We start from the raw sequence: 143,038 nt of genomic DNA on the forward strand, positions 1-143,038 counted from the left end.
ACTGCGGCCAGAGCCGCGCGTTCTCTCCTGCCCCACCACATCAGCTCCGCACAGGGCCTGGCACAAAATAGTCACTATGAATAGGCAAAAGAAAGCCTCCTTGGTTTTTTTTTTTTTTTTTTTTTTTTGTGGCAAGCAGCGCTACCCTGCGCCTGGGTGCGAAGAAAGTGGGGGAGGGAAACCCCCGACTTTCCCCTCCACTGGTCATGGAGGACTCTACCCTGCTTTAGTTCTCAGTTCTCACCTCAGGTGATTTGTCTAGGACGTGGAAGGGAAACCTCAGAGAACACCGCCTGAGGACTCTTCCCTCAAGCAGTTTCTGTCGTAGGAACTGGCGCCAAAAAAAAAAAAAAAAAAAAAAAGGAAGCTAATTCAACAAAACCGTCTGTTGGGGAGGAGCAGCCAGTTGGTACCCCTGTAACGGAAACTGTTAGAACAACTTTGCACCCTCCGTAGAGGAAACAGATAATAAATCCTTCTCCGCTGGTGGACTTCTTGTTTCTCAGGATTCCAAAGCCGCCTGTGGTTTCGGTTATCTGTCTTCTCAACGTAGTAGCTTGGGTCTGGGTTAACCTCTGGCCACAGCCCTTAGCTGAGGGAGGGGTTTATCTTCTTCAACAGCCACAAATGTGGGTGGGAACAAAGAGATGGTCGCTATCTCTCCCAGCAAAGGGAGCTAGCCCACCTCAGCTCGGTGGGGGCCGGGCGCTGTAGCTATTATTTCAGGCCCTGGGACTTAAAACTGCGCCCTGGATATTTATGTGTAAGGTGGATAGAGTGTAAGGGACGTTTTAGTGGTTGGTAAAGAGAAAGGAGGGAGTTTACAAAGTCATTCTTCCAGGTTTTTCTGCGCGTAAACAGTGCTGTGAGAGAAATGGCAGTGCGTCTCTGGGCACACTTGTGACTAAGGCCCAAGGTTGTGCCTTGACTCTCTGGAGCCACCGCAGCACTCAGCCTTTAAAGACAAAACGGAGAAGTGAACTGTCCTTGCTCTGTGACTTCACAAGGGGGAAAATGGCATCAGATTCCCTCAAAATCTGCCTGTAAAAATGGCAGGGGTCCTCTTGCGAGGAGAAGAAGCGAGAGTGTTTGCTGAAACGCCCTTAAAAGGTAGAACTTTGTCTGGGTCTTCCGTGGCGCTTGGCTGCAATTTCTCCTTCCCGTCCCTTCCCAGCTGCCCAACCCCCTCCTCTTCTGCTGTTTCTGGCTTCGGCTCCTACAGGAAAACAAGGAAGCTGAATCTCCTGTGCTCTGGAAACCCTGACACTCACCGGCTCTTTGGACTGGAAGGTGGCAGGACGGGGTAGCAGGGGCTGGTAGAGCTCCAAGGCTTGTGAGCAGTGTGAGCGGTGAGAGAGGCAGCACCACGCAGTTTGCCTTCTGAGTCTGCAGTTAAAATGGAGCCTGCATCCACACAGCCTCTGAGCCACTAAAGTAGAGACAGCAAGGGAAACAGCCAGCCAACTCCCAGGACGCCAGAAAGAGCCCATCTCCGCGCCGTCGGTTAAGGAAGCCCCCCTCCCCCCCCCCCACACCGTCAGGGAACAGCCTCCCCACACAGGTTCCTAAGCAGGTCCATGCAAAGCAATGCACAACTACTTCTAGAACCCCAAGATTCAAGAGGATGGCATCGTTTTTGTTGTTTGAACTTGCGGGCCTCTGCGTCTTCTGATCTTGCTTGAAACGTTATCACACCAGACCACTCTTTGGCTTCAGGGACAAACTCCACATCCACCTAGTTCTGGTTTTTGTTTTTGTTTTTCGAGGCAGGGTTTCTCTGTGTAGCCCTGCTTGCCCTGGACTCACGGTGTAGACCAGGCTGACCTCGAACTCACAGGGATCCGCCTGCCTCTGCCTCGGGGAGGTGCTGGGATTAAAGGCGTGTCCTGCTATGCCTGGCCCTCCCTTTCCTGTTTTAACACCTTCTACTTTATCCTGTCCGTGTCATTTCAGTACCTATATTTTCCTCGTTTGGAATATTAGCTTCTGGATATAATGGAAGCAATCTTTTCACCCTTGAGAAGGCAGCTTAGGCAGGGGATGTAACTCAGTGACAGAGCACGTGTCCTGGGCTTAACCCCTAGCGCCACAGAAACAACACCAAAAAAGGTCCCTAAGGCAAGTGCCCAAGGGCACACGCGTCTCAAATTCATGTTTCAGCCTTCCAAGTCAGCTCTAGTAAATATTAGTGAGACCCAGTCTTGCTATGTAGCTTAGGGTGTTCTTGAACTCATGACCCTCTCTCCAGCACAGCTAGGACTGGGATTACATACCTGAGCCAGCTACTTTATGTTACTGAAATTGTTCCCAAGTTTATACATTAAAAAAAAAAATCTCTTCCTGGATAAGAGTCCTTAGGAACTGTATTTAGTATCCTATATACTGTACACCAAGTTTTAATACACTTTCTCTTTCTTCTAGTGGAAGCATGCCATGCCACAGGTGCTAAGGAAGACGTGCTCAGTCCTTGCCCTCACAGGATTTGTGGGTGATTAACATAAAGTACTCTTTAAAGACAAGCTATCCTAACCCCATGTCCAGAGAACAATTTCCCACTGAAGAGAAGTCAGGCTTACCTCCCTGAAACAATCTGATAACTTTATTCCTCCTTGCCTTGTTGCCTGCCTCCACACCTGAGATCAGCTGGGCCCCTTGCTTGGGCAGAAACAGCCCCCAGCGCATCTATCTGTTTCCTATCGTTGTGTTTCCAGGCAGTAAACTTTTTTTTGTTCTGTTTTGTTTTCAAGGCAGGGTTTCTCTGTGTATCCTTGACTGTCCTGGAATCGCTTTGTAGACCAGGCTGGCCTAGAACTCACAGCGATCCGCCTGCCTCTGCCTCCCACAGGTAGCAAACTTTCTAAAGCCATCTAACTATGGGATTGCACTAGTGGACCCTGATCTGGGATGGGACACTGAGATGAAAGTAACCATAGTTCCCTGGTCCCTTTTTTGTTGTTGTTCAAGAGAGTGCTTCTCTGTGTAGATCTGGCTGTCCTAGCATACTCTGTATGAGACCAGGTTAACAAAAAAAAAAAAAAAAAAAAAAAAAAAGGAGAGAGATCAGGTTGGCTTTGAACTCAGGGATCTGTCTGCCTCTCCCTCCCAGAATGCTGGGATTACAGGTTTGTGCCACCATCACCCAGCATAATGGTCAGTGGGCTAGGCTAATGCTTGTGATGAAGCTATTCCTTTCCAGAACTTGATCCTTCTTTTCACTGTACACAGTAAGAAAATATCGATAGTTTCCAAGGATGCTGGATGCTGGGTATATTTACAGCCATCTCAACATTGCAGATGGCACCCAAAGTATCCTGTTTGTTTGACTTCTGCCATGTCACTCAAAGATGCTCATCCACCCCAGGCTGCTAAGACTCTTCCCTGTCTTCGGTTGCCAATGGTGCTTCAAAAACTACGGACATGCTGCTAAAACACCAGCACCTTCAGCAGTTGCCTTTCAATAGTTGACTCCACCGAGAGAGGCCTGGTGGGAAGGCCTTAGCCCCTTTGTGGGTGGCAGTGGCTGCCAAGCAAAAGAACCAATGAGCTTCAGCGTATTGTTTTGGCTGGGCTTGGCTGCTGTCCAGCTATGAAAGAAGGTTAAGGTCATTTGGGGGTGGGGGTGGGGAGGAAGGAGGAGCCTGGGAAAAGAGCTACTGGCCACACCCGGGCGTTCTCTACTGGCCAGGTTCTATTTACTTCTCAAAAGCCAATTACTCACAGCTCAATGGTCAGTAGCTCTCTTTGCCCGTGGTAACTCCAGTCAGAAGCTAGAGACTGGGCTAGGCTGCCCCCAAATTGCAGGAGAGCAGCTGAAAGCAACCCAGGAGACAGAACTCCTAGGTAATGCTCTACACACAGCCCAGAAATGCACTTTCTAGATTGGAAGGGTGCAGGGGGTGGGGGGTGGGGGGATGGGGGAGCTCAAGAGACCCGTAGCAGAAATAGCTATTATCAGTATAACTCAGAAAAAAGAAAAGCACCTTCCCCCTTCTCCCCCGTTTAACAATCAGAATCCATCTTGGTTGACAAAGGTTTTTTTTTTTTTTCCCCCCACAGTACTAATCCGTTATCCTGGCCCCTGACTCAGATATTAACAGCCACACCAAGTTTGATGAGGAGACAGCTTGACTAAAATTCTTGAGATGCTTCTGCCTCTTGCCAAAGACAATCGAACCCAGCCTCCCTGCAGCAGGCTGTGGAGGGAGTGTGGTGTGAAGTTGGGAAGGACTCGGGCACACTTACCTGAGAGACACAGGGCTGTTGTAGGATTATTTGCAAAATATTTTGCTCAGCCTACAAGTGCACAACAAAGAAATGGCCTCGGGTTTCACTCCCCGTGTACGATCGTATTAGTATCTCTGATTTTTCTAGAAGAAAACCCTGAACTTTGATTTTCTCCACTTTCATAAGGGAAAGAATGACGAATAGAGAGAAATGAACAGAAAGGGGACAGTGTGAGACTGAACTAAAGCAATGGCATCTGCCACTATGATGCCACCTGGCTAGTTATTAAGTGGATGCGGTGTGCCAGAATGTATGCCAGGGAGGAATGGAGCCGAGCCCCTCACACACTGTTTATATTGTAGGGAAGGTGGCAGGTGAATGTAAGAGACACTGAGCAGATGTTAACAAGTGCTGAAAGGAAGAAAGCAAGACAGAAGGGACTTAAGTTAGTGAGCAGAGATTTTTTTTTTAAAGTGATATTTAAAGTTTCAAAATAATTATGGTGGCGCATGCCTTTAATCCCAGCACCCAGGGAGGCAGAGGCAGGTGGATTTCTGTGAGTTTGAGGCCAGTCTGGTCTACAAAGCATCCAGGACAGCCAAGGCTACGCAGAGAAACTGTCTTGGGTTGGGGGAGAAAAAGTATCACTGTTTTGCCTGCATTTGCACGCCTGGTGCCAGTAAAGGCCAGAAGAGGGCATAAAATCCCCTGGTAGTAGCTGGGTGTGATGGTGCACGCCTGTAATCCCAGCACTCGGGAGGCAGAGGCAGTGAGTTTGAGGCTAGCCTGGTCTACAAAGCGAGTCCAGGACAGCCAAGATAACACAGAGAAACCCTGTTTAGAAAAACTTTAAAAATAAAAAAAAAAAAGAAAAAGAAAAAAGATCCCCAGGGGACTGCAGTTACAAACAGTAGTGAGCTACTTTGTGGGTGCTAGGAATTGAACCCTATCTTCAGCCAGTGTTCCTAACTACTGGTTCCCAGTATCTATGCTGGACAGCTCACAACCCTAGCCTGTAACCCTAGGGAATCCAATAGTCACCTCTGGATTTTTAACCTTTGAACCACCTCACTGTAATCTTAAATAAGCTGGCTCATACCAGGGGGAGGTAGCAGGTTCGAAGCCTGACCTACATAAGACCTTGTCTCAAAGATAAACAATGTGCCCAGGAACATACTCATGTGCATGTGAGGTCAGAAGGAAGAAAGATCACAAGTAGGGGACAGGGCTCTCTCCTAGCATGTGGCTCTTGGGGAACTGGGGAGTGAACTCAAGTCATTAGACTTGGCAGCAAGTACCATTATCATTACAAAGTTGAACATCTCGCTAGGCCCCCCACTCTTTTGAGAGGCAGTGCCCTAACTCAACGCCTTGGGCACACTAGGCACGTGTTCTCCCATACTGAGCACTGCCAGAGCCCTGATATACTAACAAAGATCAGATGATACTGTGAGCTGTGCAGTTATCTGTTCAGAGAACTCTGGCTAGAGGAGACAAAAAAGTTCGACTCTTAAGTGGAACCTCCTTGGACAGTGGAACAGAGGAGAGCTGGGATCCAGACAGATAAATAACAAATCTGATGACATAAAAAGGCTTTGGGTTTTATTTATTTATTGATTTTTGAGCCAGTCTTACTATGTAGACCTAGTTGAGGCTGGCCTCAAACTCCTCTTCACCTGCTTCTGCCTGAGTTCTGGGACTTAAGGTATTGGTTGATTTTTAAAACATAATTTACTTTTATTGTATGTGCATTAGTGTTTTGCCTGCATGTACATCTGTGTTAGAGTATCAGATCTTGGAGTTACAGACAGTTGTGAGCTGTCATGTGGGGTGCTGGGAATTGAACCCAGGTCCTTTGGAAGAGCAGTCAGTGCTCTTAACTGCTGAGCCATCTCTCCAGCCCCTGTATTTGCTGATTTTAAAGGTGGGCCGGGCGTGGTGGCGCATGCCTTTAATCCCAGCACTCGGGAGGCAGAGGCAGGCGGATCGCTGTGAGTTCGAGGCCAGCCTGGTCTACAAAGTGAGTCCAGGATGGCCAAGGCTACACAGAGAAACCCTGTCTTGAAAAACCAAAAAAAAAAAAAAAAAAAAAAAAAAAAAAGGTGTGGCTGTGGTTGTTGTACTGTAGGTTTGTACCCAAGCAAAGCCTGAGAGGCTTATTTTAAGATTTTGAGAAAGATGCAACAGTGTCATGAGCATCTGGTGATGATGGCTGGCCTGAGGAAGATTTCCTTAAGAGTGGTAACTAGATACAGACAAGTCAAGGGTCGGATGTGCTAACACATGCCTTTAATCTCAGGAGGCAGAGGAAGGCAGATAGATCTCTTGTGAGGTCCACCAGGCCATCCTATTCTACAAAGTGAGTTTCAGGACCAACAGAACTACACAGGGAGACCTCGTCTCAATAATCACAAAGACAACAAACAAAAAAGAAATGAGTCAAGTAATTTTTCTGGCCCAACATGGAAGGTTGGCCTTGTCATTTACTGCAAAAACTGTGAGAAAAAATAGGCTTCCAGGGGAAGTCAGAGCACTTTCATATATATATATATATATATATATATATATATATATATATATATATATATATATATATGTAACTCAAGTTTTCAGCAGTGACGACGCTCAAGTCTGGAGCCAAGAGAAAGCCAGACTACAGATGCTCGTGATAGAGGCTGCAGGTCACCATTTAGGAGAGCACAAGAGAAGAGGAGGAACTCCTCTCACCCTGCAGGTCAAGGTTTTATGTATTAACCTCTGAGACAGAGTCTTACTATGTAGCTGTCCTGGAACTGAACAGGTAGGCCAGGCTGGCCTAGAATAGAGATCCATCCATCTCTGCTTTCCAAATGCTGGAATTAGAGTGTGCTACTATGCCCAGCTTTTTATTACTTTTAAAAGATCCTGGCTTAAGATTTTGTTGTTTTTGTGTTATACCTGCAGGTATGTATGTATGTATGTATGTATGTATGTATGTATGTATGTATGTATGTATGTATGTATGTGCACTGCCTTGTGTGCTTGGGGTCCATGGAGGTCAAAACAGGGTGTTGGATTGTCCTTGGAGCTGGAGTTACTGTCAGCCACAACACGGGTGCTAAAAACTTAACCTGGGTCCTATGTAAAGGTACTCATAGAGCCAACCTCCCAGCCCTAGTGTATAAGTCCATGTGACTATGAGTGTAGGTGCCCAAGTCAGAGGGTTCAGATCCCATGGAGTTGGGCTGGAGGTTATGAGCCACCAAACATGGGTTGTCCTAACTGCTGAGCTGTATTTCCAGCTACAGGTAAAGCTTTTAAATAATTTGAAAATAAAAAAAGCCTCACAAAGTCTTACCAAGATTTAATGTACATTTATTCTTAACACGTGGAACATATAGTATAAAGATTTCATACTGAATAAATGATATTCATTAAGCCAAAAAAGGAAAAAAAGGAGGAATTTACATCAAGTTTTTAGCTACATTGTTGAAATACAAATATGCGGATTTTATCACTGAAAAAATCTCAATTGTGTTTCTTCATCAGGAACTTCAACTGAACCTAGGACTTTTTCACACCTCGATTAGAAAGGAAACAAAACAAAACAAAAACCCAGAAAAAAAAAAACTATAAGTTGATTGGCTGCTGAGACAGCAAGGACTTTTTACAGAGACCTGTACAGCATCGCACCAGGAGGCCGATGTCTGGCAAGAGATTAAATAGCTGTGTCTCGCTTTGTGCAGGTCACCAACTTGTTAACTCGTCATACTATAAAGGGGCAGCTGGGAAGGGGACCAAACTGTGGCGATTCAAGGGTATGTGCAATGTACAACGTCATATATATACACACGTGGCAGCGCAGCCGCTGCAGCTAAAGGTTAAAACCAGTTCTAAGAGGTGATCTCAGGGTTATTCATACAATCAAGGAGGAGAGAAAGAGGTCAGGGTGTTGTAGGTTCACACATGATACTTTGGGGGAAAAGCCTTTTTTTTTTCTCCTCAACATTTAACTAAAAACATTTTTAAAAACTACAGCTTGCTGCTGACCCAGCGTCTTCTCTCGTTCCCATGTGAGACATTATTATTACAGTATGTTTACAGTATCAGGTGTACAGTACAGTACATGAAAGGGTCTACACTCTACTGCACAGGCCTCTCCAGTGAACAGGGTCTGCTCACAACTGCGAACTTCTCGGCTCCTGCGAGATTGTGAATGGACAGCAATAAACCACACAGTTCAGCAGTCATCTTTTGTCCTTCAGGGTTTTTTTGTATTTTTTTCCTTTTTTTTTTTTTAACCATTAAAAACAGTTATGAAATGTGGCATCCCGTTGATGCAAGGACCGGGAAAGCCATTTTTTTTTCCCCAAACTCACTGTAAACAACAGTAACTTTGGTTAAAATAAAAAAGTCTTCTATGTAGGCAGAGCTTTGTCTTTTCAAATAGGGTGGGTCCTGAGGGAAGCAGGTGAGGATGAGGAACAGAAAGGTGCGAGGGAGTGGGGGTGGGGAGGAAAGAGAAACAGGAGAGACTTTCCCAAGGGAGAAGCTGGACAGCACAGGGTAAACTGGATTCTGAGGTGGTTTTGCATAAATAAAGGGCAACAGTCAGTTTCTAAGTTCTCCACACACTCACACACACACGGGGAGGGGAGGTGTCCCACGGCTGTCATGACTGGCCAATCAAAAACAGTACATCACAAATGACTTGTGAAACCAATGAGTTCATCAACGGGGATACGGAGATGTCCAACAGCCGTGACTCATACAGAGTGAACTCTGAGTGGTTCTCGTCCACCTTGGCCAGGGCAAGCAGTGCTCGGGCAGCACGCCGCATCATGTCCACACTAGTTGGTTCAAAGGGTGGGTTCTGCATGTGGAGGAGGCTGGCCTGGCTCTGCTGGAACTGTGTGGCAGCGAGGCTGTCCTCAAGGAAGCCCAGGAGGTTGCCGATGCTGCCCTTCTGCACTGCAATGGCCCGGGCTGCCAGGCTGTCCCCCTGTGCCAGATTGGCCAGCAGTACCACGGCCATCTCCCGGCACACTGGGTTCTTTCGGTCACTGAGGAAGCGCACCATGGTACTATACAACTTCTCCAGGCGGCTAAAGGGGGGTGTGGCCAGGATCAGGTCTACATTGTTGTCCTGGATGCTGAGTTTGCTGAGGGTTTCCAAGACCAATCTCTGGGGAGAAAGGACGGCATTAGGGCCTAGGGTAGAGAAGGGGTCCTGGGCTTCAGCTGATGGGCAAACCGCCCAGTGTAGGAGTCCGTCCAGGACAGGCAGGCAGATGCTCTCAGGGTACGGGGATAGGTCCAACTGCCCCGAGATGTTGGCAAGAGTGACCAGCGTGTTTTCCCGGAGCATCTCCAAGCAGTCCCACCACCACTCCACTTTGTCACAGCTCACCCCTTGGTCCTGTTCCTCCTCCTTCTCATAAGTTAGTGGCGCCTGCTTCCGTTCTGGGTGCTTATGATGCAGCAGGATCAGTTTGCCTAGGATAAGCAGCAGCCCCGGGTGTTTGGACATCTCAAAGTCGTTGCCTGGCACAAACGACAGGCTCCGGATGGTATTGGAGACACAGACACAGCGCTTAGCGAGGGAATCCTGCCAGTCCAGAAGGGTACACAGTGGAGTCTCATCTTTACTGTGGGGTTCATCCTCTAAAATCTTGATGTTCCGGTGGCTCTGTGCTGGGCTAATGCCAAATGGAAACTTGCTGCTTTCCTTGGTGGCCTCTGCACTCTTTGTTCCCTCATCAGTCAATGTGCTAGACCGGGTAGACAACATGTCATCCATAGTGGCTGTGATCCTTTTTTCTGGAAGGCCATCAGGCGGGGGGCCCTCCTGCTCCGTTGTCCCTGGTGTACCCTCTATTGTTGTAAGGTGTTTCCGAGGAGGCGTTGGGCAGGGTACATAAGGCCGGGAAGGTAGCAGCTCTATCTTGCTCTCAAAGTGGGTCTGGATATGCTCAGTGGTGTCCCCACCGCCAACCCGCCAGTGCAGCAGGCCGCTGTCAAACTCCTGCACGCGCCCCAGCTTATCTGAGCAGTCCACCACAAAGGGGTCGCTCTTCTGCACAATCCTTACTGGGAGCTTGTCAAACTTACTGACTAGCTTCTCCTCACTGTGCTCCGAGGCTGGCTTGTCCTTGCCCAAGAAGGCCATCTCCTCATCATTTTCAACCACTTCCTCCTCTTCTGCCTCCAGTTTAGGGTCTAGGAGTTCTTCTTCCTCTTCCTCGTCTGTGGGGGCTGGACTAGACACCTTGCGGAATCTCCCAGGGTCTAGTAGTGTTCTTTGTCCTGGGTCCCCCACCTCATACTCCTTTAAAATGCCAAAGATCTCAATCAGGCATCGACGGAAGTATTCCACAAGGAGCTCTAGCAACCCTGGGAGCTGAAAGGCAGAGAAAAGGAAATGAATGAGAGAAAGAATTCTGGACGAGAGAGTGTTCAAGCTCATCCCCATTTCCTCCCTTCAAGTTAAGCCATCTCCGTCTCCCTCAGGAGGCAAAGCTGTTTCCTTTCTGAAGGCTTCCCCAGCAGACTGTTCTTCACTTCTCTCATACCATTTCCTTCCCAAAGAAAGAGCACAAAGCTTTCTTTTGCCCGACAATGGTCACATAAGCCTGCCCTCAGCAGGTTACAAATCTTGAGCCACAGGTCTTGCCCACCAGTACTACCCAACGCCTTTAAACCTCTTCTTTTTGAATACATGTTCTGTTTTTCACTAGGCATTTAGTCACTTACACTGTCCCTCCTCCATGGCCCGGGCCTGTCCCCACACAGCTAGAAAAGGCCGTGCACCGCTGCAGGCGTCACTACTCTCCTCTAGCTTCCAGTTAGACTGACTTTTTTCTGAATTCTGTCACTCAGTCCATCCTCTTGATTCTCCCCGCACTCCCCACCCCCACCCCCCATGACAGGGCTTCTCTCTGTGTAGCTTGGCTGTTCTGGACTTCCTTCTTTGTAGACTAGGCTGGCTTTGAACTCACATCGATCCACTTGCCTCTGCCTCTGGGTGCTCGGATTAAAGGTGTGTGCCACTATGCCCAGCCCATCCTCTTGGTTTTTTTTTTTTTTTAAACAATATACAAATATGTGTCTTAGCAGCAATGATAAGAGTTTTCCAACATACACTATGTGCTTATAGGTACATCCACCTGACTCTTAGAACTGGAACAACCTTGGTTTTAGTCATACTGCCTTTCCCAGAAATTAGCTGTAAGAAATGATGAAAAACCCTAAATTTTGAGCCTGAGACATGGTGGCGCACGCCTTTAATCCGAGCACGCAGAAGGCAGGGGCAGGTGGATTGTTGTGAGTTAGAGGCCAGCCTGGTCTACAAAGCGAGTCCAGGACAGCCAGGGCTACACAAAGAAACCCTGTCTCTAAAAACAAACCAAAACAAAAAACAAACAAAACCCAAAATCAAACCAAAACAAAAACGCCTACGTTTTATAAAGCTGTTCCTGGTATATATAAAATAAACAAAATTTATTCTTTTATTCTCTGTGGACAGCAAAGTTAGGCAATAAACAGTCATGCTTTGGCCATCTGTGGTGAATCACAAATGTAACCCCAGTGCTTGGGAGACTGAGGCACAGTCCTGCCTTGAGTTCAAGGCCAGCCTGGGATACACAGAGAGTTCCAGACTGAGCTACAAAGTGATATCCTTTAGCAAAAACCCACAAGAGCCTGGTGTGGTGGCACATGCCTTTAATCCCAGCACTCAGGAGGCAGAGGCAGGTGGATCTCTGTGAGTTCGAGGCCAGCCTGGTCTACAAAGTAAGTCCAAGACAGCCAAGGCTACACAGAGAAACCCTGTCTCGAAAAACAAAAAACAAAAAACAAACAAACAAAAAAAGAAATCACAGTAAGTATGAGCCCATTTGCTCAGCTCTGAATGGCCTCATGCCCTGTGGTAAGGTTGACATGCTGCAGCAGCAGCAACAACAACAACAACAACAACAACAACAACAACAACAACAACATAACTGAACAAAGCAAGACCTATTAATCCAACTATGCGCCCCCCAGTCACACCAAGTTGGCACATTCAAAGAAAGATTTAAAGATGTAAGTATGAACTTAGCAGGACGGTAAGAGCCTGCACTACCCAGGAGGCTGAGGAAGGAAGATTGCTAGGGGGTGGTCTGATGCATTTTAATGCTAATTACTGCTTGCTTTCTGGGGCGGGGGAGAGGGAGAGCTGAAGTGGAGAGAGGAAGGCTGCCATGGGTTAGCTGGAGGAGCACATGGCCAGTAGTGTGGATGGAGAATCCAGCCCAGATAAAAAATATTTAAAATTATAAATGGGAGGTAGCTTGATAGAAGTTATTGGAAGCAGATGGCATGGGATTGAGGCAGGGATCCCATGCATGCTACACTATGGGAGGTAGTTTGGAGGATTGATATCTGCCCTGCCCCAGGTTAACTAAGACTATTTTAAAATATAACAAGTGTCTGTGTCTTAATTGATTACTAGCCAGGCCTACAGATAATACATGTAATTTAAAAACAACAGAAGATCACAAGTTCAAGGCTACTCATGGCTTCTCTAGCTCCCTACCTAAATATTGGTAGGAGCTGGAGGGATGGCTCAGCAGTGAAGAGCACTGGCTGTTCTCCCAGAGAACCAGGGTTAGATTCCCAGCTAACAACCATCTGTAACTCTAGCTCTAGAGTTCAACACCCACTCTTGCCTCTGTAAGCATCAGGCATACATGAGGTACACAGATACGTCACATGTCACACACAGGTTGGTCCAAAACTACCTAGATAACCAAAGACGACTTTGAGCATAGGATCTTTCTTGAACCTCCCAAGTGCTGAGATTATGTGTGTGCCACTACAGCTGATTTATGTGGTACTGGAAATCCATCTCTGGGCCATGGCCATGCTAGGGAAGCACTTCAGCATCTAAATTACAATCCCAGTCTCTAGTACTGAACTTCTTTTTAATTAAAGGGGGAAGAGGAGAAGAAAGAAACAGCGAGGGTGGCGCACACCTTTAGTCCCAGCATTTGGGAGGCAGAGGCGGGAGGATCTCTGAGTTTGAGGCCAGCCTGGTCTACAGAGAGAATAGCCAGGGCTACACACAGAAACCTTGTCTCAAAATGAATGATTCATGAATGGGAGGGAGAGGAGAAAGGAGAGAGAGAGAAGGGGGAGGGGGAGGAAGAGGAAGAGAAGAAAAAGAAGAAGGAAGGAGGAGGAGTAGAAGTAGTTGTTGTTGTTGTAGTAGTAGCAGCAGCAGCAGTTTTATAGGTAACAGGAGGCGGCAGGGGAGGAAGATTTGTGGAGCTGGCTCCCTCTCCTTACACCTTTTCCATGGTTCTTGTGACAAGTACCTTTATACACCGAGCCATCATCTTAGCAATAACAAAAAGTTTCGCCCAGTTGGCTGTAGTACCTTTAATCCCAGAACTCGGGAGCCAGAAGCAAATGGATCTCTGAGTTAGAGGAAAACCTGATCTATACAGCAAGTTCCAGGATGGCCAGGGCTATACAAAGAAACCCTGTCTCAAAATTAAAAACAAAATGAAAACTCCCACCTGAGCATGGAAGCCAGGGAGGCTAGGACAGACAGGACTGTAAGTTTTAAGGCTATCCTGGACAGGTAACCTAGTAAGACCCTGTCTCAAAAACCAAACAAACTAGACAGGCGTGGTAGCACACCTTTAATCTCAGCACTTGGGAGGAAGAGGCAGGCAGATCTCTGTTAGTTCGAGGCCAGGCTGGTCTACAAAGTGAGTTCAGGACAACCAGAGATACACACAGAGAAACCTTATCTTGAAAACCCCCAAAACAAACAAACAAACCCACCCCCAAAACCAAATTCCTTTTGAGTTCAGTTCTACAACTCATGTGCATTGTCACTGCCCCTAACGCCCTGGACCTGTGCCCAGGGTCAAGTGTTGCACAGTGTAAGCACAGAAGCTTTCCAGCCAAGTGACAGGTGTGTTAGCTTGGGAGGAGGGCTTAGTGTTATCTACTATCAGGAATATCCCAGGCCTTCCCCAGTTGCCCAGAAACCTGTACTCACCTGACTGAGGCTGAAGGTCATAATGCTGTTGTCATCATATAGCAGGATGTTAATGGTGTCTAGCGCCCACGTGCTCTCTGCCAGGAGCCCAGACTTGAGGGACATCATTACCCGCCATGCCTCCGGGGTTCCTGAAATAGACCTCTGTGTTGTCCATCCACTAAACCCCAGCTGGCTGGAGGCACCCCAGGGCTGTCCCCTTAGTCAGGCTACTCTGCATTCAGTGCTTCTAAGCTGTCTAGGACACCAGTATATGGCAAAGCCTTAAAGAAAAACCTGACATCAGAATATGAAAATCCATATTCTTTGGCTTTATTTTAATAAACACCGTACCAGATTTAACAACATCCAAGACACTAGGTTGGAGAGAACTAGCTGAAGGATGGAAAGGGGCAGATAGAGCCAGCAAACCAGGGAGGCCTCCTTACCAATGTCTTTCATTGTGAGCCGCCTCCTCTGCTTCAACACAGGCTGTGTGGCTTCAACAGAGCCAGGTGGGAAGGTAATATCCCGCCGAATCATAGGGGGCTGCACAGGAGTAGGTGCTATGTGCGAAGCAGGTACCGGTGGTCCCGCCTTCTGCATTTTCATCCCAGAGTGCAGGAATGGAGATTTGCTAGGAGAAGTACGGTTCTCCATGGGCCGAGGGAGGGGAGCGGGGCTGGATACCTGAGGAATGTGATTCTGCATGCTTGGTGGGGGCTGATAGTTAGACGGAGGGGGTCTCGTCATGGGAGGAACAGGTGCTGAAGGGCCATAAGGAGGCTGGCGTGTGCCGTGGGAAGGCCATGGGCCTTCATGGTTGGCCCTCTGATCTGTGTGGAGCATCTCCTCTGTTCGGTTCACACCATGAAACGCAGGACCCTGGGGGGCAGAGCCTGAGCTCTGCCTGTTGGCATAATTGTAGGTCATGTCATTTCGCCCCTGCCACATGGTGCCTTGCTGAGCAACCTCAGCTGATGCCTGTATGGGGCCGCCCATCATTTGTGGTGGCATGTTCTGCTGGGCATTGGAACCAGGAGGTGCAGAGACTCGGTCTCGGCCAAACTGGAATGGAAATTGGTTCTGGGGGCCGCCTGCTGTTCGGCGCTCATTAGCAGCAGTGGCAGTAGCAGGATAGGCATTGCTGTACTGGTTGTACACATCTTGCTGAGGGGAAGGCTGAGCAGCTTGTTGCTGGCTGGCAGACTGGGACTGGGCTGCAGGCAACTGCTGCTGTTGAGGCTGCCCTTGCCCAGTGCTATATGGCACACTGTACATCTCCCCTTCATGCCGTTTGGCAGGAGGGCCATATGTGCCATCCATCGGCCTCTTATAATTCTAAGGCAGAGAAAGCAGAGGGTAAATTAATACTGTACACTGATTCACACAAAAGTCACTAGTGCCGCAGATGGCTCCCACTCACTAGACACTAGCTCCTTTTTCTTTTGCCTCTCTGAAAGATGGGACACAGATGCCAAGAAAACAAAGGAAACGCCTTTGCAAATTATCTTTTGAAGCTGTTTCTGAGAGTAACCTCTATTTCTTCTTCTTCAAGTAGACAAATATATAAAACACCAAAAGTCAAAATAAAATGTTCTAGCCCTTCTACAGAAAAGAGAGTCTGTACAAGGAAGACAGTGAGACCTGACTCTCTACAACTGCCTAGCTGGGTAAGCGGAATACTAACACAGTAGCCGAAGTGAATGACACAGATCTGGCTGCCTCCTGCTGTCACTGTGCTCCCAGGGGGTTACCTCCCTTACCTGCTGCTGCTGCTGCTGCTGCTGTTGCTGCTGCTGCTGATACACTGTGGCCTGCTGGCTGGGGAAGGGGCTGCTGGAAGAGGTGCCTTGGCTGGAGAACTGATTGCCATAGGAATCGTGTCTGCAAAAGACAAAGTGGGTCAGGGTGGAGAGTCAGAAAACCTGAGCAACAACGCAAAGAGACCAGGAATTACTTACCGTTGCTGCTGCTGTTGCTGCTGCTGCTGCTGTTGTTGCTGCTGCTGCTGCTGTGGGGGGTAGCGGCTAGGAGAATACATCCCCGAGTCTGGGGTGGAAGGCATGAGATTTGGCTGTGGGGCTCCAGTGCCCATATTTCCTTCAGGCCCAATTCCAGGCTCCGTCCTCACTCTGTCATAAGGACTTCCGTAGGCATAGTGCTGTCGTGGTCCCATAGCCACATTTCCCAGCCCAGGGCCAGCAGCACGGCTGTAAGGGTCACCCATCCCGCCGTTGGGGCCCTGCCCTGAGGACATGAAGGGATCACTTCCTGGAGCTGAGTGCAGAGAGGAAAGCAATGAGAAAACTGGCAGGCTGGCAGGCTAGGTAAGCTAAGTACTGCCTGCCCCATAGTTTCTGGCTCTTTCCAGAGCAGGGTTTGTTTCTGTTGCTTTCCTGACAGGCTTCACAGAGAAACACAAAGACCCAAGAGTGGCTAGGTGGCTAACGAGGTAGCTCTGTGGGATGACGCCTGCTCACATGTAAGATTCCCTAGTTTTAACCCCTAGCATCACACCAGGAAGGAAAGAGAGGCACAAAGAAGCATCCCAGTAACACTGCCTAGTCACTCACGGTCCTGTCTCCACAAGCACAAGCCAACACCACCCAGCACTTGCCTTTCCTCATGCTGCCGTAAGGATCCTTATTTGGCTCATAGGACATGCGCCCCATCATGTCAGAGGTATTCATACTGGGCTGGTACCCAGGGTTTGGAGTCATGGAATTCCGCTTCTGGAATGTGGGGTCACTTCCATCAGGAAAGGCATCCTGGATTCCGACTGAGTTGCTCCTGCTCCAAAGTGAGGAAAACTAATGAAACCTCCAATAGATCAATTTCTCACCTAAGCCTCGAGACACAGGAAGTTGTGAGTGGGTGAGTGGGTGAGTAGTGGCATGAACTGCCCCTGGGTGACACAAGTCTTACCCCTAGAGACCCTCAGAGTTCTGTTCCTGACCATGGCCTTACCTCATGCCTGCTAAGGGGGGAATCTGACTATGTGGTGTGGATGCTGGCGTTGGTGGCTTCAGGTCCCCTCCTTCTGCCATAGAGCTGCTGGTTGACTGCGGAGTCTGTGGCCCCTGCATAGATCCTGATCCCGCTGTGGACAGAGCAGAGTGAGCAGCTCACTTCACAGTCAAAATATTTGCTGCTCACAAAACCATGAATGTTCTAGAATCTGGGGGTACGAATGTGTACGAGTCTGTCTGTTTCTTTTCAGACAGGTCTCACATTGTGTAGCCCAGGCTGGCTGGAAAAGTGATCTTTATGCTCAGCCTCCAGAGTGCTGGGGTTAACACTGTGTCTGCCTTCCCAGGATATCTCTGTAAGGGATTTTCCCAAGGACACTGAGTGGACTTCAGCAGACTTCTCATAGTTGGTGATCTAAAATGCCATGCCATAAAGAGAGGAATGGGCTTTGTCATTAATGTAGGCATGTCTTGATATTAACAATGGCCATGAAAGGTGAGACAGGCACAAGTCTGTTACAATAAATAAACACACACACACACAGCCCCCGACTTTAATGCTTTACGGTGGCTGCATACATGCTTTTGAAGAGATGAGGTGGCCATTAATTTCACCATGCCAGGTCATTTAAGTCATGGGCAGCTTCCTGACTGCCTTGCTTTACTTCTACAAAGAACTTGTCATGTATATAACTTGTCATAATGGTGGTAGAGCAAAAACTCATAATTAGAGGCCCTAAAATACAGGGTACAAGAAGGGTTAGATGCAAGATGTTTCTATTAATCACCCAGCACATGTCATCCTAGGGTTCCAATGCTCCTCTGAAGAGAGGAGCACAGAACTCCCAGTAATCAATGTTTCCACTGGTTCCTAGCAGTGTATATCCTGCCACCGAGGCCTCCCCAGGTGATGTGGCACTCCTTACACCCTCAGAGGTCAGCAACAGGGCACAGCTGTTTATAGCTACCTCCTAGGGCCCTGGCCTCTCCCGACCCCGACCCCCAGCTCCTCTGAGAAAGACCTGTAAGCAGAGCTCCTGTCATCAAAAAGTTCCATTCACATTCCCTCCCTAACCTCTCTTCCCATTCATTAGCATCTTAGCTCTCTAGGGAATTTAAGGCTCTAGTCTGAGCTGCATTCTAAGGCGCTGACATCAGCAGGCCAAAGCTCCCAGATGGCCCAGCCTCGCTGCTATTTGTCAGTTTTCTCTCACTCCTCTGGTGTCCCTCCCACTCACTAGTTTACAAACATTTGGCAAGATGCCAGGTGTACAACAGGAAAATTAGAAAGTTAAAACTTAAGGCTGCTGCGCAGCACCTCCCAAGGGAGTCGCCACTGCTGCTCTTTAGTCTGCCAACCTGCCAAGCCACGTGGACAGGGAAAAACACACATCCCTGGCATCTGCTCTGCTCCCTGGAGGGAGGGAGGCACTGCTACCTAAAGAGCTGTGCATTAAGCCTCAGTGGGGTGCTCACCCATTCTTACCAGGAGAGGGAGGCTGGATCTTGGGCTGGGACTTCTTAGAATCAGCAGCTGCAAAGATGTCTGGGGGAGGGTCTTCTCCCCGCTCAATCTTGCACTCAAAGGCATAGAGACACTGGATGTACTGCTTTTTCAGGGAGCTGGCCGCGCTGCTTGATGTACCCACATTGAGGTTGGTTGCAAGTTCCCGCCATTTTTTGTTCTTGTTGACCTGTAAGACCACCAGAAGACGAGCTCACAAGTGCTGCAAGAAAGGCACAGTTCGAAGTAACTCCAAGTACCAGCGCCTAATCACAACAGGGCCACTGGCACAATACTGAAACAGAATTCAGCATCTGGTCTTTATGCTCCAGCCCTTACCCTCTGCCTGACTGTCTTGGTCAAGCCAAGCATTTTTATAGGACTCTCCTTTTTCTGTGTGAGGCTGACACAGTTCTGCCTCCTTTCTTTAGACCACTTCCCAAACGTTCCTTCTAATCAGCACTGTGCTGGCTGGCCAGGCTTCCACAGTACATTCTTAAACATGACGGCCAGCATCTCCCTCTAGTGCTGAGAACATTGGCACTCAAATCCTCATCCACAGGGAAGATCTCTGGGCTGACACCTGTGACCTGGAAGCTGCAAATCCATGGGCTTCAGGGAGCAGAGAAAGAACTGAAGGGAGGTGACCTGGTCCTTGGTGGCGATGGCCAGAGGAACACCCGTTGTCTTTAAAGTTAGGAGGGTCTTGTGTAACTCTGTACTTTCTCTCTCATGCCCACAGCATCTGGCCCAATCTACAGGGACGGCTTGTTCACTAAGCTGCCAGAGAAGCTCAGAGCTCACTCTTGCCTTTCTCAAAACCTTCACTTATAAATGAATTCTCATTGTCTTTAAAATACAATTACTTAACAGCAACTAAAAGATTTCCTTTTTGCTGAGTGGTGGTGGCACACGCCTTTAATCCCAGCCTCGGGTGGCAGAGGCGGGTGGATTTCTGTGAGTTCAAGGCCAGCCTGGTCTACAAATTGTGTCCCGGACAGCCAAGACTACACAGAGAAACCCTGTCTCAAAAAAAATAAAAAATAAAAAAATAAAAATAAAAATAAAAAATAACAAAAAGATTTCTTTTTCAAACTGGGAAACTAGGTTAGGCTTGGAGCTTCCTTTTATACCTCACCTTATGTTCAGTGAGTTCAGAGGTGGCAAAGTCACTAAGCAACCAACTGCCCTTTCTCACATGTAGTAAAAGACTCAATGAGAATGAGAAGTAGAAACGCGCCGGTCACCTCGGTGGCCGCACATGGCTTTGCTTCCCACGCCAGTTATGTGGCAGTTTGCACGTGCCCTGCTGTTTTGTTTCCCTTTGTGGGGGAGGGTAATGAACCTTGAGGAGAAGGAATTCATAACTGCCTGGCAGCTGGCTGCATTCCAACCACTTTCTTTTCTGCTGGTGACAGCTGTTTTCCTTTTCTGATTTAGGTTCGGAGTAAGTCTCACCCTGTCAGGCTCTCCTACCCCCACCCAAGAGTTTCTTTTCTTTTCCTTTGGTTTTTCAAGACAGGGTTTCTCTGTGTAGCTCTGGCTGTCCTAGACTACCTTTGTAGATCAGGCTGGCTTCGAACCTGCCTCTGCATCCCAGGATTAAAGATGCGTGAGACCATACCCAGCCACACCCAAAAGTTTCTGGACAGGACAATAAAGGAAACACCATAGAAGAAAGTCTATAAGGCAAAGTGAGCTATCACTAGTTAGCCTCTGGCTGAATGCAAACAAAACTGTAAAGTATATGACAAGGGCATTCCAGTAACAATTAGTCCATCCTCTCAAGTCCCAGTATAAAATAACTAGATTTTTACCATTCTACTTCCTCCATAGCTACTCTTTTGTTTTGGTTCTTTTTTTTTTGTTGTTTCTGGAGACAAGGTTTCTCTGTGTAGCCTTGGATTAAAGGTGTGCGCCACCACGCCTGGCTCCATAGCTACTCTTAATAAGAAGTTTCTGGGGCTGGAGAGATAGCTCAGTGGTTAAGAGTACTGACTGTTCTTCCAGAGGTCCTGAGTTCAAGTCCCAGCAACCACATGGTGGCTCACAACCATCTATAATGAGCTCTGATGCCCTCTTCTGGCCTGCAGGTATAAATGCAGATAGAGCACTGTATACATAAAAGAAATAAATACTGGTGGTGGCACACACCTTTAATCCCAGCACTTGGGAGGCAGAGGCAGGTGGGTCACTGTTAGTTCGAGACCAGCCTGGTCTACCATTATCTTCCCTGAAATGCTCCTTGAACTAAAAGAGTGGATGATCTGGCTGCAACACCATCTCAGAGATCAAGGGACTCAGTGGGACTGACTCTTGGTGAAGCTCTACATTCATGACTTCCAATATCTGACAGCACAGAAGGTTACACATGGTCCCTGTTTTGGCATCAAGAAAATAAAGCCCATATGCTTTACAGACCTTGGTTATGGCCGCATGTTTTAAGTGTCTCAGAGTCCAGCCCCTGTGAGATGCATGACAGCATGAGAAGCCAGTTGTCTGGCACTTACCTGAGTCAGTCCACCTATCTCCTTCACAGACACATAGAGGCGGTAGAGGTCCAGAGGCTTCCGACCCACGGCAGGCAGATTTGTCATGCCCATGGCCTTCTCCTCTGTGAAGGCCAGGTACCGGTCCACCCACATCTTCCTCTCGGGCTCCCCACCCAGCTCATACAGCTTGGTGATCTTCTCGTTGGTGGTAGTAGAAGAGCTGGATTTCTGGAGGGTGCATCAAAATCAGAGATCAGCGAAACCAAAACCTACGGCTACTGGGTGCCAAAGGTCCCTTACCTACAGCTACCGTTGTGCCAAAGCTCCCTTCCTCTCTGCCTACTCCCTCCATTTGCGAGAAGCAGCCTCCTAGAGCCTGCACTGCTCATAAAACTTTCCTGCTTTGGTCTCTCAGAGATACTATCTTACACTGATTTTTTAATGTGTATTTGACAGTAAAGGTGTAAAGCCCATTGGGAAGCTCCTTAGCTTCAGAACGGTTGCTCTAACTGGACGGAAGTTCACTGAGACATATAGGTTGGGGGTTTCTCTGTGTAGCCTTGGCTGTCCTTGGATTCACTTTGTAGATCAGGCTGGCCTTAAACTCACAGCAATCCACTTGCCTTTGCCTCCTGAATGCTGGGGTTAAAGGCGTACGCCACCACACCCAGCTCTAGTGATTGTTTTTATTTAAAAGTTTGTTGTTGCTTTCCGATCCACCATCTGCGGTGGAGCCTCTGCCAAGATGCAGATTTTTGTGAAGACCCTTACGGGGAAGACCATCACGCTCGAGGTTGAACCCTCAGATACTATAGAAAAACGTAAAGGCCAAGATCCAGGATAAGGAAGGAATTCCTCCTGATCAGCAGAGGTTGATCTTTGCTGGTAAGCAGCTGGAAGATGGCCACACTTTGTCAGACTACAACATTCAAAAGGAGTCCACCCTTCATCTTGTGTTGAGACTTCGTGGTGGTGCTAAGAAAAGGAAGAAGTCTTACACCACTCCCAAGAAAAATAAGCATAAGAGGAAGAAGGTGAAGTTGGCTGTGCTGAAATACTATAAGGTGGATGAAAATGGCAAAATTAGCCGACTTCGTCGAGAGTGTCCTTCTGATGAATGTGGTGTTGGAGTGTTCATGGCTAGCCACTTTGACAGACATTACTGTGGCAAGTGTTGTCTGACTTACTGCTTCAACAAACCAGAAGACAAGTAGTTGTGTATGAGTTAGTAAAAAGAAGGAACTGATTTAAAAAAAAAAAGTTTGTTGTTGTTTGTTTGCTTGTTTTTTCTACCTGAGATACAGTTTCTCTAACAGTCTTGGCTGCCTGGACTCACCTTGTAGAGCAGGCGGGCCTCAAACTCAGCGATCTGCCTGCCTTTGCCTCTCTAATACTGGGATTAAAGGCATACCCCACCAACACTGGGCACTGGTTTTTAATATTAAAATTTAAAAATTGTTTCATGGAAATAGCTGGTTTTTCTATGGGTATGCCTGTGCACTACAAGTGTCTGGTGCTTCTAAGACCTGAAGACAGTGGGTTGATCTCCTGGAGTTGGAGTTAACAGTTTGAGTCGCCTTGCGGGTGTTGGAATTGGACATAGGTTCTCTCGAACAGCAGCCAGTGCTCCTAATCACAGAGGCATTTTCCAACCCCTTAATTAAGTTTTTGCTTTTGTTCTTTTGAGCCTGGGTTTCTCTGGGGTAGCCCTGGCTGTGCTTAACTCAGAGATCTTCCTGTGCTGCCTTCTGAGTGATGGGACTAGGTATGCACCACCTCCCATGCTTACCCTAGCTCCTTTATTCCTTTTCTTAAATAATCAGTTTATTTTATTATCATTGTTATAATAAATGTACATTAAAAAACAAAACAAAACAATAACAAAACTGATTAGTCAGGTGTGGTGATGCACACCTATATTCTCAGCACTCAAAAGGTAGAGGCAAGTGGATCTCTGTGAACAGCCTGGTCTAAAAAGCAAGCCCAGGACAGCCAAAGGCCACATAGAGAAACCCTGCCTCAAACAAACAAACAAACAAACAAACAAATAATGCTTCCTCTTACTCTATGTAATCATGGCTGTCTTGAGCTCAGAGATGCACCTGCCTCTACTGGGATTAAAGACATGTACCTTCATGTTATGCTCAGAAAGACATTTTGCTTTGTTTTGTTGTTTTTCCAGACAGGGTTTCCCTGTGTAATAGCCTTGGCTGTCCTGGAACTCAGAGAGACCTGCCTGTCTCTGCCTCCCAAGTGCTAGGATTAAAGGCATGCGCCTAGCTCTCATTTTTCCTTCTTATCTTTCAGTGAAGACACAAAGTTGAAAGGATTCAAGACAGAAATCATCACCTTAGATTTTGACTCTGTCTTGGGCGTCCCGTCTGCCTTGTTGTTCATTTTTGTGGCTGGAGTTAACTTAACATCCCCTAGGCCCATCATCTCTGGGCTGGCTGCCATCCCTGTAAAAAGAAAAGAAGAACATATCAAATGATGGAAAAACTTTAAGATCCTTCCTCTCCACCCCCCACAGACAGGGATTCTCTGTGTAGCCTTGGCTGTCCTGGACTCACTTTGTAGCCCAGGCTGGCCTCAACTCACAGCGCTCCGCCTGCCCCTGCCTCCCGAGTGCTGGGATTACAGGCGTGCGCCACCACGCCTGCTTGAAGATCATTCTTCAATGGATTATAGTTACCTGCTGAATTGTTGGCCATGGCTCCACCCATCGGATACGGGGGTCCCTGAGGGTTGATCATGCCAGCCATACTGTTAATCCCCTGTCCATAGGGAGGTCCAGTTCCCATCATGCCCCCTTGATTCATATTAGGGTAGCCTGGTGGCCTAAGGAGGAAGATGGAAATTAAAGAGAAAAATTAGAGACACATTTAACTTTTACATGTAGGGATGAGTTAAATACAGTTGTTTGATTCTATAATTAAGAGTAGAAAAAGTCTAACTCTCTCAAAATTGACCCAGGCTACATCTAGTTATTCTTCCTTTTGTTTTTGTTTTTTTTTAAAGCCCCCAGAGACAGGGTTTCTCTGTGCAGCCCTGGCTGTCCTGGACTCACTTTGTAGACCAGGCTGGCCTTGAACTCACAGCGCTTCATCTGCCTCTGCCTCTGCCTCCCATGTGCTGGGATTAAAGGTGTGCGCCACCACCGCCTGGCTAGTTATTATTATTATTATTCACAAAAAGTTCAAGGAAGATCTGAGTTTTGTATAACAATCACAACACTAGCTTAGTTTGACAGGGTATTATGGTGTTATATAAATACCACTTTCCTGCAAACAACCTCTAAAGTTGCTATATTTCTATTTAAAAAGCCCCCTTTATGGCGTAAGGTCTATAAGACATGTTTAATTTTAACACTTATTTGTCATGCTAAACACTAAATAGCCCAACCAGACTTGCCTGCTCTCTCTGCTCCCATCCTTTCTTCCCCAGAATCCCAAGTAGCAAGACTATAAATAATAACGACCATGATACTCTGTCATACACATTTCTACTCAAACATCTTGGGAATTAGCACATTTGTATACGTGTATGTATAAATTATAAGAAAAACATAGTGCATTTGGGTGTGGTGGCGCACACCTGTGCTATCAGCACTAAGGGAAGCGGAAGCAGGTGACTCTGAATTCAAGGCCAGCCTGGTCTACAAAGTGAGTCCAGGACAGCCAGGGCTGCACAGAGAAACCCTGTCTTGAAAAACCACCCACCCCTAAAAAGAAAGCATAGAGCTCAGAAGAGCTCTCAAAAAACCAACCAACCAACCAACCTCATCTATGCATGCATGCACACGTCATTCCGCTTTAGGATGAGAACGGCACATGGCCGTCCTTCACTTCCCGGGCCTTACCTGTTTTGGATAGAGTTGGCAGGAACATGCATGGCAACAGCAGATTCTTGAGTTTTCCGGTTCATCCCCCCTGGTGGAGGACACATCCCTGACCCAACCTGAGGTGGCATATTGGCCATATTAGGGCCATAAGGCCTGCTGCCCATAGATGCATGAGCCATTCTCCCTGGAGGGAGTGTGCCGTAGGGCGGGATTCCAGGCTGCCCGTGCATCTGACCTCCAGCACCCATAGGAGTCATGCTTCCAGCCATGCCTGCACTGGGGTAGTTGGCGTTGGGCAAGGCATTGTAGTTAGGCTGCCTCGGGTAGCCTCCTGAGGGGAGGAAAGAGGACACAGTCTTGGTTAGCCAGCCCTAGTATTTCTCAACTTTAAAACTCCAAGCAATGAGAACCTATCAATATTGTGATCGGGAAATTCAACAACTCCATGGCTTTAAAAAAAAAAAAAAAAAAAGTAGCAGGGGAGGTTAGAAACCTGCGAAGGTGGGCCTCTGTGCCCGCACCCTCCGCCCTGCCCCGCCCCGCTTGGGGATTGAATCCAGGCTTTGTGCATGGTAGGTATGTGTTATATCACCGAGCCACAGTACAGCATAACTGCCCAGCACAGAAAGTGGCTGGCTCTGTTATTATTTATGGTGCAGTGTCTTTACCTGACAAGCTATTGTGTTGGTCCAAAGGCCTTTTCAAGGTGACCGAATTAAGACATTCTACTGCAGGGTCTAGGCTGGGTAAATGTGAGTTGACAACAGTCCTGCTCTTTTAACCCTGCTGTTAAACATATTAGTTATCTTCCCCTCTCATCTCTATCTACTGATACTGTAGCATCCTTACCTTGTGGGCCATACTGGCTCCCCTGGGGGCCGTAGCCTCCCATGGAGTTCTGCTGGTAGGAGCCCATGCTTGTGTGCATCTGTCCTCCAGAAGGCTGACGTGGAGATAAGGCCGAGCCGGGCTGAGGGGAAGTGTACTGGGGCATCTGGGGGTTCCTCTGCATATAACCTATTTGTGGAAAGTATCCATACACGCATCTGCTCAGTACAACGGTAAGGACTGGTTGTCCTGCTCTGCTGGGACCTTGTTGCATGGAATCTGCTCCCACTTGCCCCTTCAATTATCTTAAAAGTGATGTGCCATTTCCACAGGGCACATACATGTTAAACTGTTGTTACTTCGTTTTTTGGAGACAAGGTTTCTCTGTGTAGCTCTGACTGTCCTGGAACTCATCCAGTAGACCAGGCTGGCCTAGAACTCAAGAGAGATCTACCTGCGTCTGCCTCCCCAGTGCATGTGCCACCAATGCCCCAATTAACTTTAATACTAAATAGAAAACTGAAAAGATAAAAAGCAATGACAAAAAAAAACCAAAAATAAAACAAAACAAGGGCTGGAGAGATGGCTCATCAGTTACGAGCACTGACTGCTCCTCCAGAGGTCTTAAGTTCAATTCCCAGCATGCACATGGTGGCTCTCAACCATCTATAATGTGATCTAATACACACTGTATACATAATAAATAAATCTTTAAAAACAAAACAAAAAACCCACCACAATAAGAACCCCCCCCAAAAATAACAATAAAACAGTATAAATGATCTAATGAGTAAAGAAGCTAATACTTTGTCTTCATAAAATGCTTACTAAATTAGGCACAATGGAAGGTGCACGCTACCAAAACGCTGGTAGGCACTGAGCTATGGAGAACGACTGCTGGGGGAAGCAAACATTGCCATGCTCACTAGACTGTCACCGTCTGCTGCTGGTTTTATTCTAAGTGTTCTGCCACGCGGTTCTCCAAAAGTTATTGCACAGGGCACAAACACCAATGCTTTACTACCATGTACTGCAGCCCATGGGACAGCTATTAATTTGGCCTAGCTTTTTTGTAGTTGACAACATCATGTCACAATGTCAGTGGTGCTCTCACCTCGATCTTGGGCAATGCTTGATTGGTTCATGGAAGGATGCATGATGCTGTCTGACTGGCCACTGGGTGGCCGAGGTGGCATCTGGTTGCCTATTCCAGACAAAAAAAAGTAAGCAAACCTTGGCTCAGCCTGCACATTTAGCTAAGGGGTGAAATTGGAGCTGTAAATGGCCAACCGGTTCCCATGTCATATATAAAGAGGTATCCATGCCCAAGGGTCCCCCCCCCCTTCTTGAAGTGCGAAGGGAGAAGAACGCAGGCATGAATCAAAGCTGCCCTCTACCACCAAGACCAGCAGCACTCCCTCTTCCCAAAACCCAGTCCTCGAGGGTACCTGGCACTGCAGCAGGCGAGAGTGGTCCTGAGCGAGACTGAGCGACACTGGCAGGCGAGCCAACAGGGGATGGGGATGGGCCTCGGATGCCAGGCAGGTGAGGGGAGGTATGAGGAGAAAAAGGAGACTGAGCTGGATTACTCTGCTCTCCTTGGCTGCTGGAAATCCCTGATGTGCTCACGCCAGGACTCAGAGCTCCTTCTGTCCCCATGGGGAGATCATCTATTGAACCAGAGAGATCCTGAAACACACACAGACACACACAAGGGCATAAATTAGTAAAAGGAGGGCAAGTAAAGTATGTATGTTTGGTCATAAAACTAGTTTGCATATAGCAAACTTCATTAAGGATAAACTTGTGATTTGTTAGGCCTTTTAGACTTCATATAATTTTGGTGCCAGTCTCATCTATTTAGTGAGTTCTAAGACCCTATCTCAACAAAACAAAACACAATAAACCAGTCAGCTCTCTGCTACCTTGCCACCAACTGACTGAAGCCTGTCTCAAAAGCAGCAACAAATGTTAAAAATATGCACGTATCAATAAAAACAGGTAACTGGGCTAGCTACTAGTTTCTGGGTCTATCGTGTATTCTATCCCAATAAGATCTGGCACTTCTCTCTCTTCCACAACAAGGAGAAAATGCCTGTTTCAGTGACACTTAAGTCCTACTCCAATGGGAAAACTACAAAGTACTGCCAGGAAGCCCCCTCCCTCATATTATTGTGTACACACGTGTCTGTGTGCTTAATGTTTCCTTTTTCTTTGTCCGCATTTGTGGTTTGCCTGCATGTATGTCTGTGTGAGAGTGTCAGATCTCCTGAAAATGGAGTTACAGACAGTTGTGAACTGCTATAAGTGCTGGGATTGAACCAGGGTCCTCTGGAAGAGTAGCCAGTGTTCTTAACCGCTGAGCCATCTTTCCAGTCCCTTCCTTACATTATTGCAACCTCCATTTATTTGTTTATTTTATTTTTATTTTTATTTTTTTAGTTTTTTCAGACAGGGTTTCTCTGTGTAGCCTTGGCTGTCCTGACTCACTTTGTAGACCATGCTGGCCTCGAACTCATGAGCCACCTGCCTCTGCCTCCCGAGTGCTGGGATTAAAGGCGTGCGCCACTACCGTCCAGCTGCAACCTCCATTTATTAAGGACTCTTTCTATCCAAACCTTTTCATTATATTGGGGTGTGTGTCAGGTGGGGATGGTAAGAAAGGGACATGGGACATGGGAAAGAGATTCCAAGTCCTGAACAGGTATGGACAGAAATTTGACAACTGAACAAAGTCAATGTTTTGTTCTAGGCACCAGTATATTCCCTTATGCAGTATAGTTTTTTGTTTTTTGTTTTAATTCCTGAGACAGGGTTTCTCTGTGTAGCCTTGGCTGTCCTGGATTCTCTTTGTAGACTAGGCTGGCCTTGAACTCACAGTGATCCGTCTGCCTCTGCCTCCAGAGTGCTGGGATTAGAGGCGTGCCCCACCACACACAGCTGTCTTTGCTCCTATTAAAACTGCCATTGCCAAGCCAGGTGTGGTAGCACACGCTTTTATTCCCAGCACTGGGAGATAGAGGCAGGCAGATCTCTGTGAGTTTGAGGCCAACCTAGTCTACAAAGGGAGCCCAGGACAGGCAGGGATTGACACAGAGAAACTGTTGAAAAACCAAAAAAGAATGAGAAAGGCCAAAATTTTTATTTGCTCTTATTATCCAATATTAACAATAGCTACCGTTTGAGCCATCTGTTATGTGCGAGGTATTTTGTGTTTCATTCTGTCACTCTCCATCCAACAAGACCAGCACTACCTGTTTCTTCTTCCTCATTATTTGAGATGGTCTCTTATAGCCCAGGTTAGCCTCAAACTTCTTATGTATCAAAGGCAGACCCTGAACTTTTTGACCCTCCTGCCTCTTATTTCTCAAGTGCTAGGTGTGCAGAGGTATACCACCGCACCTGGGTCTCACTCTGGAGATAGTGTTCCATGCAGTTCAAGTGCTAGGTGTGCAGAGGTATACCACCGCGCCTGGGTCTCACTCTGGAGATAGTGTTCCATGCAGTTCAAGTGCTAGGTGTGCAGAGGTATACCACCGCACCTGGGTCTCACTCTGGAGATAGTGTTCCATGCAGTTCAAGTGCTAGGTGTGCAGAGGTATACCACCGTGCCTGGGTCTCACTCTGGAGATAGTGTTTCATGCAGTTCAGGTTAGACTTGGACTGACTTTGAATTTCTGATCCTCCTGCCTCTATCTTCCAAATGCTAGGGTACAGGCAAAAGCCACCACACCTGGCTCAGCCTGGGATTTTCTTTTCTTCCTTCTTTCTTTCTTTTTGAGAAAGGGTTCTTTATGTAGCCTTGGCTGCCCTAGAACTCACTCTGTAGACTAGGCTGGAACTTTCTATTTTGACTTTTTTGGAAGTCTTGGTTGTACACACTATTACGACTAAGTTACCCAGCCAAGTCACATGGCACTAAATGTGACCGAGGCAGAAAACCTCACACCAAGTCTCACTCACTTTTCATTATGCTCTAGCACTGTACGAACTAAGGAAAAACCATGACAGATTTTAAGTTAAGAAACTTGCCAGGAGGCAGTGGTGCACACCTGTGATCCCCATACTTGGGGAAACAGAGGCAAGTGAATTTCTGTGAGTTCAAGGCCAACCTGGCCTACAGACAAACAAACAGAAAGAAAAGAGAAAGAAAAAACAAAACCAAAAAACCCAAAGAAACATCAGCTTTAGGTGATTTTATTTGTGCTTTTGGGAAATCTGGCAAACAAGCTATGCTTCCATTTTCTTGCTTGTACAACAAGAGGACTGGACAAGAATCTGGTGGGGCATGATCACAAAATCCACTAGTACAATACCATTAAGGCCAAAAGACCAGCTACAATATATCCTAGAATAAAAAATATATGCTGGGTAGAGGTGGCATACACCTTAGTTTCAGCATTTGGGAGGCAGAGACAAGCGGATCTGTCAGTTTGAGGCCAGTCTGGTCTACAGAGTTCCAGGACAGCCAGGGCCACACAAGAAAACTCTGTCTTGAGAAAATAATAAATTAAAAAACAAACAAACAAATTAAAGTGACTGCTGGGGAGATGGTCCAATGGGTAAGATAAGACTTGAGCCTGGATCCCTAGCACCCATATCAAAGCTCGGAATGACCTGACCACAGGCACCTGTGTCCCCAGGGCTGGGGAACAAAGAGGATTGCTGGTGCTTGTTAGCTAGCCAGCCTAACTGAAACCAGTCACGCTCCAGGTTCAGCCAGAGACTCAGTACAGCAGGACATTCAATGTCCTCCTCTGGCTTCCGTGGCTCCATACGTGAACACATACACACCCCACTCACATGCACCCACCACATACACACAAATTAAACCCTTTTTCAGTGGAAAACAAACAAACATAACAAAGAGAAACATACAGCATCCAAGCAGCAGGAGATGCGAGACATATTTACCAGTCCCAGGGTTTAATCACATGGTTAAGTGTTTTTGTTTTTATTTGGATATAAAGGTTTAAGTCTCTAAAAGCTGCCTCCCAAGACATCCCTGTTGTCCAGGACAAGCTTGGCCCCGACCTTCATGACCCTTTATTGCTTGGGACACACCTCTGCTTTCTACTCCACAAAAATCCAGTTTTTCAGGTCTTCTGTTTCACACAAAGCTGACCTCTGGCTGTTGAGTCAGACCTTCAGTATAGCTAACAAGCCTGGTTCCTACAACACACTTAAAGTTTCATCAGTCTAAGTCTCTGTTTTCCCCAGCAGGAGTTGCCTTTAGCATTTTAGACCCCATGTTCTCAAAACTCTCCCAAAAGGACCCATCTAGTTGCCAGGGGAGCTGCAGCAAGGCCTTTTTAGTGGGAAGCTTCTCCCTGGGTCTGCTCTTTTCCAAGCATAATCCTGCTGAGAGATGGGAAGTGAGGATCAGCCCGCTCAGTGCCCTTGCCAGTTCCAAGGAAGCAGCAGGGCCAGAAGAATTTCCTCACGTGTTTCCAACGTGTTTCATGGATTTTATTGCTCATCTACCATGCAGATCAAAAGCGCTGGAGCGGGTCCAAATATTTCACACAGAATCTCACACTCCAGGCTGGCTACAGCCCCGAAAGCCTTCATTTCTTCACTTGAAATACTGCCCAATGTTATTTTGGGATGTGACCTGATAGAGGAAGCCCATCGGGACTCCATGACGATAGCTGTTCCAGCTGTGATTGGTTGCCCAGCCTAGAGTGTGCCAGCATGTGTTTGTCAGGCTCTGCTGACAAACAGAATTCAGCAGCTGACACCTTCTCTTCACACCGCAACAAAACCGTGCCTGAAATCACAGTCCATACCTCATGGTGGAGGGTGGGGGCTGTGCTCTCCAAGGGGAAAACAACAACAAAATCCCACAAGATACACCATGAGCCAGCTGCCTGGTGAAGCCGTTAGATACCAGAGTTCAGGGTTAAAGAGAGTAGGAAGATAGATGACAGACACACAGAACTATGCAAGAAAGATACGCCGGCAGGCATATATATTACTGGAGTTCTTGCCTCTATCTACTTAGCTGTGAAGAGTCTTTGCCTGGCTGTGTTGTTACTGGGAGGTAAAGAACATCCATTATAATCAGCTGAGGGCCAAGGACATTGTTCACTTGGAGGCTTTGGGTTTGAAAAAGATGGGAGAGGGAACCAGGTAAATCCTACATTGGGCCAGGGGGGGGGGGGGGGAGCCGGTACCAAGTTATATCTACAGCTGCACACTCTGAATGAGTCTTAGATTAGAAAACTCTAAACGCTTAACGTGGGGGGAAAAAAAATCAAACCTACACTGGCAAACTGTCAGTTCCCACACCCCAGCCTTGTCGCACAGATCCAGACACACAAGGGAGCTGTTCCCAGGCTGAAGAACGGGAAGGAATCCTTGAGTGTGGAGGGGAAACGTAGGAGACCCTTATAGGGCAGACTCAACAAACCCAGGAAAAAGGACAAGACAACTCATTACTTAAAACAAGTAAATCTGGGAGGCTTAGGAGCCGTGAAACATACCTATAATCCCATTATTGGGGAGATGTAGAGGAAGGAGGATTGAGAATTTAAGGCCAATCTAAGATAAAAAGGCCAATCTTTAAAAAAAAAAAAAAAAAGGCCGGGCATGGTGGCGCATGCCTTTAATCCCAGCACTCAGGAGGCAGAGGCAGGTGGATCGCTGTGAGTTCGAGGCCAGCCTGGTCTACAAAGCAAGTCCAGGACAGCCAAGGTTACACAGAAGAGACTCTGTTTCAAAAACAAACAAACAAAAAAGGTTTGTTTTGTTGGCACGATGTCTTTCGTGAGCACATACTTATTTATCAAGGGTGTCAGAGGGAAAAACTACTACCAAACACTTCTCGAAGAACAGGCAAAGCCAGGAATCAATCAAAACACAAAAGGGCACCTCTTAGTCTTGTCTCTGCTGGTGATTCACACCAACTTTGATCTAATACTATTATCAACTAGAAAGAAATGGCTTAGATAGGGGAACCAAGGTACTTCTGTCTTCTAGATGGGGGCTCCATCTCAGGTGACTTTACATGTTTCTCTGTTCTCAGCTCTCTAAAGACCTGTATTTAGAAACTCCACCCCTAGGGTACTGGAGAGATGGCTCAGAGGTTAAGAGCACTGACTGCTCTTCCAGAGGTCCTGAGTTCAATTCCCAGCAACCACATGGTGGCTCATAACCCTCTCTAATGTGATCTGATGCCCTCTTCTGGCCTGCAGATGTACATGCAGATAGAGCACTGTACATATAATAATAATAAATCTTAAAAAAAAAAAAAATAAAAATATATACATATATTTATTTACTTCATCTGTGAGTGCTCTATCTGCGTGTACACCTTCAAGCCATAAGAGGGCATCAGACTACAGTATAGATGGTTATGAGACACCATGTGGTTGCTGGGAATTGAACTCAGGACCTCTTGGAAGAGCAGAGGGTGCTCTTAACCCCTGAGCCATCTCTCCAGGCCCCATAAATAATAAATCTTTGGGGGGGGGGGAGGAAGAGAAGAGAGAAACTTCGCTGCTTACTGAAGGGAAGCCACCAAATAGGCTTCAACCCCCACTTGCCCAGCCAGGACACAGTGAGGCTCAGCAACAGGGGCACAGAGCACTCCTTTAAACACAAACAAAGTGCGGGAGGCAGAGGCAGGCAGATCGCTGTGAGTTCAAGGCTAGCCTGGCCTACAAAGCAAGTCCAGGACAGCCAAGGCTTTGTGTGGTTCTCTGTCACCAAACTATAGAACAAGGATGGAGACCAGTTGTTTTAAATGGGTTATAGATGAAACAATTCTAGTTTAGATTTTTACCTTGGAAACTTCAAAACTAGATGCAATAGTATGTACCTGCAGCCCCAGGTACTTGAAAGTCTAAAGGAGGAATGGATGTTCAAGGCCAAGGTTGTTCTTAGCGATATAAAGAAGCTTCTGTTTCAGAAATAAAAACAAAGCTCACTTCTATGCTCATAAGGTCTGCTGGCTGTTCCGTTAGAGCATCTATCTTACTGTTTTCTTCTCTTTACCCTGACACCCACCCACTGTGCAGGCTGGCCTGGAACTCTGTCTGATCTGGCTCAGGCTGGCCTCAAACCAGGAGTCCTCCTGCCTCAGGCTCACACGGTGGGCTTACAGGAGATGTCTACTGCCGGACTTGGCTTTACAACAGCATCTAATGTAAGTCAAGACCACAGACATCTTCCTGGTTCATTGTCTTCACTATATAGGGAAGCTCTTAATTCTTGATTGCACTGCATTGAATCTGTCTCTTTACTGCATGAGCCTGAGGGACTAAGCAAGATTAGACTAACAGTGGCCATAAAAATCCCCGTCACAGAAAAGACAAGATGACTGACAAATGCTGTCTGATGAATAGCCTCAAAAATATCCCCCGTGGACACAATCTCTAATGGTCACCTTCTCTCTATCCCTATTCTGCTTTCTATACTTGGAACTTCAGAAAGGTACTGCCCCCTAGAGCACTCACTCTCACATCTAGAAACAGTGTGAGGTACATGGCACTGACGACTGGAGAGCAGCAGAGCAAGGAAGGGATGGAGAGGAGGCTGTCGGAGGCAGGGACCACTGTAATCATAAAAAATAAAACAAAAATCTGCTGTTCTTAACTCACCTAAGCAAAATCTGGAGGTGGGTCTGACTCAGGGTGGAGGCTGAGGACACTGCTAAGGTGAAAAGGGAGGACAGGAAAGGCTGTTGGGCTGCTTACATTCCTGTGGTAGGAGCTCCTGCAAATAGCGGCTTGGCACTGCAGCAGCCATTGATTTCGCAGGGTCGATAAATTGCTTCCACACATCTTCTCAGTTGGAAGTTTAATCATATTGAATGTTTGTGCTCAACAATGTTCCCCCCCCCCCAATAAAGCATTAAACACAAAGGAGAGAGGAGAGCATGGCCTGCATAGGCGTCCGTATCCCAGAAAGAGTCTACACACCATCTAAAGGCTGCAAATATAAAAAGGAAGGAGCCAAAGTCATGGGGCGGTCCTCATAAAGTCAAGGAAAGACCCAGAGTCTAGAGCAGCTAGTGTCCATATTCCTCTATGGACCAGTGTAAAAGTCCAGAGATTTAAAAGGACTCCAACAGGGCAATAATCAGCTGAAATTTTATTCTCCAGTCTGTTGTGGTCCTGACGTTACTTGGCCACCTCGATCTCCCCTCACACATGGATCTTGTCTCCCTCAAAGGCTTCTCATGTGGACCAGAAAGAAATGTTCTATTCAGTAACTACCTCAGGCCAAAGAAATCTACAGTGTTTCTTGAATCATTAGTTAAATCTGACTCGGGGTGGGGCTGGAGTCTGCATCAGGCCTGGGCCTGCGTTGGAGCAGGCTGTGTTTGTGGACTAGGGCTGGTCTAATCCCATCAGGAAACAAGGAAAGCCAACCATACAAAGCCTGTCCCATCAAAAGCATCAGTTGTGAACCCAGAACCTAAGCAAGACAGCAAGAAAAAGCAGAGAAGCAAGGAAAGTTCTGGGTATAAGAAGTGCAGCAGGGAAGAGGACATGAGGATGCCGACTTGAGCTTCTAGATCCCGACTCCCCTCTCAGAAGCAGAGTAGCCAGAAAGCAGCTACGGTCAATGTGCTGCATGTGAGTTGGAGTCTGGGCCTATTAGCCAGAGAGCTTCACTACCACAGTCTCGACAAATGTCTAAATATCTGGGTAGAACAAGTAGATGTGGTCATGGGGAACAGACAAAATTCTGAAGGAAGGAAGGAAGGAAGGAAAGAAGGAAGGAAGGAAGGAAGGAAGGAAGAGGCAGGCACCAACCTCAGTGTCCTTTAAGTCAGAACAATGCAGGGAGCCTTTGTCAAGTTCTAGAAGACAGCATGGGCGAGGGGAAGTTTTCCAAACATTCTTATTACTTCCTCTCAATGAGGTTTCTTTTATTCGAGACCTAGTTCCTCTCCTGTCCCCAAAATATTGGCAAATTACCTTAACTCATCTCAATAGACAATACTCAGAATTCCTTCTACATCAAGGCTGACCTTAAGTGACAACACTGCTGATTCTCAAGCTCACGCTTTCAATCCCTAGGTTCCCACCTTTGAAAAGCCATGGCTTCCCAGCCTCCTTTCAAAAGAGTTAAACAGGGAGGGAGCCACCACCTTAGAGAATAATCATGGGAACCACAGACTATGTCACAATACTTGTCAATTCCGTGCTAGCACCACGTGGGGAAGATGGAACGGGCTTAGGCTACTGGAGTTGATGGATCAAGTACTGGGTCCCCCAAACAGCACCAGAACACACATTGGGGTTCAATACAACCTCCAGGTGGAATGTCAAGTGTCTCCAGGTATGGGAAGACAACTCCACCCAGAGGCCTTTCCCTCTGGACTGTTCCACAGAATCTCAACTTAGCTAAAGGGAGTACTAGTGGTTTCTCTACAAACAAAGTATTTCTAGGTAGACTTGGCTAATTTCCAGAGCCACAACCATCCCATCCTACTACCCCAGACAAACAAAAATAACTTGGCAACTATATATTTCAAGGTTGGTTTTCTGTGTTTGGTTGGTATTTTCTGAAAAATGTTATAAAAGCATCAAAGGAGAGGGAGAAAGGAGAAATGAGTGAAGGTAAGCCAAGACACGAAAGCAACCAATCGCCTGTAAGCTGACTGAGGACTTCACGACGTGCTGCTCACATCTTCCTAGGAAGCAGACCCAAATCTACAAACTACAGCAGCACTTCTTACTTTGCCTACAAACATCAACCTCAGTCTCTTCCATATCTTCTTCCCTTCCTCAAAGCAAAAACAAAACAAACCAGCTTACATGAAAGGCAAAGTAGTTTCTGAACACATAGTCTCCTCTCTTGCTCCCTTCCCATCTCTCAGGTCCATCTTTTAAAGGATCTTTTTGCTGTTTCTTTGCAGAAACTGGTCCCAAGAGTAAGAACAATGTATTGGCATTCGGAAGACCCTAAGTTCACATTTACTCCATGAGTTCTTATCTTCTAGTCCTTCATTCTTTCTGGATCACTCGTGTGTGTGTGTGTGTGTGTGTGTGTGTGTGTGTGTGTGTGTGTGTGTGTGTATGTATGTATGTGTGTATGCGCACGCGCGCGCGTTAGTGTGGTTAATACTCATTCTGTCTCCATTTATCCCCTTCCCCAAACCTGTATAATTTAAAAAGCTAAAAAACTACATCTTTAAGAAATCATTACAGATGGCCGGGCGTGGTGGCGCACACCTTTAATCCCAGCACTCGGGAGGCAGAGGCAGGTGGATCGCTGTGAGTTCAAGGCCAGCCTGGTCTACAAAGTGAGTCCAGGACAGCCAAGGCTACACAGAGAAACCCTGTCTCGAAAAAAAAATCATTACAGATAAGCTCTCTATACAGTTTAGGCTCTGTTAAATAAAAGCACACTCCTGAGATAAGCTCAAGCGTGTGCCTGAGATCATATTTCTGTCTCCTCCACTCATTTCTGCAGGAGCATTCTGGCTCCATCCTCTACTTAAACTAGGTCCTGGCTATGATGGTAGGCACTTGCTGATTTTTAAAAATATTGTTTTGGTTTGGTTTTCGAGACAGGGTTTCTCTGTGTCGCCTTGGCTGTCCTAAACTCACTCTGAAGACCAGGCTGGCCTCAATCTTGGAGATCTGCCTGCCTCTGCCTCCCAAGTGCTAGAATTAAACGTGTGCCACTATGCCCAGTTGCCTTATGACTCTACCCTAAGGATTCTGGGATCACAAATCTGGGGGAAGAGGAAACATCAGGGTAATCATTTTGATAGTGACTTTATATCAACTGGTCTGTTTCTAAAGTCTACATCTGGATCGTGTCCCTTGATCCTTCCCTTGTAAGTCCTCATTACCGACTGTGTCTCTATAGCCATACCTAGGCACTTGGTTCAGCTCAAGCTACTGTGCTTTGGTATAATCAGGTGACCCCACCAGAGTCGCTAAGCACGAAACAGAACAGAGTCAACCACAAAGCAGGCTCTGGTAAGCAAGTGCTTTTATTGGGGGAAGATAAATGTATCTGTGTAGGATGGTCACCTTCATTTCTTCCCTTTTTACAACTCTGCCGTTCTAAGGCAGAAAGTGTTTTTGTGTACGTGGGAAGTTGTGTGTATGTGTACAGATGGGGATGCATAAAACGTGAACTGGTGTGGACGGCCTTTAGTTCCAGCACTTTTAGTAGTACCAGGCACAGGCATCTATTTGAACTGGAGGCCAGCATGTCTATATAGGGAGTTCTAGGTCCGCCAAGGCTACACTGAGAGACCCTGTCTCCAAAAAACAAAACCCCAAACAAAAAAACATGACCTGCTCACATAAGCAGGAAAACTTCCTGTTCCTATGTTCTCAAGAATCAGTATCTACCTAGGCTTGCACTAGGAAGATTCCATTCCTCTCCCTCAGAGGTAGGAAATGTGTTTTTAAGCACTGACTGCAAAAGATCAAGAAAGAGTGGGCCTAACAGCCTAGTGTAGCTGATGGATGAGGGGAGGCGGCCCCATACACTTTCATACAAGTGTCTGGTCTAAAGCATCCTCTAGTAGAGGACGCCCTGAAAAACAAGTCAAAGTCAGTTGGTGAGGGGAAAGGGCTACATCCCATCGCTCCTCTTAGGTCTGAGCAACTGGGAGCCCTCACATTAAAGCTCAGCTGCTTCTCAGGCTGAGGTTATTCTAAAGAATACAAAAGGTTCCAGCAAGAAGAATCTGTGTGAGACACAGGCAGGAAGCATAGCTGAGCCACCAGAGACTAGAATAGAAACAGGAAATGGGCCCAGGGACAAGCATGCAGCAATGTGCAGCACAGGCTCCGGAAGGCACCAGGCAGTATCAAGGCTAGAACAGTGTGACTGAAACCAACAGGTAGAGTGGCTCTGCCAGCCAGCAGGCGCTCTAGACAAGGACGGCTTCGTATACATGGTCTACCCTGCTAGGAGCAGATCAGCAGCCACGGCAGAGTGAAGGTGAAGGTGGGATTCCTTTTCAAGGCTGTGGAGAGTACTCTGGCTCAGTTCTAGCTGTGGCTGCATGCAGAGGTAACAGATCATCCCTCTGCTTATCAAAACTGCTACCAGTATTTGTCTCCCCTAGAAAACAAACCAGCAAGTCCACAAGTGCTGTTGGCTCTCTTTTACTATGAAAACAACAAAAGGAAAACAAAAAAGTATCATTAGAATCCTTTAAATATCTCAAAGCTTTAAGCATTCACATCCTTTCCAAAAGATAGCAAAAGACTGGCCGCTGCACTCAGCTAGGTAGCAACACATGGCGCTCACTCCACCAAGGCTTACTGAGGACATGTCTAAACGCGGCAGACACAGTGTGTGCTCACACCAAAAATGAGGACCGAGTCCCACAGAAGACATTTTGGCTTGAACTTGAAGCCACAGTATAAACCTGTTTGGTTTTCTGTAACCTCACACCTTACCCAGGGTGCTGGGATGCTCTTCCCTATACAATCCAACCATTCTGGTTATCAGCTCCTTGTACCTTTAGCCTCTTGGCTGCTGCACCTGGTTCCCGTGTGCTCTCCTCTCCCCACAAGGCCCAGGTCATAAACTGGTCATGTTCATTACCAGATGCCCCTGCTCTGCTCATCTCTGTAATAAATCTTCTCCAATATACCTAGTACTAGTCATGTTTTTTCCTTTCCATTTTTTTCATTCAATATAGATACATATACATGTAACAACAAAGAAAAAGAAGCCATGCAATTGAAATAGATAAGGAGGGTGGCAAATGGGAAGGTGTGAAGGGAAGAAGGGAAAGGAGGAAATGATGTAATTATATTGTCTCAAAGAAGAAAGCACAAGAAGGCCCATTAGACCAGGGATGTGGCCTGAGGAGCTGCCTGCGTTTCCAGGCTCTTCCCATACCACAGTACAATACCTGAGTAGTAGGGCTCTGATTTAACTTAACCTTAACCAGAATGCTTTGTTCCAGACTAGCAGATATGTAATACACTTCAGCCTTGCTCCCGTCCAACATCAGGAGCCGAGGAACCAAACCCTGGCCTATTCTCTGCAGCTCTCTAGATGGCTCCTTAGCCAAGCAATTCCCACAGGTTACCCTGGGGGACAGCTCCTTCCAGTTCACCTTTTATATCTCATCATCTGTGACTTACAAGGTCTGGGAAAACAAAAAAATACAGAGCAGAAAGATAGCTTAGCAGGAGGAAGCCTGCGGGGCGTGAATTAGACCCTTGGGGCCCACTTAGTGGACGCTCCAGAAAGTTGTTCTGACCTCCAAGGAAGCGTGGTATTTGAGAATGTGCACAGGCACATACAGAATAAACAAACAAATGTAACGTTTTAAAGAGTGAAGCGGAAATCACTGCATTGTCCTTCCTTTAGCACAAGCCTAATAAATGTTTCGTGGCGTGTGGTGGCACGTGCCTGTAGTACCAACACTCTGAGGCAGAGGCAGGAGGGTCTGAGGTTTGAGATAAGACTAGGATGGTCGGTGGGGGGTGGGGGTGGGGGGTGCACGCCTTTAATCCCAGCAATCAGGAGGCAGAGGCAGGGGGATCGCTGTGAGTTCAAGGTCTGCCTGGTCTACAAAGCGGAGTCCAGGACAGCCAAGGCTACACAGAGAGAGTCCCTGTCTCGAAAAACAAAACAAAACCATTGGCTGTTCTTCTGGAGGACCTGGGTCTGACTTCCAGCCCCTACACGGTAGTTCACACCCATCCAAGCATACTCTTCTGCCTTCTACAGGTAGCCAGCATACATGTGGTACAAGATGTAAAATACCCACTCAAACAAAAGTACACAATTAAAAAACATGGGATTGGAGAGATGGCTTAGTGGTTAAGAACACTGGCTGTTCTTCCAGAGGACCTGGGTTCAATTCCTAGTACCCACATTGCAGCTCCCACCTGATATAACCCCAGTTCCAGGGGGTCCATGGCACCAGGTATACATGCGGTGCATGTGCATGCAGACAAAATACCCATGCAAAAAAACAAAAAAACAAAACAAAACAAACAAAAAAAACCACAAAACCTAAACAAACAAATTCCAAAAGGGCTAATAGTTACCACATTCTGCAGTAAAATCTTTGCTTTTATATTTAAATTTGACTTTAAGCCGGGCGTGGTGGCCCACGCCTTTAATCCCAGCACTCGGGAGGCAGAGGCAGGTGGATCACTGTGAGTTCGAGGCCAGCCTGGTCTACAAAGGGAGTCTAGGACAGCCAGGGCTACACAGAGAAACCTTGTCTCGAAAAACCAAAATAAATAAATAAATAAATAAATAAATAATAAAATTGACTTTATATATGTGAATATTTTACCTGAATGTATGTGCATCACACACGTGCCTTGTGTTCTCAGGAGGGTGTTGGATCCCCTAGCACAAGCGTTACACTGTGTGGGTCCTGGGAACTTAAGCTGAGTCCTCAGCAAGAGTACCAGCGTTCTTAATCACTGAGCCACCTCTCTAGCCCCATTAAGTGAAATCTAAAGACAGTTACAAATCCAAGAGATAAGTTGGGTGTCATGGTACATGCCTGTGATCCCAGCACTTAGAGAGGCAGAGGAAGGAGCATCGCTGTGAGTCCACAACAGCCAGGTCTACACAGACAAACCCGGTCTTAAAAAACCAAAAACCAAACAGACAAAAAGAAGATAAAACACCTATAGCTAACTTAATAAATAACAAACATCCTGCTCCTCTCTGCACCTCCTCCTGGCACTAGTAATCCCCATTGAAGGATTCAGATCTTCACCGGCAGCCTCTGAAATCAAATCAAGTTCCCAGGCAGGGCACAGTGGCCTCCACAACTAAGCCAGCTTTCTTTTTCTCTCCAATTCCAGCATCTTTCCTCTTTCCTCTTCTGTCTTCTATGTATAAAGCAGGGGAATTTGGGCTGAGGCAGGCGCCTCTCCTGGTCAGCGCCTACATGCAGAGGCACACACCTCTCAGGCCAGGGCCCAGGAGGCAGCAGCGGGATGATGAGGAAGGTTCAGGCTGGCCAGGGCTACCATATGAGACGGAAAACAGGGAGAGGAGACAGGAGTGTTCTTACCGTTCCTTTGTTCATTTCCTTTCCCTGTGTATAAAAGATCCCAATAAAAATGCTTCATGACAAATCCACCTGTCTGTTTTCCTTGATATAAGCTTGATACAGATTATTTTCCCTTCCCCTTTGGATCCAGAAATATACAATCCTGGTCCTGTGCCATCTCCCCACCCCCGTTGGCTGCCTCCACCTGTGACTGCAGGCATTGTTCAGGGCTCCATCTGGCTCCTTCCTCTATACTCTAATCATAGCCTCTGAGGTCTACTTCACTTCAGTCAGGGTTTAACTATTCACTACCATGCAAGACTACTCTCGGCACTACCCAGAATCACCCTTACCTGAGCTTTAGTCTTTGATCTCTGACTGGTAACCGGGCATGTTTCTGGATATCTTACTAAAGCTAATTATGACACAACATAAAAACGACACTTAACTTGGACTGGAAAATGAGTTTACTATTAAACTCTTCTGTTGATGAGATTGTTTTCCCTCCTTCCTTCTCCCCGAAAGATGTAACTAAGCACACCAATGTGTGCCACATACAGCACATTCATTTTCAAGCCTATAAACTTTCCTGCATGTGACTATGCAAATGATAGACCCTGACATCTCTCACCAGAACTAAGCTTAACAGTTTAATCTTACTCCCTTGTTCTCAGACATGAGTCTTTTCAAGCCACAGTGCACACTAATAGTGATATTTTTTTTTTTAAAGTCAAGCAACAGCAACAACTTAAAATGAACATCTTCCGCAGGCCTTAACATCGGACCCAAAGGGTTCAAGCCCTGCAGCCTATGTTCCTCCTCTCTATTACGTCTTGCTCTGGGTGTCCTGTCAAAGCCCTAAACATCTTCCGTGCCCCTGACCATATCCTTAGTAGCCTCTGGTCCAGCTACAGTTCCCCTTTCCAAACTCTCCAATATATATATATACTACATACGCAGCATCTGGAACTCACTATGGAGATCTCCTGCCTGAGCACTGGGATCAAAGATTTTTTTATTTATCTGTCATCTATCCATCCATCTTTCCTCTGTTTTTCAAGACAAGGTTTCTCTGTGTAACAGCCCTGAACTAACAGTTCAGAATCTGTCTACCTCTGACTCTCAGGTGCTAGGATTACAGCTGTGAGCTACACACCTAGCTAGCTTTTATTTTTTGAGATAGGACTTCATAAGTTATTTAGGCAGAAGCCAGGCATGGTGGCGCATGCCTCTAATCCTAGCACTCAGGTGGATCTTTGAGTTTGAGGCCAGCCTGGTCTACAAAGTCGAGGACAGTCAAGGCTACACAGAGAAACCCTGTCTCAACAACAACAACAAAAAACCAAAAACCAAACAAAAAGAAAAAAGAAAAAAAAAGTTGTTTAGACAGGCCTTGAACTTAAAACCCTTCCTCAGCCTCTCAGAAGCTGCGATGACTTTACACGCAGCCTGTCATGCCAGCCACCGACTTCCGCACTGACAGCCCTCACCCTAAGGCACTCCAGGCAACTCTTCTTCACAGAAAGCTTTCTTGAAGGGAACCAGATTGGACTAATAAGCCAAAGATTCCAAGACAAGTCACCCTCATCCAATCTTTCGTAACTATTTGTATTTTACCATAACTCTAGTAAAATATGTACCAGGTTTTAATCCAGAAACAGGAAACTTACCTACAAAAAAATATCAGAAAGTAGAGAGCTAGAGAGCTGGCCAGTAGAAGAGCACTTGCTGTCCTCGGAAGAGATCAGAGTCACTTGCCTGCGCCCACACGGCTCACCAAAAAGACCTCTAACTTGAGCTCCAGGGGACTCAACAACCTCCTTTGGTCGCTGCAGGTACCAGAGACATATGTGGTGCACATATATACACATATGTAGGCAAACACTCATACACGTTGTTGTTGTTGTTGTTGTTGTTGTTGTGTAAGCAAGCCCTTTTCAATCCTGGGCAGGGTTGCATAAGTCCGCAGTTCCAGCCTTGGACAGGCAGAAGCGATGATGACATCAAGAGCCACCTCTACTATGTAGTGAGTCTTCATTTCTAACACACTCCCCACATACATGTACACATGTCCATCCTTATCCTTCAGAACACAAAGTCGATGTTTTAACATTAAGCCTATAGACAACAGGTAGTCATGAGGTTTTAGAGAAGCAGGCGGTAATGTCTAGGTTTCCTCCCTGTCCCCTGGTAGACTACTAAGGACAAGCTTGGAAGGGGAAGGGGAAGAAAGGAAAACTAGGTAAGACAGTAAGTGAGAGGTAACAGGGACCTAGAAGAGGAAAACCACGGCAATGGGGAAAATATAACAGATTCAGAAGGCTTTTGTTTTCCTTTCTACAAATCTAAGTGTTTTCACTGTATGTACAACATGCAAGGGTGGGCATGCAAACAGCACTGCACAAGTGTGAAGAGAAGAGGTTTAATGCAGAACTGGTTCTCTCCTACTTTCCTCATGTTCTGGCATTGAGTTCAGGTCACACCTGTGCAGTCGTCTGCTGAGCCAACTCTCAGCCCTCAAAATCTTTTTCCTAGGTAGAGGAGAGTTTAGTGACCCATTCACTGTGGCCCTACAAAGAAAAGGACCAGCCGTAAGGCCCAGTGATGAGAGCCCCAGAGCAGAGCAGAGCTCTCCAGGGGGCTATGCAATGCAAGGCCTACCCTAGCCCAGGAAGAAGCCCCGGCTTCAGGACAGCCTGTCTCTTCTCTTCTCATCTGCGGCTGGGGCAAGGGTGGAATCAGGAAGGGGAAGAGGGAGGCAAGAGAGGCTAGAGAGCAGCTTGAGTGTTCCAGAAGGAGCCAGCCACCTTGCTGTTAAAGCTAAGGTCTGTTGTCAGGAGAGCTCACTGGCTCCTCCTGGCTCCATCTCCCCAGCACTGGCATCATGCTTGTAGGGAAGCAGCTTACAGCTCAACTTCCCCAGCCCAAGTCTCTTCTCCGCCCGCCCCTCTGTTGTTCAAAACAGGGCTTCACTGTGGAGCCCTAGCCGTCCTGGAACTCAACTCTATAATAGACTAGGTTGGCCAGAACTCAGAGACCTGTCTACCTCTGCCCCTCACTGGGATTAAAAGTGTGCCACTACCAGTTTGGCTCCCTCCTCGATTTTCAACTCACTTTCTGCCCTCCAAATCCCAAGGGAAATTGTAAGTGAGAAAGCCACCATCACTATCAGAGTTGCCGCTGTGGGTCCTAGATAAGTAAGTATATTTTTCTCTGTTTTAAAGGTCCACCTAGCTCAGCATGTTCAAATGGTGGTATGTCCAGTGGAATCACCAACATCTTCTGGAAAAAATAATGCAACTCTCAAGCAGGGCTCAGTGGGCTGTATTTTCATCAATTTTAACGCATGCTAAAAATGTGGGAGTTAGCTCTATCTAGCCTCCCTCAATGGGGCTTTCAATCCCATAACCATTTTCCATGTCCTATCACTAGCACATTTTCATGTTTGTTTTGTTTTGGTTCGGTTTTTCAAGACAGGGTTTCTCTGTGTAGCCTTAGCTGTTCTAGACTCGCTTTGTAGACCAGGCTGGCCTCAAACTCACAGCGATCTGCCTGCCTCTGCCTCTGCCTCTGCATCCCGAGGGCTGGGATTAAAGGCATGTGCCACCACGCCAGGCCCCACTAGCACTTTTTGAAGACCAAATACAAATTCATACAAATGTCTCTGTCTAAACAAAAGTGTGCATTATTCTGGGAAACCAGACACACTTGGTTAAATAACTACCTTCTTTTTTTCAAAAAAAGATAAGGCCTCCCTAGCTAGCTTCCAAAACATGTACAATCCCACCTAAACCTTCCCAATGCTGAGACTACAATTATATACCAATCACCATGTTTCTTCTGCCTGAGTGTATATACATGCATTATGTGCGTGTACGTGCAGGGGAGGTCAGGAGGAAGGACTGGACTCCTTAGAGCTGCAGTTACAAGCACTTGTGAGCTGCTTGATATGGATGCAGGCTTATCCAAACAGAATCTTTTTAAAGAAGCAATTCCAGCATGTGGTGTCACATGACTTTAATGCCAGCACATACAAGGCAGAGAGTTCCAGGACAGCCAAGGCCACATAGCTAAGACCCTGTCTAAGGGCCGTTTCTCTTCCTCCAAAACACACACCGCGGCATGGCTCCAAGTTAACCAGAGGCCAGCCTTCAGTTTTCACGCCAGGCTCCTGAGATCTTGTCCACAAATGAAGGAAACTAAAGACCTCACCTGTTCTTTACAAGGATCTTGACGTAAAATGGCCACTAACTCACAAGATGGGTAACAAGTCCTAACCTCACTTCCTAAGGCAATGGTCAATAATGACAAGTTAAACTCTCAGATGAGGTATAGACCTGTCATGACTGCCTTGGCCTAGCATTTAAGAACAGCAATCTAGTAATATGACCAAGCCATCCCCACCAGAATAGGCAATGGTATGGACATTTGCTTAATTAAGGGATTATAATTTAATCACAACATTTCTCCTTCCTTTTTCCTCCCTACACACACAAATACACACACACACACACACACAATCCTACTCTCCTTCAAATTCATGGCCTCTTTTTGTTCTTGTTTTGTTTTGTTTTGAGACAGGGTTTCTCTGTGTAGCCTTGGCTGTCCTGGACTCACTTTGTAGACCAGGCTGGCCTCAAACTCACAGTGATCTGCCTGCCTCTGCCTCCTGAGTGCTGGGATTAAAGGTGTGTGCTACCACTGCCTGGCTCATGACCTCTTTTTTCACTAATTGTTTACTATGGACATTTTTATGTTCATTTTTTCAATAATTGGGAACCTATATCATATGCCAGGCACTATGATGATAATATGCAAGAGTCATCAAGCCAGCCTAAAGTAAGCACATGTTAAATAAATTATCATAAGCCAGGTATGATGGCTCCTGGCTCTAATCCAAATATTTGGGAACCTGGGCTACCTAGTGAGTTCCAGGCTGGTCTAAAACCAAAGACAAGTATAAAATAACCTTGAGCTAGGCCAGCCCAAGCCTTTAATCCTAGCACTTAGAAAGCAGAGGCAGGTGAATTTGAGTTTGAATTCAGCCTGGCCTACAGAGAAAGTTCCAAGACAGCCAGGACTACACAGAGAAACCCTGTGTAGATGTTAAGAGAACTGGCTGCTCTTCCAGGGGACCTGGGTTCATTTCCCAGCACCCATGTGGCAGCTAACAACTGTCTGTAACTCCTGTTCCAGGAATTCCGACACCTCACACAGACATACGTGCAAGCAAAATACCAATGTACATAAAATAAAAAATAAATTTAAAAAGAGAAAAATAGAGAGAGAGAGAGAAAGATGAAAATAGCCTGCTTGTTTCCATGACTTTACTCTAATACATCTTCATAGTAAATAATTACTGGTCTTAGATTCATGTCATAGGTGCAGGAAGCACAGTGGCCAAAAACAAGTGGCCAATGCTCTAGGAGACTATTTAAGTAAGTGGGATTTACTGTCCTGGCACACACACAGAGAAACTTTGTCTCAAAACACAAAACAAAACAAAACAAAACGCTATGGACTAGGGTCAAACAAGAGGAGCTGAGAAGACTGAGAAACACGAGTGTGTGCAAAGGTCTGAAAACTTGTTTCTCACTCTCTATCCTCTTTCTTTACTTCCTCTCTGGGGTAGCCCCTCCTCCTTTTCCTTCTCCTCCCATGCTCATTTAATAAATTCCATATAACATAAAAAAAAAAAAAAAAAAAAAAAAAAAAAAAAAAAAAACAACAACAACCCTAAGTTCTCATGAGGCCTCAGAGACAGATGAAAGACACAGGAAACAAAGCAGAGGGTCTCGAAGTCCTGGCCATGGTCTATCTAGAGAGCTGAATGTCCTGCAAGGAGCTTGATGAAAGAAAGAAAGGGGGGAGAGCAAGCCCTCCTTCAGACCTACAATTATAAAGATTTTGTTGATGAGGGGCCACAACAATCCGTGCTTTGGTTGCCTATATTTATTTTATACTAACAGTTTTAGACTTTATGTTAAATTTAATAAAAAATTAACTCATGGGCTACAGAGATAGCTCAGTACTAATTGCCCAGACCCAGGTTCAATTCCCATCACCTACATAATGGCTCAAAACTGCCTGTAACATAAGTTGCAGGGGATCTAATGCCTTATTAAAACATCTACAGGAACTTTGTGCACATGATGCAAGACATACATGCAGGCAAAACACACACATACATAAAAAAAGAAAAATTAGCTCATTAAAATGCTGGGTTAAAATATTCAATGTTACAGCACCTAGATAATTTGATATTATCTGAGCAAAACTTCTTTAAAAGAAAAAGAAGCGAGTTGGGAGGCAGAGGCAGGTGGATCGCTTGTCTGAGGCCAGCCTGGTTTTCAAAGTGAGTCTAGGACAGTCAAGGCTACACTGAGAAACTCTGTCTCGAAAAAACAAAAACAAAGAAATATCACAAACCCAGAGCCACACAAGGAAGGTTAGTGAGTGAAGAGGACAAGACAAAACTGAAGGACTGTCCAATCAGCAGCCACCCCAGCACCTGCTGCTGGGCCACGCCCTGGTTTACTGAAGGACACAACAGGTTAGAACTGTGTCAACTTGACCTGGGAATGGGGGGTCTCTGAGAAAATGCATCCCTCAGGCGGCTCGCAGGAAAGTTGAGGACCTTAAATGATGAGGGTCCAGGTCACCACGGGTGCTGCCCCTGGGCAGGTGTCCTGAGTTGTGTAAAAAGCAGTGTTCCCCATGGCCACTGCTTCACCTCCTGCCTTGAGCTCCTGCCCTGGTCTTCTCTTCAAGATGGACTACAGACTACAGTGCGACAGGAACCCTTTCCTCTTCAAGTTGCTTCTGTCTGTGGTGCTCATCACAGAGGCTGAACTAAGACAAGTGGCAGACTTACACTTCCTTTAATAAGTGGCTAATGAAGAAAAAAGTCTTATAGAAACTCTGGCTTTTGACTTCTTCAGATATGAGTGTTTCCTAGCCTCAACAGCCTCACCAAGAATAGCTTTGGCAAGTCTTGATCCAAGAAGCAGAATAAAAATAAAAATAAAGCTGGGTGTGCTGGTATACGCCTTTAATCCCAGCACTCAGGAGGCAGAGGCAGGTAGATCGGTTTTGAGTTCAAGGCCAGCCTGGTCTATAAAGGGAATCCAAGACAGCCAAAGCTACAGAGAGAAACTTGAAAAACAAAACAAAACAAAAACAAACAAAAACAAAAAAAATAAACAAAAAACCTCCACAAAACTAACAGCGAGGTATGGTGACACACAATCTCAGCAACCGGAGAGACGGGTGTGGGTGTGAGGGTGTGTGGGTGGCGGGGGAGAGCGCAGAGGCAGGAGAACTGCCATGAGGATATCCACAAGTTTTTGACCAGCTCGCCTATGGGTGGAGCTTCTACTACAGAGCAAATGAGCTCTTTGGCAGGTTCCACAGCAGAAGCCTAAATCTGCTAACAGTGCTTGCTACCCTCTGTATTCCTGGAAGGCTAACCTCCATTCATTGACTGGGTTTTAGGTTCCCAGTCCTTAGAAGACACATTAGCGCTTGCTTATAACCCCTCTCAGGGAAGTACCAAATAATTTTCAAACAAAAGGGCATCGGATGATGCTAACCTGAACTACACAGAGAAACCTTCTAACTAACCAATCACCAGAATCAAGAAACCTTTTGATGGTCAGCAACTTACAACACTGACAGAAATCCATCGTTCTGGTATCTTGTCCTAACAGCACACCACCCCAGATTTAGCCACACACCGTAGATGAGAGAGTATTCACACTGAGGGGAGTGAGGAGGCTCCGTGAGTAAAAAGCATTTGGTGAGGAATGATCCCTTGAACCCATATACAGGTGGAAGGAAGGAAATTAAAAATCAGTTCCACAGGTTGTCCTCTGACCTGCACATGTGCACTGGAGCACATGGATGCACAGACATGTTGATAAATTAAAATTTAAATAAAAACTTTTAAGGGAATGAAGTTCATTGCAATTAGAAAAGGATTCATAGACAATAACGAGAAGGGTTAAAAGTAATAACTTTTGTTGATAGTCCAGTGGTTTTGTTGTTGTTGGGTTTTGTTGTTTTATTTTGATGAGACAGTTTCACTGTGCAGCCCAGACTGGACTAGTCCTTTTGTAGACCAGGCTGGCCTAGAACCACTAGAAAAAGTGACTGCTTTACTCAGCTTCCTCAGTTGAGAAAGGCAGTCTCAGAAATCTCACCCTAATAGCAGCTCCCTTGTGGCTTCAGTCTCTGCAGCCCTCCCCCACTAAGGCTCGGGTAAGCCATGTAAAGCTTCGTGATAGAGAAGAGTAATGGACTGTGGGATTAAAACTCCCCTTTGGTTGGTTGGTTGGTTTTTCGAGACAGGGTTTCTCCGTGTAGCCTTGACTGTCCTGGACACACATTGTAGACCAGGCTGGGCTCAAACTCACAGAGATCCACCTGCCTTTTACACTATGATGGAAAACAGGGCTTCTAACATCTATATTCTCTCTGTTCCTTATATTAATTACTTCACACATAAGAGGCCCAAGATTTTCAGAAAACAAAGGTTTTAAGTGATGGCACAGTCAGGTGGGCTTGAGGCCAAGCAGGCTTACTACACAGTGATATCCTATCACAAACAAAAAAACCAAAAGAACAAGCACTGGGCATGGGGTGCACATGTGTACCTAGCTGCTCTGAAGAACCAGGGAACTAGGAAGCTTCCGTTCATAGGGACAGCAAAGCTAATCTGGGAAACTAGAGACTCTGTCTCAAAAAACAACCAATCAACCCTACACACAGATCATAAGCCTATCCTTAAAGAGGCAGACAGAATTTTGAACAGCTTAGATCAAGGCCACCAAAACACCCAAAACCCGGACTTAGTTTATTCCTCTCTGTCCCATCACGCTTTTCTAGATGTCAGAAATACTCACAGGCAAGCTGGACGGTCTTGCCTGAAGACTCAAGTTCATGTCTTCTTGCCCTCCTTTACTGGAGGTCATTGAGGGAGCTGAGGATGCCTGAGACCCAAATGAATCTTGAGAAAGCTCCTATAAGGAAAACCCAAAATGCTATGAGGGCCTGCTCCAAATGGTGGCGCACACCTTTCATCTCAGCACTTGGGAGGCGGAGGCAGAGGCAGATGCTGTGAGTTCTGCAACAGCCAGGGTGACACAGAAACCCTGCCTCAAAACAACAAGACCAACCACTGACCAGGCTACTCCTGGAGAGGTGGATGAGCCTCTGTTGTTGTAGAGGACCCAGGTTCGGTTCCCAGCATCTACATGAAGGCTCACAGCTCACAGCTCACAAATGTCTGTGTCTTGTTACAGAGCCTCTACCACCCTCTCCTGGCCTCTATAGGCACCAGGTGCACACAAAGCACGTAGGCATACATACAGGCAAAACATCCACACACAGAAGAATTAGAGACCAGCCATGCTTACTTGAGGGTGGAAAAACTGTGATGTAACACTTTCTTACACAGGGAGTTGTGTGCGAGAAGCACAACTGCATGTATTATTTGACAAGATGAAAACTTAAAACAATGGCTCTTCATAATGTCAAGAGTGAGCCTGTCCCAGCACTAAACAGGCTGAGACAGAAGGACAGCAGGTTCAAGGCCAGTCTGGGCAACATAGCGAGGCATTGTGTCTCCTCTTCCCCCCTCCATTATTCGAGACAGAGTTTCTCTGTGTAGCCTTAGCTATCCTGGACTCACTTTGTAAACCAGGCTGGCCTCGAACTCACAGCAATCCACCTGCTTCTGCTTCCCTGAGTACTGGGATTACGGGAGTGCACCACCTGCCCTACCTGCTGAGCACAGGTAAGGCAGGAGGCAGGGCATCTTACCTGTGGTGGAGGGAAGCGCTGCTGGGAATAGGCAGTTTGCTGGGGCTGCTGAGGCTGGGGCTGGGGATACGCAGCCTGCTGGGAGAGCGTCGAGGATGCTGGCTGCTGAGGTTGCTGCTGCTGGTAGGGAGACTGTGCCTGTGGTTGTGAGTAGGGGGGCTGGCTCTGGGGGTGCTGTTGTGTAGTGGACTGCTGGGAGGGATATGGAGTTGGGGACTGCTGATGTGGAGGCTGGGACGGCTGCTGAGAGTAAGGAGGCTGAGCGGACTGAAGCTGTGGCTGCTGGGTCTGCGGCTGCTGCTGATACGAAGGCTGGGCATGAGGGGTCTGGGATGGAGGCTGCTGGGAATAAGGTGGCTGCTGCTGCTGGGGATGAGGACTTTGCTGGTTGTAGTATGGAGTCTGGCCCTGCTGACCATACCCACTGGGGCCTTGTTGTCCATATGGTGGAATCTGTAAGGAAAGACAAGACACTTTTAGGACTGACTCAGGTGCGACGGGTATGGAAGGTAAAGCCAGGCCACAAGACGTGCAATGCTTCGGCGTTCTTCTACCACCCTTCTAGGAGCTGAGCCATACAGAATGGCACTCACACTGAAAACTGGTGTTACTTATTTGGGCTCAAGAACAGTTCTCTTCCCCAGTGAGCCTACATTGGCTTTAGTCCGGATTTCGTCCTAACCATAATGAGGAGGCACTAGGAACCTGGCTCAAACGACTGAAGGCCTAGTGTTTAGTAATCTGGACAGCGGTCTAATCACTAATTACCCTGGTTCTCTTTCGTTTAGTCTTCATTTTTAAAATATTCGGGGGCCATATAGCTCACTTTGTGTGTTGGTCTAACAGGCACATACATACACCAGGCAGGAAGATCAGAAGGTCAGTCATTCTGGGATGTACTAGAGTTAGAGGCCAGCCTGTAGGGTGAGATTCTACCTCAAAAAATTAAAGAAAATAGACAAGGAAAAAAATTTCCATGTCGTCTCTTAGTTTTCTCATAGAAGAAAGACAGCAGGGCAGTGGTGGTACACACCTTTAACCCCAGCATTTAGGAGGTGGAGGCAGAAGATCTCTGAGTTTGAGGACAGGATGCTCTACAACAGCCAGGGCTACAGAGAGAAACTTGTCTTAAAAAAAAAGAAAAAGAAAAAGAAAAAGAAAGAGTATACATTTCATTTTCTACTTTTACTTTGTTTTTTGTTTTTGTTTTTCGAGACAGGGTTTCTCTGTGTAGCCCTGGCTGTACTGGTCTCACTCTGTAGACCAGGCTGGCCTCGAACTCAGCGATCCGCCTGCCTCTGCCTCCCGAGTGCTGGGATTAAAGGCGTGTGCCACCATGCTCAGCTTCATTTTCTACATTTTAAAGCCATTCTTGGCTCTAAAGTTTTTGCAATAATTTCAGTTTTTACACACTACTCTTTATCCTTTTTGGTATGTTACTCAGACATAAATGGCAGAAAAGTTGCCAATATAAAAACAACAATGTGCTTTGCTGTGAGACCTGGCATCTTGCTCTAACCCCCAAGTAAATCATAGTGATATAATTTTTTAAAAGATGACAGTACAGCAGCTGGGGGTAGAGCTCAGTAGCAGAGTCTAATCTAGTATGCTTGAGGCCTTGGGTTTGACTCTCAGCACTGAAAAACAAGGCCAAACTCTCCTCAGAAGAACAACAGGATGGGTCGTCAGTTCGTCTGCTAGCATCTCTGCTGCGCACTACAGTTAGTTCCCTTGCCTCTCGCTCGCAGTCCTCCTTCCACCCTCTTTGACCCAGGCAGCTGTCTTAAAGGCTGGAGAACGGTGAGGGCCTCTGCACCCAGGAAGCAAGCGGCCCACAGTGTTTCTACTGCAGTAGCAGTAAACAAGTGCCCAGCCATGGCCCTTCCCAGGGCAGAGCAGCCACAGGCTGAGCCATAGACTGGGTTCAAATCCCAAGATATGTTAGGACATACAGACAGACATGGAACACACACAGAATGGTGCGCACCATCTTGCCCTTATTCGCAGTTGAGCCAGGCAGCCCGTGCACATTCTAATCCCGTATGACACACACCAATCGTGGACAGCAAAGAGGGTCACAAGGCAGTCAGTCAAATACCTGCTGTGCATAAGAGAGGCCGCCCATGGCGCTCTGAGCCCGGCCCTGCATGGCCATTGGGTACCGCTGTGGAGTCTGGGACCCATATGGCTGCCCTGGGTACCCATGTCCTTGTTGCGGTCCTGAAGGAGGTCCCTGCTGTTGCGAGTATGGGTTAGTCCCACCATACGGCTGAGGTCTCATCTTTCCCATCTGATCCATTGGACTGGATGACTAAAAAATAAAGAACACTTTCATTAACCTCAAGCTTTGAGGGCCTCTGGCCAAAATGAACATACACAGTTCTTTTAAAGTCCACATGCCACATAAGAAACCAGCTATTATGAAAAACTAATGGGACAGGTCCAGTAACCCTACAGTGGTTGTTTAACCCTTTTCAGAACTTAGATTGTCATAAATAAAATGCCATGTGAATGCATTTGGAAGCTAAGAATTACTTTCTACGCATGGTGCTACTGGAGATCCAAGGGAAAGGCCAGGTGTAGAGCAGTCAACATACGCATGGCAGGGATAGAAGTCAGAGCAAAGAACCTTCTCCTTGGTTGCACAGGACAGTGTCAACCCCCATCCATTACTGTAACCTTGTTCAGCACTAAAACCCATTATTTCAAGGCTCCAAACACTGAGACACATAAGCATCTTAGAGAACTAAGGGGGAGGCGGCCCTAATCCCATAGTCCATTAATGGGGACTTTTTCTTTGCATGTTTGTAGCGCTGGGGTCCAAAGTGGTTCAATTTGTGCTTTCTTCAAATGAGCAACAGGCTACGTAACAGATGCTGAGAGAAGAGTAATGAACTTGGAGCCTTGGATATTTCAAGCGAAGGGTCCATTTCATTTAAAATTAAGGAAGTTAGTCAGGCAGTGGTGGTGCACATCTTTAATGCCAGCTAACTGATTCTGCTCAGGAGGCAGAAGCAGGCAGAGCTGAGTTCCAGGCCAGCTAGGACTACACTGAGAAACCTGTCTCTAAAAACAAAACAAAACTAACGAATTTGAAAATTAAAAAAAGGACAGGACCTTTTCTCTTCAAAGAACAAGATATAGGGCTGGAGAAATGTTCACCATCACCAGTTAATGGCATTTCCTGCTCTTTAAGAGTCTGGTCCCAACCAAGAAGAGACTTGATACCCTATGAGCATATAGAGGGGGAGGAAGTCCCCCTCAGTCACAGTCGTAGGGGAGGGGAGTAAGGGGAAAATGGAAGGGAGGAAGGAATGGGAGGATCCAAAGGAGGGGATAACCGTTGAGATGTAATATGAATAAATTAATAAAATAAAAGAGTCTGGTCCCCAACACTGGGTGGCTCCAGGGGATCCCAGTGACCTCCTCTTCTGGTCTCAGCAGGCACACATGTCAACACATACCAGCACACAGGAAGATAGGCGGGGGAGTGCCATGTACTCACACAAACACAGAGTCACAAATAGAAAAACTCTTTAGATAAACAAGTAACAGACACAGGCTGCTGTGGTGGCACACATGCCTGTAATTGCAGCATGTCGGTGGTAACAGCAGGATGATCCGAGTTCAAGCTCAGGCTAAACTGTAAAGTGAGTTTGAGACCAGTCTGGGTTAAAAGAGACAGTAGCTCTAGATGCCAAAAAGAACAAAGCACATCACCAACTTAAGTTCAAGAGCTCAAAGCACAGGCACCAGTCTACAGAGTTTTCTAGCTGGGTGTGGCTCAAACTCAGAAGGCTGAAGCCAGATGACTGCTGTGCGGTTAGTGACCCCCAGCTACAAAAGAAGTTTCAGGCCAATATGAGCTGGAATGATACCCTGTCTGTAAACAAACAAACACTTAAAAATCCACATGCCTAGACGGGCGTGGTGGTGCACACCTTTAATCCCAGGGCTCTGGAGGCAGAGGCAGGTGGAGCTCTGTGAATTTAAGGCCAGCCTGGTCTATAAAGGGAATCTGGGACAGCCAGAGCTATTACACAGAGAAACTGTCTCAAAACCCAAAACAATCTACATGACTTTCCAGTCCTTTGTGGTACGACAGGTTCAATCCAGCTCATTTATTTTCTGACAGCGTCATCCTGCTAGAGCTACAAGACAGCACCAGCACTAGTGACAAGAGGGGGAAAGTCTAAATAACCCTCAAATACACTCACATGGAGGACAGGCTCTTAAACGTGGAGTAGGGGATAGATACAGGCTTTCTAGGTATAAATATTAACTCTCAAAAGGTTCAAAATAGGGGAAGGGAGTAGGGCAGAAGGGGAAAGGAGAGTGGTTCAAAATCGGACCCAAGATGTTCATTTAGTGACAAGCCCCCTGGTGATCATGATGTCACAGGCTCAGGGTCCATACTTAAGAACCTACTGAAGACACTGTCCAGTAGAACACTTACCTTGCCTAGCAAGTATGAGGTCCTAGGCTCAAGTCACAGTTCTGGGGGGGGGACGGAAGCTAAAAATGTGGGTTGTTGGAGTTGGCCTAGAAGCCTAAATCATCCCTAGAGCTCTTTCTAGTTCTGTTATTCAATAAATAATAATTTATTGACATGCTTAATAATTTAAGACATGTTCCAAGGTAAGGGTGCATACATGCAATTGCTTTTTCCCCCATCCTTCTTCCCTCTTAAGTGTGTTTTTATAATACTGGAGGAAGTAAAGCTACTGGGAAAGAATTTCCAACTACCAAGAACAAGAAGGCAGAAGCAAGTGGAGGGCGTATGAAGCTGCACACCTGTAACTCCAGCTACCTCAGAGGCCAAACTGGTCTCCACACAAGCCAGTCCTAGGCTAGCCAGGGCTAAGTGGACTTGGCTGTGTTTCTTACTGAAAGAAACAAAATTAAGCAAAAGCAGAGTTCTCTCAGCTATGGATAAATTTCAACTAAAAAGGTGAGAGTGCTTCCTCCCCAAACTGTAGAGAATCACAGGAAACCTGTGTCCCAAATCACTACCCTTCAGAGCTGCTCCAGAGTTATTCCCAACAACCTTAACTTCACAAGACTCATCAACGCTACCAATCAGAATCCTATGGGTTTCTCAGGGACTGCTTAGGACGTTAAAGTTTAGCAAGATTGGGCTAGGGAGAAATACCACAATTTCCACTAACAGTGCTAGCAATGAAGCAAAGCCCGGGGCTGGGGGTGGCTTCAAATGCCAAACGTCACGCTTCACTTCATCCCAGGTGACAGGGGCAGTTTGAGGCTCTCAACTCAAGACAGCAGCATTTTCTAAACAGAGACCAGCATGCTCAGGGTATCTGTAGTCTAGACCTGCCCGGAACCCAGCCGCAGCCACTGTGGAGTTTCCACAGCTGCGGCTGCTAACAGGAGCTGAACATCACAATTTTCCATGAAGCCACTTCACAAATGCCCAAGCCTCCAGGTTCCAGTTTTGTTGGTGTGGAAAGGCCTGAGCCCTCCCTCTTCTAGATGCATGAATGATTAGCTGGGAGCCAGGGTGATCCAGTAAAGCACCGTTCAGTGAAATGGACTGGCCGTGGTGGGCTACTATTACATACTAAAAACATGGAATTTATACTTTCTCCCCTTTAGATTTTTGCTACATGTAAGCCAGGCCTCAAATTGACAAGCTCCCTGCCTTAGCTTCCAAAGTGTTGAGCTCAAAGGTGTGGCACACCACATTTAAACCTTTATTTTTTTATTTTTTTATTTTTTTTACTAGCTGTTGGTTGGTTGGTTGGTTTTAGGTTTTTCAAGACAGGGTTTCTCTGTGTAGCCTTGGCTGTCCTGGACTCACTTTGTAGACCAGGCTGTCCTGGAACTCACAGAGATCTTCCAAGTGCTAGGAGTAAAGGTGTGCCACACCTGCCCAGCTATTTGTACTGTTTGTACACTTGCTCACTTTTACAGTCCTGGGGATTGAACACAATGCCTTAAGCATGCTAGGTAACTATCCCACCACCTAATCCCCATCTTACTTTTTATTGATAGCCTGTACAACTTAGTGAGACCCTAACTTTGAACTTTAAAAGGTAGACTTCTGTATTTTATGTCTAAGAGTGTTCTGTTCCAGAACGTGCATGCCTAATACCCAGGACCTCAGGAGAGGGTATTGGGTCCCCGGAGCCTGAGCTAGGGGCAACTGTGAGCCACCACGTGGGTGCTGTGAACCACACTCCAGGCCCCTGCGAGAACAAGTGCTCCCAGCAGCTGAGCCTTCTCGCCTTGAAATCCTGATGCTCCTGCCTCAGCTTTGGAATAAGTAGAACTACAGGCCTGTGCTACTAAGCTTGGCACTTCTTACATTAATTTATTCCGAAGGACAAGTAGCCTAAGATGGCCTCAATAGCTATACAGCAAATGATGACTGAACTGCTCGTTGTCCCGCCTCCACCCAGCCTCCCGACGGCTTGGGATCACAGGCAAGGGGCGCGCACCACTGCGTCTAGGTTATGTGCTGCTTGGGATCAAATGCAGGGCAAAATGTACGCTAGACGAGTACTCTACAACTCTGCACTCCCAGGCTACTTTTAATGAATTTAAACCACACAGTTACATATGGCTGTGGCAATCATACTACAATGTAATTTGAGAGCAACGTTTCCAATGTATTACTTCCTGCTAAATAGGCTCCAAACTTCCTATTAAACGGGCGCAAACGGGCGCACAACACTGGCATATACAAAGAGTGAAGAGCGCAGTGATTAGATATGCTTGAGTTCAAATCCTAACTCACCGTCTGGACTTGACCACTTTAGTTCATAACTGAAAATGCACATAATATACAGCTCCCCTCAGCCTATAATCTCAGCACTTGGGAAGCTGATGCAGGAGAATCACCATGAGTTCCACCCAAACCAAGACTATAAAGTAATCTCTAGGCCAGCCTTGGCTACAGAGTGAACCCCCCCCCCCCAAAAAAAAAAGCTTCTCATGGTGCTTGTATTTATTTCAGTGTCTTTCCAATACTATATATGCCAAGCTGTGTGTACTAGTTCCTGATGCTGCTGTCTTTGCCACAATGGCTTCCTGTCACCCCAGTGCTGGCAACTGAACTTAAGGCCTTGTGTGCTCTCCTTGTTCTCCTCGTGTTACATTCGCAGGCCTACATGGCTTCTAGTGGCAAAACTCAACCTTTCAACATGCAACATGACGTCATTCTCAGCACACTGCAAATCTGTCACACTTATACATGTCCTACTGTAAATTTAGTGAAGCATCCTAAGGCTTAACAGCAATAACTAACTACTCCATTAAACTGGCCGTTTCTTAAGTCCAAGTTAGTTTTGCTTTGTTTTGAAATAGCATGGAATCTCACTACGTAGATCAAGTTGCACTTGAATTCCAGGGCTCCAGACTCCAGATTAGCTGGAATTGCAGACATACACGACCACTTTGGCTAAGTTCTGGGACATAAGAGTTCAGGCCTTTTTTTTTTTTTTTTTTTTTAAAAGACAGGGTTTCTCTGTGTAGCCTTGGCTGTCCTGGACTCCTTTTGTAGACCAGGCTGGCTTCGAAGAGTTCAGGCCTTTTATTTTCAAAGTTCTAACTGTTCAATTGCAACGGCACCTACTGCAAGAAAGGGGAAGGTGCACTCCAGAGAGAAAGCCCAGTTCAAACGATCAGCCAGAAGGCAGCAGACGGCTTCTGAATTAGAAGAGGGGAGGTTAAACAGCCATGAGAGAGTAAGGAAGGACATTCTGAGATAACGCAATCTGTATTGACGAGGGTCCAATGTGCAGGCCCAAACACACGTCAAACCCCAAAAGCTTACAGTTGCATGGCAGCAAATATGTTCCCTGCACTTGGAAGGCTAAGTCTAAGACCACACTGGCCTCATAGCAGGACCCAAGTCCTCATAGTAAGACCCAAAAACAGTTTCTCAAAATAAACTGATTTTTTTTTCGGGGGTGGGGGGGTGGGGTGGGGGGGTGGGGTGGATCAAACTCATTCCCCCTCACCAAAGGCTAATCATGATCAACAGCCATGCAGCTTATTTGGCAAATGAAAATATATTCAGTTATAACAACCAGACCACTCTGACCTCATATCAAAAGATAATATAGTCATACTTCTGACTTTAAAATACTGTGAAAGATGCGGTTGTAGTTATAGGAGGAAAAAGAAGGTACCATCCAATTTCTTAAAATATAGAATAACATTAAATCTTCATCGATCAGCTTTATTGAAACAGAAAATGTTCCACTTCATGTAAAATAGAAAAAGTCAGTATCAGTAGTCAGCACCACAGACAAGGAGAAACAGAACTCTTAGCTGCGAAGAGCCAGAGACTCCACTCTGGGAAGACAGAGAGGAAATCCTTTCAATGGGAAACCACAGGAGTAGATTACTGTGATTACACTTCAAAAGCAAAGGCTCTGCCACAGAGACACATAATTGAGAGGAAAATGCTGGCCCTTGATCAGGGAAGTCAGGCCCCCTGCTATATACTCGCCTACATTCATAAAAAAATAAAAATAAAAAGAGGGGGGAGAGCCCTAAGAGAACGCATCGCTCTACCACTTAGCTCCTTCTAGCTCACTGCCTAAGTCATAAACTGCCTGACAAATGCAATGAAGGCAGCTTAGGGGCATCAAAGGCAAGGATGCTTAAGCAGGCTTGTCCTTCGGAATATATTCAGTACAAACAGCTTGCAGACTAACCACTTGCGGGGTTCCCAAGCTCCCAGAAAATGGAATTACAAGCACCTCCAGACCAGGTGGCTACTGGAATCGCTCCCAAGTTCTTTATGTACAAGGAAAGCCACAGTGACCCTGTGAACTGAAAATGTAACAAACTGGAGTTCATCGGGGTTAAGTGTCAGATAATCAAAGTGTTTCAGAGCACTCAAAAGATTCAACATAGTTGCAATTCTCTATCTGACCATAAGCCGCTGAGAGAAGAGCCAAGACCAGGCAAGCACTAACACTTCAAGCACCAACCAGAAGAGCTCACTCCCCACATCATGTGGGGAAACAAACTGTGACCCTGAAATAAATGTCTGAGAGGGAATCGCCATCCCAAGCCAAAGACGCAGAGAGGAAATGACCAGAAGCGGAGGTAAGGGCCAACTTTAATGCCCAGCAGTGCCAAAGACTAGAAAAATAAAGTGAAGGGTTGGGTCAGGGACTGCCAAGAGTGCCCATCGCTGGAAAGGAGAAGTCCTGACCAGCCACGCACTGTGCCTTCACTCTAGATGCCAACTTGTCCGTGCCAGGATAAATCTAGAGCCATACCCTTGGATTTTGGACCTCCAAATAGTATTTCTTACTTCTTGTGCTTTCAATTTATTCCTGGCCAGATTTGTTTATGAGTTTTAATAATAACAATAAAAAATGCATCCCTGGCTCTTTAACCGAAAGAACCCCCTAATTGATTCCCACAGTAATTAACCTGCATTTTACCTCAGAGAGCGGTAGTTAAGGAAGTCGGCACTGCTATTTATAACTCATCTCAAATTGAGGGCAGACTGCCTAAAATCTAACACATCCCAGCTGTACTCCTGTTTGAACTGGGGCCAAGGGAATTTTTTAAAGCAATCTTGGCACCGAATGAATGACACCAACAGTATGAGAGCTCTAGTGGTTGTGTTGTGGTGACGTAGCACTGGAGGTGGAGGGGGGCAGTGTACTGTGATCCCTCTCGTGCATGCCTGCTGCTTGAGTCCCAGTACAGTAAGCTGGGAACCGCCCACTGAGAGCCAAACACAGGAAAAGGCTTTTCCTGTGGACCGCCTTGAAGTGAGAAACACATGGCTAATCTGCATAAACTCGAAGCCACACCGCCCCTGCCAGGAAGGTTAGTGCTCGTAATCTCTGGCCATGGAGCTGGCTGCCTGGGAAGACTTGGACTGGCGCCTGATAACCCAGAAAGAGCCGGGAGAACAGATGGGCAAGGACCCCAGCAGACTACAGCCCCGGGTCACGTGACTCGCCACATGGCCCCGCCAGCACACACTATTGTCTAGCTGCAGAGCTCCTATACAAAGGCACCAGGCCTCAGCTTCCTGTGATTCTAAGGACTGGCAGCAGCTGTTGACGAGTTCCTGGAGGAGATCCTCCTCTGTGAAGGGGCACTCCAGGCAGGCAGAGGTAAGTCCAAAAGTTAAGGCCTCTCCCACCCAACACGCTTTCACTTTCCCTGCCAGCTCCAGGAAATCACTTAGATCTTAGGACTAAGGAGAATCCCCCTGCAAGAACAGCCTTGTTCCCCACAGTTGACCAGCACAAATCACTCCATTGTTCTTGTTCTCTACAGCTACCTCCCTTGCCTCCGCCACCCCCTCCAGGACACCATGGCGCTGACCACTGGTCAGATTCCTACCCAGATCTAAGAGGAAGTACTATGAAATCAACTGTCCTGAGACCCTGCCTTCTAAAGAGACTATACGAGGGATGGGGGGCAGGATGCTGTTTTGTGGAGATAGTGTCTCTTGCTGTCTTGTCCAGGCTGGTTTCTAACTCTTGGGCTCAAGCGATCATCAGTAATGCCGAGACTACGGGCAGTTATACCATACACAGCCACGCGTTTTGCTTTTAAACAGGGAAACGTGACTCCATGCCTAATCTTTAGCCTTAGCAGAGTGACCTCACTGTGGAGAAATGGCAATCAGGGAGGTGGGAAATGGCAATCTCATCACACATACTACCATTTTATCAGAGTCAAACCAGCTGGCCTGGGAGCCTCATTATTTATTATCCAAGGACCACATGCCAGTTCATTCAACTTTTGAACAAACCAGTCACCTGCCTGTGTAGCTGCCTGTTTGCAACCACCACCACTCCAGACCATTTTGTTAGTTCTTTCAAACTTCCTGTGTTTAAAAGCTGAGTAAGAGTACCTTTCCCACATACCAGGTGAGGGCTGCAAACCAGACCCACGGTCCTTCCAAATCCATACTGCCTCATAATGGTACAGATAAGCTGGGTATGGTTGGCCCATAATCCCAGCACCCAGGACACAGCATGTCCTAGGATGCCCTGGGTTATACAGCCAGGTTGACCAAAAACAAACAAACAAACAAAATTCTGACTCAATAAGAAAGGATTTGGACTATGGATCCCTATCCAGACCAAGAGCATAGAAAAACGAGCAAGGTTTAGAAAAGGAGAGCAAGCATCTAATAAAATGTACTGATTATGAGAGCCAATTGTAATAACCACTTCACAGCTGCCCACCCAAAGGAAGCGAGCCAAAAACCCCACAAACAGGTGGCTGGGTTTCTTTACTTGTTCACTGGCACCATTAGAGCCCTTCCAATAAAGCAGCTAGAGCACCAAACTAGTATTTCACAGCAAATGAGAGGCTCTCTTTCATCCACAGCACTTTCATCAGCTACCTTTACAGAGAGAAGGCTCAACCTACAAGGAGGAAGACTGAACTTACATGCCCAATTTTCCTACTTCTAACTCTAGTATTGCTAAGATAAAACAATCAACTTCTTCAGAAAATACTCCTCTTGCTGGGTACAGCAGTGAATGTCTTTAATCCCAGCAGAGGCAGGAAGATCTCTCTGAGAGTTTAGGGACAGCCTGGTGTACATAGTAAATCCCAGGCTAGCCAGAGCTACATAACAGAGAAACCCTATCTCCCCCTGCCCCAAACAAAAATCTAAAAAATAAAATATTCCTCTTCAAATGTTGCTTAAACACAGGGCCAGAAAAACAGGGTAAGGTTCCAAGAGGACAGGCAGAAACTGAAAGGTCATCTGATAAGTCTGGAGCTCCCTTGTTTACAACTAACAGATAAGGCAAGTTCCTGGGAGGGGCAGAGCAGGTGGGCTCCAATCCCAGTTCTCATAGCAGCTCCTGGGAGAGAGCAGGTAAGGGTGAATCCATTTTAATTCAGTTATGGTTCTCACCCCAACTCTACCAAGAGGAGAGGTCAGGGATCCTAACCTCAGAGGACCCTGTTTCTCTTATTCGCCTCACCTAGCATACACTCTAGGAAGCTGGACCTATATGCAAGATTTCCTACTTTAAGGAAAAGGGCTTCAGATAATGTTTAAAATATGGGACTATAAGAATAAAGGTCCAGGCTGGGCGATGGTGGCGCACACCTTTAATCCCAGCACTCAGGAGGCAGAGACAAGTAGATCGCTGTGAGTTCGAGGCCAGCCTGGTCTACAAAGCAAGTCCCAGACAGCCATGGCTACACAGAGAAATCTTGTCTTGAACATACACACAAAGAGTGAGCTAGGTGTGTGCAGCTGGGTGTTTGTTTAACAGAAGGACGTGGATTTGATTCCCAGCACTGGAAAAGCAAACAAAAACCCAGGTATTTCTCCCTACCTGAAACTGTACATTATAACACACACATATGGTTTTTTTCCCCCAATATATACATGGCTATAAAGAAATTTATACAAAGCAAGAAAGAGGTTAAAGATAAATCATTTGCAACAAACTGTAAGTTAAATGAACATCTGTCTATCAAAACATGGAGTTTTCCACTGAGTCGTTTCAGATAGAAATTTGATTGTTGGTACCTAAAACCGCAGACAGCCTACAATGTGAGTCCAGGACAGCCAGGGCTACACAGAGAAACCCTGTCTCAAAAACAAAACAAAACCTCAGAAAGCAAAACCAGATAACAAAGGGCCACACCTTGAATTCCAGTACTCAGAGGCAGGTGGATCTCTATGAGTTCAAGACCAGCCTGGTCCAGAACAGCCAAGGCTACACAGAGAAACTGTTTTGAAAAAACACAAAGGGAAGGAAGGAAGGAAGGAAGGAAGGAAGGAAGGAAGGAAGGAAGGAAGGACAAATGAACAAGTTACTCTTCCATTGCAATAGCATCCTTAAAGTTGAGGGAGAAGTGATCACTCACTTCTCCCACTCAGGTGAAAGCAGGAGCAGGGAGGATCTTAAGCTTGAGTTATCCTCAGCTACGGAGTTGAGGCCAGCCAGCCTGGCCACGTAAGAGTCTGTCTACACACACACACACACACACACACACACCTCACAAACGCAGCTCCTAAGTAGACAGACTTCAGCACTGCCTTTCCTGTAAACCATTTAAAATATAAATCCTGAACCTTTCTCTAATTCCTTCTCCCACCAGGCCATTACCACACAAGGTGGCAGGTGCTGACCCTCACTTACTACCCGCCCCTAGAGACAGCATGTAGGCCCAGGAGGAGGCTATGGTCGGTGTGTGCGTCAGTGCTCGTCTGCCAGATAACATCCTTACGCAGCTTCTCCCTGCGCGAGTCCCACATTTCCAGCAGCAAAGCTTAGAAGGCAGAACAATTAACACTTAACCCAAACATCTGAGACAAAAGCTTCACATGATCAACCAGAGGCAGAGGCAGGGGGACCACTGTGAGTTGGAGGCCAGCCTGATCTACAGAGTGAGTCTGGGACAGCCAATGCTACACAGAGAGACTCTGTCTTGAAAAACTCCAAGAAAAAACAAAATGATAGGGTTTGGAGCCACTTTAGCAAGTGCCATTAAATCAACCAGCTGTACAACAAGGATGAGACTATGCTTAGCCGTATATAATGCCCACCCCGTGTGATTCTAGCTACCCAGAAGACTGAGGCGGAGACTGGAAAGCTCAAGCCCAGTCTGAGCAACACAGCAAGACACTATCTCCAACAGAAAACCTTGAGCAGGCAAAATGGCTGCAGTTCCTAGGACCCACATAGTAAGAAAAGCCCCATTTCTGTTGTTCCCTGACCTCTACACATGCCGTGAACAACCCCTCCCCCAACAAATGAATAAGCAAAACTTTGTAAATTTCATGTTTAACAAAGATATTTGACAGTTCAAATGTTAACTACACTAGAGGGAATGCTCGTTGAGGGTACCAACATGTACAGCACCACTACAATTATTTCTTCCCCTTACAGCCTCAAAAACAAAAAAGAGCAAAATGAAGCTTAAAATAAATTTTTGACATAATTAAAAAAACAAGCCGGGTATGATGGTGCATAAGCCTTTAATCCCAGCACTTGGGAGGCAGAGACAGGTGGACAGGCTAGCCTGGTCTACAAAGAGAGTCTAGGACAGCCAAGGCTACACAGAGAAACCTTGCCTCACAAAACAAAAACACCAACACAAAATTAGAAGGCAAGTCCAAAGCACCACATATTTTTCGGCTTGTCCCCCCCCCCCCAGGAATTTGCTCAATAACTCCTTCCAAGGAAGAACTGACAACACAGCCAACACTTTGCGGGGGGGGGGGGCGGGGGGGGGAGCAGGACTGGACAGGAAGGGCTACCACTCTAAGTGCCTGTACTTAAATGTATGACATACTTCATTCACTCACTCACTCACTCACTCATTCATTCATTCAGGTCACAGAATCTTTCCAATGCTATTGATGTTTTCTGCAGAGCAAAGTGCCCAATGCCCTGCAGTGCAGCTCCCCACAGAGAAGACGGGCCTCACCTACCACAGCAGAATATAGTTTACAACCTCAATTTAACCAAACCTAATCCTTGGAGCAACCAAGGAAAAAGAAGTCAGAACTGATCAGTACTAACCCTAACAGCTAAACAAAGACATAAAGGAAGAGCATAGCATTTTATCTTAAGTAATAGTTGGGAGTCAGGCCTAATGACCTGGTGGCTCTCGTGTAAGGCAAGCCAACCTCTGTAAGAGTGCGGCCAGCCTAGACTACTGATTGAGCTCCATGCTATCCTGGTTTATAAGTGTAAGATCCAATCTCTTCTTTTTTTATTGTGATAACTCACTACCTTCGGACCAGCCCAATTTCTCTCAATCTCAATCTCGCGCTCTCTCTCTCTCTCTCTCTCTCTCTCTCTCTCTCTCTCTCTCTCTCTCTGGTTTTTGATACAGGGTTTTTCTGTGTAGCCTTTGGTGATCCTAGACTAACTTTGTAGACCAGGCTGGCCTTGAACTCACAGTGATCCGCCTGCCTCTACCTCCCGAGTGCTGGGATTAAAGGCATGCGCCAAATCATTTTTTACCTCTAGTCATGTGTTCTAAGTACAGCCGTACTACTATCTGTTATTATCACAACTGCTTCTTCACAAGTGTCCTCAGAGACAGGGAATGTGGGGTCCGTGTGCCCAGCTCACTGTCTGACAGGGCTACAGCTCAGTCAGTACCCGCTGACTGAGGAAAGCAGACTAGCACACGGAAGGCCCTTGTGAGTTACTGAGCTGGCAAAAGCCCAATTATTTTATGCTTAACTTAAGCGGTAATTCAGCAAGGATAACAGCAAATTAAATGAGGACTTTAAAAGGAGTCTTGGCAGGTGTGGTGGCGCACGCCTGTAATGCCTGTAATCGGGAGGCAGAGGCAGGCGAGTTCAAGGCCAGCCTGGTCTACAAAGTGAGCCCAGGACAGACAAGGCTACACAGAGAGACCTTGTCTCGAAAAAAACAAAACAAAACAAAAAAGACAGTCTTTGTTACTCATGCAAAGTGACATGACTTAATACCAAAACAAGGCACTCTCAGCAGCTGATATGCCCTGCCCAAAGGAAAGGTCCTATGGTGCTTCTTCTAGAGAAAGGACCTTGGTGTGGACAAACTCACAACGGGTAGCAGTTCTCTTCTGTCATTCTTGTGTGCCATATTTATCAATGTGTGATACAGCACAAAAGGAGTACAGAGTAAAGGTCTGTAACCTGCACACAGCTTCACCTATGAGCACAAAACACTGTCAAGTTCTTCAGAGCAGTTTTACAATGTTCTTCCACTTTCCGTAGCTTGCTTGCAGACAGTATTCAAAACCAACTAAACAAACAAGTAAAGGCAAAAACTACCACTTTCTCTTTTAAAAATCACAGTTGGAGTACACATATACCCAAATAAGTGTAATAAAAGATACCAAGTCTAAGTACACAGTTTTATCTCTTGCCGAAGTTTTTCTTCCTGTCCTAAAAAGGGTATCTGAGCACCTCACTGAAGAGTAGGACTGAATTTACATACAGACATGTAAAGCATGCTACACTACATTTCAACACCAAAAGGTGACAGCAACGGCACTCACTATGCTCACCACACTAATTCCTGTACCTGGGCCCCTGCCTGCTGGAAAATGCCAGTTTTTCATCGAGGACCCACCCCCAGCCTACTGCCATTACAATACCCACAATTACTACAGAGTTTTGTTAAAGAAGGGCTCCATCACTGGGCATGGTGGTGCACACCTTCAATCCCAGCACTCGGGAGGCAGAGGCAGGCAGATCTCTATGAGTTCAAGGCCAGCCTGGTCTACAAAGTGAGTCTAGGCCAGCCAGGGCTACACAGAGAAACCCTGTCTCAAACATCCTCCCTACTCTCCCCCACCCACTGCAAAAAAAAAAAAAATTTTTTTTTAACTTTAATCCCAACACCTAGAGGGCAGAGGCAGGTCTCTGTGAGTTCGAGGCCAGTCTGATGTCTGGTCTCCAGAACAGCCAGAGGTACACAGAAAACCCTGTCTAGAAAAACAAAACAAAACAAAACAACAAACAAAAATATTTTTCACCGGAAATGCATGGGGCTAAAGTTAGCAGCTGCTGTTTTAGAGATGTAGTGCCTGTCTTCTTTGCGCTCTGGCCAGTGGATCACACTGGAATGGATACTTGGCATAGTCTAACCATCAAAGTCTAGACGCCGTCTACCCCTCCCCCACCCCCTCCCTGGCCTCCACTCTGGCTCATACTCTTCAGAGATTATCTTATTTCAAAGAACAAAGAACATCCCTTTGGTGTGTGTGTGTATCTAGGTAGGTGAGCCCAACTACTTCAGTCCTGTTTTATTTTAAACCCAAATGCCATCATGAGAACACTATTGGTCACTTAAGGTTCTCTGCAGGGAGTTTTAAAGAAGTCAGTCCCAAGCTGCACTACAGAGCAAGGACTGGAGTCACAAACTGGAAAGAGAGGAATGTCACAACGCTGTCCCACAGCAACTGAACCCCAAAGAGCAAAAGAGGCTGAGGTGTGACCTCTAGACCATTTAGGAACTTCTGTGGATAAGGCGCCTCCTGCCGCTAGTCAGCCTTCAGAGCAGAAGCCAGTGGTGAGAAAGCTAAGCGGTAAGGCAGCAGGGGTCTTTGCGGAGCCGGCGCACTGGTACCAGCTCCAGCGCCGTGAACTTACTGGAATGCCCGTGCGCTTTACAGTCTAGCAAGCTAGATACCAAAGGAGGGAACGAAAGGGTGTGGAGAGGGGAAGAAGTGCAGCCAAAGGCAGCAGGACAAGCAATGAGCCTGAAGCCCACACAGACAACACAGAACTCCCTGTCCTCTGAGCAGACGCCAATGCACAGGCCACACTGTGGCCTCCTGGAGACCACTACCCTGTCCTGGTCGGGTTTTAATGATACATTTACCAGGCAGCAAGGAAAAGGAGGCCTGGTAATATACTTGTTTCCAGGGGAAAGACTACATGAGATTTTTCAGGAAGCACAGGTTCTCCACTGGGGATAGCTGACCATTTCTGCAATTCCATTACATTTCCAAGGACAATCTTGAATAACAAGAACTCACACAAATGGGGACAAGTCTCTTGACTAACATTAACTCACACAACTGGAGCCAGTCTCAGCTCCAATGCAAGCGTCTCAGACAGGGCTCGCACTTCAGTGATGAGAGTACTTGCTAGGGCTCTGCAACACCTTCAAAAGGGACACAGGGGAAAAACTCAGGCTGGTCACTTAAGATTTGGCCATGAGGGGGGAGAGACCATCTCGTTCCTTCTCAGATCAGGTGGCCATCACAGGCACAAGTTAGTGTTCCAAGGCTGGTATCTTTTTTTCTCCCTGAAACAGAATCTCATGTAGCTAATTTGAACTCCTGCTCTTCTTGCCTCCATCTTCCAAGTGCTAGGATTAGGTAGGTGCGCACTAAAGTGGTTGTATTTGGAAGACTCAGACATCTCCAACTTCCAGGACCAAGGGACAGGCTGTTATTGCCATGTCATCTCGCTGCAGAACTAGAAGGAAACCCAGCAAGGCCAGTCATAAATATCAGTGTGGGAACCACCCCATTAAGAGTTAATCGTCACTGCAAAGAAGGGTCCTGGGCAGTACTGGGTCTAGCCTGCTTCTCGGCGGCAGGAGAGCAGGAGCAGCACTTTGTAACGGCACGTGAGTCCTAGTGGGAAGATGCTGAGACCACAGCAAGAGAAGTCACCTAGAATCTAGTCTACTGACATCCTGACCTTACACTCCCGCTCCCCAGAACAAGGCTTTGTTATTAACAACTGCAGTATCTTTATTGCCTTTTCTCTATCCACTAACACTTTTTCATCACACAGTATAATTAGAAGCACCTCAGGCAGTTTAGATATGCCCTGCAGCCCAGTTGAGCATAAATGCACAATTCAGTACATCTCAATTTTGAGTGTCCATCAGGGCAGTCTAAAGCACAGCACACTGCTGCATTCTGGGTTCAGGGTTTCACTGTCCAAACAAGGCCACCCAGGCAGTCTCTCAAACCAGACCAAAATTAAGGTCTTCAGGCAGATATGGTAACATTAGAACACGTGTGAATTCAAGGGCAGCCTGGGCTAACATGACAAGATCCTGCCTCAAAAGAAGAAAAAAGGCTGCCAGCAAGATTGTTCAGTGAGTGAAGTGTTACCCATACAGGCCTGACAGCCAGTTTGACCCCTGGAGCCCACGTGGAACAAAGGGAACAAGGGCCGACAAGGCTAGTCTCTGACCTCCATGTGCAATGTCACACATCTGCACTCACACACTGTACACAGTGTGTAAAAACACGTTTTTGAAAGAATTTCCATCACCTAATAGTACTTTTCATTTATCTTTAGTGCTTATAACCTTCAAAGTATTTTTTAAGTATTTTTTACTTATTTGTATTCCCTCTTTTGATCTCTGCAGGTACGTACACACACACACACACACACACACACACACACACACACACACACACGTAAAAGTAACACCGGAAGTAGTTCTGGGCAATTATAGAAATGTCCTAAGTAGTCCTGGTTCTTAAGTGATTTATTCTAGGGAAGAAAAGTTAGTATTTTAGTGCGGGATGACTCAGTGACAAGAACACTTGCCTGGCATCAAGAGAGCCTTAAATAAATAATAAAACCACAGTGCTGACAAACCTTACTTCACTCCCAACTTAATCTTAAACCAACGACTACCCTAAAGGATGTCTTACATTACTTTATTTCCATGACTGGAAGCCAAAAGAATGAACAGAATCCTCCTCTTTCAGGATTTTGAATAAATGAGGAAGTCCGTAAGAATCTAACATGCTGCTTACTCAGCACAAACTAGGCCCATAGTGCACATGAGCTGCTGTGAAAATTCACTTTCAGCACACTACTACTTCAAAGTCAAGACCTCAGTAAGGATGCCTGGCTCTAAGCAATGTTTTGGACAAACTGTTCCCCAAAGTCCATTAAGATGTAGTTTTCTTCTGCAGCTTGGATTCCTAAACAGGTAAAAGCTAAAAACCAAATACACAGGTCATCTGAATTGGACGATAAAGAGTTTCTTTCAGGCTTTGGACTAAAGTGGGTCCAGCCTGTGAGTTCCAGAACCCCAGGATCAGAGCAGAACAATGTCCAAAGGGCAAAGAGAATGCCAGCTGCATTTGCCAGAGACACGGCAACACACACAACAACTAATCGCAGCCTTTCTGCCTGCAGAACCTGTGAGCTAAGGACAGAAGGGAGCTGTGACGGCGGTCCAGAGAAGGAAACTAGAAGCTCCAAAAGGATGTACCCAAACAGCGCGGGTCCTCTCCCACAGAACCAAATTCCTACTGTTCTTAAGTGGAAGCACACCAGGCTTGAGTCACCTGAGAGTAAACAGCCAGGCTCAAATGCACTCTTGCCGAGCACGCTGTGAGCTCAAGAAAAAACGGAGACAAAACAAAAATCAAGCACAGAACAAATGGGCTTTTTAAAATAACTGCTATCACACCGACCCCTCACACTCCCCAGCTGCTGTCACACTAGATCTTTGGGGGTGGGTAGGGGATCCTTTTAACAAGTTTAAGAGTGAAAAGCATATAAAAATCTTAGCTGCTGGTGATGAGCCACAGACAACCATGAATGTGCCAGTGCCAAGGGAAAGGGAAATCTAATATCTAACACTGCAGACTTCAGAACACAGAAGCTACAAAGCCTATGAGGACACCCAAATGCAAAAGGGCAGGGGTGCAGGCAGCACATGGGACAGTCTCCTCTTCATAGGCATGTCTGCGCCTGTGGAGCACAGAGCCCGGTACTAAAGCCCCTTGATACTTCTTAGTATCATCATAACATCCTGGAGGATGTTAACTACCTGTCCTGGATTACTGGGTGATTTCTAATATGCACCATAACCAAGACTTAAGTCTCCATGTCGGGATGGAATGCCCCACTGCAGCCTGCTGGGCGGCATTCCTGGCCTCGGGCTTCTTCCCATGGCAGCCCACCTTACGCTATGCAGAAGCCACTGGGCAATAAGAGCTCGACCTGTGCAGAGACACAAGTGGCCAACAACCCCCCCCCCCACCTCCTTCACCTGCAACACAGAACAGAACAGAAGCCTTTCTTTCCTCCATTTCATTGGGGGACGGACACTTTCACTAAATAGTGAAAATTAATGTTTAAGTCAATATGTACCCTAACTTACATCCCTCTAAATGTGGGCCTGGGGCTCAGTGGTTATGAGTATTTACTGCTCTTACAGAATGCAGAAGACTAGGGTTCAGTTTCAAAACCCCACGTAGCAAAGCCGGGCGGTGGTGGTGCACACCTTTAATCCCAGCACTTGGGAGACAGAGGTAGGCAGATCCCTGTGAGTTCGAGGCCAGCCTGGTCTACAAAGTGAGTCCAGGACATCCAGGGCTACACAGAGAGACCCTGTCTCAAAAAAACAAAAAAACAAAAACAAAACCCACGTAGCAGCTCACAACTACCTGTAACTCCAGTACATGGGATCCAAGCCGCCTTCTGAACTCCTGGGCCCGTGCATTATGAAGCAGATACACACATTCAGATACACACACATAAAATAAGCAGCTAAAGATGAAATGTGGGATTAAAGAGTTCATCTTATGTCCTGTGCACCTACGATTCAGGACAGGCGAGATACGATATCTAATGTTGAGTTACACAAATTCACTTTCCCAAAGTGCAAAGCCCCTAAGGCAAAAATGTTGGAAGAGAAGCATGGCATGGTGCACGCGCCTTTAATCCTAGCACTGGGGAGGCAGAGGCAGGCGGATCGCTGTGAGTTCAAGGCCAGCCTGGTCTACAAAGTGAGTCCAGGACAGCCAAGGCTACACAGAGAAGCCCTGTCTCAAAAAACCAAAGATTCCTTAATTGCAGGGCTGACAAGATGGCTCAATAGGCAACACTGTTTGCTAAATGAACCAGCCTGACAAGGGTGCACTCACCTCCGACCCCTGCAGGCTCTATGTTAAGGTAGGTAGAAAGAGGTACCAACTCCATCAACTCCACCACGTAATCATCCTCTGATCTCTACACTTCATGGCAATTACACACACACACACACACACACACACACACACACACACACGGGTTTTTAAAGAGAATCCACACTTCCATACTGGTGTGGTGTAACTGCTAGGCCTAGCATGTACTTTATCTAGTTATATACCTAGTTCTATCCATGTGTTGCAGTGGCTCGGCACAAGTCACACAATTCACCCTTGACTATTAAGCATCCCTTGATGGTCCTTCACAAGTGCCAGGCCCAAACACAAAGATCTGTAGGTAAGAGAAATCACAATCTTTGCATTTCAAACTCCATTTGGAATGAGTGTTTATGGCATTGACTTTTTTGGCCAGTCAACCTAATGAACAGTACTAACGGCCATTTCTCTCAACAGACTACAACAAACTGCTCATCTGCAGGCTTATCCAATCCATCTGCCAACCAATATAAAATATAAGGTCTGCGACTCAGCATGAGCACAACTTGCAGACCTTTAGACATTCATAAGGGCAGTGTTAAGAGTCCTAAGCTGGAGAAAGGGCTCAGCAGTTCAGAATGCTTCCTGGTCTTCCCAGTTCAGTTCCCAGCACCCACACTAGCTGGCTTACCTGTAACCAAAGGAACCACTCTCCTCTTCTGGTATCTGAACACATGTGACATTCTCTCACACAAATAAAAGTAATAATTATTTGCAGAGAAAAATTGGCTAACTCTAAAAACATTGCCCAGGTTTACCAACCAAAAGTGAACCGCTCCAGCTAGAAGGCTGTCCCCAGCACACAACTCAGAGGGTGCCCAGATCTTCCAAATGCAGAGTTACTACAAATAAATCTACAAACTGGTCTAGAACTTAGCAGACTCCAACACAGCCACAGGAACCACTAAGCCTGTGCAACCATTCTCTCTCAGGGACTAAAGTAAACTAGAGGTCCTCGAATGGCTCTAAGTTTGGATTCTATAAAGCCCACAAAAGGCCTGGCATGGTGGCCAACGCCTTTAATCCCAGCACTCTGGAGGCAGGCGGATTGCTGTGAGTTCAAGGCCAGCCTGGTCTACAAAGTGAATCTAGGACAGCCAAGGCTACACAGAGAAACCCTGTCTCAAAAAACAAATAAACACCCCACAAATTTAGAAACCATTATGGATAAAGAACAAGTTAATATTTGAACTCTTTTCCCTTTTAAAATATTTAGTTTTTAGGCAGGTGTGGTGGTGCACACCTTTAATCCCCAGTACTGGTGAGACAGGAGGACCTCACAAGGGTCTACACTAGTCTACTGACCAGCCAGGACAGCCAGGACTACACAGAGAAACCCTTGTCTCAACCCCAAAGCAAAAGCTTGCCAAGCACTACATATGTGAACTGCTGGCCGACCAGCCCTGCTCACTCCTGACTCCCTCTCACCTACATCCACAGTAAAACCACTCTGCCAAGATGTCTGGATGTGTACACACAACCCAAGACGACTAAATTCCTTGAAAGCAGATACTGCCTCTGTCTTTTCTAGGGAGTAGGTGGGCTCGAAACAGTCTTCCTATGGACCCCAGGCTGGCTTGAATTGGAAGCAGTTCTCCTGCCTCAAGCCTACCAGCCCCTAACCCCAGGTGCTCAAGTTAGACGCACCACTTGGCTCTGTCTCCACCCTTTAAATCCTTTTCTAGTACCTAGTCAGTAGAAGTATTTGGTCCCATTTCTCACCCACTGAAATCTCCAGATCTCCTGATCTGGAAATTATGCTCTCAGCAATAAGACTGCAGTTCTAATAATATTGCCACCTTTATAGTGTGGGAAAGGCCTTAACAATATTGGACAATCAAAGTCAATGTCATCCAACTCGCCCTTTTCTTAATTTTGCTTTAAAACAACCTGATAGATAGCTTTTGTAACAGAGCTGAACCTAAAAATTATTGTCAGGCCCATAATTACATTCACAGTCCCTGCTATTACCTAAGCTAAGCCAAACAGGCTCTCACAGAACACTCATCTTTAAAAAACAAGAACAAAAATTCCCTTTTTGTGAAGGAACTGAAGTCAGTCGGCGGACTTAGTTTTTTATTTTGGGGGGCGGGAACAGGAGGGGTGGTGGTAGCCCTGGCTGGCCTGGAACTCTCTCTGTAGACCAAGCTGGCCTCAGAGTCAGAGATCCAGCAGCCTCTCTTCCTTCCCAAATTCTGGGATTAAAAGTGCCCCCATGCATTTAATCTCAGCACTCTAGAGGCAGAGGTAGGTGGATCTCTGAATTCAAGGCCAGCCTGGACTACAGAGAGAGGTCTAGGCCATCCAGGGCTACACAGAGAAACCCTGTCTGGAAAGGGGGAAAAAAAAAAAAGGTGTGTGTGCCAGCAAGCCTGGCTCAGTGGGTCTAGTCTTAAAAGGCAATGACAAGGTCTTTCTGGTCATTCCACGAGGCACCAAATCAGGTTCTTTTTTTCCTCCATAAAAATAAAGTTACTGAAGGACAAATTCTACCCAGGTAACCCTTGAGACAGGATCTAGTAGTGAGCTGACTGACCTAGAGCTGGGAGCCAAGAAGCATCTTAGCCATGATTATCACAGAGAAGCCCTATGAGAACCGTATAAACGCGCCCGGCCCCTGAGCAAGGCAGTTTATAATGCACAGCTGAACACGAGAGTGAGCTGACGCGGAACCTTCAGGATCCTTCTCCTCTCTGGTATTCCAGATATGTAAATGCAATCCAAGACGACCTCATGCCAAACTACAAATCCTTTTCCAAAGGAACAAGGATTTAACTCTGTCTCCTAAGCCAAGCTGTTGAACACACTTCACATTGGAACTTAGGGCGTCCTTTCCAAACTTCTGTTGGCTTTCTCTATGTAACAGCAACTGACTTTTAACAAGGCTTCACGTCTTCAACTTAGCGTGGACTCAAGCCGCAGGTCTCCTTCCATGGGGGCATCTTTTACTCAGCCCTTCTTCTGGATCGCCTCTCCAACCCTCTCCAACCTGCACGCCTGTCCCCAGCACCACCTTCCTCCCTTTCAGCAGGGTTATTTTATTCTACCTCATGAGGTGACTAGCATTATCTTTGCCTGAAAACTGTTTATTAATTTGTCTGTCAAACATTCTATAGAACCGTTTACGTCTTACTACAGAAACCTCCTGGGTACATATTGACAGCTCAGCAAGTATTTACACAAAGCTCTGAAACATCCAGTTCCTTCAGAGGAAGAAGCTGCTGTGTCAAGCAGAGAATTATCAAACACCTTTTCTTCTACCTTTTTTCGTCCTCAGTAGAGGAAAGCTTCCCTCTAGCGCAGCTCCAACATGCAGAAATTACACTTCTAAACTACTAAAAGACGAAAAAAACATGAGAAATGCAGGTGTGCTTGGGGGTAGTGGGGCACAGTTCCAGGACTACAGCCAGCCAGACCATGTAGTCCTTAAACCAGGGTAGGAGAAAGACAAATAACCTAAAGAATTTACTGTCTAGCCCTTAGTTTTTCCTGTTCCAGGGTCAGAACTTTTGTTCCTCTCAGCAAAACTTACAGGGCAAGTCCAGGCATTCAGATTACAACCAACTGCCCAAACCAGACCTAGACCTGCCCCAACACTTGAGTCTGAAGAGCTAATCGCTACCTCAAGAAACACCCACCCGCCTGCCTCAGAGCAGTGTGCTCATGTTAAATTGTATCAATATCTACTTCCTATCTCACCCCAGTGGCAAGCCTCTCGGGGATCCTAAAGCAAGTATTTTCAAGTCTTAATGAGGTCGGCCTGGTATTTCATTGCCGTCACTGTTTTAAAACAGGTGAAATGACTACTGACAAATTCACCGTTTGAAAGCGTCCCCCATGTAGCCCTCAAGTTCTACTAGTTTGTCCCTGGCACAGCCCAGGAGACAACTTTGAGCTCCTTAAGCCTAAGGGAAGAAAGATGGCGTCAAAAGACACTCACCGCCATCCTGACCCCAGGAAGCCTGAGTCTGAAAGGCAATCTGAGCTACCCATCAGGACCATCTATCTCAAACAGGTTCAAACCACACCCAACCCACGGGGGAAGGGGAGGGGCGGTGGGGGTTCCAGTGAAGAAAAAAACATATTATGGAAGAAATCAATGAGTTTCAACACAGAACAAGATTATTTGGCCCACCAGCTTCATTTAACTGAAAATGCGAATGACTAGCTCTGGGTCAGTTTCACATGGAAGCCAAGCCTGGCTCTCTCCTGAGGTGCAAGCTCTCTGAACCCTCAACTCAAGAGTGCAGCTAAGGACCAGTCCAAACAAGAAAAAGAGAAGAGAAGAAAAAGGCTTAAAAAAAAAAAAAAAAAAAAAACAGAGTGGATTCAGAATCTCAAAGCTCTAGGAATCCCAGTTCACTGGAAGAATACTACTCAGTATCAATTTATTCTGCATACTTAGTCGGTTTGTTTGTTTTGAGACAGGGTCTTGTTATGTAGCTCTGGCTGTCTTAAAAATCAGGGAGTCTTCATGGCTCCTTCCCTCCCTGCTGGGGTTACAGGCATGCACCACGGTACTGTTCCAGCCTTGACACAGGGTTTCCTCTAAGTAGTCCAGGTTGCCCTGGAACTCACCGTGTAGCCTAGGTTAGCCTTGAGTCTAAGACCTTCCTGCCTCAGCCCCAGGAGGACTGGGGATACAGGTGTCAACCACAACTCTTGGCTCTTGAACACCGTATTTTAAACATCTGCATGCTTCCATTGCTTCTAAAAGCAAATCAATAAATACACTCTTCTGGGGGTGGGAATCAGGGAAGGACCCAGTCCATTACTTTGTTAGCCTACTCCCACATTTTTAAAAAAAGTTCACTAACTGCTGCCGGGTATGGTGGCGCACACCTTTAATCCCAGTACTAGAAAGGCAGAGGAGGCAGATCTCTGTATGTTCGAGGCCAGCCTGGTCTACAAAGAAGAGTCCAGGACACTCAGTGTGACAGAGAAACCCTGTCTCAAAGGGGGGGGGGGGAAAGTTAAGCCAGATGTGGTGGCGCACGCCTTTAATCTCAGCACTCAAGAGGCAGAGGCCAGGTGGATCACTGTGAGTTCGAGGTCAGCTACAAAGCGAGTCCTGGACAGCCAAAGCTACACAGAGAGACCCTGTCTCAAAACAAAAAACAAAAAACAAAAAAAGTCACTATCTGCTGTGTGCGATGCCTAGTGTAGCTGACATCACACCTGTACCAAATGAACTAACATGCGAAAGTCAGAGCATGTGCTGTTTGTCATAGTTTATGGGGGGGGGGCCGACCTGCAACTAAGAAATCCTTATGGAGATCAATACGGAAGAAATCAACCTTGCTGTTTCCTCTCTTCTCACACCACCGTCCTAACTCAACACCCACAATCATGAACAGTAGAGAAACATGCCGTCTCCACAGCCGCGCTGTCTCACTGGCTTTCCTAGCCCCTCCTAGGTTGAGAAAACACCAATTGTCCTGTATTCCAGCCAACCCAGAATATCTGCCAACAGGCATCCTGATAGCAAAAGCAGGAGTCCTGTGTCTGTTTCCCAGAAGTTTGGTGCATCAGCTGACAGCGTACTGCAGAAACTAGCGACAAACAGCCATGCCTCTGCAGTCCATCCAGAGCTTACTGTCGCTCCACTTTGTTTTGTAAACAGGGGTCTCTGTGGCACAAGCTGGCCTCAAACTCCTGAGCCTTCTCCCTCCAACCACACACATCCGTGCACCGCCTCATCAGGCTGTAGAGTTCACTTTTTCACTATGATAAGCTAGTACTACTCTCAAGGTATTATTGATAAAGGTGCCAACGTAAAGCGCTTTACATAAACCATGCCCATGGGTATCCTAAAGCCATGTTATCAGTACCATCCAAGCCCTTGAAAACTGGTGACTAAACCGATGAAGGAAAGCATCACTGTGATCAGTCCTAGATCCTATGAAAACACACACTAATCTTTACTTCGTAAAACCAAAGCCAAATAACATCACCACCTTACCTGCTCATCTGTTAGAAGAAAATATTTTGTTTTATTTGAGGCTGGATCTCATTGTGCAGCTGTGGCTGGCCTAGAACTCACACAGATCCACCTACTTCTGTCTCCCAAGAACTATACCACACCCGGCCCTAAAAAAAAATACTCCTTAATCTGTGACTGGGCTGGGGAAAGGAATAACCTTCCTAAGAATACTTAGGGACTAGGACTCTAGCTCAATTGGCAAAGTGCTTACCAAATATGTGTAATGTCCTGGGTTCAACTCCCAGCACTACCTAAAAAACCTGGCCTAGGGCTGTGACAGATGACGGCTCAGTGCAGTTGAGAGCACAAACTGCTCCTGCAGAGGACCTGGGTTCCTTCGGTTCCCAGTACCACAGCAGGCAGCTCACAGCCACTGCTAACTCCAGTTCCAAAGAATCAGACACCTTCTGGCCACTTCTGGCACCTGCACATAGCTGGTGCACATAAACTCATGCAGACGCACAAACACATTCACATACACAATTTTTAAAATCTACAAAATCAAAACAAACATGCCTCGTGAAACATTCGTACGTAGATTCCCACCAACTCAGGGGTGGAAGCCGGAGGATCAGGAGCACAAAGTTACACTTGAGTTCAAAACCCACAAAAGACTTCAAAAGGCAGCAGGAGGATCTCAGAGCAAAGCCCACCCCCACACCCGAGGCTCAGCAGGCTGAAGCTGCACTACCCCCCCCCCACACTTACTGCTGGCCACCGCATCCCCTACCTCTCAGAACTAAAATGAAACTGAGCAGGAATCTATGTTGTGAGTGTTGGGGCCTGGTAATGATAAAAGAGAATTAAAGGAGGAGACGGGGATGGGGACGACTTACTCAGCAGCGCACACAGGACTCTAAGCAAGGACAGTGGCCACATTTTTATTATGTCCTCTGGACAAGACATATGGCTAGTGCTTAAGACACATAGGTAATCCTCAATTATTTAATGACCAAACCCCGAAATTACCGCACCACAAAAGTTGATTAAAAAATAAATAAATAAAGCATGGCTCCTGCCTGTAATCCTAGCACTTGAGAGGCAGAGAATCAGGAGTTCAAAATCAACCTCAGCTACACATACATTGTGAGTTCCAAAGCACCCTCTGGTACATGAGACCCTGACCCAAAACAAAAATCACTGTTTTTAATGCACCCTGACCCTCACCCACAATTATTCCCTCTAATAGCTCTCAATAAAGGTAAATTTCTTAGAACAAAACAAATCGAGAGAAAGCAGACACAGATCATAGAATGACCTCGGACCTATGCATACTGTCTTCTAAGACTCAACGTAGCCCCAGGCAGCAGGGGGGAAAATGAGTAGTTCCCTATTGTCACACAGAGGAACACATTAGGTTAGACTGCAGCATCACAGCAGACCTGCCTTACATGGCTTTATTCAAAGCTCCCAGGTCAACACGTAATTATTGTTCTGAGTGAACAAAACCCAGAACAGAGGTGCGACTGCTAAGAATGGGAACCCAAGTGAGCTTCTCCCCCACTTTGAAAAGATGACTCCAAAGGGGACTTGATACTCCTGGCCAAAGCACCCAGGAGGAGGAAAGCAAAGAAAAATAAAACCAACCGCAGGAGGAGGTACCTAACAGTGGCAATCATTGTATTTTTACACTTTGGAAGATTGAAAGAAAAAAAGTCACACAACTGAAAATACAAATAAAAATATTGACCAGTCTCTACTTTAAAGCTCTAAAATGACTGATGGCAAAGCAAATATTCCAGGAACAAGTCATTAATTTCTTAAAACAAGTCTTTGGAGGGTGGGGGTGGGGGAAGGAAATCTGTCTAGATCTGGAAAGACATCAGCATCTCCTTCAGTTGAGCTGTTCTCCCAAAGTTCAATTAACAAAAGAAAGTGTTAACAGGACTCAACATGTAAACAAAGAGGCATGCAAGCCTTGCTTAAAAGGAACTGGTGAACCTAATATCAAATTCTATCAGAAAGCGCCCTGCAAAATATTAACAAAAATCATCTTCTTCCCCACAGATCCCACATTTGCCACTTAATAAAAAAAGGCCAATAAAATAATTTCAGTTCTGTAAAGTGAACAGTGTCAAAAAAAATTACTCAAGACAAATGTATCTTCAGAGCCATCAAAGGACTCATTTATACCGTCAGGAAAGTCACAAAACCAAAACAAACAGCAAACCCATTGTAGAGAAAAACTCAGCTACTGTTCCAACACAGAATCTATTTCAGACCGCATAAAACATAACAGGCAGAATAAATCCAAGGAACAAGCAAAATGCCATCGCCGCCTCTTTTGTTTCAGGCACAATGTAACCAGGGCAGCCTGTCTGCGACTCGCTCCCGCAGATACAGTATCGTGGCTTAAACCTCCCTCCTCAAGGTCACAGCCAATTTCAGCTCTGGAATAAAAGGCGGATGGTGGCAGCGATGGTTTGGGTTATCACTGGCAGAAAAGCAGAGTGTAAAAGTTTATGAGCTCATCAGGATTGTTGTACCATTACATCAGAGGCAATTATAAATGGCCAAGAGCAGAAGATGGGGAGCCAATCAGATCACAGATAGGATGTCAACCTAAGACCAACTGTCTCCTGGCTTTGACAGAAGGATTTTACCTCCATAATTCAAATCCCAAACCAAAGCAATCTGCACTTACTACTCCAATCACTCAGCTGTTTACCAGCACTTCCAGAGAGAAGCCCAGGCCACTGGGCCGGCGGAGACTAAGACAAGAGGTGGCCCGGGCGGCCCAGGGCGAACCACAGTCGGTCTCAAGCCGCCCCCAAGCAGGCCCCAGCTCTCCCCCCGAGGTCCCCCAAGCCCTAGGGGCCACTCTCTAAAGGCACATATTGGGGAACGGCTAGAGCAAGGCAAGGGGGACAGAGGAGCTGCAGGTGAGCGAGAAAACGCTGCTTCTTTCCCCCGCCCCGGGTTCCTGACACTGCCTACACCCCTAACCTGAACCCCAAGCAACCCCCCCTCACCCGGGCCTGGCCCTTCCAGGCACACTTTGCTTTGCACCCCCCTGGAGGCCCCCAGAGTTCGAGGGGACCAACGGAGAGGGAGAAACCGGACAGAGACCTCTGGAAAAGCCCCACACAAAGGCAGATCGAGGGAAGGAGAGGAAGGCAGACAGGCAGCCATTTTAAGAGAGAAGAGCCAGACAATGGCAGCTCCCCGGCAGTGGGGGCCCAAGGCCGAGGGGAGCCCACGGCCGGGGCCTGCTCCCCGCGGCCGCCACCCACCCACCCACCCCTGCCCTGCTCGCCCCAGCCCCCTCCCCACTCAGCTGTGTACCTGAGGGGTCCGGGCGAGCGGCTGCCCCCCGCCGCCGCTGCTCCCGGGGCTCATGGGCGCGTGGTGGCTCCTTTGTTGGGCCCCTCCCGAGGCGGCCGCTGCCGCCGCCGCCGCCGCCGCCGCCGCTGCCCCCCAGCACTGCGAGGCCATGTCCGCCGGGCCCTTGCCCGCGCCCCCGTCCTGGGGCCCGCCGCCGTAGTCGCCCCCGGGGTAGCCCTGGTAGCCCCGGGCCGAGCTGGGCGACGTGAGCAGTTGGTTGAGGGTGGGGGTGGCGGTGGGCTGGGGAGTTCCCCCGCCGGCCGCTGAGGGGCCGCCTCCCCCCATGGCCCCGAAGCGCTGCTGAGCGAAGGACGAAGACGACGAGGAGGCAGAGGCGCTGGAGGAGGGAGGCGGCTTGGAGCCGGCGGCCGCCGCGCCGGAGCCCGGAGTGCCACCTCTCGGGGAGCTCAGCGCGTAGGCCTGGGGGGGCGGGGGGTAGGCGCTGCGGTTGGGGTAGTAGGAGTTGTACTGGTGGTTGGGGAAGCCGTGGTCGTGCGAGTTCTGCTGGGGCCCGGCGTAGGGCTCCAGGCCCCCGCCGCCGCCGCTCTGCAGCGCTGCCAGGCCAGGGCTTTGTTGTCCGCCATGTTGTTGGTGGAAGACGGCGGCCGCCGCGGCGGCGACGGCGGACGGGCTCCGGCCGTAGGGTTGCCCGAAGCCGTAGGCTGGGGGCGGCAGGGCGGCCGCGGCCGAGTGAGGAGGCGCCCCCACCCCGTCGCTGCTGCCGCCGCCGCCGCCGCCGGGCGGCTCCGTGAGGTTATTGTTCAGGGCGGGCCTAGGGCCCGCGTTCCCGTTCGAGTTCTTGAGGTCCGGCTCCGCGCCGGGCCCGCCGCCGCCGGCTCCGCCGCCGCCACCCCCATTGCTCTCGGCCCCGTCCTGCAGCTCCTTTCCCAGCGGCTGCGGCGGCCCCACGGCGGGGCCCTCGCTTTCCTGCCCGGCGGCTGCCTTCATTTCCCCGCGCTCGGCCGCTGCTGCTGCCGCCGCCGCCGCCGCCGCCTCGCCCCCCGCCTCCTCCCGCTGTTGCTGCTCGGCTTTCTTCAGCTCCGAGGGCGGCGGCGGCGGGTTGCCCAGGCTGCTGGCGGCGGCGGGGGCGACCTGCGCGGCCATGATCCCCGCTGTCTCGTCCGCGGAGAGACCCGGCCCTGTCTTCGTCTTCTCCCCCCTCCCACCCCGCCCCGGGGCCGAGTCCCCCGGGCTGCCCTCCCCACCCGCCCGGGCGGGCCTCGCGGGGCTCCGCTGCTGCGCTGCGCTCGCTCGCTCCTCTCCCCCCCGCCCCGCCGGCTCAGGCTCCGGGCTGGCGGCGGAGGAGGAGGAGGAGGCGGCGGCGGCGGCAGCCGAGGCGCCGGCGGCTCAGCTGCTCCCGGCTCTGTAGGCTCGGGACCCGGCTCTCCCGGCTCATTCCCCCCAAGCCCTTGCCTGGGAATGAGGGGGGCGGTGGAGGCTCCGCTCCCCAGGGCCTGGCCCCGCTGTGACTCTCCGCTTTCTGCTGCCGGAGAAAGGAGGAGGGAGGGAGGGAGGGAGGCGAGGGGGAGGGGGCGGGAAGGGAGGGAGGGAGCGGGGGGGAGGGGGGACCCGGGACGGGCGGGCGGGCGGGCTGGAGGGCGCGCGGCAGCGGACGGGGCGCCGGGAGGCAGAGTAGGAGCGCGGCTCGGGCGGGCGCCCTGCCTCGCCTCCCCGGCCGCGGCCCGGGCCGAGGCTGCTGCTGCGCGGCGGCGACGGCGGGCGAGCGAGCGGGCGGGCGGGCAGGCAGGCGGGCGGGCGGCGGGACTGAGCGGCTAGAGCGCCCCACTCTCCTCCGAGTCCCCCTCACTCCGACACGAGGCTCAGCACTGCCATTTTACCCAGCGCCGTCGCGGCCGCCTGAAAAACCCGGAGTGGAGCGCGGAGCGGGCGCAGGCCGTGGAATGGACTCGCTCCCTTCCCCTCACAAAGGAGGAGGGGAGAGAACGAGCCGCGGCGGCGGCGGCGGCAAGCCCTCAGCCTCTTTCGCTCGGCAGCGCCGCCGCCGAAGGCTTCGGGGAAAACCCGGCCCGGAGCCCGCGCCTGCGGAGCCTGCGCCGCCTCTCTCGCCGCGTTCCCATCCTGGCCTGTCCCCTTCCTGGCCGCTGCGGAGGGAGCGGGCCGCGTGAACTTTACCCGCGCCTGCAAAATTGGCCTGAGCCCGAAACCGCGGCCGCCGCTGCCCGGGCCTGACACCCCCACCTCACCCCACCCCACCCCGGCACAGGGCCTGGGCTCTTCTTGGCTGCGACTTAGCACCTCTCCAGCACTTTTCTTCCTCAAAGCCTTTTGCAGACCTGCTGCAGAGACCCAGCTGAGTGAGAGCCCTGCTTTTTACCCCCTTTGGCTAGCCCCAAAGGAGGACTGACCATTGTTCAAATTGTCGGTTGTCCCATGCCCTGCCCTCATTAGGCAGCCCTGACAAGGCCCCGGGGGCATGAGGTCTGGATTAGCCCCATTTTACCGACAGACAGAAAGGAGGGGACTGCCCAGGTCACTTAAAGTCAGAGTGCAGAAGCGAGTGGCTGTAAAAAGTGGAGTCACCAAAGCTATATCTTGTCAGCTTAGCCTGAGAAAAGAAAGACACTTCTGTTGTAAGCAAATCCAACAGCGGGACCAGAGTGCCAACCAAACGTGGTCATCTCCACTTCACTTAAAATGGTGGCTACTGATGCTTTGGGGGGCTAAGCCCGTCCCCCAGGCGAGCCAAGCTCCATCAGCACTTCCTAAGGGAACCTAGCTCACAATGGCCAGCCTCCCCAATCTCAGCAGGCAAGTGCCCTGGAAGGCTGTAAACAGCACACAGAAGAGGCTCCAGGGCCTGGAAAACCCTAAGTGTTCAAAACCCACTGCAGAAGAGCCATGCAGAAAATGGAAACCATTTTCTCTTCAAAGAGAGAAAAAGGCAGAGCCCAACACTCAGAAAACGGATGCCCTCAGATCTGTTGTCTGGCCCCAGGTGTAAGACTCCTTGAAGTTTACCAGAGACCCTAAGGCCACGTTTATCTGAAAAGATCAAGGCATTCACAGAGCAGCTCAGCGTCCCAGCATCTACATGCCTCACCAAACCCTACAGCAGCCCCCTCTTCTCAGGCAGGCCTGGAATGCTCTGACATGGCAAGCTAGAAAAAAACAGAGGCAATTCCAGCTTCTCACCAGGCCCAAGACTGTCTTGGGAAAGGCCAGGGCCAGGGCCAGCATCAATGACAAAGGCCTGCTTTCCTCCCAGAGTTTATAAATGGAGACTTGAGGGCCACAGACCACTATTTTAGAACTTCTGGATTCTACAGGCCCCTGGAGTTCTGACCATCTCGTGGGTCAACATAAATAATTCCAAGAGGCTAACAGTTGTACCACCAAGAAAAAACTAAGAGCATCCTACACCACAAACCTTCCTGGGAATCTGCGAGTGGGGAGACGGCCAGAGCCCCTCTCTGCCACCCCATCCCCCAACCAGACCAACCTGCCGGGACGATGGGACTGGCTGGTATGGCCGGGTGCCCTCTTTTCACTCAGTCCTCAGGAGCAACAGCCCCACTGATGCATTAGGTCCTAGAAACCAAATTATAGGCTGCCTCACAAATGGAGCTTTGCTATTTAATCAACTGCCTCGGAGCTGCCAAACAGTCCTGAGTCCCGCACACAAATGAGGAATTTTTTACATGCAATTACCCTGCCATTTTCCTCAGAACTGGGGTGTAATGGGAAACCTGGAGCCCAGTGAAAATCTGGAAGCCAGAACGGATTTGTCTTCAAGGAAAGTCCACATGGCCCTGAATATGAAAAGCGCCAAAAATCCCTTTCCCTACACGTGGTCACGCTGTTTTGAAAACAGTCACCATTTTAATCTAGCAACGAGGCAAAGCGCATGAAAATATATCCTCCTGGGTCAAGGAGAGGTGGTGTGTTTCTTCTTCCCTTTTAATTTTTTTTTTATTTTTTAGTTTTTTTAAAAGATCTTAAATCCTTAGGGTCTCTTCCACTCCAAGAGCCACAGCGTTAACCTAAGACTGCTGGGCTGAGGAACTTTCTTAGAAACTGGTCCATCCGCTTTCCCCAGGGGCACTGGGAACGGGAAAGGGGGAGGGGAGGAGCGGGCACGTGGCTGGCCCGAGCAGCGAGACCCCGACTCCGGGCCGGGGGTCCTCCCCTCGGTGGGTATTTTTCCCCCCACAGCCCCTGCCTTTCCACCCCACACCCAGGCAGCTCAGGAATCCCGGCGCAGATTATAGGGCTAGGACAGCGCTCCCCACACGAAAGCGCCTCTGCCACCGACAGCCTGATGGCAAATATGGACTGAATCGTTGACATGGAAACCGGACTAAAGTCTCGTTCGCTCGCTCTCACAGGAGAGTTCTTATCACCGAGCCCGGCAGGACGGCACACTGCAAAAGCGGACTGGATTCCGGGCCGCACGGATCGGTGCCGTTTCTGGGAGCCGGAACTCCGGCGCCTGCCACAGCCAACGAAGGGGGCTGGGCTGCCGGCAGCAACCGGCTGAAAATGGCAGAGGATGTGCTCTCATTTTCTCTAGCTGCACAGCGTGCATGGATTGGGCCCGAGAACGAGGGATGAACCTACGAAGATCCCACACAGTCAACTGCAAAATATGGAAGCTGGGCCCGGAGGTTTTGCTAGGAGAAACGCTTGCAGGGAGGACAAGTCCTTCCTCGCCGTTTTCTCACTCTAAATGTCTAAAAACACAAAACTCCTCAAACAAACAAAAGGTCGGCCTCGCCTCCCCGCAGACCCCTTTCCTTTACTCCACTCCGGGCAGGGCACTGCTAGCGAGGGGCCGAGGGTTCGGCTGGCTGCGGGCTGAGGCGCGCGGAGCCCGGCTGGGCCCCCGCACATTCCCGCCGCGGCGCCGCAGCAGACACCCAGCCGAGCGCTCTCAAGTGCGAACTGGAGCTGCGAGTTTGAGCAAAAGGGCAACTGTGTCAGTTGACGGAAGCCAGAAGCAGAGTTCAAAGCCTGGCGTGGATTTCCGTCTGGAGCTGTGTTTCTTAAAGTTTGTAACTCCGTGTGAAGAAACAGCCCCAGCGGAGGCTTTGGGATCAGTGTGAAAAGTCTAGCACTACCATCTGACAGCGAGCCGCAAAACTTTGGGCTGCATATTAAGCGAGGAAAGTGGATTGAAGCTAGAGTCAAGGCAATTCATTATGCTCCCGGCTCGCAGACCGGAGCGGTAAGATACGAACTGGATTGTCGCGGGGGAACACGGAACGGAATCCGAATGGCGCTCCACAGTTCTTCGCGGTAAAATTGTGCCGGCTAAGGACCTAAGGAGGATGCTCAAAGAGCCAACAGTGAAGGCTTCCAGCTTGAAAGGTTCCCACACCGCTTTTCTGGATCCCTGTCCACTCACCTCAAAGTCTTTAAACAATTTGGGAGATTGTACGTTTTACAAAAAGAAAAAGAAGTGTTCATTTCTGAATGAGACTTTTTTTTTTCTCAACTAAGACAAAATAGCCTTGGGCATAAATCCACCAGCCTTTCATGTTAACATAAGAATTACCCTCACCACTAGTTTCCCCCCCCCACGTGAAATAAAAATAAAATAAATGCAGTTCAGTGGTAGGGCCTTCATTTTGCGTAGATAAAACTCTAGTGCCTGATTCCCACTAGTGCAGTAACAACAACAACAACAACGTAAGACACAGGTCTGTGCTGGTTCTGGCCTGTGGAAATTTCAAATAAAGCATAACTCCCAAGGTCAACAAAACAGAAGGATCTCATCTCACTGCTCAGTTACTAAGTTTTTTTGTTTGTGGTTTTTGTTTTGTTTTGTATTTTGAGAAGATAATAAACCTTTTTTTCTTTTTTCTTTTTTTCCCCCTACAACAGGACTGAAGCCCATCTCGGAAACCCACGTCTTTAATCCCAGCAGTAGGGAGGCAGTGGCAGGCAGATCTCTCAGTTCAAGGCCTGGTCTACAGAGTGAGTTCCAGGATAGGCAGGGCTACACAGAGAAACCCTGTTTCAAAACTAAATAAAATAAAATAGGACTGGAGTTTCATGTAATTACTAGGCAGACCAGGAGGGGGGCCAGTTTCTTCAGAGACCGGACCTCGCCTGAGGGCCAACCTAGCTGGGAACTTGCCTCAGTCCTCCTTTCTCAGCCCTCTGGATGCAGGGGTTCTAACAGTTTGTCACCCCACCCGGCTCACATCGGGATTTGGAAATTCTTGTTTCTGCCGAGTCTCACTGAAGATTTGTGTTCACTAACTGAAACAAACATAGTGTCTAAAAGTCTGTTCCCTGAGCTGGGTGTGGTAGCACCCGCCTTTAATCCCAGCACTCGGGAGGCAGAGGCAGGTGGATCGCTGTGAGTTCGAGGCCAGCCTGGTCTCCAAAGGGAGTCCAGGACAGCCAAGGCTACACAGAGAAACCCTGTCTCAAAAAACCAAAAAAATGAAAAAAGAAAGTCTGTTTCCAAAGAAGCCTGATGACTCTGATGACCACAGCGACAGTCGTCAGAGCAGCGAGACCTTTCCCCGCGCTGCACCAACTGTGAACTGCTTCTGCGTACAGACAGCTAAGCACCAGCGAGATCACCCAGGAAAGTCAGTGCCGAGGCCAGAACCCCACTACCCCAGAATGTACGTCCCATATTAAACCAATGGAATTTGTTTCGTTCTGTAAAACTTAGTTAGGAAAAACTTGACTCTCTATAATGTATGGTGGAAGAGAGAAAGCATCAAGGCTGAGGGTGGAGAAGGCGACGAAGAGTCCGGGGGGGTCCTCTCTCAGCCCCCTGATTGCACAGCCTCCTCGGGATGCCATCTTCCTGAGGTGGAACACAGTGAGGCCGTTCCTCACAGCATCTCTGGAATGGGCCTGGAAGTAGTCTTCTGTTTCTTCCACAGTTCTGTAGAAAACAGTTAGAAGCAAAAGCACAGTGGGGTCACAGACAAAAATGGAGGGAGGAGGGCAAGCACTCTGAAACAGGAGGGGCTTCTGGGAAACACAGATGCTCTGCCTGTTCTCCGCGGGGGCAACACAAGCACTTCAAGGGAATCAGTCCCCCCCCACACACAGGATGCTCCTAGGCTTTTTTAATGGTAGAATCAAAGTCAATCCAAAGGACCCTATTAACCATAAGACAGGAAGTGGAATGGCCCTCGGGGAAAGAATGCTGACTAGCTTTGACTGGGTTTGAACCCTTCTACAGGGCTGAAAAGGACATCTTGGAAAGATGAAGTAGACCCAAGCACAAGGCTGTCATGAGACCCATCTCTGCGGTGGTGGCAATGGAGTGGCACTCCCCGTTCCAGAAAAGGAGGAATTCAGCGGGGACACAACAGAAGCCCCCAGGGTATTGCTGCAGGCTTTGGCCCGGCCCCATATTATCTACTAGAGAGGTTGAGGTGTGGGACAGCAGGCTCCTTTGTCATGGCCTCCTCAGCAAAGAAACCACTGCAGGCCTCTGAAGAGATTTGTTCTTGCTCTGCCAGCCCCGCTAGAGAAGAGAAAGAGCAAATGCCAAGGAGGAAATGACCTTCAGCCACCCGGGTCAATAGAAACCATGCAGGAACATACATGCACACTCACATTCATACACAGTGACATGCGCACACACATGATCATATGTACACAGACACACACCTTCAAACACACTGACATTCATACACACAGACATACATACATTTATACTCACCCTCAAACACACAGCAACACATTGTATTTTCCTGAAGAGAGCCCATATACAACAGGAATATGTAACGCTAACATTGCACACTAATATCTACGTCCCAGACAGAGTCTAGAGTACACCTGACAAGATGGAGATTGAACCCATGGCCTAGCAACATCCTAGGCAAGTGCTCTACCACTGAGCTATATTGCAGCAAGTGCACACGCCTTTAATCCCAGCACTCCAGAGGCAGAGGCAGGCAGATCACTGTGAGTTCAAGGACAGCCTGGTTTACAAAGCAAGTTGTTCCAGGACAGCCAGGGCCCCACACAGAGAAACCCTGTCTCGAATAAACCAACCAACGAACAAAACAAAACAATTAATTGTAAAAGTAATTCTTTTTTTTTTTTTTTTGTAAAAATAACTTTTATTCACCTGATATAATTGTCATTTTGGAGGCTTACTGCCTCTGTCTGCTAACCTAGGCCTACCCTTGGAAGCTTCTAGCCTCTGTACAATCTAATCCAGGCCTAAAATTTTCCCCCCACCGCCCCCCTCTCGGTTTTCTGAGACATGGTTTCTCTGTGTAGCCTTGGCTGTCTTAGACTCACTTTTAGACCAGGCTGGCCTCGAGCTCACAGCGATCTGCCCGCCTCTGCCTCCCAAGTGCTGGGATTAAAGGCGTGCGCCACCACGCCCAGCAAAAAATAATCTTATTGATTAATTGTTGTTATTGCTGGCGGTGGCGGTGGTGGTGGTGGTGATGGAGTGTCATATGTAGGATGGGGCATGTGGGGAGGCCAGAGACAACTTTGTGGAATTGTGTGTTTATGAATGTATGTCTGAATGTGTGTATATAAACATGTATGTGTGTGTGGTATGTATGACTGTGTATATGAATGTGTGTGTGTGTGTGTGTGTGTGTGTGTGTGTGTGTGTGTGTGTGTTGCACTGTATGGGTTCCAGGGATTGAGCTCAGGCTGTCAGGCTAGGCAGCCAGCGCTTTGCCCACTCCCTGAGTAGTACCGTAGACCATGGTGTACGCTCTCCTCCCTGAACATCCTCTTCCTCCGGAGGCAGTTTGGCCCCGGACACCTGCTCACCTTCACCTCTTGAGTTATGTGTGTTGTTCTGACCCAATTTCCAGCAACATTAGTCTTCTACTGAGGTCAGGAACCTTGTGTGGTATTCTTTCAACCAGATACGAATGCTGGACACTTGTGGATAGTAAGTCCATCCCAAGGCTCCACTTAACAAACCTCATTAAGTGCCTTGTTCCGTGCTTGGCTTTAACTAGCTCCTAGACTACTGATACATGCTGCAGAAATTGCATTTACTGCCACTTCTTGGTTGTAGAAAATTTCAAAGTTCTACAGTGAAATTCACCAGAGAGATGAGTCAGCTGTTAAGAGCACAAGAATGGAGTTTGGATCCCAACACGTTGGTGGTGGTGGTGGTGGTGGTGGTGGTGGTGTGTGTGTCTCAAAACCACCTGTAACTCCAGCTCCAGGGAATCCTATGGCTTCTTCTGGCCTCTTCAAGCACCCACATGCATATGCATACAGAGAGAGAGAGAGAGAGAGAGAGAGAGAGAGAGAGAGAGAGAAAGAAACACACAAATAAAAATAGGACAAATAAAACAAATAAAAAAGAAATTCCCCAGAGATCCCTGTAATACAGTGGTGCCAGGACTGACTGTAGCAGGCTGAGCCATAGGATTCACAGGTATCTCTCCTGCCTGCCTGTGAACAGCTCCTATCCTAGTGGTCTGCCAAACGAAGAACAATTAATTTAGGGATTTCTTCACCCTTCCCCTCAGGAGGCTCTCAGACTGAGGCTCCCTGTCAATCACTTCTACTACATACATACATGCCCCCACACATAAACTTCGGATGTGGTATTTTGTTTTGTTTTGTTTTGTTTTTCGAGACAGGGTCTCTCTGTGTTAGCCTTGGCTGTCCTGGACTTGCTTTGGAGACCAGGCTGGCCTCGAACTCACAGCGATCCGCCTGCCTCTGCCTCCCGAGTGCTGGCATTTAAAGGTGTACACCACCACACCCGGCTCCGATGTGGTATTTCAATGTGTGCTGGCAAAAGACAGTTAATAGGAACAGCAGGAGAAAGTTCCCTAAACAATAAAGACTCTAAAACAGCCAGAGTCCTTGGGTCCTGCTTAATTCACTGTAGATACTTTTGTATTCTTTAACCCCATGCCTGACTTTGTGTGTGTGTGTGCTGGAGATCTAGACACGTGCCCTCTTGCTGGCAGAGTCAGCACGTTACCCATCAAGCATTCACTCCAGTCCTAGACTCTGGGGGAAAAAATTGTATTTATGTTATATGTATGATTATTTTGCTCACATGTGTGTAAGGGCATTCCCTGCATGCCTTGGCAGCCTCAGAGGCTGAAGGCTACTGGGTCCCCTGGAACTAGGAACAGTTATAAACTTCCAGATGGGTGCTGGGAACTGAACTGAACTGAACCCAGGTCCTACGGAGAGTCCAGCCCTCAGCCCCTAGATTTCCACTCCAGGGATTCCAAATGAAGATGGCCATTTGTTTTTGTTGTTCTTTACTTTCTGTTTTTGATTTTTTCCGAGACAGGGTTTCTCTGTGTAGCCTTGACTGTCTTGGACTCACTTTGTAGACCAGACTGGGCTCAAACTCACAGCGATCCACCTGCCTCTGCCTCCCGAGTGCTGGGATTAAAGGTGTGCGCCACCATATCCGGCAAAGATGCCCGTTTGTAAACTGCAATGTCCAAGATTTCAAAGGGATGCACCAGCTGATGGCAAGATTATGAATATGCCCAGAAACCCACCAAAGCAGAAGTTCCCAGGAGTCTAGTGAATGTTTATTTTCTTTTTAAGATTTACTCTTAGCTGAGCAAGATAGCATGGGCCTTTGATCCCAGCATTCAGGAGGCAGAGGTAGGCAAATCTCTATGAGTTAGAGGATAACCTGATTTACAAATCAAATCCAGGACAGCCAGGGCTACACTGAGAAACCCTGTCTGGAAAACAAAAACAAAAACAAAAACAGAAAAAAGCTGGGTGTGGTGGCACATGCCATTAATCCCAGCACCTGGGAGGCAGAGGCAGGCAGATGGATGTGAGTTTGAGGCCAGCCTGGTCTATAGAGTGAGTTCAGGACAGTCAGGAGGACTACACAGAGAAACCCTGTCTCAAAACAACAAAGAAAGAAACAGAAAAGATGACTCAGCGGTTAACAGCATTGGCTGCTCTTCCAGAGGTCCTGAGTTCAATTCCCAGCAACGAAATGGTGGCTCACAACCATCTGTAATGAGATCTAAGGCCCTCTTCTGGCCTGCAGGTGTACATTTAAATAGAGTGCTTATATACATAAATAAATCTTGAAAGAAAAAAGAAAAGTAAACAAACAAACAAATAAATAGGCAGGTGGTGGCAAACACCTTGCCTTTAACCCCAGTACTCCAGAGGAATAGGCAGGCAGATCTCTATGAGTTTGGGGCCAGCCTGGTCTACAGAGTGAGTTCTAGGACAGCCAGAGCTACACAGAGAAACCCTGTTTTGAAAATAGCCCCAAACCAAAAACCCAAAGAGAAAAACAAACAAATAAAACAAACATTTTTGGTTTTTTGAGACAGGGTTTCTCTGTGTGGCCTTGGATGTCCTAGACTCACTTTGTAGACCAGGCTGGCCTTGAACTCACAGAGATCTGCCTGCCTTTCCTTCCATCAGTACTGGGATTACAGGAGTGTGCCAATGTTCCGGACTGCACCAAATGCTCTCAACCACTGAGCTGTCTCTCCCACCTCTTCTTTTTGAAGGCAAAAGCTCTCGTAACTCATCTGGCCTTGAATTTGGTAGGCACCCAATGATGGCTTTGAACTTTTCATCTTCCTGCCTCTACTTTCCAAGTGCTGAGACTTTAGGCATATGCTACCACCAATGGCTGAATGGCTTTTTCTTCACTGAAAACAGTCAGATTTTTCTACTTTTTGATTTGGGATGTCAATCCTCTTTCAATTCACTATAAATGGATTTATTTTGGTTTGGTTTTGGTGAGACAGGGTTTCTCTGTGTAGCTCTGGCTGTATTGGGTCTCTCTTTGTAGAATAGGCTGGCCTCAAACTAATAGAGACCTGCCTGTCTCTGCCTCCCAAATGCTGGGATTAACCACACGCACCACCACTGCCCGGCTACTATAAATGGGTATAAAAGGAAGAAACATACTTCTAAGTTAGAACAGGCCTTTTTCATTCAAAATGTATTTATAAACTGGGCAGTGGTAGCACACACCTTTAATTCCATCACTTAGAAGAGAGAGCCAGGCAGATCTCTGTGAGTTCAAGGCCAGCCTGGTTTACAGAGCAAGTTCCAGGACAGCCAGATCTATACAGAAAAACCCAGTCTCAAAAAAAAAAAAAAAAAAAAAAGTGTATTTATAGATTGATAATATAGACTGGCAGAAAAACACTGAGCATGCCCAAGGTCCTGAGTTCAATCCCCAGTGTGGATGGAGAGAGAAAGAGAAAGAGGGGGAGGGAAAGGAGGGGTGTTATTTAGGGCTTAGGGTGTAGATCTGTTGGTACAGTGCTGCCCACCATGCACAAAAGCCTGACAATCCCCAGCACCATATAAAACAGTAGTGTTACGGCATGCCCACATTCCGTAGCACTTGGGAGGTGGAGGCAGGAGGATCAGAAGCTCAAAGTTATCCTCAACCACATAGTCAGCACATTAGGGGCTGGCCAGATGGCTCATCAGTTAAGAGCACTCACTGGCTGCTCTTACAGAGGCTGCAAGTTCAGTTCCGAGCACCCACATGGCAGCTCACAACCCTCTGTGACTCCAGTTCCAGGCCATCCAACACCCTCACACAGACATACATGCAGGCAAAACACCAATGCACATGAAATAAAAACAAATCAATTATTTTTTAAGATACATTATTAACATGCGTGGTGGTGCATGCCTTTAATCCCAGCACTGGGCAGGAGGCAGAGGCTGGTGGAATGCTGTGAGTTTGAGGCCAGCCTGGTCTACCAATTGAGTCTAGGATAGCCAAGGCTACACAGAGAGACCCTGTCTCAAAAAAACCAAAAAGAAGAAAAAAAAAGATACATTATTAACGAGTTGCCAGTGTTCTGACCAAGACATCCCATTTCCTAAGAAAACTGATGAACAAACAAAAAAAGGAAAACAAGAAGCAATTAAAGCCCCAGCGGCTCTCTTTCTGTGCTGAGGGGTTATTGTTGCTGTTATTACTGTTGCCTTTCTGTGGTGGGTTTTTGGGTATGTTTTTTGTTTTGTTTTGTTTTCTTGAGACAGGGTTTCTCTGTGTAGCTCTGGCTGTCCTGGACTCACTTTGTAGACCAGGCTGGCCTTGAACTCACAGCGATCCACCTGCCTCTGCCTCCCAAGTGCTGCGATTAAAGGCGTGCGCCACCACGCCGGGTTTTATGTGGTGGGTTTATAGTTTAGTCTTTACCTCCCCATAGAGGAGAAGAGAATTCAGGGGTAGCCCCTCCCAGTCCTCAGCACCCCCACCCCCACCCCCACCCCCACCATTTCTCCTGCTCTTTCTTTTCTTCTCAGGGTCTCTCACGCTTGAATGGCTGTTCTTGGACTTAGTGACACCAAAATGTTCCCCTGTGCAGTTCCTGCCCTAGCGTTGGCTCCTGAGGCTCCGGCTCGTGCACGGAGCAGCGCCCTAGCACGCTCGCACGCAAATGACGGGATATTTGTTCTACTTCTCTGGATGACTGGGTTTAGAATGGTCTATGGTCTTTGGTCTTTGTAACCAGAGAAACAACTGTCCGCCAAAATGGATGGCTAAGATGCCTCTAATGAAATAATGCCCTTAATTGGACAGAGGAGAACGGAAAGAGCAAGCCTGCCTTGGAGTCCACTTTGACTGCTAGAGAAAGCCGAGCCTTCCCACCTTTCAAGCCTGTCCATTGAAAGATCAGAATCTGGGGGTGCGTCTCAAAAGTACTGACCTGGGAAGTCCCAGATCAACAGCCAGAACTTCTCACTCTGTGCTGCCCGGGTCTGGCAGCTGGCTCTTCAGGTCAGCCTTTTTTGAACACCTCCCCTAACATCTACACAAAGCAGTTAATCAAAACAATCCTATTTAAGGCTGTGATAAATAGATGATAAAGAGACAAATGTGTAAAAGCTTCTGTTTTCTTCTTCAATTTGCAAATGCGTGTTTAACAGAACTCTCTCCTTTAGTTTTTGGGTATTTTTGTTTTGTTTTTTGTTTCTTGTTTCCCTTAAAAACAGTGTCAGTAAAGCCAGTTGTCCATGTGGGAGTGTTTATAAAGATTGGAATGGTGTTTACCTTAAAGGCCACGCATTTGCCAGTTGGTGGCATTACACTCATCTATGGTTTAAGAAAACAAATACTGTTATCTCAGCACTCCGGAGGTAGGTAATCCTGAAAGTTCCTGGCCAGCCTGGTGTCTGTAGTAAATTCCAGGCCACCGGGGGTTGGGCTACATAGCTAAGCTTCTATCTTGAAAGAAAATAATGGCTGGGAAGTGGCTCCGTTAGGACTGTGTATACTGTGCAAGCCTGAGGAACTGAGTTCGGGTCCCCAGCCCCTACATAAAAATCTGTGTTCCTAAAACCCAGCTGGAGAGATGGAGACCAGGACTCCTCCGACTCACCAGCCGCTCTAGTTGAATCGGTGAGCTCCAAATTTAGGGAAGAGATCCTGACTCAAAAAGAAAGATGGGGCTAGAAAGATGGCTCAGTGATTAAGAGCACTTCTTTTTTTGTTTTGTTTTGTTTTGCTTTGTTTGGTTTGTTTTTTTTTTTAGAGACAGGGTTTCTCTGTGTAGCCTTGACTGTCCTGGAACTCTCTTTGTAGACCAGGCTGGCCTCGAACACACAGAGATCCACCTGCCTCTGCCTCCCGAGTGCTGGGATTAACGGCGTGCGCTACCACGCCTGGCACAGTAGTTTGTTTTTTTTAAAGATTTGAAAATGAGAAAAAACAAACAAACAAACAAACAAAAAACTGACATCACTGACGATACTCAGCAGCCCTTGCTGGTGACAACTAGCGTTTGTCCAATTTTCTTCCAGCGACCAGAGAGGACAGGCAAAATTGGAGGAAAAAAGAATATAAAACCGAAAAGAAAAGAAACAAGTTGAGCAGCCTCTCCCATCTCTTTCTGTCACAGAGGGGACTGGGCTGGGTAGTTAAGACAGGACAAGACACCTGTGTGCGTGTGCGTGTGCGTGTGCATGTGTACGTGTGTGCGTGTGTGCGTGCATGCACCTCTCAGTGCCTAGTGTCGGAAACAGTGGAGGCACTTTGGCCTGCCATGCTTGTGATGTCATTCCAAGTGTTGGTAATGAGTCCTCTGTCGCAGGGGCTTTTGGTCCAGAGATGACAGAACTTGTCATCAAGCTTACAGACAAGTGACCACCAAGCCACCTCTCCAGCCCAGACCTGAAACTTTTTAATTTTTTAAAAATTATTTATGTTTATGGGTATGTTTGGGGGGGGCGGTGTGAGTGATTATGCTACGTGCATGGGTGCTGGTGGAGGCCAGAGCATCAGGTCCCCTGGAGTTGGGAGTTCTAGGCAGTCAGGAGCAGCCTGATATGGGTATCAAGAACCAAACTCTGGTCCTCTGGGAGAACAGGAAGCCATCTCTCCAGCCCAAGCCTGAGACGCTCGGCCCTCCTGTCTCCACGTGGTTAGATGACATGGAAGAAACTGGCTTCAGAAGCATCGTGTAGCCCAGGCTGGCTTCATAGCTACATGCTCCTGTGTAGGCCTGCCAGGGGAAGGATTGCATGCTGCTATGGCTGGCGTATTCGCTTCTCTTGATCACAATAAGGAGCATGCAGGCACACAGATGTCCAGGTGCATGTGTCAGGGTGATATGACAAACTGCAGGAGCCCGTTCTCTCCTTTTACCATCTCTGTCCTGGGATAGACCCCATCAGCATGGGGCTTACCTACTGAGCCATCTTTCTGGCCGTTTTTTAAAAAATGACATCACTGAGATATACTTACCATCCTGGAAAAAGAGTTCAGCAGTTCAAAACATGCGCTGTTCTTCCAAAGGACCTGAGGTTTTTTTTTTTTTCCCAGCACCCACAATAGATGGTTCAAACCACCTGTAACTCCAGCTCCAAGAGATGCCACAACTCTGGCCTCCTGGGGTGTGGTGGTGGGGAAGGGCATCTGAACATTTATATACCCATACACAGACACACAAATACACATAATTAAAAAATAATGAAAATAAACTCTTTAAAAGACTAACAATCGCCAGGCGTGGTGGCGCACGCCTTTAATCCCAGCACTCAGGAGGCAGAGGAAGGTGGAACCTTGTGAGTTCGAGGCCAGCCTGGTCTACAAAGGGAGTCCAGGACAGTCAAGGCTACACAGAGAAACCCTGTCTCAAAAAAAAGAAATGGGAAGAAAAAAAAAAAGACTAACAATCTAAAATTGGGTGCGGTGGCGCACACCTGTAATCCCAGCACTCAGGAAGGGAGAGGCAGGCAGATCCGTTGTGATAATCGAGGCCAGTTTGGTCTACAGAGTGAGTCCAGGACAACCAGGGCAACACAGAGAGACCCTGTCGCAAAAAACCAAACCAAAACCCAAAACAAACAAACAAAAACCTAACAATCTAGTCCTATCCTGAGTTTCTGAACGTCTCATCACCCTGCAAAGAAACCCATATTTTCAGAGTTTTTCTTTCCTTTTTTTTTTTTTTTTGGTTTTTGTTTGTTTGGTTGGTTGGTTTTTTGAGACAGGATTTCTCTGTGTAGCCTTGGCTATCCTGAATTCACTTTGTAGACCAGGCTGGCCTCCGACTCACAGTGATCCGCCTGCTTCTGCCTGCCGAGTGCTGAGATTAAAGGCGTGCGTCACCACCGGCCGGCTTTATTTTTCAGCGTTTTTACCATCATCTACACAGCCCAAGGCCCAGGGCAACAGTTTCCTTCCTGTCTATAGAATTGCCTATTCCAGACGTTTTGTACGGCGGGAGCACGTGGTGTGCCCGGCAGTCTCCCCTTCCATTTCTACCTAGGCTAGTGAGGCGTTCAGTCATTTCCTTTTCCCATCTTTTCCCGGGGACTCAAGAACTCAAGTGGAGCTGGCCCCTGGCCAAGCTCCCTCCAGACACCTGCAGGCACTGCCAGTGCTGCCACCTTATGCCCGGTTCTTGAAGTAGTGGACAGCGGGTCAAGCTCTGGCTTCACCCGAGGCACCGCTGCCCTTCCATGTTTCTCTGGCAATCAAGGCTGTGACTCGGGGCAGACTGTCACCAGGAGAGACTAAGTTCCCAGCACGTGCAAAGGACCAAGAAGGAGGGAGAGAAGCCTGTGCGTGTGTGCAAATGCCCACGGGGCTCCGGGGGAACTCCGCCCTACACTCTCTTCCTGATTCTCTTGGCTCCCCATTTCTCTCCTCTCCTCACCTCACTTTCATTTCCCCATGTGGCTCTTCACAGACCAGGGAAGCTAACCATCTCTCAAGGCTTGTTTCTACCTGAGTTGTGCCACTACCAGGGCTCATAATAATGGTGTATTTGGACATTGGTGTGCTTAAGTTACCTCATTTTATTTTATTTTATTTTGAGACAAGGTCTTTCTGTGTAGCCTTGGCTGTCCTGGACTCCCTTTGTAGACCAGGCTGGCCTCACTCATAGATACCCGCCTGCCTCTGCCTCCCGAGTGCTGGCATTAAAGGCGTGCGCCACCACGCCCGGCCTGGTTACCTCCATTTTTAAAACAGGAAAAGGCAGTCTAAATAGTTTGCCCATAGTGCAGGGCAAAACAAACAAGATTTTCTGTTCCCCCCAAGTCCAAATGTCCTTTTTTGCATAGAGGAAGCTCGTCAACGCAAAGTTTTGTCATGACGTACACTTGAACTAAATGGCATTCCCAAAGACAGCTGGAATAGTACCAGCGACACTTTCCCTGAGCGCTGGAGCCCGGATTCGAGGCCTTCTGTGAGTTGACGTGGGGCCAGCTAGTTCCTTCATAGGCTGTTACCCACTGCACCGTCCTCCTGTGGTAAGCTGCGTCTCCACTTTACAGTCTCACTCCTGGGAAGGACGGTGCAAACTCAAGCTCCAAGAACCTCCAGCTCTCACTGTCATTCTCTCTACATTCATTGGGGACATGCATGAGTGTGCGATGGCTCAGCAGGTACAGCTGCAAGCGTGAGGATCTGCGTTCAATACCGGGGTCCACATGCTGGAGGGAGAGCGCTGACTCCTGTAAGTTGTCCTCTGACCTACACACACACACACACACACACACACACACACACACACACACACACACATACACACACACATACACACACACACCCACACACACATACACACACACACATACACACACACATACACACACACACACACACACACACACATACACACACACACACACACACACACACACAGAGTTATTGAGGGGGGGGTTGTTTTTGGTTTTTTTTGAGACAGTATTTCTCTGTGTAACAGAGACCTGTCCTGGACTCACTTTGTAGACCAGGCTGGCCTCGAACTCACAGAGATACGCCTGCCACTGCCTCCCGAGTGCTGGAATTAAATAACTGAGTTTTTGTTTGTTTGTTTGCTTGCTTGCTTGCTTGTTCCTTGTTTTTGAGACAAGGTCTCCCTACATAATTCTGACTGTCTTGAAACTCACTATGGGCCGGGCGCACGCCTTTAATCCCAGCACTTGAGGCAGAGGCAGGCAGATTGCTGTGAGTTCGAGGCCAGCCTGGTCTATAAAGAGAGTCCAAGACAGCCAAGGCTACACAGAGAGACCCTGTCTCGAAAAACCAAAAAAAAGCCTTTAATCCCAGCACTTGGGAGGTAGAGGCAGGCCCATTGCTGTGAGTTCGAGGCCAACCTGGTCTATAAAGAGAGTCCAAGACAGCCAAGGCTACACAGAGAGACCCTGTCTTGAAAGACCAAAAAAAAAAAAAAAAAAAAGCCTTTAATCCCAGCACTTGGGAGGTAGAGACAGGCGGATCGCTGTGAGTTCGAGGCCAGCCTGGTCTACAAAGTTGAGTCCAGGACAGCCAAGGCTACACAGAGAGACCCTGTCTTGAAAAAAAAGAAAGAAAGAAAGAAAGAAAGAAACTCACTATGTAGACCAGGCTTGCCTCAAACTCACAGGTGTGTGCCACCACCACCTGGCTTGGAGGACAGCTTTTAGAATAGTATTTCTCCTCCCACTGCGTTCCAGGAATCAAACTCTGGTTATCAAGTTTGTGCGGAGCTCTTTCAATGCTGAGCCAACTTGCTGACCCATGAAAGCTAACAGGTTCTCTACAGCCCTGGCTGGCCTCGAACTTGCAGAGATCCACCTGCCTCTGTCCCCGGAGTGCTGGGATTAAAGGCCAGTGCAACCACGCCCTATGCATGAAAGCTATTTCTAAAACTATTCATTGAATGTAGAAACAGCAGTTTAAGAACTCAGGTGGATGGCAGGCGGATCCCTGTGAGTTGAGGCCAGCCTGGACTACCAAGGGAATATAGGACAACCAAAGCTACACAGAGAAACCCTGTCTCAAAACTACAATAACAAAACAAACAAAAAAGAATAAAAATAGAAGCTTTAGAGCCTTACATTAAATTTTGTGCTTTCAGTGTCAAATAAAGTTTATGTACTTATCCTCCACTCAAAAAAACAAATCCATTACAGAACTAGAAAAATAATTAAAATTTAAATTAAATATGTCTTAATTTAAAATTTAATTTTGAGTAACTAAAAGTACATATGTAAACAAAAACATACTGGGGAACAGTGTAACAGAAAAGAGTTAAAAGCTAAACATAAGGGAGTGAGTAAAGACTGCACTGAATCTACATGAGGTTTTCGTTGTTGTTGTTGTTTTAAAGATTTATTTATTATTATGTATACAGTGCTCTGCCTGCATGCACACCTGAAGAAGAGGGCATCAGATCACAGTATAGATGGTTGTGAGCCACCATGTGGTTGCTGGGAATTGAACTCAGGACCTCTAGAAGAGCAGTCAGTGCCCTTAACCTCTGAGCGACCTCTCTAGCCCCTGTTTTGGTTTTTCAAGACAAGGTCTTTCTGTGTAACCTTGGCTGTCCTGGACTTGCTCTGTAACCAGGCTGGCCTCAAACTCACAGCAATGTGCCTGCCTCTGCCTCCCGAGTGCTGGGATTAAAGGCGTGCGCCACCACGCCCGATAAAACTGAAGTTTTTTTATTTGTGAGTGTGTCTGGTGTCTGCGGGTGTCCAGGGAGGGTGTCAGATACCCTGGAGCTAGAGTTACAGTAGCTTTGAGCCTCCTGCAGTGGGTGCTGGGATCCAGTCAAAGGTCCCCTGGAAGAGCTGCTAAGCTATCTCTCCAGCCGTCTCTCTCCTCACTGAACCTGGAGGGCATCCCTTTGGCTATGTTGACTAGCCAGTGTGTTCCCGGGATCCAGCTGTCTCTGTTCAGCAGTGCTAGGGTTACAGGCACATGCTCAGCATTTTTTCATGGATCCTGAGAGCTAGACTCGGGTCCTCTGACACTTTTACCTCCTGAACCATTTCCCTGACCCAGAACGCTTATACGTACTGTGAGTGTATATGTCTCTGAGCATGGAAGTTCATGGGAGGAGTGTCAAGGATTCTTTTTTGTTTTGCAGGTTTTTCGAGACAGGGTTTCTTTGTGTGGCCTTGACTGATCTGGACTCACTTTGCAGACCAGGCTGGCCTCTAACTCACAGTGATCCACCTGCCTCTGCCTCCCAAGTGCTGGGATTAAAGGCGTGTGCCACCATGCCCGGCTTTGTTTTGTTTTGAGACAGGGTCTCAAACGGACCTTGGAGCTCACCAATTAACTAGACTTGCTGGCCAGAGAGCGCCAGGGGTCTCTGCCTGTCTGTGTTTCCCACCCCCACACACCAGCACTAAGGTTACATACAGATGCACACAGGCACACACAGGCACACACACACACATACACACACCTGATAAACAACACATAAGTAAGACACAGAAAGCTCTCCGTTGGTGGTTGACACCTGTAATCACAGCAGGGAAGCTGAGGTATGAAGACTGGCAAAAGTTCAAGACCACCCTGGTGTACAAAGTAAATTCCAGGCCTGTCTGGGATACAGAATAGGAGAACCTGTTGGGGGGTGGGGGGGAAGCAAAACCTTTTTCTTTTGTTTTTAAATTCTTCTTTTTCGTTCCTCTAATTTCTAATTTCTTTCTTTCTTTTTAGGTTTTTTTCAAGACAGGGTCTCTCTGTATAGCCTTGGCTGTCCTTGATTTGCTTTGTAGACCAGACTGGCCTCGAACTCACAAAGATCCGCCCGCCTCTACCTCCCAAGTGCTGGGATTAAAGGTGTGTGCCACCATGCCCGGCTGATTTCTAATTTCAAACCATTAATCTTTCTGGCACTATGAAAACAAAATCTAAGTAATTAAAAAACTCGGAAGTGTTCTTACAGATTACAGCAAGTCTCTCAAATGCAGTTTTTTTGTTTGTTTTTTTTTTCTGATGGGAAATAGATCGCTTTTTGTTTGTTTGTTGTTGTTGTTTTTCATTTTTCTTTTCTTTTCTTTTTTCTTTTTCTTTTCTTTTTTTTTTTTTTTTTTTTTTGGTTTTTCGAGACAAGGTTTCTCTGTGTAGCCTTGCCTGCCCTGGACTAACTTTGTAGACCAGGCTGGCCTTGAACGCACAGCGATCCACCTGCCTCTGCCTCCCGAGTGCTGGGATTAAAGGTGTGCGCCACCACCGCCCGGCATTGTTTTTCATTTTTCAAGATAGAGTTTCTCTGTATAGCCCTGGCTGTCCTGGACTCACTTTGTAGACCAGGCTGGCCTCAAACCCACAGAGATCCACCTGCCTCTGTCTCTTGAGTGTTAGGATTAAAGGCGTGCATTGTTCTTTTATTTTTTTTTATTTTTAAATTTTTATTTTTATTTATTTATATTTTAATTTGTTCACTTTACTTGTTTTGTTCTTTGAAGCAGTCTCCTGCAGCTCAGAATTGCTTCAGTCTTACACTGTAATCTAGGAGGACCTTACACTTGCTGAAAGAGCTCACAGTTTCCTGTTTTCTGTTTTGGTTTGGTTTGATTTAGCTTTGGAAGACAGAGGTTCTTTTATCCCAGGATAGCCTTGAACTCATGACTCCCTAGTTTTCCAAGTCCTACGATTGCAGGCCCGAGCCACCATGCTTGGCTTAGGGGTTATTTTTCTGTGTGTGTATGACGGTGGGTGCACATGTGCCATCATGTGGAGTCAGAGGACAATCTCAGAGGGCAATCCTTGCCTTCAGCCTTATTTGAGACAGGGTCTCGGTGTTGTGGGTCTTTGTAGACCAGGCTGGCCTCGAACTCACAGAGATCCACCTGCCTCTGCCTCCCAAGTGCTGGGATTAAAGGTGTGCGCTGCCGTTGCCTGGCTTCAGTGTTTTCTTTCTTTCTTTCTTTCTTTCTTTCTTTCTTTCTTTTTTTTTAAGGTTCTTATTTTTATTCATGTGTGTGTGCAGGTGCCCACAGAAGCCAGATGAGGGTCCCCTGGAGACAGAGCATCAGACACTTATGAGGCATCCATTGTGGGCGCCAGGAACCTAACTGGGTCTTCTGGGGGAGCAGCAGGAGTTTTAGGTGGCTGGCCCGAGGTTGTCAAGAGCCTTCTGCTTGCACTCCCTATCTCCCTCTAGGAGCCCTGGGATTTCCGACACTAAGCCTCCTGCTTTCATGGCACACAATGCGACTTGCCAGGCGTGGTGGCGCGCGTGCCTTTAGTCCCAGCACTCCAGGACTCAAGTAGTTACCGAGATCAGTGCAGGCTGGTTTTGCTAGTCCTCCACACCAACATCCATGGGCAACAACAACAAAATAGCCTGTCATCGCTGCCATAAAGGATGTGGGACAAGCCGGCGGTGGTGGAGGCAGTGGCAGGCGGATCGATGTGAGTTCGAGGCCAGCCTGGTCTACAAAGTTAGTCCAGGGCAGCCAAGGCTACACAGAGAAACCCTGTCTCGAGAAACAAAAACAACAACAACAACAACAACAACAACAACAAAAAAGACTGGCTGCATGGCTGTCCCTCAGGTAGATCTAAGAAGAAATTAATCTGGAGGGCTTTTCTTTCTTCTTCTTTTTTTTCCCCCCTTCTGTTTTTGTTTTGTTTTTCAGAGGAAGGGTTTCTCTTTGTAACCTTGGCTGTCCTAGAACTCACTCTGTAGACCAGGTTGCTCTCAAGTTCAGATCTGCCTGTGGAGGTGTTTTTCTATAACAAATAGTATATATGCATTTAAAAGAATGTTAAAGTAAAATAAAATGTTGTAGCCAGGCGGTGGTGGTGCACACCTTTAATCCCAGCACTCGGGAGGCAGAGGCGGGTGGATCGTGTGAGTTCGAGGCCAGCCTCGTCTACAAAGTGAGCCCAGGACAACCAAAGCTACACAGAGAAACCTTGTCTCGAAAAAATAAAAAATAAAATTTTAAAAAGATAAAATGTTGTTAACAAGGCATGGCAGTGCACATCCTGCAGGCATGAAAGTAAAGAGTTCAAGAACGCTCTCACTACATAGTGTGTTAGAGGCCAACTTGGACTTGCCTCAAAACAACAAAGTTCTAAAAGAAAAAATGATATCTATATAAGCCTGGCTATTTGAGAAGCAGCAATAGGATGATCAAAAGTTTAAGGTTGAATTCGGCACATTGGCACACACCTCTAATCTAAGCACTAGGGGAGGCAGAGGCAGGCATATTTCTGAGTTTGAGGCCAGCCTGGTCTACAAAGCAAGTCCAGGGTAGCCAGGGCCACACAGAGAAACCCTGTCTTGGAAAAACAACAACAACAAAAGTTTAGGGTCATTCTCAGCAACATAGGTTTGAGGCCAGTGTGGAATATATGAAACCTTGATTCAAAAGAAAACAGAATTTGGTATTTGGGCTGGGTGGTCGTGGCACATGCCTTTAATTCTAGCACTCAGGAGGCAGAGGCAGACAGATTGCTGTGAGTTCGAGGCCAGCCTGGTCTACAAAAGGAGTCTAGGACAGTCAAGGCTAAACAGAGAAACCAAGAAACCTTGCCTCAAAAATAAATAAATAAATAAATAAATAAATAAATAAATAAATGAAACAAAGTATATAAGGCCCTACTTGAGGTTTGTAGAAAATGCAAGCAAAAAGACATTAAATAACTTAAGCAAATTCATAGTAGTATTAAGCAGAATAGCTAAGACTCAAATAAAATTTTGAATCCAAAAATCTTTAGCTGGGCAGCAGTGGTGCATACCTTTAATCCCAGCACTTTGGAGGCAAAGACAGTTAGACCTCTGTGAGTTCAAGGCCAGCCTGCTCTACAAAGCAAGTCCAGAACAGCCAGGACTGCAAGAGAATCCCTGTCTCGAAAAACCAAAAAAAAAAAAAAAAAAAAAAAAAAAAAAAAGACTTGCCTATGGGCAGGATGTAGCATTCCAGAGGCAGAGGAAAGGGGAAATTTGAGTTCCAGGCCAGCCTGGTTTACAGAGCAGGATCCAGTATAACTGGGATTACAGAGAAACCGAGTGAACTCAAGGCCAGGCTAGATAGGTTATCAAGACACTATCTCAAAATAAAGACATGAGGCCACAGGTAGTGGGACATGCCTTTAATCACAGCACTCTGGAGGAGGAGGCAGGTGGACCGTCTGCCTTCCAGCCCTACGTGCTCCACATATCCAGCCAGGGCAGGGCCACTCAGAAAGACCTTGTCTCAGAGAAAAGTCAGGGGTGGAGATGGGGCCTTGGAATAAAGTTGTGGAGTGCTTGACATGCCTGAGACCCTCAGCTGTATCCCCAATGTCACCTAAGCCAGGCATGGTAGATAGAGACACGAGATCAGACGTTCAAGGCCATCCTCAGCTGCAAGGAGAGTTCAAGGCCAAATTAATTATTTGATTGGGTTGTTTGGTTGGTTTGGTTTTGGATTTTCTTTTTCTTTTTTTCTTTTTGGTTTTTCGAGGCAGGGTTTCTTTGTGTAGCCTTGGCTGTCCAAGACTCTGTAGACCAGAATGACCTTGAACTCAGAGATCCTCCTGTCTCTGCCTCCCAAGTGCTGGGATTCAGGCACGCACCACCACCAGGCATCCCACACTTTTTTTTTTTCATCCAAGACAGGATCTCTCTGTGTAGCCTTGGCTGACCTGGTCTGGCTTTGTAGACCAGGCTGGCCTCGAACTCACAGCAATCCGCCCGCCTCTGCCTTCCGAGTGCTGGTATTAAAGGCGTGCGCCACAATGCCCGGCTCCACCTTTTCTTTGAGACAGGACCTCTCACTAACCCGGATGCTGCCATTTTGACTACTCTCTTTGGCCAGTGAATGCCTAGATGCACTTGTGTCCGGCCCCCGTCCTGTGGTCCCATCTTTTTCTGTGGTTGCTTGGCATCCAAGCTCGGGCCCTCTTGTTTGCCCAGCAAGCCCTTTACTCACTGAGCTGTCTCCCCAGCTCCAAAACACCACAACATTTTTTCATTCACCCCACCAATTTTCCATATTGCCACCAACACTTACCTGTTGTTTTGAATTTTTCCATTCTGTGATGTGTATGTTTATGTCCAGGGGTGACTATGTGCATATGTGTAACATGCCTGCAAAAGTCGGAAGAGAGGACCGACTCCCCTGAATCTGAAGTGACAGGGGGCTGTGATCCGCCCGATGTGGGTGTTGGGAACTGAACCTGGGTTCTCCTCAGGAGCAGCAGATGCTCTTATCAACTGAACCCGGTCTCCAGCTCCAGCTGACATTTGTTTGTTTGTTTACTTATTTATTTGTTTTTTGTTTTATGGTATTTGGGGTTTTGGAGACAGGGTTTCTCTGTGTAGCCCTGGCTATGTTAGAACTAGCTCTGTAGACCAGACTGGCCTTGAACTCACAGAGATCCGCCTGCCTCTGCCTCCCAAGTGCTGGGATTCAGCTTTTAATTTTTACATTTATTCTCTCTCAAGAGCACACATGTGTTAGGGAGTCTTTACTTTAGAGAAAAAGAAGGAAATGTTGCAGGATATTTGATCACACTGTGAACCCCAAGATTGTGTACTAGAAAAACCTTCTAGTTGTGGTGTGGCTTAGTCCTAGCACACACCTTTAATAGAGGAGCTTTCTGTAAACAGGATTAAATAAGGTCAACCATAGGTCAGGAGGAGGAGCAAGCAACCATTTGACAGGGAGTGAACATAGAGAAAAAACTATAGAGAGTGAAAGGAAGTGTGGAGGATGGATAGAGGAGCTACAGGAAGTAGAAAGAAAGGACATTCAATTTGAAGTTTTTTTTTTTTTTTTTTTTTTTGTGCATTGGTGTTTTGCCAGCATGTATGTCTTTGTGAGAGTCAGATCTTGGAGTTATAGACAGTTGTGAGCTGCCATGTGGGTGCTGGGAATTGAACCCAGGTCCTCCAGAAGAGCAGTCAGTGCTCTTAACTGCTGAGGCACCTCTCCAGCCCCAATTTGAAGTGTTTTTAAGACCGTGCTTTTGGTTTTTCAAGACAGGGTTTCTCTTTGTAGTCTTGGCTGTCCTGGACTTGCTTTATAGACCAGGTTGGACTAGGTAGACTAGGCTGTTCTCAGATTTACAAAGTGCTGTATCATGTACACCTACATGCCAGAAGAGGGCATCAGATCACATCATAGATGGTTGTGAGCCACCATGTGGTTGCTGGGAATTGAACTCAGGACCTCTGAAAGAGTAGTCAGTGCTCTTAACCTCTGAGCCATCTCTCCAGCCCTGGTTTGGTTTCTCAAGACAAGGTTTCTCTGTGTAGCCTTGGTTGTCCTGGACTTGCTTTATAGACCAGGTCGGCCTCGAATTTACAGAGATTTACTTGCCTCTTCCTCCCTGAGTACTGGGATTAAAGGCGTGTGCCAATCCCACCCAATTTTACTCTTTAGTCTGTGTGTGTGTGTGGTTTTTCAAGACAGGGTCTCTCTGTGTAGCCTTGGCTGTCCTGGACTCGCTTTGTACACCAGGCTGGCCTCGAACTCACAGCAATCCACCTGCCTCTGCCTTCCAAGTACTGGGATTGAAGGTGTGAGCCACCTCACCCGGCTTGCTCTTTAGTCTTTCATGCTAAAACCGAACGTTTGAGATTTTGTTTAAAAACAACGTGCTCGTACCACAGAAAACATAGGGACATCAGAGCACAGTGTGTGGGAGCTGGTTCTTGCCTTCCTTCGTGTGGGCCTCCGGGACGGGTGGACCGGGGCGGTGCGGCTTGGCAGCAAGCTCCTTTATGGCTTAGCTATGCTTCTCCTGTGTTTGTTCCACAGCCACATGGATGGGTGGGAAGTGATGCTGTAAAAGCCGCTTAACACGTTTAAACTCCATAGCCCCTCAGCTGAGACCTACTTTAGTTCCTAGCATAACTGTGGCTTCCCTGTTCACACCAGCGGCCGCTTTTAATATATTGAAAGCCATTTTGCCTCTAAGTTTCCATTTGAACAGAAGGAAAATTAAGTTCCGGTTCTCAGCCTCCGCCTGCCTGGGAGCTTGAATAACCTTTTACTTACAATTCAATACTTGTTGAACATTGTGCTTGAATTAATGATTTATGTTCTATTTAAATAAAGCCATAGGACCCTGCTATGTTCCTTTCTCCCTGAATGGTGGAGAGCTGGAGAGTCCCCAAGTCTACATTCCAGCCAATCAGCTTCAAGCGCTTTGTCTAGCCACCGAGATGCACTGTGCTTGGGACAAAATCAATTATTCTTATGCTTAGCTGCTAATCAAAATGAGGTAATGCTGCCCTCCCCCTTTCTTCCCACATGGTTACCTGGTTGCTAGCTGGTTATGTTTTTCTTATAAAATTTTTGCCTTAGCCGGGTGTGGTGGCGCACGCCTTCTAATCCCAGCACTTGGGAGGCAGAGGCAGGTGGATCGCTGTGAGTTCGAGGCCAGCCTGGTTTACAAATCGAGTTCAGGACAGCCAAGGCTACACAGGGAAACCCTGTCTCGAGAAAAAGAAAGAAAGAGAGAAAGAAAGAAAGAAAGAAAAAGCTGGGCGTGGTGCTGCAGTCCTTTAATCCCAGCACTCAGGAGGCAGAGGCAGGCAGATTACTATGAGATCGAGGCCCTGGTCTACAAAGCCAGTCCAGGACAGCCAGGGCTACACAGGGGAACCCTGTCTTGAAAAACAAAAACAAAAATAAAACAAAAAACAAACAAACAAACAAACAAAACGATAAAGAAAGAAAGAAAAGAAAACAAAAGAAAGAAAGAAAGAAAGAAAGGAAGAAAAGAAAAGGCAGATGGGCATGGTGGTGCATACCTTTAATCCCAGCACTGGGAAGGCAGAGGCAGGCAGATCACCGGGATCATTGTCTCTAACATTGAGAAGAGTGCCAGCAAAGTCACAGACCTATATGTTGAATGAATGATCATCATCATAGGCTGAGACTAAACAATGACACTGAATATGTTAATTGGGGTCTGACTTAAATGGGTATTTCTGGGAAAGCATCCAAGCTCTCCTTAGGAGCTCTCAGTAGTGTCTTTTTTCTGAGGACTGTGGTAAGGAAACACTCTGGTTAAGAAGTCAGCTCAGATCTCATAGTATCCATGGTGAGAGCACAAGGCCAAACAAGAATATTCCATGGCTCCTCTGATGTTCTTTTGTGTGTGTGTGTGTGTGTGTGTGTGTGTGTGTGTGTGTGTGTGTGTGTGTGTGTGTGTGTTTGTTTGTTCTTTGTTTTTCAAGACAAGGTCTCTCTGTGTAGACCAGGCTGGTCTCAAACTCACAACAATCCACCTGCCTCTCCTTTGATGTTCTAAACCTCCTCTTCACCCAGGACAGCCAAGGCTACACAGAGAAACCCTGTCTCAAAAAACAAACAAGCTGGGAGGTGGTGGAGCACACCTTTAATCACAGCACTCCAGAGGCAGAGGTAGGTCGATCTCTGTGAGTTTGAGGCCAGCCAGGTCTACAGAGAGAGTCCAGGACATTCAAGGCTACACAGAGAAACCCTGTCTTGAAAAACCAACCAACCAAGCAACCAACAGTAACAACAAAACCCCTCTATGTTCCATGGCTAGCACTGTTGGTTTTCCATTTTTGGCTACACATGATTTAAGTGTAAAATGGTAGCTGGTGTGGTGGTACAATTGTAGTCCCAGGACTCAGGAGACCGAGCTAGGAGGATAACTACAAACTTGAGGCTAGCCTAGGCTACATCTCAAAAATAAACAAAAATATTTGAACACAAAAACTCCTTCAAAAATGAGCTTTCTAAGCTGGGCGTGGTGGTGCACGCCTTTAATCCCAGCACTCGGGAGGCAGAGGCAGGCGGATTGCAGTGAGTTCGAGGCCAGCCTGGTCTACAAAGTGAGTCCAGGACAGCCAAGGCTACACAGAGAAACCCTGTCTCAAAAAACCAAAAAAAAAAAAAAGAAAGAAAAAAAAAGAATGAGCCTTCTGGGCAGTGGTGATGCATGTCTTTAATCCCAGCATTGGGAGGCAGAGACAGATGAATGTCTGTGAGTTTTAGGCCGGCCTGGTCTATAAAGGGAGCTGTAGGATAGCCCACGCCTCACAAAGAAGCCCTATCTCAAATGACCAAAAAAACAGCTGGGTGTGGTGGCACACGCCTGTAACCCCAGCACTCAGGAGGCAGAAGCAGGTGGATTGTTGTGAGTTCGAGGCCAGCGTGGTCTACAAATCAAGTCCAGGACAACCAAGGCTATCATAGAGAAGCCCTGTCTGGGGGGGGGGGGGAACAAAAAACAAAAAACAAAAAACCAACAAACCCAAACAACAAATTTTATTAAGTTTGTTTGTGTCTGTCTGTGCCATGAGCACATGTGGAGGTTGGAGGATTGCTTTGTGGACTCAGTCTGCACCTCCAATCGTGTTGGTCCCGAGGCTTGAACTCAGGTTGCCAGGCTTGGCAGCAAGCAACCTCACCTGCTGAGCCATCTTGCCAGGCCTAGGTTCCCTTTTTGACCAGGACCTATATTCCATGTTATTGTTATATTTTGGCAATTTAAGATAGATTCAATTTTGTTCCTGGTTTATGACAATTCTGTGTGACCCGAAAAGGTTGCCGCCCAGTCAGGAAGGCTGCCTGTGGAGGATGGGTGTCTCATTCCTTTGACCTTGATATGGACACATGCGTCTGCATTAGTGTGAAGCCACTGAAGTAGGAAGTGGAAATAAAGGGGAAAACAAACAGAGTCTACTTCTGGTCATCACTAACTCAGTGATGCTCTGGCCTCTTTTGGTTGGTATGTATCTTATGTAACTTGAATAAAGCAGCCGCCTTTGGCTCAGAGTGGATCGCTTTGCTAAGTTCTCCGATACCAGAATGCCTTCCTTGGATTTTTCTTGTGAAAATAGCTCACTGTCTCCTTATAAATTTGCACACTAACATAATGCAAGGCTTTTCCCTCCGTAGTGCGGCCATGTAGTTCAGTAGGGAGTGTGCCTGTCCAGCATCCATGAAGCTCTGGGCTCCATCCTAGCACTGTAGAAACCCAGTATGTTGGTACAGGCTGAGACTTCAGCACTCAGAGGTAGAAATGGGAAGATCAAGGTCTTGGCCTCACAGTTTGAGGCTCTGCCTGGGCCCTCTCCGCAAAACCAAAACAAAACAAAAACCCTGCTGTTTCCTTGGCTTGTCAATACCATAGTAGTGGCACTTTGAACAGAGCCATTTCTCAGTGTGCTGTGCTGTGCCATCCCGGGACATTTTGCTTCCCGCTTTCCCACTCTATCATGAATCATCCAGATCATCGGTGGGCACTTGAGCTTCTGGAGGTCTTGAGTGGGACTCTCACTCCAGGGAGCACCTGGCCCTGGTGGGGTTGGATTGGTGGTTCGGTAGGAATGGGGTTGCGTCATCTGTGAGTGTCTTGTGCAAGTGTGCACATCCTGTGTCCTCCAGCTGCAAATTGGAAGTGGAACAAGCCCAAGAGAAACTGTTTTCAGGCCGAAGCAGGAGGCTTGCCCTAAGTTCAAGCCTAGCACACCGGAAGTCAAGCGGGCACTGGATCTCATTATAGATGGTTGTGAGGCACCATGTGGTTGCTGGGAATTGAACTAAGGACCATTGGAAGAGCAGGAGGCCGAGGTACTCTTAACCTCTGAGCCAGCTCTCCTGTCCGGCCCTGCCTTTATTTAGTTTAATAAGTCAAAGAACCTCCAAAGCTGCAGTATTTAGTGAAATGGCATCCATTTAAAAAAAAAAAAAAAGGAAGTGTATTTGTGTTCAAGCTCGTATGATATTGTTGGATGTGCATGTGTGAGGAGGCAGGTGGAGGTCAGAGGTCAGCTTCAGGTAACACTCCTCAGGAGCCATCCATCTTGGTTTTGTTCTGTTCTCTGTGTAGCTCTGGCTGTCCTCAAACTCTCTGTAGACCAGGCTGGCCTCAAAGTCACATAGATCCAGCCTGGCATGGTGGCGCACACCTTTAATCCCACACTTGGGAGGCAGAGGCAGGCGGATTGCTGTGAGTTTGAGGTCTACAAAGCAAGTCCAGAACAGCCAAGGCTAACACGGAGAGAACCTGTCTGGAAAAACCAAACCAAACCAAAACAAAACAAAAACAAAAAAGAGTCACATAGATCCTCCTGCCTCCTAAGTGATGGGATTAAAGGTGTGTGCCACCACCGCCCAGCTAAATGCCCTGATTTTAGAGAAAGGCCTCACTGTCGCCTGAGGCCAAGCTGACTGGCCAATGAGCTCCAAGAATCTATGTGTCTCTATGGCCCCTGCCCTGCAGTTATGAGCAGGCATGGCCACCATGCTTGGCTTCCACTTGTGGGTAAACCCATATTCCTCTACCCAGCCAACAGCTCTCTCTGCTAGCTCCCCAGCCTCCAGCCTCCTTTTGGCTATGTGGGCAACAGTGACACTACATTCAGTTTCCTCCTGCTGTCCACACAGGCCCTGGCATTATAGGCATGCGCCACCACGACAGCTGTGTGTGTGTGAGTGTCTGTGTGTCTGTGTGTTCCTCAGGAGCCATCCACCTTGTTTTTCGTTTTGCTTGTTTTTGTTTGTTTTGTTTTGTTTCCAGACAGGGTTTCTCTGTGTAGCCCTGGCTGTCCTGGACTCACTTTGTAAACCAGCCTGGCCTCCAACTCACAGAGATCCTCCTGCCTCTGCCTCCTGCCTCCCGAGTGCTGGGGTTACAGGCGTGTGCCACCATGCCCGGCTCAGCTATCTTTCTTCTTCAGCTTGGGACCACCTTTCCCGGTGTGGCAGCTCTCACAGTGGGCTGGGCCCTCCCATAACAACTACTTATGGAGAAAATGCCCCGTGGACTCGCCTACAGGCCAATCTAATGGAAGCGTCTTCTCAGACGAGGTTCCCTCTTTCTGGATGACTCTAGCTAGTATCAAGTTGACAAACACTAACAAGCACAGAAGCCATATGAAACAATATAGAACGGAGCTCTGCAATGGTAGCATCTGCCTGACATCTCAGAGCTTGAGACACGGAGAAAGGATGATTGTGAGTTCGAGGCCAGCCTAGACTATATAACAAACAGGAACAAAAATCCTTTCCACAGGAGCCTACACTCTACCTCACATGCTGCTTTTGTGTCTAGTGATTCCTAGGAAGACTCAGGCTTTTTGGTTGGTTTGTTTTGAGGTTTGGTTGGTTGGTTGGTTGGTTGGTTTTGCATTCATGTTTTGCCTGCATGTATGTCTGTGAGAGGGTGTCAGATCTTCTGGATTGTAGTTACAGACAGTTGTGAGCTGCCATGTGGGTGCTGGGAATCGAACTCAGGACCTGGAAGAGCAGCCAGTGCTCTTAGCCACTGAGCCATCTCTCCAGCGCGGTCTTGGTTTTTTGAAGCATGGGCTCTCTACATAGTTCTGGCTGTCCTAGCACTCAATTTATAGACCAGGCTGGCCTTGAGCTCCCAGAGATCCTCCTGCCTCTACCTCCTGGGTGCTGGGATTAAAGTTGAGTGTTGCTCCAGAGTCACATACAACCTGGTGGAGTGGCAAATGCCTGTAATCGCAGCACTTAGGAGGTGGAGACAGGAGTGTTAGTAAGTTCAAGATCCTTCTCAGCTATATAACAAACTAGCCTGGGAAACCTGAGATTGGGGCAGGGGTGGGGGTGTGGGGGGTGTGGAGAACTTTCCCTGCAGGGTAGTGGAGTATATCTTTAATCCAAGCACTTGAGAGGCAGAGGCAGGTGGATCTCTGTGAGTTCAAGGCCAGCCTGATCTACAAAGTGAGTTCCAGCCCAGCCTGGTCTACAAAGTGAGTTCCAGGCCAGCCTGGTCTATAAAGTGAGTTCCAGGACAGTCAGGGCTACATGGAGAAACCCTGTCTCAAAAAACAAAACAAAAGCAACAACAAAAAATTTCACAAATTTAGCAACTTAAAACCTATCTCACTCAGGGAGCCAGAGGCAGGCTGATCTCTGTGAGTACAAGGTCAGGCTGGCCTATAAAGACAGTTCCAGGACAGCCAAGACTACACAAAGAAACCTTGTCTCAAAAAAACAAAAACCTATCTCAGGCAGTTTCTATGAGTCAAGGGTTGGCGCTAGTGAGGCTCAGACTTTTTCATGAGGTTTCTGAGCTATTTGTCCACGTGACAAATACCAAAGAAAAGAGTTTGAAAAGAGAAAGGGTTTATTTTGGCTCCTGGCTTCAGAGCTATCAGTCCATGGTCATTGGCTCCTTTGTTTCTAGTGCAGCCAAGGCAGAGTATCACGCATGGGAGCTGCATGCAGCACCCAGGAGACAGGGAAAGAGAAAAAAAGCAAAAGACTGAGAACACCATTGGCTCTCCAGGGGACACCTCTAGCACTAGGCTGTAATTCAGTTGTAGGATGTTTCCCTCGTATGCAGGACACCATCAGATCAGGAGTTCAAGGTTGTCCCCATCCCCGGCAACATCGTGAGTTCAAGGCCAGCTGGGATACATAAGAACCTGTCTCTAGAAGCACAGCACAGAGGTAAGGAAGGAGGACAGCCTCCCACGACCCACTTCTCCTACAAGGCCCATTTTCTAAAGCTTCGCAGCCAGATCTTATATTAGAGCCGTCCTGCTTACATCAATCTCAAGGCCCCGCTTCTGAGTACAGCCATACTGAAGGCCAAGCCTTTACCACAAGCTTTTGGTATGTTTCACATTCAAACCACAATGCTCCAGGCAAAACCTTGGTGGGCAGAGCCATCTAAAGGATTAACTGAAGAAACAGGACCCAATACAAACAAAACAACCAATCCATTCCCAACGGTGCAATGGGAGGCCAACCTTGTTTTCCAAAGCAAGCTAGTTTGGGTAGAGGGAACATAGTGAAATCCATGAACAAGCAATGGGGAGACTGCAGACTATCTGATGACTTGCCTCATATGTTACTCATGTTTGTCCCCACAGTCTTACCTGGTCTGGGGGAGATGTGCACACAGGAGTAAGGGTCATTGGGGCTGCCATCTTGAAGATAGGTTCCCAGTGAATTTGTTTGTTTGTTTGTTTGTTTTGAGCCTGGCCTGGAACACTCTATAAAGGCCAGGCTGGCCTCAGACTCAACAAAGATTCTCCTGAGTACTGGGATTCAAGTCCTGCGCCACCACACCTGGCCCAGATACTTGAATCTTTTCGCATGCTGCTGGTGCGCGCCTTTAATCCCAGCATTCAGGAGGCAGAGGCTGGTGGATTGCTGTGAGTTCGAGGCCAGCCTGGTCTACAATGAGAGTCCAGGACAGCCAAGGCTACACAGAGAAACCTTGTCTCAAAAAACTTAAAAAATAAAAATTTTTAAAAAAGGGAAAGAAAGAAAGACTGGAGAAGAAAGATCTGTGCAGGGCAAGGTTGGCAAGCCACGGCCATTGGTTAATGCAGGATCTGCTTTCGTAGGTTAGGCGCTGCAGTTCTCCAGCCACCCCCAGTTGTTTGTGCTGTGTGCCTGCTTTCCTACTGAGAGCAGAAGTGAGCCCTCACAGCAGACGCCTCCAGTGGCAACGTCAGGATAGTCTGATTCCTTTTGAGAAAATACCTGCTGACCTAAGCTTTGCTTCCAAACACGGAGCAGAGAGTGTGGCGTGACCGGGCACACAAGGACTGAGGCTGAGAAGGAGCTCAGAGTCCGGAAAGCCAGCTGGGCTACAAAGCAAGACCCTGACTCAAAACAAAACAAACACAAACAACAAGCAGATAAAAGCCAAGGAAGGTTAGAGACGAGGTGTACACAGATCTTTGTGGTGGAGGGAAGAGGGAGAAGAGCGGCCTGCGAGTTAGTTGTCGCCACCTGAGCCTGAGGACCTGAGTTCAAGGTGTAGAACTGATTCCAAAAAATTGTCCTTTGGCCCCCTCCCCTCACAATTTCACAGATACCCCATACACTCTCCAGTGCTGGGATTAAAGGTGTGTGCTACTGCCCGGACTATAATTTTGTTGTGGTTTTTTTGTTTCTTTTTGTTTTTTGAGACAGAGTCTTTCTGTGTAGCCCTGGCTGTCCTGGACTAGCTTTGTGAACCAGGCTGGCCTCGAACTCACAGAGTTCCGCCTGCCTCTGCCTCCCGACAGCTGGGATTAAAGGCGTGTGCTCAAATAATTTTTGGGGGTGGGGCTGTAAAAAAACAATGATTTTATTCAATACCAAAGTTTTAGAAGTGGAGTATACTTTAAGAAATAAAAAACTGCCGGGCGGTGGTGGCGCACGCCTTTAATCCCAGCACTCGGGAGGCAGAGGCAGGCGGATCGCTGTGAGTTCAAGGCCAGCCTGGTCTACAAAGCGAGTCCAGGACAGCCAAGGCTACACAGAGAAACCCTGTCTCAAAAAACCAAAAAAAAAAAAAAAAAAAAAAAAAAAAAAAAAAAAGAAATAAAAAACTAAGAAGAAAATGCCACTGAACATAGCTAGTACATTGGAATAGGTCATCAGGAAAAATACTGTAGTGAACTTGTCTGATACTGTGAATTTCCAGTCTTGGCTTTAATATGCTTGCTAAGGTGTCCCTCAATGCTGCTTTTTCGCTGCTCTTCATTCTTTTCTTTTTTAAAATATTTATTTATTATGTATATGGTATCCAGCCTTCATGCTCACCTGCACACCAGAAGAGAGCACCAGATCTCATCATAGATGGTTGTGAGCCACCATGTGGGTGCTGGGACTTGAACTCAGGACCTCTGGAAGAGCAGACAGTGCTCTTAACCTCTGAGCCATCCCTCCAGCCCTGCTCTTCATTCTTTTCCACACTACACAAGGGAGTGGGTCAGCCTTCAAAGCTTTATTAATGGGAGCAGATCCAGGATCTACTGCTTTCTTCTCAAGAGATGCTAGCCCATCAGGTAGCCCGGCAAGACTCTAGCCATGAAGAAACTCAGTAGGACACAGACAAAGCCAATGAGAAGAAGAAGAAACCTACTGACTTTGGGAATATTTGGTGCGTTGGATCGGTCCAGGATTATGAAATCTAAACCTCCCATTGTAAACAGGAAGCTAGACGCAAGTCCTTCCATGATATACTGTCCGTTTACTCTGTATGCCAAGAAAGCTACTGGTCTCTGATGCTCGTGTTTACAGGTCATTGAGCCAACACTTAGATTATTGAGCCAACTCGTAGATTATTCCTCTGGTAATGAGGAAGTAAGACACCACCACCAGGGTGTACACCATCATGGCTGACAGCATGTGGACCCAGGGCGGCTTCTTCAGTTTCAGGTTGGGTCATTCGAGCACTAAGAACGAGTCTCCATATTAGCAGCGGTAATAGCCTCCCCCCAAATACATTTTTTAAAGAAGAATTATAAAAGATATGTTGGCCTCCTGAGGACAAGTCATGTAGATCCGTTTAATTTCACTCTCACCCAGGCAATGTCACATCAGGAACTGTGTCACTAGGGCTGGCTCGTGCACTGCTGAGGATGGAACTCAGGCTTTCTGCCCGCGAGACAAGCGCTCTACCGGCTGAGCTAAAAGCACAGCCCAAGATGTCTTATGTTTGTTCTCCCAGACAGGATTACACAGAGAAGCCCTGTCTCTAAAATCAAACAAAAAGCCGGATGCTGTGGTGTGCTCAGAGAGGCAGAGGCTGGCAGATCGCAATGAGTTCGAGGCTAGTCTGGTCTAAAAAGTGAGCCCAGGACAACCAAGCTACAAAGAGAAACCCTGTCTCAAAAAACCAAAAAATTATTAATAATAATAATAACAATAACAATAACAATAATAATAATTTAAAAAGAAAGAAAAGAAAGGACAAAAACAAAAAACCAAAAAGCTCTTTGATTAAATTTGTGTGTGAGGGCTAAGCCACACAACTAGGTTTTTCTAGTACATAGTCTTGGGGTTCACAGTGTGATTGAATATCCTGCAACATTTCCGTCTTTTCCTCTAAATGAAAGACTCTTTCTCTAACACATGTGTGCTCTTGAGAAAGAATACATGCGAAAACAAAAATACAAAAATAAAAGTGGATTTTCAGCACTTGAGAGACAGATCTCTGTGAGCTCAAGGCCATCCTGGTCTACGGAGCTAGTACTAGCACAGCCGGGGCTACACAGAGAAACCCTGTCTCCATAAACCAACCAAACAAACAAATATCAGATGGAGCTGGAGATCGGGTTAAGTTGTTAAGAGCACTTGAGTTGTTAAGAGCACTTGCTGCTCTTGTGGACGACCCAGGTTCAATTCCCAGCACCCACATTGGGCCGATCACAACCCCCTGTAACTTCAGCGAGGGTAGAGGGTTGGACGCTGAGGGCTTGCCTGGGCTACAGAATTACTTCAAGGCTATCTTTCAGTAAACAAGTAAGATCTTTTTTTGTTTTTTTTTTTAAGTTTTTAAATTTTAAAAAGAAAAAGGTCCGGGGGGGGGGCGGAATAAGGTGATGTAGCATTGTATGAGTCCCTAAATTAAATCCCCAGTCCAATAATAAAAATAAATAAGTGTGAAAGGACAGAAAATACAACTCAGTTGATGGAACGCTTCCAAGCAAGTAGAAAACCCTGGATTCCATCCTAAGAGATAGCGTTAGTCCATCAGATTGAATTATAAGACTTCTTTGTCCTTCCTATTCAGGTTTGCTCACTTTTTAATTTTTTATTTAGTTTAGTTTTTAGTTTTTATTTTTCTTTTTTTTAAGAGTTATTTATTTATTTATTATGTATACAGTGCACATCAGGTCACATTATAGATGGTAGTGAACCACCAAGTGGTTGCTGGGAATTGAACTTAGAACTTCTGGAAAAGCAGTCAGTGCTCTTAACCGCTGAGCCAACGCAGGGTCTGTCTGTGTATCCCCGGCTGTCCTAGAACTCTGCTCTCTTGGTGTCCTCTAACACAGAGCTCTGCCAGCTAAATGCCACCACACCTGGGTTGGTTTTTTTCTTTTTTTCCTAATTTTATTTTATCACTGTACAGCCTGATGCCAGGCCCTCCCTCTTCTCCCAGTCTGGCCCTTACAACCCCCCTCCTATTTGTATTCAAAGGAGAGAAATAAAAGGTATGGCTTCAGGTAGGTCAGAAGTGTGGAGAATCTGGGAGGGATGGGGAAGACTGTTCAGAATATATTTATGAAAAAAAATCTATTTTTTTTTAGAAAAGATTTATTTGTTATGTATACAGTATACACCAGATCTCATTATAGATGGTTGTGAGCCATGATGTGGTTGCTGGCAATTGAACTCAGGGCCTCTCTCGAAGATCAGTCAGTGCTCCTAACCACTGAGCCATCTCTCCAGCCCCCGAAAAAAAATCTATTGCCAATTAAAAAAAAAAAACTTTTAAACACACTGACTTTTGTCCCAATGAAACAAAACAAAACCTAATCCAACAAAGTCTTGACACCTAGATCACTCAGTTAAGCCTGCCTGGTGGTACTCTCCTGCAATACCAGCTCTCAGGAGGCTACGGCAGGAGACTTGTCATGAGTTGGAAGCAATACTGAGCTACATAGCAAGTACCAGGCCAGCCAGAACTACACATCAAATGGACAACGAGCCCTGTATGGTGAATTTACACCTGGTCTCTACTATTCGGGAGGGAAAAGAGGAGGATCAGCCTCATCTACAGATCCCTGGAGCTGCAGTTAAAGGAGATGGTGAAGCCAAGCACGGCTGTTGTGAACAGAACTCGGGCCCTCTGAAAGAACACAGGTCTTCACCACTAAGCCATCGCTCTAGCATTATAAAGGTTGTTGTTGCTGCTGTTGCTGTCTGGGTGTTGTTTGTTTTTGTTTTCTTTTTTGTTTGTTTGTTTGTTTTTGAGACAGGGTTTCTCTGTGTAGCCCTGGCTGTCCTAGACTTGCTTTGTAGACCAGGCTGGCCTCGAACTCACAGCAATCTGCTTGCCTCTGCCTCCCAAGTGCTGGGAGTAAAGGTGTGTGCCACCACCTCCCAGCCTTTTGGGGTCTTTTTTTTTTCTTCCCGAGGCAGGGTTTCTCTGTGTAGCCTTGGCTGTCCTGGACTCACTTTGTAGACCAGGCTGGCCTCGAACTCACAGTGATCCACCTGCCTCTGCGTCCCGAGTGCTGGGAGTAAAGGCATGCGCCACCACCTCCCAGCCTTTTGGGGTCTTTGTTGGTCTCACTATGCTGTCCCGCCTTCCTATGTTCTGTTCATCCTACCCCAGGCTGGCCTAGAACTCACAAAGCTCTGCCTGCCTCTGCCTCTGGAGTGCTGCCATAGGTTTTTAATTGTCCTTAATGTTATAGCACTTACGGCCAATTTACTACAAGTTCAGGCCTTGAGATTTTTCTGTGAGCCTTGGAGGATTCGGAGTCAACCTGTGGTCTGTGTGAGAGAAATTTACTTCCGTCTCAATTCTACCCGCCTGCCGAACGGCATTTTAAACTTGGACCAAAGCAGAGTGATTTGTCAAGGTTGTTACCCTTTATGAGTCCTGGACTCCAACTTTTGTCCCTTTGGGCTCTTGTGACTGCCAAAATGACACTGTAGATTCCTAGTTATCACTTCCGAGTCAGCGAAGTGCCTCAGAATAAAGCTGCAGGAGTGCTGCGCTCATCTCCCCACAGGGCTTAAAATGGAAGCCGAGTTCCTTCATTCTTCAGTGTCTTTTAGAGGGTGGCTTTATTTATTTATTTATTTATTTTCTTTTTTCTTTTCTTTTTTTTTTTTCCGAGGCAGGGTTTCTCTGTGTAGCCCTGGCTGTCCTGGACTTGCTTTGATAGACCAGGCTGGCCTCGAACTCACAGCAATCTGCCTGCCTCTGCCTCCCAAGTGCTGGGTGGGACTAAAGGTGTGTGCCACCACACCCGGCTTAGAGGGTGGCTTTAAAAACCATTCAGCACCCACGCTGAACCACAGACCCGCCAGCACCCACGCTGAACCACACACCCGCCAGCACCCACGCTGAACCACAGACCCGCCAGCACCCACGCTGAACCACAGACCCGCCAGCACCCACGCTGAACCACACACCCGCCAGCACCCACGCTGAACCACACACCCGCCAGCACCCACGCTGAACCACACACCCGCCAGCACCCACGCTGAACCACACACCCGCCAGCACCCACGCTGAACCACAGACCCGCGCAGCACCCACGCTGAACCACAGACCCGCCAGCACCCACGCTGAACCACAGACCCGCCAGCACCCACGCTGAACCACAGACCCGCCAGCACCCACGCTGAACCACAGACCCGCCAGCACCCACGCTGAACCACACACCCGCCAGCACCCACGCTGAACCACAGACCCGCCAGCACCCACGCTGAACCACACACCCGCCAGCACCCACGCTGAACCACAGACCCGCCAGCACCCACGCTGAACCACAGACCCGCCAGCACCCACGCTGAACCACAGACCCGCCAGCACCCACGCTGAACCACAGACCCGCCAGCACCCACGCTGAACCACACACCCGCCAGCACCCACGCTGAACCACAGACCCGCCAGCACCCACGCTGAACCACAGACCCGCCAGCACCCACGCTGAACCACACACCCGCCAGCACCCACGCTGAACCACACACCCGCCAGCACCCACGCTGAACGCCCATTCCACATTCCACTTCAATTCTTCAAGAGAAGTCATTAGATTTGGCAAGGACTCGTTCCTCATGTCCCACAGGCAGGGGCACAGGGGTACTCACCATGATCGGCTGTAGAAAGGGTAGGTTTCTAACTAACACGAGGACATTTGGGCCAGCAAGATGGCTGCCTCAGCAGGTACAGGTGTCCACTGAGCAAGTCCAGGAACCTGAGTTCAAGCCTTGGAACCATCCTGGAAAGTTGTCCTCCAAGCTCCATGTGCACACCATAACCTGGTGTGTGCCTCCATTCATCTACACACACAGTCACACACACACACACATAGACACACACACTACAGTAATAATTAAACAGGTGACATTATTATGGAAGAAATGCACGGTATCTTGAATATACCAAACTCCTATCTTCTCTCTAAAAGCATCTACCTATAACCAGATTCAATGGTACAAATGTTCAATTCCAGCATTCCAGAGGCTGAGGCAGAAGAATTCCTGCGCGTTTCAAGGTCAGCCTAAATCATACAATGAGACCTTGTCTCAAAAAAAACAATGTAATGGAAAAAAATGAAGTTCCTTGCTCTGTCCTGTGGCCTGTTCTGTGTCATACCTAGTCTGTCCACTAGGTAAATGGCTTTTCTTGTTTCTAGCTCAAATACTCCTACCTCATCTCAAAAAACAAACTAGCCTGTCATGATGGCGCACACCTTTAATCCCAGCACTGGGAAAACAGAGACAGGTGGATCTCTGTGAGTTCTAGGCCAGCCACAGCTACACAGTGAGACCTGTCTACTAACAAAAAACAAACAAACCGGGCATGATGGCACAGGCCTTTCTTTAATCCCAGCACTTGGGAGGCAGAGGCAGGTGGATCTCTGTGAGTTCAAGGCCAGCCTGGTCAAAAAGCGAGTTCAGGACAGCCAAGGGTACAAAGAGAAACCCTGTCTTGAAAAACCAAAAAATAAAAATTTAAACAAACAAACCCCAAATAGTTCCAAATTTCTTTATTTGAGATAAAGATGTTTTCTATTACCTACAATCAAAATATTATGTCAAAATATTAGCAGAAAATAACATTTCACAGCACGAATAATGTAGCTCTGAGCTGGATTCTGTCTGAGAGAGATGTGGAGAGTTCATGTGGAAAATAACACTTGCATTACAACCATCCATTTACAAAGTACTAATGAGGTGCAACAGGCCAAACAAAATTAACCAGATTTCTCTATTGCATGTCTTCTGAAAACCAGTACTAAAGTAAGTTATGACTGTATCCGAGAGACACAGTGTTGAGTAAGTTTACCTCTTAGAATTAGCTGCAGGACTCTAGCTGGTACAGGAGGCAGTGTGTGGTGTTCACAGATGCTGAAACTGAAGAACAAAACTTCCGGCCAATGTCCTCGTCAGCCTTATGAAACCTGTGACGGGTACTTGACACAATTATTATTGTTTAAGAGGGAGAGCTTGAGGTCTGGAGAGATGGCTCAGTGGTTGAAAGCACTGACTGCTCTTTCAGAGGACCTAGGTTCAATTCCCAGCACCCATATGGTGGCTTACAACTGTTGTAACTCCAGGGTCTGACACCCTCACATAAACATACAGGCTGGCTAAAGACCAATGTATATAGACTTTAAGAAATGAAAAAAAAAAAAAAAAAAGCCAGGCCTGGTGGCACACACCTGTAACCCCAGCACTCCAGAGGCAGAGGCAGGCAGATCGCTGTGAGTTCGAGGCCAGCCTGGTCTACAAAAGGAGTTCAGGACAGCCAAGGCTACACAGAGAAACCTGGTCTTGAAAAACAAAAAACAAAAAACAAAAAACAAACAAAAAAAAACCAATAAGAAAAAGAAAAGAAAGAAAGGAAGGAAGGAAGGAAGATCTGGTCAGCTCATAATCCTGACACCCTGGAGAGAGAGCGAGACCGGGGATCCCAGGGAAAGCTGGCTCGCTAGGCTAACCAGACCCTGCAAGAGTTCATTGAGAAACTATCTCACAAATAAACTGGAGAGCAACAGAGGGCACTCCTTGCCAATCTCAGGCCTCCACACTCACACATATGTGCATATATGCACACATACACACATATACATACACGTACATGCCATCACTCACATACACAAAAGATTAAGAAAAGAAGTCCAGATACTAGCAAGAGAAGGGAGCCGATTTTAGAGTCCTACTCTGTAAGAGTGAACTGTAGACCCACTGTGCTGCTACACATCTGTGGGCTGAATGACACAGAGGACCCCGACTGTCTCTCACTTAGCATCACTACTGCTATGATGAAGAGCCAAAGGCAACCTGGGGAGGAAAGGGTTTGGTTGGGTTGACACTGCATGTCATTGTCATCACTGAAGGAAGCTGGGACAGGAGGAAAGGGTTTGGTTGGGTTGACACTACATGTCATCGTCATCACTGGAGGAAGCTGGGACAGGAACTCAAGCTGAGCAGGAACCTGGAGCAGAAGCTGCTGCGGAGGCCGTGGAGGGGTGCTGCTAACCGGCTTGCTCCCCCTGCTTTGCTCAGCCTGCTTTCTTACTGAACCTGGGACCACCAACCCTGAGTGGGGGGGCCTCCCCCCCCATCACTAATTAAGAAAATGCTCGCTCTGCGTGCTCGCCTGCAGCCTGATCTCACAGAGGCGTTTTCTCAGTTGACATTTCCCTCCTCTCAGACGGCTACAGCTTGTGTCAAGCTGACATGAAAATAGCCAGAACACAAAGCTTGGGGCCGCTTGGGCTACACAGCAAGATCCTATCTCAAAACAAAATAAACCAAAACAAAGCCAGAACCCTTGATTCCTCTGGCTTCTTAGTATTTTTTTTTCCTTTTATTTTCTTTTCAATGCTGGGGACAAAACTCAATGCTGGCACGTTAGGCACACTGCATCTCCTGGCCTCCTTCCTGTTTATGTTTAGGGTCTGTTTCTCTTTTGTTGTTCATCTGGTTTTCTGGTGTCCCTGTCCCGCTCCTTGCCCCCCCTCCAAGACTGTTATGCGTGTGACAGTGTGTACGGACATGCATGAGTTCCTGCACCATGGCATGTGTGTGGTGCTCAGGCAAAAAGCTACAGGAAATTCTTGTCTTCCACCATGTGGGTGCCAGGAATTGAGCCCAGGTCTTCAGGTTTGGAGGCAAGCACCTGTACATGCGGAGCCATTTTTCCCACTTTACTGTTTATTTTTAAAACAAAACAATCCCAGCTACACCCCTATCGTATCACCCCAGATAATAAAAACATCAAGGAATGTAGTGATTTCCCCACTTTTCTCCAATGGCAAAGTTGGAGAAGAAAAAATACAAAAGTTAAGCCTTTTCCTCCCCTCTCCCAGGCAGGGTCTCATATAGTTCAGGCTGGCCTTGAATTCACTGTTAGCCAAGGCTAGCCCTAAACTCCTGATCCTCCTGTCACCTCCCAAATGCTGGTATTGCAGAAATGCACTATCAAGTGTAGCTAAGGATGCCTTGACGTAGGAAAATAAGACTAAGAAAATAAGGAAGGTTCAGGTGACCAGCAGGGCCTGAGCGTTAGAGGAGTTCGAGGCTGAACAACAGACTCCTGTGGGCTAACTAGGAATTGTTGGGTCTCACAAGGTAGTAGTCAGTAGAGCACAGTGCTATCCTGGCAGGGCATGCACATACCCTGCAGTCAATCTCTAGCACTGAAGGGAAAGGTACCGGAAGTCAGAACATCACATTGATGCCACACTTCTAAGACATCAGCTTGTCCTGTGTGCAGGTCATCTCTCTTCGCTTCTGACACAAAAGACTGAACAAACGACCCCTGGAGTCAGGCTTGGTGGAGGCAGGAAGCCCAAGGCTGAGCAACAAGTTCAAGGCCAGCTCCAGTCTACAGAAACCTTGGTTCGAGACCAGCCTGGTCTACAAAGTGAGTCCAGGATAGTCCGGGCTCCACAGAGAAACCCTGTCTCAAAAAACCAAAACCAACCAAAACAAAACAAGCAAACAAAAAAACCCTTAATCAATTTAGAGGCTAGAAAGATGGCTCATTGGTTAAGAGCCTTAGTATTCTCAAAAAGGACCCAGGTTTGATTTCCAGGACACACGTGGAAGCTCACCACATCCTTGGGCACCAAGCATACATCTGGTACACAGACATATATGGCAGACAACACACATATACACATAAAATAATAAAAATAAAAGTCGGGCGTGGTGGCACACGCCTTTAATCCCAGCACTCAGGAGGCAGAGGCAGGTGGATCGTTGTGAGTTCAAGGCCAGCCTGGTCTACATAGCGAGTTCAGGACAGCCAAGGCTACACAGAGAGACCCTGTCTCGAAAAACCAGAAAGAAAAAGAAATCTAAGGAGATCTGAAGCTGACCGAGAGCTGCAGGCCAGGCTGGGCTGGGCATTCTCCTTTGGTCCCAGCACTCGAGAGGCAGGCAGGGCATAATGAGTTTGAGGCTGGCCTGGTCTACATAGCAAGCTCCAGGCCAGGCAAAGGCGGCGCAGCGAGACCCTATCCAAAGAAAACTCAGATGAGCCAAGCAGCATAGTGGCGCGCGCTTTTAATCCCAGCACTCGGGAGGCAGAGACAGGCGGACTGCTGTGAGTTTGAGGCCAGCCTGGTCTACAGGGAGAGTTCCAGGACAGCCAGGACTACACACAAAGAAATCCTCTCTTGAAAACAAAACAAAACAACAAGACAAAAACCCCTCTGTTGATTAGAATGGAGGAACAGCCAGAATAAGAAGAACAAGAAAGTGGGGAGTCAGGAGCAGATGCCACATGAATTTTTTCTAAAAACTTCTCTCTTTCTTTCTTTTTTTCTTTTTCTTTTTTTCTGTTTTTCTTTTTTTGAGACAGGGTTTCTCTGTGTAGCCTTGGCCATCCTGGACTCACTTTGTAGACCAGGCTGGCCTCGAACACACAGCGATCCGCCTACCTCTGCCTCCCAAGTGCTGGGGTTAAAGGCGTGCACCACCACGCCCAGCTTCTAAACACTTCCTTCAGTGCTGTAAGAGAAGGGATTACTGCCATTGGCAGGCAGGTCTTTGTAAGTTCGAGGCCAGCCTGGTCTACAAAGTAAGTCCAGGATAGTCAAGGCTACACAGAGAAACCCTGTCTCAAAGAAAACAAAAAACAAATAAACAAAAGTGTTAATACTCCATTAAAAGACTCCTGTTTCAACTTAACATTTATTCTTATTTGGAAACATCCAGGCTCCACACTGACAATTAACTGATTTACATGGAAAATGATAGATTTTATTTTTATTTTTGCCAAAGCTGCAAATTTATTCAACTTACTAGTAACATTACTATTATGTGGACCCTGACTCAAAACAAGAAGACAGAAGTAATATGGGAGCGGGAGTGGTGGGATATGCCTTTAACAGAGCTGGGGGCGGGGGCGGGGACGGGTGGCTCCCTATGAACTGATAGCCAGCCTGGTTTACATAGAGAGTCCTAGGACAGGCAGAGGCACATAGAGAAACACTGTTTCAAGAAAGAAAGAATGAATGAAAGAAAGAGGAAGCAAGGGAGGGCGGGAAGGAGGGATACGGTGAGGCACTGAAAAGTGATCCAATGGTACAGTGCTTGCTTAGCCTGTATATGGCTTTAGGGGCTTTTTTTCTCTCTTCTCGTTTCTCTTCCCTCTCCTCTCGCCTCCTCTCCCCCCATCTCGCTTTTCAAGACAGGGTTTCTCTGTGTAGCCCTTACTGCTGTCCTGGAACTTGCTCTGTAGACCAGGCTAGCCTTGAACTCAGAGAGTCATCTGTCTCCGCCTCCTGGGTGCTGGGAATAAAGGTGTGTGCCGCCACCACTTGGCTTAGGACCTTCTTTTTTTTTTCTTTTCACAAAGAGACACTAGAGGAGGGAGGGGGAGTAGATAGAACCCTGGAGTTTGGGGGTGCAGCCAGGGTACCAGCCTGGCATAATCAAGGTCTGGTGATTGAACCTGAACACTGCAAAAGCCAAAGTGCGGGCAGGACAGCTCGTGGGGCCTGCCGACCGTAGCCCTCAGGCCCGCACGTGGAAGGAGAGGACGGATCCTGGTTGTCCTCTGAGTCACCCCCACATACACACCACGGCATGCATGCATGCACGAACACACATACATACAGGCAATAAACTATACTTATATACTTCTTTTTGTTTTTTGTTTTGGTTTGCGAGATGGAGTTTTTCTTTTTGTTTTAAGTCAGGTTCTCACTGTATAGTCCTGAGTAGCCTGCAACTCACTATGTAGACCAGGCTGGCCTTTCAAATTCCCAGGCATGTTTGGCTGCTTCTTCCTCTTGAGTGCTGGGGTTAGAGGCACAAGCCACCACACTCAACTAAACTCTGAGATGCTTTACTCTTTTTTTCTTATTTAAAAAGTTGTGCGTTCCTGCCACTGTGGACGTCAGCAGACAACTTGCAGGACTTGATTCTCTCCTACCTTGTGAAATCTAGGGATTAAACTCAGGTCCTCAGGCCAGGTGGTGGCGGCGGCGCACACCTTTAATCCCAGCATTCAGGAGGCAGAGGCAGACGGATCTCTGTGTCTGAGGACAGCCTGGTCTACAAAGCTAGTTCCAGGAAGCCAAGGTTATACAAAGAAACCCTGTCTCAAAATAAAATAAAATTCAATTAAAATTAAGATAGAAAAAGAAAGAGTAGCCTGGGCGTGTTGGCCGACTTTGATCTCAGTGCTTTGGAGGCAGCCGCAGATAGATATCTGTGAGTTCAAGGACAGCCCGGTTGGTCTACACAGTGAGTAGCAGAGAGCCGGGGATCTATAGGGGCTATACAGAGAGACCCTATCTCAAAAGGGGTGGGGTTAGGGAGCAGGTATCTGGTGATAAAAAAAAAACAGTTCAAACAACCATGCATCACTCTGTGGAGGGGGACAAACAGTGCCACGCAAAAGCCACCAGCCACATGCGGGACAAGGCTGGTCATACGCGTAGTGATGCAATGTTGAACTTACCAGGAGAAAGGGGTACCCCAACCACACGGCTCAGAAACTTCAAACCCACCCTTGCCTTGTCTTCATGAGGGAACTGAAAGAACCATTTCGTTACAGCACTCTGAGTTTCTGGTAGAAGGAACTAGCTCTGGGGAACTAAACAAACTGAAAAGGAGAAGTAAGCGGGTGGCTCAACCTTTGCCATCCAAACGCAAACAGTGTAGGATTCAGTTGGTGTTGAGACCCAAGTCTGGAGATCTGGGGCTTGGCCCTAACTCTTCCCACAACTGCTGGGAGATCATGAACAAAGTTTTCAAAATCTCAAGTTTTGCCTGTGTGAGTGAGATAAAGGGAGAAGTATCAGGGAGTTCCAGGCCGGGCTATATGAAAAGGAAAGAAAAAATTCAAATCATAAGTCATTTGTCATTTCCATTTTGTTCCGTTTGGTTTTGCTTTCTCTCTTTAAAACATAGTCACAAACATTTGCACATTTTTTTTCTCAACTATTTGGCTTGAGGGATATTATATATATATTTTTTTTATTTATTTATTTATTTTTTTTTGGTTTTTCAAGACAGGGTTTCTCTGTGTAGCCTTGACTATCCTGGACTTGCTTTGTAGACCAGGCTGGCCTCGAACTCACATCGATCTGCCTGCCTCTGCCTCCCGAGTGCTGGGATTAAAGGCATGAGCCCCACCACCCGGCTTGGGGCTTTTCTCTTTCTACCCAAGCCATGCTTCCTTCATGTGAGCACAGCATTATACAGCAATGGACCTGACAGTGTGATACACCTACTCAATCCGTGGTCCCTCTTAGATGTGGTCAGTTGTCTCAGCAACATCATTGAAAGGACTATTTTTCCTGGTCCCGTATCAAATTCAAGACCACACATTCACTGCCTTTAGTTTCTGTGATTCTTTCGTCTCCTTAAATCTTGACTGGTTCCCCAGGATTTTCTTTTCTGTCTCTCCCCGACCTTCACATGTTTGAACAGTACAGGTCAGTTGTTTTATGAAATGGCTCACAGTGGGGCTTATTTGACATTTCCTTGTGACTAGACTCAGTGTGTGCACTTCTGGCAGAATCAGCCACTGCAGCAGTGTCATGTGCTCACTGCCTCTTTCTTGTTTTGTTTTTTTGTATTTCAAGACAGAGTTTCTCTGTGTAGCCCTGGCTGTCCTGAACTCGATTTGTAGACCAGGCTAGCCTGCCTCTGCCTCCCAAGTGCTGGGATTAAAGGCGAGCACCACCAAGCCCAGTCTGCTTTTTTTCTTTCTTTTTCTTTTCTTTCTTTCTTTCTTTCTTTGCAACAGGGTTTCTCTGTGTAGCTTTGGCTGTCCTGGACTCTCTTTGTAGACCCAGCTGGCTTCAAACTCACAGCAATCCACCTGCCTCTGCTTCCCCAGTTATTTATTGCTATGAAATAATTTTGTGGTTAGGGGTCAGCACAGCATGAGGAGGTGTTAGAGGGTCGCAGCCTAGGGGGTTGAGGACCACTGTTGTAGAAGGATGAGCTCAGTCATGGATGCTGAGAGCAGAGGATGGCAGGCTGGTGTTGGATATTGGCAAGGCAGTGTGTTTATCCATAGGTTACTGAAGAGTTACATGGGGAAAAACAGTGAAAGGACGTCACCCGTATCTCCCCGACCAACTCATCATACGTAAGGTCCCTCATGTTGGGACAAACTGACTCTAACTATGCCCACTATAAGAATCAATGGGAAGGGGGTGGGTGTTTGGAGAGATGATGGTTCAGTGGTTAAGAGCACTGTCTGCTCTTCCAGAGGTCCTGAGTTCAATTCCCAGCAACCACATGGTGACTCACAACCATATATAATGAGATCTGGTGCTGCCTTCTGAATGCAGATATTTAGGAAGGCAGAACACTAAGATACATAAACAAATAAATATTACAAAAAAAAAAAGCAATGGGGGCGATGGAGAGATTTCTCAACAGTTAAAAGCACTTGCTGACAAGCTGGTGTGTTGTGCTAGGGGCCTTTAACCCCAGCCCTTGGAAGGCAGAGGCAGGCAGGTCTCTGAGTTTGAGGCCAATCTGGTCTATATAGGGAGTCCAGGACAGCCAGGGCCACACAGAGAAACCCTATCTCAAAATACTATAAACAAGCTGGATGTGGTGGCACACGCCTTTAATCCCAGCCTTTAGGAGGCAGAGGCAGGTGGATCACTGTGAGTTCGAGGCCAGCCTGGTCTGCAAAGCAAGTCCAAGACAGCCAAGGCTACACAGAGAAACCCTGTCTTGAAAAAACAAAAACAAAACAAGAGTGATGGACTCCCAATGGGCCGCCACCCACAGGTTGAGAACTGCTGTTCTACAGTTATTACTCAATTTACCGTCAGGTAAAACTTTCCCTTTTCCTGCACTTATACAGTTATATATTTATATATTTATAATTATGGTTTAATAGACTTCTATTCCATGATTTATAACTCATTAATATTATTTTGATTAAAGCATAGATTCTAAACCTCTTCTGTGCTATATTAAAATTTATCAAAATATTACAAATTCAGCCTTTAATCCCAGGACCCAGAAGACAGAAGCAGGCAGATCTCTTTGAGTTTAAGGCCAGACTGTCTATGTAGTAAGTTCTCGGTCAGGAAGGTCTTTTACCAAGAGAAACCCTGTCTCAAAAGACAAACAAACAAGCCTGGAGTGGTGGCAGATGCCTGGAACCTCAGTACTCTGGGAGACAGAAGCCAGCCTAGTCTACAAAGTGAGTCCAGGACAGCAAAGGCTCCACAGAGAAACCCTGTCTCAAAAAACCAAAACCAACTAAACAAACAAAAATTACAAATTCAGGGGCCAGCCATATGGCACCCCAGTAAAAGGTGTTTGCTGCCAAGCCTAGCAACCCAAGTTCTGTCCCCAAGACCTACATAGTAAAAGGAGACTCTTGCAAAGTGAAATTACTATGCGTCTGAAACTGGTCTGGGCCAGCTGGTCCTCCTCTTCCATCTAACTCCCAAGAGCTGGGATCCTAGGCACGTGCTACCACACACAGCAAACGTCTTCTGTTGTTGTTGTTTTTCCGAGACAGAGTTTCTCTGTGTAGCCTTGGCTGTCCTGGACTCATTGCGTAGACTAGGCTGACCTTGAACTCACATCATCCTCCTGCCTCTGCCTCCTGAGTGCTAGGATTAAAGGCGTGCGCCACCACGCCAGGCTAGCACATGGGGTTGGGGCTGGCAACATGGCTCAGTTGTGCCAGGACCCGGGTTCGGTTCTCAGCACTCACATGGCAGTTCACAGCTATAATTCTATCCGGGGGACCCACTGCTGTCTCCTAGTTTCCTTAGGCACCTGGTGCAAACACATAATATGTAGGCAAAATACTCATACACATAAAATAAATAAACCTCCTTAGGCACACATGTGGTACATAGATTTGCAAGCAGAACACTCGTACATATAAAAATAAATCCTAAAAAATAAACAACAGCCAGGATCCAGTAGTGAGTAAGTCTACAACAACTGTGATGTGAAATTATCTGATTTTACACACACTTACACACACACACACACACACACACACACACACACACACACACCCCTGAATAATAATGATTAGAGTCAGAGACCACTAGGGAAGGGAAGGGGAGGAGAGGGGAGGGGAGGGGAGGGGAAGGGAGGGAAAGATATCTAGATTTCCACATGTCCCAGTACGTGCCTGTATCCTAGCACTCAGACATCTTAGGTAGGAGGATATTAACTTTGAGATCAGCATCTTGGCTTATACAGGAAGATTTTTGTTTCAGAGACAGACACACAGACAGGCAGACAGACAGCACATTCACCGTACCTGGGAATACAGCAGTGGGAAAGAGCACTTGCCTAATACACATGGACCCAGAGCCTCAAGAAATGAGAAGCTGGGCGTGGTGGCACACGCCTTTAATCCAAGCACCTGGGAGACAGAGCCAGGCATATCACTGCAAGTTCAAGGCCAGCCTGGTCTACAAAGTGGTCCAGGACAGCCAAGGCCACACAGAGAGATCCTATCTTGAAAGCCAAAAACAATTTTTTTAAATAAAGAGAATAAATAAATACACTAAGCTTGGATACAAAGCCCTCAATACTGTTCTGTCATAAGACGGGCTACTGATAAGACCTTAATATGATGCTGGGCATGGTGGCACAGGCCTTTAAAGCTGGCACACTTGGGAGGCAGAGACAGAGGCAGGAGGATCGCTGTGAGTTCGAGGACAGCCTCGTCTACAAAAGCTAGTCCAGGACAGCCAAGGCTACACAGAGAAACCCTGTCTCTGAAAAACAAAGCAAAAACAAAGACCTGAGCCGGGCGGTGGTGGCGCACGCCTTTAGTCCCAGCACTCGGGAGGCAGAGGCAGGTGGGTCGATGTGAGTTCGAGGCCAGCCTGGTCTACAAACTGAGTCCAGGACAGCCAAGGCTACACAGAGAGACCCTGTCTCGAAAAACAAAGACCTGGCTATGAGAACAATGACGGGTTGTCTTTTTTCTGTTACTTTCCTGTAAATTCTAGACTTTTGGTATACAAGGCTGTGTTGTGTACACACCTGTGGGAAGCAGAGGTCACTCTCAGGTGTCGCTCCTCAGAAGCCACGCATCTTGTTCTTGAGACAGTCTCTCACAGTGACCTGGGGCTTTGCTATTTTGCTGCTGGTTTCTCCCTCCTGGTACTGAGATTACTTCTGTTTGCTCCGTGCCTGGCTTTTTTTTCCCCCCATGGGGGTTTGGGGACTTGAACTCAGTTCCTCCTGCTTGGGTGGCAAGCTATAGCAGCTGAGGTGTCTTCCCAGCCCTATTTTTCTACACTTATTTTGTGTGTATGTGTATACGCATAGTGTGAGTGTGTGCAGGTGTTGGTCCTTGTCTTCCACCATGTGGGTTGCAGGGATCCAACTCCCGTCTTCAGACTTGGCAGAAAGCACCAGGCACCTTTGCCCACTGAGCCATCTCATTCGGCCTCCCCGCGCATAGCTTTTGAGAGTTTCACTGTAGCCAAGGCTGGACTGAAGCTTACTGTGTAGCCCAGCTGGGCTTGAACTCACGGCAGTATTCTGCTTTGGTCTATAGAGTGGGAGCCTATTTAGTTTGTAACGTGATTCCTTTCTAGAATCACACAGTGGCCACTGTCCTCCCAGCTCAGCGTGCTGTGAGACACTGACGCAGGCTGAGTATCAGTGCAATAACATGCAGGCCTTCTGGAAATTATCCCTAGATTCGATAAGAAGTAATATGTTTTCCATATGTAATTTTCTCATTTGACTTAAGAAAGACAATGTTCTTGACACTCCTCCAATTCAACTTCCGAATTTAAAGGTTAGAAATGAAATAGGTTTGAGCTGAAAACCTCGCTACATTATCTTTTTTTAAAAAATATTTATTTATTTATTTATTATTTATCCAGTACTATGCTCCCATGTGTGCCTGCAGGTCAGAAAAGGGCACCAAATCTGATTATAGATGGTTGTGAGCCACCATGTGGTTGCTGGGAATTGAACTCAGAACCTTTGGAAGAACAGCCAGTGCTCTTAACCTCTGAGCCATCTCTCCAGCCCTAGTTACATTATCTTTATCTAGACCCTGGGAGCACTAGAAAGCAGACTAGGATCCCACAGCAAACTCTGAGGGCCAAGCAGGAGCCCGGAGGAGCCTTCCGAAGCCTAAAACTCGCATGTGAGCTCAGGCGTGGTAGTGAACATAAATAATGCCAGGAAGCTGAGACAGGGGGGATCGCTGTAAATTTGAGGTTAGCTTTAGTTACATAGTGGGTCCTAGGCTAGTCCCACTTACAGTAAGACCTTGTCTCAAAAAAAAAAAAAATTTGCATAAGGCTTTCTGAATTGGCCAAAAAGTACTTGGATTTTCTTAGCTGGGCATAGAAGCCCACATCTGTAGCCAGGCAGTGGTGGCACATGCCTTTAATTCCAGCACTCGGGAGGCAGAGGCAGGCGGATCACTGTGAGTTTGAGGCTATCCTGGTCTACAAAGTGAGTCCAGGACAGCCAAGGCTACACAGAGAAACCCTGTCTGGAAAAATTAAAAAAAAAAAAAAAAAAAAAGCAGCAGCCCACATCTGTAATTCCAGCACCCAGGGACTTTGACTGCTCTAGAAGGGCAGAGAAAGGAAGATTCTGAGGGCCTGCCTGACTAGCCAGTCTAGCTAAGTTGGCAAACTTTAGATTCAATGGGACAACTTGTCCCAAGAAAATATAGTGATGCACACCTTTCACATTGTGCTTTCTTTCTTTCTTAGCCCTGGCATTCTCTAGTAGACCAGGCTAGCCTTGAACTCACAGAGATCCGCCTGCCTCTGCCTCTTGAGTACTGCCACCACCCTGCTACGCCTTTAATCTCAACACTGGCAGGCAGAGGCGGGTAGATCTCTGTGAGTTCCAGGACTACACAAAGAAACCCTGTTGAGGTAAGGAAAAAAATAAGTTAAGACAAACAGCTTTATATTTACAATGTTTGCAATGAAACCCTCAAAACAGTTAAATCTGAAATAAGGAACCCCTGAATATGTATAATACAATCTTAAGTCGTCTGCTCCCTTAAAAGTTCTGGTTATCTGGTTATGGGCCAACAGATGGCTCAGCAGGGAAAGACACTTGCCTCACAGGCTCATGGCCGGAGTTAAATTCCCAAGAACCCACATGGTAGAGAGAGACATTCCCACAAACTGTCCTCTGACCTTCACACATGCTGTGGGAAAACACACACACACACACACACACACACACACACACACACACACACACACACACACACTTCCTAGTTATAGCTTGTGTCCCACAATAGGTTTACAGCGCTAATGTCCTCAAGATTCTCTTGGCAATCCAACCGTCCTCTCGCGGACGTGAGCTAACTATAATTAGACCTTGAAGCCCAAGGAAGAACTGCCACTAGAGCCACGGGAGTGTTCCAGAACATAAGACCCACATCACTAACAGAAAGGAACAGAGCCAGACGTGGTGGCAGAGGCAGTAGAGTCACGAGTTCGATGTCAGCCTGAGCGACATCTTGGAGTCTCTACCTCCCCCAAATAGTGAGATTTATACTGTCGGGGAGCAGTGTCTCTGGGGTTTTGTTTTTTTCGAGACGGAGTTTCTCTGTGTAACAGCCCTGGCTGTCTTGGACTCACTTTGTAGACCAGGCTGGCCTGGAACTCAAGAGATCCTCCTGCCTCTGCCCCTGGGTGCTGGGATTAAAGGCGTGCCCCACCACCGCCTGGCCTTGGGGAGCAGTGTTTTCAAAACTCAGAGTTCTGGTCTTTAATGGAGGAGACAATAACAGAATTATTAAATTTAAGAGAAGATATTATAAGCCGGGCGTGGTGGCGCACGCCTTTAATCCCAGCACTCGGGAGGCAGAGGCGGGCGGATCGCTGTGAGTTCGAGGCCAGCCTGGTCTACAAAGTGAGTCCAGGACAGCCCAGGCTAACACAGAGAGACCCTGTCTCGAAAAACAAAACAAAACAAAAAGAGAAGATATTATATGTTAAAGAGTGGGGCTGTAGCTCCCTTGGTAGCAAGCCCTGTATTTGGATTCCCAGCACTGGAGACAGAGACAGGATCAGGAAGACATCCAAATCACCCTGAGCTAGAACTGGAGGCCAGCCTGGGCTAAGCCTGTCACAAAATACAAAAATCTTTACCAGGTAACTCGCCTCCCCTCTATTACAAGGCTTTCTCACATGACTTGGGGGCAACTACTTCACTGGCTGTTGCTATCTGGGCCGCTGCAGAACCCAGGGACCACAGGAGGGTTAGAGGTTGTGAAGGTTAAGGGCTGGCGGTGAAGTCGCTCCAAATTGTGGAAAAGTCCAGGTTTAACCTTTCAGTATGGCAGTTCCCCTCCCCCCTGCCCCGCCCCCGGGCTTCACTTTGGGAAAAAAACTCCAGGGGTCGACCTTGAGTTCTCAATCTGTAAAATGGAGCAGGCTTAGGCAGAGGGAGCCGGGGAGGGTGGGGGGGTTCAGGGTGGTGCCGCGCCCGCAACGGAAAGCAGCCGCGCGGCCCGGCAGTTTGCAGGAAGTGCTTTAGGGTTGGGAGGGAGAAGGGAGGGCGGAGGCGGGAATGTGAAAGCAGAGCCCTTGGCTGCGGAGTTTGTACCGGAGCTCGGCGGAGGCGGGGCGAAACTGGGGTGAAGGGGTTAGGCAGTGGACGGGCACGACCGGCCTCCTCCTCCTGCTCCTGCTCCTCCTCCTCTTCCTCCTCCTCCGAGAGTGCGCGGGCTGCGGGGGAGGCTCGGAGGCTGGCGGCCCAGGAACGTGGGGGGAGGGGAGGAGCGAACTCGCTCAGGAAAGGGGCGGGAAGCGCGCTCCCACCGCACGCATGCGCGCCCCGCGCCTCCTGCCCGCTGGCTGCGGATGGTTCGCCAGCCCACTGCGCGCCCAGCACCGACGGTGCGCACGCTGGAAGAGGAGGAGCCGCCCCGCCCTCCCCGCGACACCCGGCCCCCCGAGGCCTGCGGCGCTGGGGGGGGGGCGGGGAGCCCTAGAGGGGGCGGGCGGACACCTGTTTCTTCTGTGTGTGTGTGTCGGGGGATGGGGGGTTATGTTAGGGAGCCATGGAACGGGACTCTTCCTCTCCTCCCCCCCCCTCCCCCACGAAGAACGGGGCGGGAGGTCCTGGGCGTGCTGCTCAGAGTCCGCTCCGGGTTTTCCCGCCCACTTTAACTCTGTGAGCGCTTCGACCGCGCGGCGCTTCACTCCACCGGGCGCGCCCGACTCCTCGGCCGGAACTCGTTGTGCCACCCCCTCACGTCCCCCAGGAACGGGAAAGTGGGCTCTCAGGCCTCTCCGCCCTCCAGTCCCTCCGGGCCGGCTTCCGCGCCCTATTTCCTCAGGGTTCCAACCCGGGCCGGCCATGGCAGTTGGGCAGTGCCCTCCTAATCAGGACGCGCGGAGGGACTACTTAACGTGTCCGTGCGCTCGGTGGTGCGGCCGCGCTCTGAGCTCTTCCTGGAAACTCCCGCCTCGGGGCGCCAGGAGAGCCGGCTGGGGGGGGAGGGGAGGGGAGGGGTGCGCGCGAGCTCACGCCCCCCCCTCCCGGGGGAGGGCGCAGCGTCCCCGCCCTTCTCCCCGCCGAGGGGAGGGCCGGGCGGGGGAGGGGAGGGCGCGGAAGCCGAGGTGGGGGGCGCTTCCCGCCCCACCCCTCCTCCAGAACAACGGGTTCCCGCTGCTGCCCCCTGCCGCTCGCCGGGGCCTCGACGGAGGCGTCGGGGGGCGCCGCTTCCGTGGGAACCGGACCCGGGACGTTTCTAGAACTGGCCGGTTTCCTGTCTGAAAACTTGCAGCTACTTTTCGAGAAGCCGGTTTGGAGTGACTTGGGCCCAGGCAACCAGAGTTGGCCACATGTCACTTAGCCTGGCGAGTTCTTTCGTACTTAAAAAAAAAAAAAAACAACAACGGGGGGATAGATAGGCTGGGGCGAAGCGTTGCGCTGCTCGCACTCCGGAAACCAAAGTGCAGTTTGTGGGGGGGGATTTTTTTTTAAAGGGCTACCAACCGCGGGAACCCGGGTTTTGCAGTTGAAACCTTTTTCTCCCTGGTGTGTGTACACAAAGGTCGAAGTCAGGAAAGTTGATTGCAGCCCGCATGACTGCGCTTCCTTGACTTTGTGCTTTAAAAAACCCAAAAACCTCGTGGCCTTCTCTAAAGAGGCACGCTGCCTTCTGAATCCGAGAGGAAGAAAAATAATTCGAAAAAACACCCTGGAAAAGTTCAGTGAGCAAGCCACATTTCGACATTTCCCAGATTTTGCAATATTCATCTGGGTCTGTGCCAACTTACTGCCAAATTATAAATTTCTCAAGATGAAGAGTGTTCAACCAAATTGCTGCCAGGCCCCGTAAGCAGGCACGAACGGCACTGGCTTAATTACACCTTATTCCTTCTCTCGCAGCCTTATTTAATTCTCTGCTGGATGAAGCCCTCATCCCGGGTGTCACTAACTGGCCTTTTTCTGGGACTGAACAGTCACACACTTTCCATGCCTCAGTAGTTCGAAGAATTGTATGTAACCCATCGCCCTGTTGCAGTTTTCTCGTCGATCTTGTCCTAAAATGCAACCCAATCGGTACATCCTTTTCTTTCCCCGGGGGCTGAAAAATAAGACGTAAACAAACATCACACTTGCAAGAAAATGTTCTTTTAAGGAAGGAAAAAAAAAAAAAGATTTAGGCCAAGAAACCAAATTCGTAGTTTACCGTGAACCCCTGAAGGGAATTAAGTATAGTGAGCTTGAATGCGGTTAAGAACCAGCTTAATCACTTTCTTTGTTCTGCCTCTTCCCATTTACTTAGTGTGTTTTAAGGTGATTTGACACAACCTAAACTAATTTCTTCTGATAGTGTCGTCTACCCGTGAACCATGCACTACGACTATGTGGGACCCTGGGCATTTTCTAGAATTCCATATTAAACAGCTATGGAAGTTTTGAAGGGAAAGGAGAGGTCGTGTTTTCTTTCTTCTTAAGAGAAATAAATAAATAAATAATCTGGAGACTTTAGCCCTTTAGCCCACTTTTGTTAGGTCCAGCTTGGAGCCACGTTTGCTTATTTTTGTCTGAAAGGGGTTTGTTTGTTGTTGTCTGTGGTTTATTGTTTTCCAATAGGCAGGAGAGGAAGCTTTAACTCAGGGCTCGGCTCCTGTAGATCCCAGCTCTTCTAGCCTTTACGCTTCCTCTTAAATAACAATTGTATCCTGTTCCTTGCTTAGCCCTAGACGGAGGGCATTCATTCATAAATGACTCCCCAGCCTCCTCTGCTTCCTTAGAAAGCCACCTCCCCACCGACCAACGCTTAACCACCCAAGGCTTGAATGCTTGCAGAGATGCAGGTAGAAAAGCCCCAGTGCCTGTGAAAAAAACAATCACACCTCTGTTGTGCCATTAAGTCCTCTTACAACACGAGGGAATAATAATAGCTGGTTTCGACTAGGTGAGAGATAGGCCTCGTCCTAAATGCTTTGAGTGCTTCAGGTCCTCACAAGAGCAACTGGAGGGGCCACGATTGTCACCCTTCCAGAGATGGAGCAGGTATCAGCAACACCCAGGCAGAGAACAGCAGATCCAGGGTCGGAATACAGGGGCTGTTTCCGGCTGCTGCTTGGCACCCATGTTGATCCTCATTTAAACTGTCCACGGGATGAGCAGTGACTATTAATTCACCACTATTTTCATGGGGGATGTTGTCTGTGTGAGCAGCTCCTAGGCGAGGCGAGGCTTTTTCCTATGTAAGTTCAAGAAAGTGAAATTTGAGATCTGCTTAGAGGAAGCATTCCCAAATCAGATTACTGTCTTGGAAAGCAGCCTCCGACTGTCAGCATGTGCAGTCTAAGTGCTAACCAGGACAGACACGTTTGGACAGTGGGGCAGGGACGCTTTGGATTATGCCTGCTGTGTGTTAAAAAGAAGCTGCTTGGAAAACAGCTTGGATACTCTTAGGCTAGACCAGGTAGAAGTTGGGAATTGAAAATGGGGAGGGTAGCCGGGTGTGGTGGCACACGCCTTTAATCCCAGCACTCGGGAGGCAGAGGCAGGCAGATCGCTGTGAGTTCGAGACCAGCCTGGTCTACAAAGAGAGCCAAGGACAGCCAAGACTACACAGAGAAACCCTGTCTCAAGGGGGGGGGGGAAGTGAGGAGAGAGGAGGAGATGGAAGGTGAGAGAAAAATAAATGTTGCCGGGCGTGGTGGCGCACGCCTTTAATCCCAGCACTCGGGAGGCAGAGGTAGGCGGATCGCTGTGAGTTCGAGGCCAGCCTGGTCTACAAAAGTGAGTCCAGAACAGCCTAGGATACATAGAGAAACCCTGTCTCGAAAAACCAAAAAAAAAAAAAAAAAAAAGAAAAGAAAAAGAAAAATAAATGTATATGTGCCTTTCGGATACAGTGCAAAGAATCAGGGTCAAGGTCATGCAGAGGAGAGGCATGTGGGTGTGTTATGACAGAACCACAAAAGGAACATAAACATGAAAACCGAGCACAAGGCAGGGAAGCTGCTGGGGAGTCAGAATGGTTTTTCTCTCCAAGTAGAGCTTTGGAACAAGAATAGTTTTTTTTTTTGGGGGGGGGGGGCTGGAGAGATGGCTCAGAGGGTAAGAGCACTGACTACTCTTCCAAATGTCATGAGTTCAATTCCCAGCAACCACACATTGGCTCACAACCATCTATAATGAAATCTGTATACATAACAAATGAATAAATCTTAAAAAAAAAAATAAAGCTTAAAAAAAAAAAAGAATAGTTTCGGGTTGGATTAATGGAAATACAGCATGTGGAACAGGGAGAAAGGGCCGCCCTCTACTGTCAAACCATTCCTAAGTAACATGTTTTCCGCTAAGGAATATCATAATGAGAACAATTAGTGATGGAAAAGGAATTAGACTTGTCAGGTGTGCTGTGGTAGAGCATGCCTCTCATCCTAGGGCTATCGAGGCAGAGGCTAGAGGATTACTACAAGCTTGAGGCCAGCCTGGTCGACATAGCAAGTTCCAGGCTACGATCCTGTCTCAAAAATTAAAAAGGAGCTGAAGAGATGGCTCAGAGGTTAAGGGCACTGGCTTCTGTTCCAAAGTTACTGAGTTCAATTCCCGGCAACCACATGGTGGCTGGCAACCATCTATAATGTGATCTAGTGCCCTCTTCTGGTCAGCAGGTGCTCATGTGGGCAGAATATTGTATAAGTAATTAAATACATACTTTTAAAAATTAAGCTGCGGGGCTGGAGAGATGGCCTAGCGGCTAAGAGCATGGACTCCTAGTCCAGAGGTCCTGAGTTCAATTCCCGGCACCCACATGGCAGCTCACAACTGTTTGTAACTACAAGATCTGACACCCACAGACACACATGCAGGCAAAACACCAATGCATATAAAATAAAAATAAATAAGTTATTTAAAAAAAAGAAAGGGAAAAGGAGAAAACACTATGAAGGGTTTAGGAAAAAAAATAAAAACTAAAATAAAAAAATAAAAATAAATAAAAATTAAGCTGGGCCAGGCATGGTGGTGTACGCCTTTAATCCGAGCACTCAGGAGGCAGATGCAAGTGGATTGCTGTGAGTTCGAAGCCAGCCTGGTCTACAAAGTGAGTCTAGGACAGCCAAGGCTACACAGAGAAACCCTGTCTCGAGCAACCAAAACAACAAAAAAATTTAAGCCAGATAGCGGTGGCACATTCCTTTAATCCTAGCAC

The 143,038-nt window shown here is 47.6% G+C and overlaps 3 protein-coding genes and 1 pseudogene across 8 annotated transcripts in view; 1 reads left to right on the plus strand and 3 right to left on the minus strand.

Annotated features, from left to right (window-relative positions):
• Positions 1–2,092, minus strand: part of PIGV (phosphatidylinositol glycan anchor biosynthesis class V) — a 13,966-nt gene extending 11,874 nt beyond the window's left edge. The window contains exon 1 of one of the 3 annotated variants that reach the window (XM_084785267.1): positions 1,272–2,092. In XM_084785267.1, coding sequence (XP_084641393.1) covers positions 1,272–1,490 — 219 coding nt within the window. In that variant the 5' untranslated portion in view covers positions 1,491–2,092. Of the gene's footprint in view, positions 238–1,271 lie in introns of those variants that run through there. The other 2 variants (XM_084785272.1, XM_084785260.1) reach the window with 2 other exon arrangements.
• Positions 2,093–7,557: 5,465 nt separating this feature from the next.
• On the minus strand, positions 7,558–83,484 carry ARID1A (AT-rich interaction domain 1A). Of its 3 annotated transcripts, XM_084785242.1 has the most exons (20): positions 82,318–83,484; positions 53,758–53,970; positions 51,660–52,112; positions 50,741–50,857; positions 27,319–27,559; positions 26,985–27,074; positions 25,892–26,059; positions 25,061–25,373; positions 23,894–24,039; positions 23,551–23,660; positions 21,220–21,429; positions 18,692–18,899; positions 17,204–17,336; positions 16,854–17,029; positions 16,198–16,513; positions 16,000–16,120; positions 14,924–15,574; positions 14,683–14,782; positions 14,255–14,385; positions 7,558–10,603 (listed from the first exon to the last, which is right to left on the minus strand). In XM_084785242.1, the coding sequence occupies exons 1-20, from the start codon at positions 83,458–83,460 to the stop codon at positions 8,876–8,878; spliced, it is 6,768 nt and encodes a 2,255-aa protein (XP_084641368.1). In that variant the 5' UTR covers positions 83,461–83,484; the 3' UTR covers positions 7,558–8,875. The 3 variants fall into 3 exon arrangements, with proteins under 3 accessions (XP_084641368.1, XP_084641366.1, XP_084641367.1); XM_084785240.1 differs by having other exon boundaries at positions 14,683–15,574; XM_084785241.1 differs by having other exon boundaries at positions 14,683–15,574; positions 16,854–17,026; positions 82,318–83,483.
• LOC311599414 (ubiquitin-ribosomal protein eS31 fusion protein-like) lies at positions 21,932–22,461 on the plus strand (annotated as a pseudogene). The gene has a single exon. The product of its transcript is annotated as a ubiquitin-ribosomal protein eS31 fusion protein-like (transcript).
• Positions 83,485–118,232: 34,748 nt separating the features above from the next.
• LOC311599083 (oligosaccharyltransferase complex subunit OSTC) lies at positions 118,233–131,508 on the minus strand (the record flags this gene model as incomplete). Its single annotated transcript, XM_084784739.1, is given in 4 exon segments — positions 118,233–118,509; positions 118,511–118,623; positions 118,627–118,646; positions 131,439–131,508. Coding segments are annotated over 4 exon segments (480 nt in total).
• Positions 131,509–143,038: the final 11,530 nt, after the last annotated feature.

The sequence above is a fragment of the Acomys minous genome, assembly GCF_964271855.1.
Source record: "Acomys minous genome assembly, chromosome: 6".
NCBI lineage: Eukaryota > Metazoa > Chordata > Mammalia > Rodentia > Muridae > Acomys > Acomys minous.

Bases quoted from the DNA above. Each gene is read 5' to 3' on its own strand.
- ARID1A (XM_084785240.1), bottom strand. From the start codon at position 83,460: ATGGCCGCGCAGGTCGCCCCCGCCGCCGCCAGCAGCCTGGGCAACCCG. The intron at 17,030-17,203 runs GTAAGGCCATGG...CTCACTTTGGAG, and splicing joins CCCCCCTTAGCAGGCATGAG to CAGGAGCAACTCAGTCGGAA. The intron at 16,121-16,197 runs GTAAGTAATTCC...TGTCTTTTGCAG, and splicing joins CAGCAACAGCAGCAGCAACG to ACACGATTCCTATGGCAATC.